The following is a 144,179-nucleotide window of genomic DNA, read 5'->3' as shown; positions in this document are numbered from 1 at the left end:
CTCACTTAAAACTATATTGCTTCACAACATAGATGTTGGGTTCTATTGTGGTCATAGTCAAGGACTTCCTATATAGTACTATAATCTATATAGTATTATGAACACTGCTCAGAATCACTACATGAGGAGGTGTGTTATAAAAATTTGATAAATAAATAAAGGGGACATTACAACCCAAATAGTAATTTACTTTTACAAATAAATTTCTTTTTCTTTTTCTTCCTTTTTCTTTATTTTCTCTCTGGCATTTGTAAACAACAATAAATAAGAATTCAGTGAAGATCTTGGTGTTAAGGATTGAACTTAAGATAAAAAACATTTATTGCATTATAAAATAAGTTCATCCATTTCGCAATTGTCAACCAAGCCACATTTAGCTTTAAATGTACAATTTAAACAACCCTTTATTCATTAGCATTCCAGAAACCACAGTTCATATTGACATTATTTTCCCCTTATCTTTAAAATTTTAAATTATGTAAATAATCCTAGGGTTAACTTTTTATAATTATTACTGGATTGATGGCAATGTGGCTGCTGTAATACATTGAATATTTTCTTTTTATAACAGAATATATTTAAGAAGTAAAAAAAATACCACACTCATCAATATAAAACAATCAGCCTCCCCTACATTTTAGCTTAATTCCAATTATGATTATGATTTTTTATCTATTTTATTTTTTTCCAGATTTGCTTCTTTTTGTTAGATTTTATTATTTTTTATTTTTAGTTTAAATGCGGTTTTACAATGTGTAAGCTGCATCGAGTCACAATGGGCAAATAAACAGAAATATAAATTAAATAAATTAAATAAACAAATAAATATACTTTATTCATTAACCATGAAATTCAGTCAATTAAACATTCAAAAATGCATCACAAATACCATTGACTGGTGCTAATGGTTGATACAGGTTACTGCCAGCATCCCAAGTATCAACTAAGTACCTTTTAAAGATGTATGATGTTCTGAGTAAGAGATTTTTGCAATTCTGCTTGTGATATTGCAGGAAGCTGGAATTTCTTGATGTATTTTGTAAAATTCTTGAACATGGTGCCAAGTGCCCCAATGACAATAGGTATCACTGTTACATGTTTCATTCATAATTGCATAGTTTCAACGGCCAGGTTGTGATATTTCATGGTTTTTTTTTAGTTCTTTTTCTTGGACTTTGGCATCTCCTGGTACTGAAATATCAATAAATAAGAACTTTACTCCCTGGAGACACCAGAAGTCTGATTGAACTGGTAGTCACATGGCCTTTTTTGTTGCCCTGCATGAAGGAGAAGAGTGCTGGAAAGCAAGTTAGGGAGGGATTGGTGTGTGTTCTGGAATGGATTTTGCACTATCACTATTTTGAAATGGGGTAGAAATGAGAATGTGGCATTATCTTTTCTCTTGGATGGGGTAGAAGGGAGGATTTTGCATTATAATCAAAGTCTCATTTCCACCCCATTTCAGAAAATGAAGTTCTTCAAAAAAAGAAGCTCTTCCAAAAAAGAAGCTCCAACTTCTTTTTTGGAAGGTCTGATTGAACCTTTTTTAAACTGATAGTCACATAGTCTTCTTTGGTTGTCCTGCATGGAGGAGAATAGAGCTGGAAATCAGGTTAGTGAGGGCATGGGATGGAAGTGGGGATTTTCAATTATGATTGCTTATAAGTAAGTAAGAACCAGTAAAAGAGGAATTTCTACTATTAGTAAGGAAATGAATTAGAAATCATCATTTTTATAATTATTCCTGAAGTGTGTTTGCATAAATGGCAGCACTGATCACTGATCATAACCATCAAGAACAGGCACTAAGCACCAGATCTATAGTAGCAGGGATTTACCACACTAGATGGAACCCAAGGGCTTGATCAGTGTCGCTCAATTGAAAGATGTATGGATTTTAACTCCCAGAATTCACTAGCCAGTCATCAAGGAGTTTCCACAGAAGATTGTGGAGAATAATAGAGCTAAGAATCTGTGAGAGTTCCAGATTCAGAAGGACAGGCAGGCATTAGATAATCTACCAGACACTGTAGTGGTAGACAGATTAATAGACAAAGACCAGAAGACCTCAGGAGGCCAGGCAAGCAGGGAGAGGAAAAACACCCCTTGACATGAGTGATGTAGAGTTAATCATGACCCACAGTCAAATGACTACCCAGCCGTGCCTACCCAGACACATGACCACAAAGCCATGCCCACAAAACCATGTCCATAGAATTGGCATTTTTGAATCCCACTACTGATTAGTTTGTAGTGCTTGTTCTTGAGCATCAAGTATTAAACCTTCCATTTCTTCCTTGATGGAAGAATAAGCCATGTCCATGTAAAGTTGTCAACACATTTTCCTTCTATGTTTTTCAAGTGCTGTCCATGCAAAGCTTTCATTTTCCATCTATTTAATCTATCTTCCAGCTTTATTTCCTTATATTCTGCCTCTGGTTATGTTGTTTTTATGATGTTCTCTGTTTTCAAAGACAGCAGCAATTTTTCTGTACTTTGGTTCACATAATCATTCTGTTATTGTTATTGTTGTTATTGTTATTATTTTTAAAAAATGAAACTCAGTCAACTAAACATTTAAAAATGTATCACAAATATCACTTTTCAATAGTTGATACAGTGTGACACTCAGTATCAAGAAGAATCTTTTAAAATGTATGTTGTTGAGTAAATCTCAGCATTATAGTGATCACATGTCTGGAATACTCTACCTGACTTGGTTTCTTCCCAATAATTGACCTTACATTTTACTATTGACCCAGCCCTTTCCTAAGGGTATCAAGGCAAGAATCTTCTTGCCACGTGTGTATTGTTTTTTTTCTATAGTACATCAGATTCATACTTTTGCCTACATATTATCTTGCAGGCAATTATAAATAAAATAAATAAATAAAAATAAAGCTGCAAATTCTTGATGTATTTTGCAAAATTCTTGGACATTGTACCAAGTACCCCGATGACAATGGATATCACTGTTACATGTTTCATCCAATAATTGCATAGTTTCAATATCCAGGTCATGATATTTCATAATTTTTTTCAGTTCTTTTTCATTAGAATTATGATTATACATTTTTATCATTCTAATAAATGCAGCCAAATACTTAGGCCTTCTGAAACATTTTGGGATTTGGCTTCTTGAAATTCATTGAAAGCAAGAAAGAAAACACAGATATAAAACCACTATTAGACCAATATCTTTAAGGAAAATTTAAGGCAGTTACATGAGGGAAGCTAAGAAGTAATTCTCTATCACAATCTTCTTCCAAACTCTTTATTCAATTCCCACAACAACATAACTGTGGATGCTATCATGCTTCAAGGGGGACTAGTATTGATTGTTTCCCAATTTCTGGACAACCATCTTATCCATAACACCAACATCTGGGTCTCAACCATCCAGATTTGGAACAGTAGAAATTAGTGGGTATTTTCCTCTATTTTTTTTTTTAAAAAAACATACTTCTGAAGAATATTAGGATGGTTGGCAAGATTTTTTTTTCTCAAATATATTATGAGGCTTATGAGTTCCAGGACACAAATTCAATAAGTATGAGACAACTGAATATTGTAATATTAAAAACCAATTTTTAAACACAATTATCTTCTTGATTAGCTATTCCCATTTATTCTTATTGGAGCTCAGAATAATGATCTAATAGTTCAAAAAGAAAAGATTCATGGAAACTCTCTAGGTCCTAAAGTTAACTTGGAAATATAATCACAGCTAATGCTTTGAAAATCGCCTTCTTGTTTGACTCTACCTATCTACACATCCTGAAAATTATAAAAAAGTTGTTATAGAAGAGAAAAATGTCTGAATGTTAAATAAGAGTTTGCAGTCACACAGGTTCTCTGTATGTTTATTTTTCCAGTACTGTCTAACTTCCTGGTTTGTCTTATTTTCATGGATACTTCATGCAAAGCAAGAGTGACATGCTAAACTATCTGTCATAGTTTCACAGAGTGAGTGTAATAGGGATGTATATTTGCGTCCCTATATATCAAGGTATTGTCTTATATGTCATATTGATATGCTCATATGAGAGAATAATGCAGAATCCCCAAAGCACCCCCCAAAACCCAAACCCATTATATTATATGGAAGATAACCAATTTATCTTCATTCAAGATATAAATATCAGTTTTATTTTTTTATTAATTGCTCCTTCTTATTCAAATCAGGTCTCAGAATAATGATATAGCACTTGGGAGAAAAAATGCAGCCCAGCAATCCAGCTGCTGAAGCCAAAATGGAGAAGATCTCCACAGCAACCACATATTTTCCCTTGGTGCTCAAATAGGTGGGAACAAATGACACCCAGACACTGCAAAAGACCAACATACTGAAGGTGATGAATTTGGCTTCGTTGAAGCTGTCCGGTAAATTCCTAGCCAAGAAGGCCACTGTGAAAGTGACAGCGGTCAAGAGCCCCATAAAGCCAAGGACAGTATAAAACATTGTGGTTGAACCTTCGTTACATTTCAGGACAATTTCTTCAATCATGGAGTGCCTGTCTGAATCTGGAAATGGGGGAGACATTGCCAATCACACCACACAGATGGTGAACTGAACCGTGAAGACAGATAGGACAATAGTGTTGGCCATCCTTCTTCCCACCCACTTCCTCATTTTGGAGCCTGGCTTTGTGGCCATGAAAGCAAGAACTACTATGGTTGTTTTACCCAAAATACAAGAAAGAGCTATAGAGAAAGTGATGCCAAATGTAGTTTGTCGCAAGAGACATTTCACTCGATTAGGTTGCCCAATGAAGAGCAGAGTGCAAAGGAAGGAGAGCAGGAGAGCAATGAGTAGTGTGTAGGTGAGGTTCCTATTGTTGGCTTTGACAATGGGAGTGTCCTGGTGTTTAATGAAGATTCCCAGGACCACAGCTGAGATGACAGAAAAGGAGACTGCAATCATTACCAAAGAAATACCCAACAGCTCTTGGAAAGTTAAATAAGTTACAATTTTTTGAAGGCAATTACCTTGACCCTTATTTGGATATTGATCTTCTGGACATGGGAAACAGTCATCTAAGTCTGGGGAAAAAGAACGAATAACACTGTTTCACAGAACCATGATAGGTTTTAAGCATGAAGAATTGATAGCATACCTTATTTACTAAGATATCATGACTTCATATTATCTTTTTTTTAAATAATATACAAAATGCACTAAAGTATACAACCTATCAGATAAGATTTTCTGACACCATAATACTTATACTTAATAAATTTATATTTATTAAATTATCCATATATTCATCATATTCCTTTGCTTACCCATTTGGTCAGCTATCTTCCCATCTGGACACTGTCTACAGTCATAGCAGCAGGATAATTTCCCTTCAATTTTTACCTTGCTGGAGCCAGAAGGACATTTCTCATTACAGATGGAAAGAGGCATTGTCTGTTATAAATAAAATGAGATTTCTTTCATATGAAGAATGTATGTGTTGGGAGTGTCCATTTCATCCAATATACACACCCAAACTCTTCCCATCCTCATCATTCCTGAGTGTCCAATTTCACTATTTTCTTTTATTTTAAATTCATCAAAATTCAATTCAATTCAATTAATTTGTTCCTCAATGTTCAGCAAGTAGAAGAGGGGTGAATTTCAACTTCCAGTATTTCCCAGCCAGTATGTTGAAGTTTGAAATTGAAGTCCACACCTCATAAATTTGCTGAGTTTGAGTAACAAGCACCTGCGGTTTTTGATCTGAAATATTCATTTTTAATATATATTTGCATTCTATTTTATCATATACCAATTTATCTGATTGCTTTGTCTTAGCTTATCTCAATTTCATTGCATTGAACTCAATGCTCATGCATTGATATGCTCAACTGACTAATCGCAAAATCCAGTACTACAATTACTTAGATGATTTTGGATTGGAAGTAATCAAATGTTATGGACATTTCAATTTTATGTCACCCGTTTATATTTTAGCAGTTTATGTTCCCATCACATATAAAAAATACCGAGGCTGCTAAATCCAAAGGTTGTTGTCGTGATAGTCATTTAATCATTTATTTCTGTGCATGAATGAATACGTGATTTCTTGAAAACTGAAAAACAAGACACACCTGGTTAAATACAAGGGGCCAAACAGCATCCATGGTAGAAATGGTGTGGAACTTGTCTGGGGGAGCCAAGGGATCAATGCTTCCAATTTGGACTCTTAAAAAGGACATGTTTGGAAATGTGACCCAATTGAAAACATCAAACCCAGTTTCAAATTCTCCATTGGGGCCAAAAGAAACCTGTTCTCCAGCACTGTTGTTAAAAGAGACTTGCTGCAAAAAATGGTGGAGCTGAATGAAAAATCAAAGTAATATAAATATTAACTGGATTCCTTGAAATCATATGGAGAAACCTCAGTTCCTTCTGTTTTGCTTACAGTCAATGGAATGCCATTTTTTTCATCAATCTACACTGTTTTTAATTGAAAAACAAATAAAAAATAATTAAAATCCATTTAAATTTGAAATTTTCTTCATGCTATTGATTGACAAAGTTTTTACATTTAAAACTGTTAAATATACAGCTTGTAGATTAAATAAGATCCTTTAAATATTATTACATAAATAAAGTACATATTTAGAGTTTTCCAGCATTAATTCAGCTCCAGAAAAATAAACACAGATGGCTGTGTTTATTTACAGCACTTATAAACTTAATAAAAAGGTTTTATAAACCAGTTATAGATTTTTCCAACATGCAGTAAACTCAGACTGAAATATATTGCAAGTCACTTCAGCCGACAAGCAAATTAATGTGATATATGCAGTACAATGCCATGAAATATGTGGAGATTTCTTCATTGGGAAAACAAAACAACTCCTTCATAAAACATTATAACATATTTTTACTTGAAGTCAAAAGAGTCATCAAACTATATGTACCAATAACAACTCCAAAATCCAGAAAAAGCAGATTACCCATAACAATAAGGAAGCTTCAATCCAAAAATAGATAACTTTGGCAGAAAAACAAATCTTGTCATGTTTCCAACTTCAAAAACCGATACAAAAATTTATGCCATGAGGTAAAGACTGAATGCACCAATTATTACATTGAACAAGAGGAAAACCTTCTATGCACTAATTCCACCAACACTTTCTAAAATTCTGTAAACAACAAACTAAAAGACTCAAGGTCGATTCCATCCCTGAAAGGACCTAATGGTAAAGATTGCAATGAAGACATTATTAAAGACAACCTCTTTAACACATTCTTTGGCTCAGTATTTTTAAACAGCAATAGATCATGCCCAGTATATACCAGTCAAACGACAGATAATAACAAGGATCTAATACATATTGATTTCACAGAAGACAATGTTGAAAAAGGACTGTGCAATCTAAAACCATCCCTATCTATTGGACCGGATGGAATAAGTGCCTACTTCTTAAAAAGTCTATCTACTACCATAGCCGAACCTCTTAGCATAATCTTTTATAAATCTTTAAGGATGAGCTCATTGACAAAACAAGGAAATTACATCAGAAAATATTTGAACTGGATTATGCTAATATCTGTCTGATGGGAGATTTTCATGGAATAATAAATGACAAATGGGACTATAAAACACAAAAAAACAGCAAAGAAAACTAGAAAGACATTGCAAAAATCCTTCTTTCAAATGGTAGATGAGATAAACTTAAAAGATGCATGGAGAGAGAGAAATGTGGAAAAAAACAATATACCTTTTATTCAAATAGACATGCATCATGGTCTAGAATAGATATAATATGGATGTCAACAGAATTTCTTTCTAACACACAAGACATACAAGAAAGTCCCTGGGCAGATCACAATCCAATGACACTTGGAAATTACAAAAAAAGAGATCTAGATGGATTTTAAATAATACGATATTAAAAGAAAAAGACTTTAAACAGAAAATTGAGAGAGAATTGACTTTTTTCTTTGAAGAAAACACAAAAGAGGATACATCATTACAGAACCCCTGGGGCATGATGAAGGCTTATACAAGAGGCTTGATAATGGATGATACAAGGAAAAGAAATATAAAACAGAAAATAAAAGCTTTAAAATATTGGAAGATGACTACAAGAAGTTGGAAAAAGAACTTCAGAAATTTGCACAAAAAAGGACATTAAAATTAAAATGGACATAACTAAACATAAAATGGGTCTAATTGAAAAAGAAGAAATAGCACAAAAAATTAAAAAGGCTAAGCAGAACTATTTTGATGATGCAAACAAACTAGGCAGATGGCTAGCATATTAATTGAGAAAGGAAAGAGACTTGAGAAGAATAAATAAATTGATAAATGAACAAGGACACGTATGCTATGGAAATGCAGAGAAGAAATAATTATTGAAGATTATTATGGAAAACTGTACCATGAAGAGAATGTTCAGGAAGAAAGAATTCAACAATATTTACAGGAAGCAAATTTGCCTCAGATACCTAAAGAAATTGAAATAACGTTAGAAAGTAACATAACAATGATGGAATGAAAAAAACAAACTTAAAAAATTTAAAAAAGCAAAACATTGGGAAAGCACCAGGTCTGGACGATTTGCCAGTGGAATTTTATAAGACATTCCAGGAAACATTGAATCTTCACTTATTAGAAGTTATGAATGAAGTTATGACAAAGAAGAGAATACCCAAAACATGGTCAGATGCATATATCACACTTGCACTGAAAGAGGACACAGACCCGCAGCAAATTCAAAACTACAAACCAATATCACTATTAAATTCAGATTATAAAATTTTTCTTTAATTCTGGCAGAAAGACTGAAAAGATACTTAAACAATTTTATTCACCCTGATCAAAATGGATTTCTGCCAAAGAGACAGATTAAATATAATATGAGAATAATTTTAGATACACTGGAATACTACGAGACACATTCTGAAAAACAAATCGCTCTGATGTTTTTTAGATGCACAAAATTTTTTTGATAATGTGAATTAGTGTTTTATGCTGTTACAATTGGACCAAATGGGCTTTGGTAAAAAATTTACTCAAGCCATAGAAACAATATATCATAAACACACTGCAAAGGTTGTGATAAATGGAGAATTAACAGTCTTTAGATATAAGAAAAGGGACTAGACAAGGCTGTCCACTGTCACCTCCGTTGCTTGTATTAACACTGGAAGTGCTGAATAGGAACATCAGAGAAGAAAAAGAAATAAAAGGAATGAAAATTAAAAAAGAAGAGTATAAATTACAGATGACCTGGTATTTATATTAGAGGATCCATTGGAGTCAGCACCTAAACTGATCGAAAAGATAGAAGAGTATGAGAAAGTATCAGGAAAATAAATAAAGATAAAACAAAGATTTTAGCAAAGAACATGTTAGTAAGACGAAAGAACGAATTGAAGGATGTTTTGGGGATCCAGGTCACAAATAAAGTTAAGTATTTAGGGATACACATAACACCAAGATGTAGCACATGTAAGGAGGATAATTATCTTAAAGTTAAAAGACAGATTGTGACAGACTGGATAAAATGGGAAAATTTACAATTATCACCGATTGGGAGAATATCTACAATTAAGATAAATGTATTGCCTAGAATCTTATATTTATTCCAGACAATTCCAATCAGATTAGGAAAGAATTTTTGGAAGATTTCAACAAAATAGTGCTAAAATACATTTGGCAGGGAAGAAAATGAGAATAAACCTGAAATTGCTACAAGATGCAAGAATCAGAGGAGGATTCGCTTTGCCCAATTAGGAATTATACTACCAAGCAACGAGTTTGATGTGGGTAAAGAAGTGGATAACACTAAAGAATACCAGACTTTTGAATTTAGAAGGACATGACTTGCTGTTATGGGGGCATGCCTTCCTCTGGTATAAAGGAACTAAAACACAGGGGTATTTTAGAACCCATTATATTTGAGAAGCATTGTTTCTAAACTGGGAGAAGATATTAATATTATTATAAAAATATTAGTATTATTTAAAAATTCCACTATGTATATCTACTATTGAAGCTTTTTCCTATCCAATAATATATAAAAAGAAACAAACAGCTAGATACGGTTAGATTTTGAATGAAAAGTGTGAACTTAAATCTATGCAAGCATTGGAAGAACAAGGTGTAAAAATGAATTGGTTTTCATATTTTTAAATACAATCTAGATTTGATAAAGATGTTAAAACTGAAGGTATCGATGATAAGTTGACTGATTTAGACAAAATGTTGACAGGTATCGATGAAAATGTATTCAAAAAACTCTATGGACATTTGCTAGATTTTAAATTAGAGGAAGAACAAGTAAAAGTAACAAGGATTGCATGGGGAAAATTTTTTGGATATGGGATAGACTTAGATAGATGGCAAAAATTGTGGTCTAATGATAATGTCAATTGCATATAATGAAAATTTGTATAAGATGTTTTACAGGTGGCACTTACCCCGACAAGAATTGTGGGGATGTTCAAGAATAAATCGGATAAATGTTGGAAATCTCATCAGATACCTGGTTCATATTACCATATTTGTTAGACATTCAAAAAAATATTGGACTATATCCCCACATGGTTGGAAAAAATAACAAAACAACACATAGACTTTAAACCTAATATATTTTTATTGGAAATTATACTGGAAATATATTGTAAAGAATTGAAATATTTGATTATAAATGTTTTAACAGCAGCTAGAATTGTATTTTCTAAGAATTGGAAAAATGAAAAAATACCTATACAGGAGGAAATTATTAAAGAAATAGATTAATAAGTCTTACAATAAAAGTTAATAGATTGATATAGAATACTATATAAAATATATAACAATTGGATGAATGTATGATTAAATCATAATTAATCATATAAAATGATGGAAAAATAGTTTAGTCAAATGAATGTTTAATAATTGATATTACATAAGCACAAGCTAGATTGATAAGGTGAGAATATGTATAACTTGTGAGTAAGGAAAGGATAGCACAAAAGATTGTAACCAACTGACACACTGTATGTATATAATTGAAAGAGGGTTTTATGTTTTTTTTTTGTATGTTTGTTGTAAAAAATAAAAACTTTTTTTAAAAAAAATGATCTAATACATATTGATTTTACAGTAGACAATTTTGAAAAAGCACTACGCAATCTAAAACCATCTCTATCTATTGGACCGGATGGAATATGTGCCTACTTCATAAAAAAGCTATCCACTGCCATAGCCGAACCTCTAAGCACAATCTTCGACAAATCTTTCAGGACCAGTTCCTTGCCAAATCTATGGTCACAAGCCACAGTCATCCTCATCTTCATAAAGGGAAAGCCCAGCCTCGTTGAAAATTACAGACCAATCTCTTGATGCTGCGTCACCTGTAAAGTCATGGACTTAATTACTAACCAATACATTATCCTCCACTTAGAGACAAACAACCTACTCTCTAATAAACAATTTGGTTTAAATAAAAAACTGTCCTGTAATTTGCAATTCTTACACTGCAAAAACATATGGACTACACAACTCAGATCAAAGCAATAGATGTAATCTACATGGACTTCTGTAAAGCCTCTGATTCAGTAGTACACGACAAACTACTTCTCAAACTAAAATCTTATGGTATCTCTGGACACCTGGATAACTGGATAGAGCATTCCTGTCAAACAGACAACAAATGGTCAAATTTGGAGCGTCCTATCAAATTCTGTATCTGTGAATAGTGGTGTCCCCCAAGGCACTGTTCCAGGACCAACTCTCTTCATACTTTACAGAAATGACCTCTGTAATCATATTAAGAGTAACTGTGCTCTCTTTGCTGATGATGTCAAGCAATTCAGCACCACAGACAATACTGCTACCCTTCAAAAAGATCTTGACTATGTATCAGAATGGTCAAACAAATGGCAACTTCAAATCTCAACAAATAAATGCTCTGTCTTACATATTGGCAAAAAAAATCAGAAAATAAAATACAAGCTGAATAGTCAAGATCTTGTTGATGATCCAAACTCATCTCTATCATCTCTAATGATAGCCAAAATGGCATTAAGAGTTGTTAACCTAATCTTACGTAGCTTTTTCTCTGGTAATATTACACTAATAATTAGAGCATACAAAACATTTGCTAGACCAAAATTCAAAAACAGCTCATCAGTCTGGAACCCACATTACGTATTTGATATTAGCACAGTTGAGAAAGTCCAGAAATATTTCACCAGAAGAGTTCTCCACTCCACTACTCGTTGCAGAATACCTTATGCCACCAGACTTGAAATTCTAGACTTAGTCAACCTAGAACTACGTTGCCTGCATATAATACAATACATAAAATTATATATTGTAATGTCCTACCAGCTTCAACCATAACAATACAAGAGCACACAACAGATACAAACTCAAGATAAAACGCACCAAACTTGATTGCAGGAAATACGACTTCAGCAACAGAGTAGTCAATGTCTGGAATAGTCTACCTGACTCTGTGGTTTCTTCCCCAAAGCCACAAAACTTTAACCTTAGACTTTCTACAATTGACCTCACTCCTTTCTGAAGAGGAGTATAGGAGGCATGCATAAGCGCACCAACATGCCTACCATCCCTGTCCTATGGTTTCTTTTATTTTTTTTATTTTTTTTGAAAACAATTTTATTGGTTTTTTAACAAACAAACAAACAAAAACATAAAAAGATCTGCTCTCTTCGATACTTATATACAAACAGTGTGTCGGTTGGTTCATCAGTTTTGTGCATTCATTTCATAGTCACAATTACAAATACATTACATAATAACTCTTATTATCAATTCAAACTTATATATCCACCTATCGTTATTGGAAAAAAAAAGAAATTGACTATACTATTATTCAATCATGCCTTATGAGATAACTATGATTTAAGTAATTTATTCTATAACAAATCATATAATCATACCTATTCTATCTTTAAAAAAAGAAATTTTTTTTTTATAAATGTAATGTCAAGTAGCAAAAGAAAAGGGAGAAGAAAAATCAATAATATTCCTTATTACCTAACATTCTAAATATTCTATTTTTGTATTTCATCATCCAGCCATTGATAGAAAAGGTCCCAAACTGTATAAAATTGTTTATCTTCTTGCTCTCTAATTTCAAATGTCAATTTACTCATCTCAGCACATTCCAATATTTTCTTAATAACTTCCTCCTGCAATGGAATTTTCTCATTTTTCCAATTTTTTGCAAATACAATCCTAGCTGCAGTTAATACATTTACAATCAAGTATTTCAAATCTTTACTATAAACATCTGGTAAGATTCCCAATAAGAAAAGCTCCGGTTTCAAATCTATATGTCTCTTTGTCATTTTTTCCAACCACATGCGGATTTTAGTCCAGTATTTTCTAGCATCCTCACAAGTCCACCACATATGGTAATATGAACCAGGTATCTGATGAAACTTCCAACATTTTTCTGATTTGTTCTTAAACATTCTTGCTATCCTTGTCGGGGGGAAATGCCACCTGTAAAACATCTTATACAGATTTTCTTTATAAGCTGTAGACATTGTCATTTTATAATTTTGCGACCATAATTTCTGCCATTTCTCTAAATCAATCCCATATCCAAAATTCCTCCCCCAAGCAATCATAGTTTCTTTAACTTGTTCTTCCTCTAGCTTAATTCCCAATAAGTAACCATACAGATTTTTAATCATCTTTTCATCAGTACCTGTCAAAATCTTATCTAAATCAGTCTGTTTATCGTAAAATCCCTCTGTTTTGGAATCTTCATCATACCTTGAGTGTATTTGCGCATATGAAAACCAATTCATTTGTATACCTTGTTCCTCTAATTTTTGTATCGATTTAAGTTCACCCTTTTCATCTAGTAATTCCCCATATCTAACTGTTTGTTCCTTTTTATAGATTATAGGATAAGAGAAAGCTTCTATCGTCGATAACCAAACTGGAATTTTCAAATAACATTGCTTTTTAATCTTCTCCCAGTTTAACCACAAAGACTCCCGTATATAATGTCTTCTAAAATAGCCCTGTGTTTTAGTTCCCTTGTACCATAGAAAAGCATGCCAGCCCAACAGCAAGTCGTGACCTTCTAATGTCAACAATCTAGTCTTCCTTAATGTTATCCATTCTTTAACCCACATCAAATTTGCAGCTTGATAGTACAACTCCCAATTAGGCAGGCCAAACCCTCCTCTAGTTGTAGCATCTTGCAAAAGTTTTAGCTTTATCCTCGCTTTCTTACCTTGCCACATATATTTCAACACAATTTTATTTAAATCCTCAAAATAGTCTTTTCCAAGCCTAATTGGTATTGTTTGAAACAAAAATAAGATTCTGGGTAAAATATTCATCTTGATTGTTGAGATCCTCCCTATTAATGACAATTGTAAGTTTTCCCATTTCTTCAAATCTAGGGCTATCTGTTGTTTAATGTAATTATTCTCTTTTAATGTACTACATCGTGATGTCAAATATATCCCCAAGTACTTAACCTTGTTTGTAACTTGGATTTTCAGCAAATCTGCCAATTCTTCTCTTTGTCTTAGTAACATATTCTTTGACAAAATCTTTGTTTTATCCTTATTTATTTTCAGACCAGTCACCTCGCCATATGTCTCTATCTTTTCCAGCAGCTTCAAGGCTGTTTCTATAGGATCTTCTAAAATAAAGACTAAGTCATCTGCAAAGGCTTGTAATTTAAATTCTTCCTTTTTGATTTTCATTCCTTTTATAATTTTATCTTCTCTGATATTTCTATTCAACACTTCCACAGTCAATACAAATAGCAAGGGAGAAAGGGGACATCCTTGTCTTGTGCCTTTACTTATATTAATAGAATCAGTAAATTCTCCCTCTATCATAACCTTTGCAGTTTGCTCATGATAAATTGCTTCTATTGCTTGAATAAATCTTCTAGCAAAGCCCATCTGTTCCAATAAGAGTAACGTAAATCTCCAATTCACATTGTCAAATGCCTTTTGGGCATCTAAAAATATCAAAGCCAATTGCTTTTCAGGATGTGCCTCATAGTATTCCAAAGTGTCCAGAATTACTCTCATATTATCTTTAATTTGTCTCTTTGGCAGGAATCCATTTTGATCTGGATGAATAAAACTATTCAAATATTTTTTAAGTCTTTCTGCTAATATCGAAGCAAAAATTTTATAGTCTGCATTTAATAAAGAGATCGGTCTATAGTTCTTAATTTGCAGTGGATCAGCCTCATCTTTTGGAATAAGCGTAATATAGGCTTCTGACCATGTTTTAGGTATCATCTTCTTTAACATAGCTTCATTCATAACATCTAAAGGTGGAATGCTCAATGATTCCTGTAACATTCTATAGAATTCTGCAGGCAGCCCATCTGGACCTGGTGCTTTCCCATTATTTTGTTTCTTTAGTGCTTGACTTAATTCCATCATTGTTATATTACTTTCTAACATTTCTTCAATTTCTTTAGATATTTTAGGTAAGTTTGCATTCTGTAAGTAATGTTTAATTTTTCCCTCATCAATATTCTCTTTCTTATAAAGTTGTCCATAAAAGTCTCGAATAATTTCCTTTTTTTCTTTATTACCATAACAGACTTGACCTTGGTCATCTATTAACTGAGATATTTTCCTCGACTCTTTCTCCTTTCTCAGCTTATATGCTAGCCATCTACCTGGCTTATTTGCATCTTCAAAATAGTTCTGTTTAGCATTCCTAATCTTCTGTGCCAGTTCTTCTTTCTCTATTAAGTCCATTTTATGTTTAGTTATATCCAGTTTCAATTTAATGTCTTTTTTCTGTGGCATTTTCTGTAACTCTTTTTCAAGTCTTTTGTGCTCATCTTCCAGGGCTTTAATGGCATGCCTTTTCCTAGCATTCTTTTTCTTGTATAATCTATTATCAAACCTCTCACATATGCCTTCATTGTGTCCCAAACATTCTGCGCTGAAGTATCTTCTTTTCTATTTTCTTTAAAGAAAAAGGCAAACTCTTTCTCAAGCCCTTGTATAAATTCCTTCTCCTTTAGGATAGTATTATTTAACGTCCATCTCGATCTTTTTTTTTGGCCCTTCCATTTGATTATCAATGGGTTATGATCTGCCCAAGTACTTGCTTCAATGTTTATTTCTTGAATACTAGATATTAATTCCGTTGAGATCCAGATCATATCTAATCTGGACCATGATAGGTGTCTATTTGAATAAAAAGTATATTGTTTGGTTTTGGCGTTTCTTTCTCTCCATATATCTTTTAAAATTAATTCATCTGTCATTTTAAAAAAGGATTTAGGAAGTACCTTTCTATTATGTTTTGCTGTTGTTGCTATATAATCTAATTTATTGTCCACAATTCCGTTAAAATCTCCCAACATAATTATACTAGCATAGTCCAATCCAGTTATTTTTATATGTAATTTTTTATAAAATTCTTCTTGTTTATCATTCGGGGCGTAAATTGCAATCAAAAGTGTTTTTATATTGTTATCCATCATTTCCACCATTAATATTCTTCCATCTTCATCAGTGTAGATCAGTTTTGCAGGGATAGCCTCTTTAATATATAAGACCACTCCTCTTTTCTTACATTGAGTCAAAGAAGTAAATAATTTCCTAATTTTGGCTGCACTAACAATTGTTCATGCTGTTTTTTAATGTGTACTTCTTGTAAACAAATTATGTCAAACTTTAATTTCCCTAGTTTATGAAAAGTCTTCCTTCTCTTGGCAGCTGAATTCAGTCCATTTATGTTCATTGTTATCAATTTTTTCTCTTCCATGATGATATTTTATATTTAGACTTGGCGGGTCTCATACATCTTGGTTCACGTTGATCTTTGATATCCACCTGTCCACATACTACACCTTCTTCTTTTTCCATCTCCATTTGTTCCTCTTGGGATTCAGTTAATAAGACCTCTTTTTCTGCATCTTCCTCTCTCCTTCCAAAGAAATCTGCGTAGAAGAGTTCTGCTTTCTCAACTGAATCAATTCTATATCTCTGTTCTTGCCATATGAACGTCAATCCTTCTGGGGTCAGCCATCTGTAATTCAATAACATTTTAGTCAGAAATCGATATTCTCATCTCATCTCTCTCACTCTTCTAGGTATTTGTTTTAAGACCAGGATTTCTTTACTTTTGTATTTCAACATCTTCTCTCTTGCCGCTTGTAAAATCTGTGTCCTAATAGATTTTTTGGTAAATCTAATGTGGACTTCTCTGGGCAGGTTATTTCTCATCGCATATTTTGTGGAGACACAGTATATCTCATCTACTCCATCCATCATCTTTTCCTCTGTTATTTCCAAAGCATCAGCCAAGATTTCTATCATTATCGCAGCCAAATCTTGCCCTTTTTCTTCCTCTATATTTTGGAATCTAAGATAAAATTCGGACCTCTCCAACTCCCACTTCAACATCCCGCTTTTTTCTTGTTCGACCACCATTAATCTAGTATGAATATTTCCAATCTTCTCCTCTCTTCGTTTACCCTCTTCTTCAACTTTTTGAATTCTCACATCATATTTCACCATCATCTGTTGGATATTTTCCACCTTTTCTTCAGTCTTCCCTGTTCTTTGTTCAATGATATCTATTTTTGTCTTAAGGTCTTGAATTCCTTGCATAATCATCAATAAGGTTACTTTTTCTTGTTCTTTATCTTGCTTTGACATTACCTGCGTTGAACGTTGTCCTCCAGATGGTGAAGAAGCAGAAGAAGATACGGGAGCACCCGAGGATATGAGTTTCCTACTCATTTTAGGTGGTTCGAAATCTTCAGACTCTTTCAAGTTTGATCCAATCAAAAACGTAGCCAGTTGTAATCCAAAGTGGAAAAGTCCAGCAGCAAAAAATCCAATAGTGAGGGAGAGAGAAAAAAAAAGAAACGGAAAAGAAAAAAAGAAAAGGAAATTCTTCAGGTTCTCCCTAACCCTAATCCAATTATAGAATAATCCAGGATAAAAAATAAAAATAAAAAAAAAGCAAGCCCAGTAATAGTAATAATAAAAAAAAGAACAAAGCAAGAGAAGAAAAAAAAAAAAATAAGATCTTCAGGTTCTTCAAACCCTAATCCAATTAGAGAGTCTCAGTTTAAAAAGAAAAAACAAGGAGACCAAAATAATCCAGGAGTATAAATAAAAAAACAAAAATCCCAATACAAAAGAAGAAAAAAATAAAAATAAAAATGAATAAATAGATAAAAAAGATATAAAAAATTCTAAGGCTTCCCCTTGAAAATAAAAAGTAAAAATAAAAACATTGCTAAGATAAGAATTTACAATAACGCTAGTGAGGGGGGTAGTGGAATTAAAAAAAGAAATTTAAGAGAGAAAAGCGATACACTGCACTCTGTTTAATTGTCCAAGGCTTTTGTTATGGCTCACTTCCCTTTCCCACAGGCTTCAAAGTCAAGCCATAAATATTTAATTGTTGATAGATATCCAGAAAAGCACCTGTAATACTGCACTTTCCCCTCTATCTTATCACAGAAATGTCCTTGAGAAGGAGCCTTTCATAATTCTCTCCACTTCAAATAACACTTCAAGCCTCTAGTTGGCAGTGTTACAAAGTTTCTTAGTTCTCACTTTCCCCCCTCCTCTCACAAAAAAAAATAGTTAAGAGTTAAAAGAAAAGAACAAGAGATATATACATATATATACAAAAAGAGAAATAACCAAAGGGAGCCTCTAGCCTAGAAAAAAGTTTTAAAAAAAAGAAGATCCAAGGGAGAATGAAATATATGTGGAAGGAAAAAGAAAAGACCAGTCCGGTTATCTATTAAATAGCAATAAAGTCCGGTAGCAAAAAAAAATAAAAAATAAAAGTAAAACCACGTTTTGACGTCTCCCTTAAAAAAAACGCCGCCAATTAAGTTTTGTCAAAAATCATACAGATTTCTTCTAACAGTCAAAGTGTCCTTTCAAACCTCAAAATATTAAAAAAAAATAGTTTCTCACCCAGCCGACACACTTTTCCTTTCAGTCTCTTCCATTCCGGAGCTGCCGCAACTTTAGCAGCATGGGGGCTGCCTCTTCGCCGCCAGCAAAAGGGACTTCTCCTGGGTCATCCAGGGACTTTGCAATGTCCCTGGGATCCACAGGGTATGCCCCTCACAATAACCGTCCCTACGGGATGGTTAAGGTCCGTTTGGACCGGCTAGGGGCGGAGATATCGGCTGCAATCGTGGAACTTGATTGCAGACCGTATTGTCTCGGCACCAGCTCCTCCCATCTCCCTTTTATTTTTCTTATATGTATCCATGTATTCATAACTGTCATGCCCCTGGTGGAGACTGACTCTGAGGAAGAGGAGGAATAGCCAACAGGGAGTGGTAGTGTGGTTCCAGATGTGGTGGAGGAGGTTGGGGAAGGGGAGAGGCTGGCTGAACAGTCAGAGGAGGATCCACGCCCATCCCCTATCCATCCTAGGTCATGCAGGGAGGAGCGGATTACGGAAAAGTGAGGTCTACTCAGGAGGAGATTACCATGATCCTCCTCATCAATGCAGGGGTTTTTGGTTTTCCTTTTGCCTCATTATTTACTTTTGTGACTTTAAACTTTGCCTAATAAAACAGTGAAGTTACGTTGAAGGCATTACCGGACTTTAATGTATGTTTGGAGTTATTTTGAGAGGCTACGGGTCATCACATTTTGATTCCAGCCACCCCTTCAACTTATTTTTGCTTTTTGGGGGGTGACCATGGATCAGCTTATAGCAGAGATTGCCCAGTTAAACCAGCAAGTGGCTCTTTTGACTGCACAGGTGGCACAAATGTAAGGTGCCTGGCCACACCGAAAATTCCCAGTAGCAGTGCCAGATAAATTTGATGGTTCGCTGGCCCAAATTCCAGCATTTTTTGGACAGTGCCAGCTGTACATGAGCCTTCAGCCTGAGGACTTTCCCACTGTCTGGGATAAGGTGGGGTTTTTGATTAGTTTGTTGTCAGGCTCTGCAGTATGTTGAGCGATGCCTCTGCTGACCCAGCCCAACCAGGTGTTGGACAATTACGCTGAGTTTTGCCATCAGTTTCAGGCCATGTTTGAGGACCCTGTTTGAAGACAGATAGCAAACAGACATTTCAGAGAGTTGAAGCAGGGATGTGGCTCACTCATGGATTATATTGCTAATGTTCGGGTGGTTGCTCAGGGTGTACAATGGAATGAGGCAGCACTATTAGACCAGTTCCAAGAGAGTTTGTTGTTGGAGCTCCTAGATGAGTTGGCGTGCACTGAATGCCCTTGCAACCTTCAGGAACTCAGGCATCTGAGTCTTTGTATCAATGCTAGACATCAACAGTGACAGGTGCGATGACGGACAGAGACCGTACCTGCTTCCAGCAAGAGGGCGCCCTTGGTGGAAGTGCCTTTGGAGGAACCCATGCAGTTGTGGGCTGGCTACCCTCACCTGACTCAAATAGAAAGGAGAGGCATTGTCATGATGGTTTATGCCTCTATTGTGGCAATCGAGTGCCATTTTGCGGCCAAGTGTCCTGTTAAGACATCCACAGCAGTGATGCCTGTGGTGGCAGGAAACAAGCATCGTTTGGCCTATGGGGTTCTGTAGATCAGGGTGTAAAGTCCTTAGGCCTGCCATCTTCACCAACCTTGCCACTCTCACCACCTTTGACATCTCCACCACAATTGTTAGTGGTGAAGCATCTTGTGCTGAAAGCAAGTATGCTCGAGCCTGGTGTGTGAGCAGTGGAGATCCAAGCCTTGGTCATGTCAGGGGCCACAGCCAATTTCACGGATGCTCATTTTGTAGAGCAGTGGTTCATTCCTCAGCAACAGGTGTTCCTGCCAGTAATGGTAGAGATGATTGATGGTTGGCCCCTTCGTTTGGGACCTGTGGTTGCTTCAACGAAACCCCTTTGCATGTATATTGGGCAGCATGTGGAGGAAACCATGTTCTACGTTACCGCAGTGCCTCATTTTCCAGTGGTGCTGGGTTTGGAGTGCTTACAGGCCTATTATCCACAGATTGTCGGGTCGTCTGGAGCTGTGGAGTTCTTTGATAGGAAGTGCAACAACTATTGCTTGCACTCCTGTGCCGGGAGTGTGGCTATGCCTGTGGACCTGGATCTACCTGCGAAGTTTTGCTGATATGATTGGAGAGAACGAGGTGGATCAGTTGCCTCTGCATCGGGCATATGACTGTCCAATCGACTTACTGCCTGATTCAAAATTGCCGTTGGGTCAGATATTTTCCCTGTCAGAACCGGAGTTGGCTGCGTTTTGGGATTTTATTGAGAAGAACCTCTGGAAAGGGTTTACCCGGCCTTTTTGTCAAACAGAAATCACGGGAGCTACATTTGTGTTGTGATTACTGCAAGTTGATTGCAATAACAGTGACAAATTGGTACCCGCTTCCCCTCATCCCTGAACTGATTGAGCGGCTTTGTCAAGCTAACATCTTTACGAAGTTGGACCTGCATGAGGCCTTCAATCTGGTTCACATTCATGCAGGGGACAAGTGGAAAATGGTTTTTTACCATGTCTATTCATTGGCTGACCTTGTTACCAAGCTATATCCCAGTTCATGAATATACAACATAAGTTATATATTTAAACTTTTTCAATATCTTCATTTTATTTTCAAACTTCATCCAAATTTTGCATGCAAGATCTTTGTTATTTAGATCATTCAGATCATATTTGAAAAATAATGATAGTTTTTTAAAAAAAGAAATCATTTCTTCATATAACAAAGCCAATAATTATATGTAAAAGGTTGGACCATGAGGTGAGATATTTCATAAAAAATAGGAAATACAAATAAATAAATATTCTTTCATTTTTTAACTGTCCAAACAAGAAGGAAATGAGAAAAAAAATCCAGATTATAAACTAAGCAATGTGGTATATGCAGTAAAATGCCGTGAAATATGTGGAGATTTCTTCATTGGGGAAGCAAAACAACTCCTTCATAAAACATGGCACAACATGAGAAAGTAAATCTATGAGGATATCAACAGTTTGCATTAAAAAGACAAATTTTGAAGACGATGAAGTCCACATTTTGGACAGAGAAGACTGCTGGTTTGAAAGAGGGATCAAAGAGGCCCTATGTCAAAATTGATCAGCTCTGTCTCAACAGAGGGGGAGGGATACCACACCATATATCTCCAGTCTACTACAAAGTCCTTTAAAGCCAGTTCTTTTATACCTGATCATCCTTTATTTTGCATTAGCAAATGTTACCTGCCACGTTGATTGAATGAAATGCTTCTGCCTCCTCTGATCAAATTTTCAACCATCTTTGAGTTGGGAGGCATGCAAGGCCCCCAGAGCATGTGCCACAGCATAGACTGCATTGTAGATGCTGTAACTAAGTCCACCCATGGTGGTCTCAAAGACAGAATTAGGAAGAGTTTCCAGCTTCTCTTCTCCAGTGCAGATCCTTTCAGCATTCTCATCTGGAATATCACTAGAAAATGAGCATTCAAATACATCTTTCCAGAAATCCCTAATAAACCCATTGTCTTTTTCAAAAATTGGGTTTTTCGTCTGAATAAATTGTTGGAATCCTATTAGCTATTTGAAGGAAGTGCAAAGGAAATTGCACCATGGAGAAAATCAATGGGCAATGGTCTTTGCATTAGAATAGAGGTGAATTCCATTTGAGCTGGCATGATCCAAACTTTGGCTTTTCTCTCCTTTGGAATATCATCAGAATCTAAAAGAGAGAGCATAATCCTCAATGGCATTATGCTTTCAGCATTCAAGATCACAGCAATGACTGTACTCCCTATGATTATTCTATATAATTTATCTGCTTCCTCCACCATTTCAGCAGCTTCATTACCATACATCATTTGGGGAAAACATTCTGTAAAGTCAAAGCAGATTCCTCTCTCAGAAAACATGGAAAGACTCTTTTGAATGAACCTTTCCCTATCTTCCTCGAACATAGAAATCATTCCAACCCAGATCCATCCAAAATGCAACAGTAAGTGCAAGATTCCTTTAAATTGGTGGATCTCATCAGGGAACATCCATTTTACAAAAAGTGCTGAATTGTCATTATATGTCAAGGGTGGTGATCCAAATGTGATCTAAGTGGGGAAAAGACAGAAGAACCAGTGTTTTTTTAGAAAAAAAATATAACAGACTAATGCACATATCTTTATCTACTAACTGGGCCTGAGTGGTGTTCCAGGCAGGATCCTAAAAATGAATTTTTTACAAAATAATATCTGCAAATTTAGTACTGCTCATCAAGCAAAAAGTAGAATCCTTTATTCGTAATCTTCATATCTACTAACTTCCTCATCATTAAATAACACATATTTTTTGCTTCCAGAATACTTTTTATAGGAGTGATTATCAGGACTCAACATTTGAAAATAATACACTTGTGGACTTTCCATCTTGCTCCATATTTTACTCACCTGGGGAAATTTATAGTTGCACAGAGTGGTTGCCATATTGAGACAGGTTTTAGTCTGGGGTCCTCCAATGATGGCCACCATATTTGTCTGGTCATTACATTTGTAATTTGGGATAAATTTATCTTTTGTAGATAGAAATTCCATTGCTAAAAGGTAAGTTGTATAATCCTCAAGATAGTTGGTAGCAATGTGGAAACCGAGGCTAACATTGGACAAAATCCCAGAATTTCCATTGATGTCCTTTACAGCAAATGCCAGAGCCAAAGTGTGTTGGTAATTTTGGGTGAGGAACCTTCAGTGAGAATTATAAACTGAATGAATATACTTCTGCTTTAGATTCGGACAGTAAATATTTTAAATATATGTATGTGTATGTATGCATATATACACACACATTAAAAATATCTACTGTCTGAAGATATCTACTGTCTGTCATACAGACACATATACACAATACGTACATAGTTAGTGTGTGCATATGTGTGTGTTTGGACATGCATTCATATATACTTCCACACAAAAACAAATATCTGGAAAACCATAATATGATTATATGATAGGGAATCATAGATAGGGTGGAGCAGTAAGCTAAAATCGAACCAAGAAAGCATTTGTACCTGCTTTCTTCTCTATTTAAGATTCTTCTTCTGTACTTAAGATTTTAAATTCATGATAAAATATCTCTTCCAGAATGAATTTGGATGCTAAAGTAGTATGTGATTTCAGTTTTGTCTATATTTTGCTCAATTTTTTCTACGAGCAGGAAGTCAGTTCCATTTTTCCACCATAGAATTGTAAAAACTAGAAACATTTCTCAAACACATCAGAGGGCTTAGTGTTCTAATTTTTGGTTGAGATGAAATGTGAAGAAGCTTGGGATTATATTGAGGAGATCTTTCAATCTTTTTAGTGTCCTAGAAAGTTGATTTGTCTCAATTTAACCTCCAGTGATTGAATAAGCTGAATTTCTCCCAGTTATGGAATGAAAAATGGCTAACCATGGACACTGGATTAGCATACTGACCACTAGCAACTGAAATATTTCAACAGAAAAATGGAACATAGATAATACAGTATAGGTAGAAATAAGGAAAATAAAAAGAGGAGCTGCAGGAGTACTGGAGGGGTAGCAACAAGGGGATACTTACATGTACTGATCAAGTACTTCACGAGAAGGAAGACTTTGGAAAGTGATCTCATTTGAAAGAAAGAAGACTTGATAAATAATTGCAGCAATGAGTAAGTCTCCAGACTGATAATACTTGTGAATGACTGGAAGAGGACTACTGAGCTTGCAATTGTAAATAGGAGAAATTAACAGGGTAGGAAAAAAAGATAAAACTACGGTCCTGATCATAACCAACTCAGTGTAATATATAGTCATTATAGACATTAAAGAGCAACTGCTATGTTACCATTCAACCAAAGCCATGGGTTGGGCACTCATTTACGTTACAAATGATAATACAATGAAGGTTATCTGGAATTAAGACAAGGATGTATCATAGAACAAACACAAAGCCTTCTTTTTCTCCATGAAGGCAGTTCTTTATATTTCTGAGCAGATGTGAATGCTATGTAATGTCTTAATCTTAGGGTCATAATTTTGTCAGTGTCTACTGAAATTCCCTTGAGAGATAGAGTAGAAGGGACACTGACTATACTTAATTAGTAATCAGTACTATTATTTTGTCCAAAAGTACTGTCTTTGAAGAATATCAGAAGGAAGTATGTTTACCACATCTCAGTACTCACTGCAACACTGCTATGAACCTTTGAAACTAATACACAAAGTATAAAATGGTGCAGTGGGAGGTTATATATACAAAGAAGAAAGCAAACTACAATTAGAAAGAAAAAGAAACATGTCTGTTGAGGTCATAGTGTTTTCTCCTTTGTTAAATACAGATTCTACCTTATAAAGTGGTACGGTAGCAATTACTTAAGCTTTAGAAGGATTTACTGATCCCATATCCCATAAGCCTGTGCATTTTGTTAAGTGGGACCTAGCAGGAAAGCACTTTCTGACCTGGCCTTATCTTGGAGATCTCTCTTGCTCTCAAGATGTGGCTGGCCCCAATCCAGTCATCCTTCTGGAAGGCTAAAAAGACCAGAAAGTCAAATGTCCTGGGGATCATATCTTAGAGGGGATCCTACGACATCATGTTATATGACAGAAAATGGTCTGTCTTGACATGACACAATATGATATTTAATTGAAGTGCACTGTCTGTTATCCTATTTTGCCATTTAGTTTCTATCTTTGTAATTTAGTATGGAATAAATCAAAAAATGGAAGTTAAAATCAAATACTAATCTACTTTTACAAACAACTGCTATTTTTATTTTTTGTTCTTTTTTGTTCTTTTTTCTTTATTTTTCTTCTGTCATTTATAAAAAACAATAAGTAGTAATCTAAGGGTGATTTCACGTTTTAGTATGTAGCTCAAGAAAGAAATATTTATTACATCACAAAACAATTCCATTCATTTTACAGTTATTTATTAAGGATTAGATAGCTCAAGATTTTCAGTCACCATAATACCGATTAAAAATTCAACTCCATTTATATTATTAAATCATCCATATATTCAATATATTCCTTTCCTTACCCATTTGGTAAGTTATCTTCCCTTCTGGACATTGTCTACAGTCATAGCAGCAGGATAATGTCCCTTCTATTTTTACCTTACTGTAGCCAAAAGGACATTTCCCATTACAGATGGAAAGAGTGGAATTCTTTCACATGAAGAGCTTACAGCTTGGAAGTGTTTATTTTATCAAGTATATATACCCTAACTTTTCACATCCTCATCAAAAGTAAGTGTTCCCTTTCCCCATTTTCTTTTGTTTTAAATTTTAAAAAGAGGATACTCGGAATATTGCATCCAATTTTGGTTGCCACAATATAAAAAGATATGGAGAGTATAGAGAGAGTGCAGAGAAGTGCAACCAAGCTGATTAGGGATTGGAGGCTAAAATATATGAAGAACAATTGCAAGCAGTCTTCCAATATCTTAGGGCCTTCTACAAAGAAGTGGCATTCAACCTATTCTCCAAAGCACCTGAAGGCAGGATAAGAAGCAACAAAGATGATTAGGGACCCAAATATATATCTAGTCACTTGAACTGTTAAGTTGATAGGATATCTTATAAACCACAAATTGAGTTTATATTTAAAAGTAATTAATTCACTTAAGTGCCTACTGATTCCTTTCTCTAGGATTCATTTCATTATATATCTTGCATTATTTTTTGCCATATCCCATTTTGTTTTACTGTTTTATCTTCTCTCATTTTATTGTATTTTACTGTGTCTGATCCTCATTTTAATAATATGACCCACTGAGTAATTAGTAGAGATTACTACTATGGTTTGTACTGGGATGATTTTGCACTGGAACTAAATAAATAAATAAATACTATTTCATTACTTCAAAACTTAAACACTGCTTACTTCATTACCTCAAAACATAACTTTTCTACCTCATGACCTATACCAATTGTTCCGGACTAGCAGGCTCGAAAGCCTGCAACTCTGATTGGCCCGCTGATAGCCGATCGTGATTGGTCGCCATAGACTGATGCGATTGGCCAGTAAATGGGCTGCCGCGATTGGCCCTGCCAAGAGCGGCAAACTCAAATCGCCTTCATTGGCTGCCTAGCCGCAGCCAGCCCTATATAAGGGGCTTCTGCGGCGGGATTAGTTGCTCAGATCTGAAGTCACTAATAAAGAGCTGTTGTTGCTATCTGAGACTTGCCTCCGTTCTTGAACCATCCTCCCAGATCTAACACTGGCGACGAGGATGGGATGTGGAGGCAACGAAGTCTATTGATTTGAGCTAGCTAAAGGAGCACGTGGGTGACAGAGCGCAACGACGGCGACATGGCCAGTAGCGCTATACCACCCACCCTATTCGATCCAGCTAGCGAGGACTGGGACTCATATATGGACAGATTTCAAATGTTCCTGGAGTCCAACAACCTCAAAGATGCCACGCCCAGCAAGAAACGAGCCGTTTTTCTAAGCCATTGTGGGCCAGCCATTTTTAAGATGGCTAAAGCCTTAGCGAAGCCAGCTGAGGTTAAAACCATGGATTGGGACACCCTTGCTCCCATCCTGCACAACCATTATGCCCCAGCCGTGCCAACTCTCATTCGCAGACACGAGTTCTACCAGAGGGACCAGCGTGAAGGTGAGAGCGTTGGGGATTTTGTGGCAGACCTGAGGATCCTGGGTGGTTTATGTGGCTTCACCAACCTCGAAGAAGCCATGAGAGACCGCATTGTCCTTGGCCTCAGAGACCCAACCGTCCAGAGCAAGATCATGGCCAAGGGAGATATCTCGCTTGCAGATGCCATAGCAGATGCCACCGCAGCTGAAGTCACTCGTAAATCAGCAGCACGAATGCATCGAACCAGCGGAACCAACCACCAACCCACCAACGATGCTGGGAAACCTCCAGAAAAGTACACATCAACCACACATCATGAAGATGTCGAGTCATCCTCAGACAGCGAGGAGGAAGAAGTCCACAGACTCCAGTCAGAATGTGAGCAACGAGACCAGCGGGGTCATAAATCCAACTACCAATGAGCCAGATGTGGGGGAAACCATCCTCAATCCGAATGCAGATTTTTAGACGCCATGTGTTGTTTTTGCGAGGAACAAGGGCACATAGTGAAGGTATGCAAAAACAAGAGAAATTCCAGCCCTAGATGGAGAGGGAGCAGCCCAAAGAGGAATGATGGCAACTCCACCACACAGAGGGACCACCTTAGCAACCAGTGGAACCAGTACAGCAGACTCTGAAGGTTTAACGGCACACCCAGACGAGAGGAGGCTCATCAAACCATCACCATCAGCCACGCTTCATCACTTGACGCTAAAAAAATCCGAGTAAAGGTCACCATTGAAAACAAACCATGCATCATGGAAGTTGACTCTGGGTCATCACTATCCATGGTATCCTGGAAAACACTCAAGCAGCTGATTCGCAACATCCGACGCCAAGACCTCAGCAGTCAGAGACTCATACTGAAAGACTATCAAGGCAACCGGATCCCAGTCACAGGTACCTGCCATTTCCAGGTCTCTTTCAAGGGACATAATGCAATTCTACAACTCACCATCGTAGACAGAGACCGGCCAAGTCTATTGGGCCTTCAGTGGTTCGTGCCATTAGGAATCGGAATGGCTGGCATCCATCATACAGAAGACGATGACTGGGAGGCGGCCCTCGTCCATGACTTCCGAGAAGTGTTCAACGCAAAGCCTGAGGCAAGTACAAGGGGTCCCCTATTTCATTTAATCTTCGCCCCGACATTGCACCCATTCGCCTAAAGCCACGCCGAGTTCCCTTTGCTCTCAAATCCAAAATTGATGAGCAACTGGACAAATTAATTGCACAAGGCGTGTTAGAACCCATTGACCACGCCCAATGGGAGATACCAATTGTCACCCCATAAAGCCTGATGGGTCCATAAGAATCTGTGGTGACTACAAGGCCACCCTCAATCACGCGCTACAGCAGAGCGCCTACCCAGTACCAGTCATTCAACATCTCCTGCATTTACTTGGGGGTGGCAAAATATTTGCAAAATTAGATCTGGCCCAAGCGTATCAACAGCTGCCAGTTGATCCCAAGATGGCAGAAGCCCAAACTATAGTCACACATCGGGGTGCATTCAAATGCAACAGACTCCAGTTTGGTGTAAGCGTAGCCCCAGGCATCTTTCAAAGCCTGATGGAGAGACAAGGTATAAAAGGGGTCGTGCCCTATTTTGATGACGTATTAATAGCAGCACCCACAAAAAGTCAATTAGAGAAACGCCTCAGAACAGTCCTACAGAGGTTCAAAGATGCTGGCCTCAAGGTTAAGAAGGAAAAGTGCCAGCTTTGCACAGAAAGGATGGAGTTTCTTGGCTACCTCCTTGACAAACAAGGAATCCACCCTACAGAAAAGAAATTGGCAGCTATCAAAAATGCCCCAAGACCCAAAAACAAAACCGACCTCCAAGCCTTCCTGGGACTTATTAACTTTTATAACATCTTCCTACCCCAGAAGGCGACTGTTGCTGAGCCCCTTCATAGACTACTTGATAAAAGGGCATCCTGGATTTGGGGACGTCGGGAGGAACACGCCTTCCAGCAAGTAAAAGACCTCCTTACCTCTAAAGCAGTACTAATTCAATATAATGAGACACTCCCTTTGACTGTTACTTGTGATGCTTCACCATTTGGGGTGGGGGCCATCCTGAGCCACGTCCTACCAAATGGCTCAGAGGCACCAATTGCATTTTTTTCAAGAACTCTATCAAAAACAGAAAGAAACTATAGCCATTTAGATAAGGAAGCCCTTGCTATTGTCTCTGCAATTAAAAGGTTTCATGAATATGTTTACGGGAGACCATATTCTATTATCACGGATCATTTTCTATTATCATGGAATGCCATACTTGGCATTCTGGTGGGTGACAAACCTACTCCACACATTCTCTCCCCCAGAATGACACGATGGTTGGAATTTCTCACTGCCTACGACTATCAATTAAAGTATCGCCCGGGGAAATCTATTCCCCATGCAGATGCCTTGAGCCTCTCACCACTACCCGAGCCACAGGAAGACCCAGCTCCCACGCTCCCAGTACTTCAAATAGAGACAATGCCCTCGCCTCCACTAACGGCCCAAGACATCGCCTTTGAAACCAAAAGAGACTCTTGTTTGGCACGAGTTCTTGGCTGGGTGGAGAGGGGATGGCCAGATTACGACCCAAAGGAAATATTTAAGCCATTTAAAAACAGACAAATGGAACTTTTTTCACAAAGAGGGTGCATTTTGTGGGGAGACCGAGTTGTTGTACCAACTAAGTTACAAAAAAGGGTCCTGCAAATGCTACACGATGGACACCCGGGCATCGTGCATATGAAAGCACTGGCAAGAAGTTACACCTGGTGGCCAAGTATGGACAAACAAATCGAAACCTGGATCGCCTCTTGTAACAGATGCCAGGAAAACCACTCAGCACCACCAAAAGCTCCACCAGCAGAATGGGAAACACCCAGGGGTCCCTGGACTCGCATTCATATTGACTTTGCGGGACCTACGAGAGGCCACACTTTCTTAATAACTTTAGATGCGTATTCTAACTGGCTTGAGGTCAATAAAATGAAAGCAACCACTACTGAGGCAGTCATCAAAAAACTGAACAGACTCTTTGCCACACATGGCCTACCAGATGTCCTGGTCTCTGACAATGGGCCCCAATTTACTGCCTTAGCCTTTGAACAGTATTTAGCAGAATGGGGCATCCGACACGCACTCACATCACCGGCTCATCCTGCGACGAATGGTAGGGCTGAACGAATGGTTCAGTTTACAAAGAAAACCCTGCAGAAAATGGAACAAGGTAACATCCATGACAAAGTCACTAGAATGCTGCTCCTGCAACACATCACACCAAACAGCATGACCAACAAGAGCCCAGCTGAACTCCTGATGGCCAGTAAACTCAGATCGCCTCTAGACCGCTTGCACCCTGCCTACACCCCGGAAAAGCCCCTGGGTTCCAGCAGCAAGCACCGTGCCTTGTATTCGCAAAAAAAATTTCTGGGGATCCCTTCTGGATTCCTGCTCAAGTAACTCAAGTTATGGGTCACCACTCCTACCATCTACTCACCACTGATGGCAGAGCGTGGAAATGCCATATTGATCAGCTACGCTCCAGACTGACCACAACTTCCACCCCGACCCTAACTTTGACATCAGGGGGGAGGGGAAGCCGTGAACTCAGAATTAGAACCAACACCTGTTTATTCTGAACTAACACTGAGAGCACCACACCATAGTTTGCAACACTCACCAGCTGTAGCTGAGCCTGGGCAGATGAACGCTTTGCCAAGAAACAGCAGCCAGGAGGTTCAGAGAGCCCGGGGAGCCATGGCAGTAGCAATGAAGCTGAGGACTCCATCACCCCGGGGGCACCAGAGGAGAGCCCTGACCATGGCACTGGTTCACCGTTCCTGTTTGATCCAGCAAGCAGTCCATCTGAACCCGAATTTGAACATGGACATTTGGAAGTGCGTAAGTCAGGTAGACAGGTGCGAAAACCTGCCTACCTGCGAGACTATATTACTCCACCCCTTAAACGGAACGGAGAGGGAGGGGTGTTCAGGACTAGCAGGCTCAAAAGCCTGCAACTCTGATTGGCCTGCTGATAGCCGATCGTGATTGGTCGCCATAGACTGATGCGATTGGCCAGTAAACGGGCTGCTGCTATTGGCCCTGCCAAGAGTGGCAAACTCAAATCGCCTTCATTGGCTGCCTAGCCACAGCCAGCCCTATATAAGGGGCTGCTGCGGCTGGGATTAGTTGCTCAGATCTGAAGTCAATAATAAAGAGCTGTTGTTGCTATCTGAGTCTTGCCTCCGTTCTTGAACCATCCTCCCAGATCTAACACCAATGATTAGATAATGATGTCTCTAAAACAATTTCTATAAAATAATTAATTTATCAATTGATTAATTGACATTGTTTGATTGATTAGTGTGGTTAGAATGTTTAGTGCAAATAATGTGATTACTGATCAGTGTAAATTTATGTAATTTAATTGATTAGTAAAATTAGTGATTTAATGAATTTGATGAGTGTGATTAATGATTAGTATAACTAATTGATTAGGCTGATTGTTGCTTAGTGAAATTATTTGAAATGGTTGATTATTGTATTTTATTAATTAGTGTGATATTGGCTATATTGGTTACCCAAATATCTTGTTTGACTGAACAATTTTATCAACGTACCATCTCAAGAAACCTTCCATGCCAGGAAAAAAATTCAATGCCAAACAACAACCCAAAGAGAAAGAAATCCCCACCAATGAACCACAAGATTCCGGCACATGCCTTATATGTAAAGAAACTCTAAAGGATAATGAAAGTTCCACCAATTATGACAATTATGCTCACCATGGCTGCTTGGGATTACCCAAGCAAATGACTCAATTCCTAGAATCATCCAACCATGCATTTCCATATTTAGCCCTGTTGGGCTAAATTGTGGTTGTACATTGAGAACTATTTGTGTTGTATATAGCTAATCCTTAGTTAAAATCGTTGGTAACTTTTGAACTGGTAACTATTCAAAGTTACAAAGGCACTGAAGAAAGTAACTGATGGTTGTTTTTCACATTATGACTATTGCAGAATCCCAATGGTCATGCAATTGAAATTTGGATGCTTGGCAGCTGGTTCATATTTATGATGCTGTGTCCTGGGGCCATGTGATCATCTTTGGGACCTTCTGACAAGCAAAGTCAATGGGAAAACCAAATTGACTTAAAAACTGAAGTTCCTTACTTAACAACTGCAGCAATTCATTTAACAGTTGTGGCAAGAAAGGTTGTAAAATTAGGCAAATCTCACTTAAAACTATCTTGCTTCACAACATAGATTTTGGGCTCAATTGTGGTCATAGTCAAGCACTTCCAATATGGTCTCTTGTATTATGAACAGAGCTCAGAATCACTACATGAGGAGGTGTGTTATAAAAATTTGAGAAGTAAATAAAGGGGACATTACCAACCAAATAGTAATTTACTTTTACAAATACATTTATTTTTATTTTTCTTCCTTTTTCTTTATTTTCTCTCTGCCATTTGTAAACAACAATAAATAAAACTTCAGTGAAGATCTTGGTGTTAAGGATTGAACTTAAGATAAAAAACATTTATTGCATTATAAATTAAGATCATCCATTTCGCAATTGTCAACCAAGCCACATTTAGCTTTAAATGTACAAATTATACAACCCTTTATTCGTTAGCATTCCAGAAACCATAGTTCATATTGACATTATTTTCCCCTTATCTTTAAAATTTTAAATTATGTAAATTATCCCAGGGTTAATTTTTTATAATTACTACTGGATTGATGCCAATGTGGCTGCTGTAACATAACTGAATATTTGCTTTTTATAACAAGACAATATATTTAAGAAGTAAAAAAAATACCACACTCATCAATATAAAAAAACCAGCCTCCCCTACATTTTAGCTTAATTCCAATTCCAATTCCAATTATGATTATGATTTTTTATCTATTTTATTTTTTCCAGATTTTGTTCTATTGTACTTTATTAATTTATTTGATTCTTTTTGTTACATTTTATTGTTTTTTATTTTTATTTTAAATATGGTTTTACACTGTGTAAGCTGCTTCGAGTCACCATGGGCGAATAGACAGCAATATAAATTAAATAAATAAATATGCTTTATTCATTAATCATGAAATTCAGTCAATTAAACATTCAAAAATGCATCACAAATAACATTGACTATTGCTAATGGTTGATACGGGTTGCTTCCACCATCCCAGGTATCAACTAAGTACCTTTTAAAGATGATCGATGTTCTGAATAGCAGTTTTTTGCAATTCCGCTGGTGATAGTGCAGGAAGCTGGAATTCCTTGATGCATTTTGTAAAATTCTTGAACATGGTGCCAAGTGCCCCAATGACAATGGGTAGCATTGTTACATGTTTCATTCCTAATTGCATAGTTTCGATGGCCAGGTTGTAATATTTCATGTTTTATTTTAGGTCTTCTTGGATTCTGGCATCTCCTACTACTGAAATATCAATAAATTGTACTTTACAGTTTTCGACAACTGCAATATTTGGCATGTTGTGTTCCAAATAGCGATCTTTCTATATTCCAAAGTCCCACAAGATCTTCACCTTCTCATTTTTAATATCTTTTTTCAGTTTATGTTCCCATGATTTTTCAAATACAGGTAAGTCGTAATTTTTACATAATGAAAAGTTGATTAATTTAGCAACTTAGTCGTGTCTAGCTTTGTAATCAGTTTGTACAATTTTGCTACATTTACATATTAAATGTGAAACGGTTTCAACTTTGTCCTTGCAAATGGACCAGCAGCCCCAGCAGCTGGGAGACTAATCAGTCAGTTCAGTCAGAACTTAGAACTTTATTCCCTGGAGACGTTAGAAGTCTGATTGAACTGGTAGTCACAGGGTCTTTTTTTGTTGCCCTGCATGGAGGAGAAGAGTGCTGGAAAGCGAATTAGTGAGGGATTGATATGTGTTCTGGAATGGATTTTGCATTATCATTATTTTGAAATGGGGTAGAAATGAGGATATGGCATTATCTTTTCTCTTGGATGGAGTAGAAGGGAGGATTTTGCATTATAATGCAAAGTCTCATTTCCACCCCGTTTCAAAAAATGAAATTTTTCAAAAAAAGAAGCTCTTCCAAAAAAGAAGGTCCAACTTCTTTTTGGGAAGGTCTGATTGAACGTTTTTTAAACTGATAGTCACATAGTGTTCTTTGGTTGCCCTGCATGGAGGAGAATGGAGCTGGAAATCAGGTTTGTGAGGGAATGGGTTGGAAGTGAGGATTTTACGTTATGATTTCCTATAAATAAGTAAGAACCAGTAAAAGAGGAATGGAAAAATCCTTCTCTGAAGATCAGCATTTTTCAGTCTTGGCAAGTTCAAGATGGGTGAACTACATGCTACCTTGAGAATTCTGGGAATTGAAGTCCATGCACCTTAAAATTGCCAAAGTTGAGAAGCATGAGTCTACACTATAGCTTAGGATTTTCCATTCCTGATTTATTTAGAGTTTGGTGCAATTAAATAAATCAGTTGTGGTTTCCTTAACAAATACTGATTAAAGCAATATGAACCATAGATTCAGATATTTCATTACCAAACTAGGTAACATCATCAGTACTAGAAGGGAGTAGAGTTTGCTCTTATTTTCATATATTAATAGCTTACCCTCAGTGTTGACCATTTGCTTCACAAACAATATTTTGATTTGTTATGTCCTGAGGACTCAAGGAGTTCTCACTCAGGTCCACTCACTTTGTGTGGGCGATATTCCCCCATTCCCATTGGTTGGTTCTCCCCAGCAGCCAGCTATAAAAGCAGGCTGCGGGGTCCAACTGGTTGCTGATTGCTGCGAGCCAGTTCCAGGCTTGGCAAGCACGGTCAGCCCTTTATTTGTAAAATAAAGTACTGTTGCACTCATGCTCTGGTTCAGCCTCTCATTGCTCAAACTTAACACTGGCGACGAAGGTGGGATGGCTACCAGATGCACCTTGCCACCGCTGAGTCACTAGCCACCGATCCGCAGCCCAGAGAGAGCGATCGGCTGGCGATAAGAGGAACGCTGATCCGCAGCCAGAGAGAGCGGTCAGCTAACTAAACGAGCGATCAAAAGAGCAAACGCAGATCCGCAGCCAGAGAAAGCGGTCTGAGTCAAAAAAGTTAGAAGCGTCTGTAGCCACTTGTTAGCCCCGCTACGGGAAAGTGAAGCGCTGCGAGCCGCAGCCGCTCTGCATTTGGCGCGAAATTCAAACGGGTGTCATTTGAATTTCGAACCAGTAGGAATCACAGCACAGCGCTGTAGAGAGTCACTAACGCCCACTTTTTTTGGCGCGAATCCAGACACCTCCAACGGCTGGCAGCCAACGTGGTAACCCAGAGAGAAAGAGAGGTTAGCAAAACCTCTCCAGAGCTGATATCACTAGTAACTCACGAGCGCTCGTAGTCCCAGAGAGATTTTTCCGCAGGTAGCCCAGCCGTTCCAACACCATGAGTTCCAACCCAGTATTCCCAGCGTTTAAACCAGACGAAGAGAAGTGGGAATCGTATAAGAACCGTTTCAATCATTACATCGATGCGGTCGGCCTGGCGGATGCGGGAGAGCATCGGAAAAATCCTATTTCCTAATCTACTGCGGAGCCACCGCTTTTGATACCGCCGCAGCACTCGTAAGCGCCGAGAGAATTGAAAAACGTTCCGTGGTCCGAGTTGCTTGAGATCCTCACTAACCACTACGCTCCCAGGCCTTCACAAATCGCCAGGAGGTTCACGTTCCGTATGAGGAAGCAATCAAGTAAGGAGACCATCAATCAATATATGGCCGCCCTCAGAACAGCAGCCCTGCACTGCGGGTTTGGAACATACCTGGAGGACATGCTCCTCGATCAATTAGTTTGTGGGGTCAAGGATCTCAACCTACAGAGGCGACTGCTAGCCAAAAAGACCTCAACCTTGTGCAAGCGGTAGAGGAGGCCCTAGCAGCCGAGCTAGCAACGAACTCAGCCACCGAAATTCAGGGCCCAAGTGCCAAGCTAGCATCGTTCCCAGTCCATTCCGAAGAGGTGGAAGCGGAGGAAGCCCACAATGATGAGAACGATGTCCATCGCCTCACCAATGACAGACGGTCGCAGGTAGGGGCCAAACAAGAATACACCGGTCCACCCAAGCACATCACCCTGTGCCTAGCCTGTGGGGATCACATCAAAGGGCCACCTGCAAGTTTAAAGGAGCCGTTTGCAACAACTGCCATAAGAGGGGGCACATTGCGAGAGTCTGCCAAGCCCCCAAAGCGCTGCACACAGACCCCGTCCTCGCACTCGGGACCACAGAGGCAAGTATTAAACTGTCGCACGCACCGCCTTGCCAGGCGTACTTGCCACACTGTTAGTAAAATTTCTCTCTCCATTTCCCTAGAAGGTAAACCGTGCCACATGGAGGTGGACACAGGGTCAGCGCTCTCAATAATCTCGTGGAACACCCTCAAGAGACTCCACCCCAGCCTATCTACTACCCGGCTTCAGAGATGCCAGTTCGGTCTGAAGGACTACCAGGGAAAGGCCATTCCCGTGATCGGCAGAGGCAAGTTCTTTGTCAGTTTTAGAGCTTTTAAAGGCCACCTACCTCTAGTGGTAGTTAACGGCAATCTACCCACCTTATTGGGGCTCGATTGGTTTCCCCACCTCGGCCTAGGGTTAACAGGAGTCCATGCTTTCTCAACCTCAGACACTGACTCCTTATTCGCTGACTACGCAGATGTGTTCAGCGAGGAGCTGGGGTGTTATAATGGAACCCCCATCTCGTTCACCGTTGACCCCAGGCAGTCCCAATCAGATTAAAACCGCGTAGAGTTCCATTTGCTATTCGATCAAAACTAGACGCTGAATTGGATAAACTACTAAAACAAGGGATCATTGAGCCAACAGATTTCGCCAAGTGGGAGACGCCCATTGTCACACCCTCAAAAAGATGGTAGCCTGAGAATTTGCTTGGACTACAAGACAACAATCAATAAATATTTACAAGTTAGCGCCTACCCGTGCCGTCATTCAGCACTTATTGCACACATTCGAACCGGGCAGTATTTTTGCTAAATTGGACATGTCTCAAGCATATCAACAGTTCCCTGTTGATAACCAAACAGCGGAACTTCAGACCATCGTCACTCACAGGGGTGCCTTCCGATGCAAGCGTCTCCAATTTGGCGTAAGTGTTGCCCGGTATTTTTCAATCCCTCATGGAGCGGATTTTACAGGGCCTCCTGGTGTAGTACCCTACTTGACGACATCTTAGTCTCGGCCAGGGACAGACCCCAACTCTTCCAGAGAGTGCGAGCAGTGTTAGAGAGGTTCAGACAGCATGGCCTCAAGTTAAAGAAAGAAAAATGCGCCATTGCCACTAGACAGGTGGACTTTCTGGGTTATAAAATTGACGCCTCTGGCATTCACCCCCTGGAGTCCAAGGTCAGGGCGATCCACGAAGCTCCCACACCGACCTCCAAAACGGAGCTACAAGCTTTCTTGGGGCTCCTAAACTTTTATGCATCCTTTTACCCCATAAAGCCTCAGTAGCCGAACCCCTACACAGATTACTAGACAAAAAGTCACCGTGGCACTGGGGGCACAAAGAAGACCAGGCGTTTAACGCTGTCAAATCACTACTTACGTCAGAGGCAGTGCTCATCCAATTCGACCCCAACCTTCCTTTAGTACTGGCAGCAGACGCATCCCTTTTGGAATTGGGACGGTCCTTAGTCACCGACTCGCCAATGGCGCCGAGGCCCCCATCGCCTTTTTCTCCAGGACGCTCTCGCCACGGAGCGAAATTACAGCCAAATAGACAAGGAAGCCCTAGCAGCTGTTGCAGCCGTGAAAAAGTTTCACGAATTCCTTTTGGCCACTTCTTGAACTGGTCACCGACCATAAACCCCTCCTGGGCCTACTGGCCGGCGACAAGCGGACACCTCAAGTCCTCTCCCCTCGGATGACAAGGTGGACACTTTTCCTAGTGGCCTACTCATACAAACTTATCCACCGCCCGGGCAAAACTCTATCCCACGCTGACGCGCTCAGTCGCTGCCCCTTACCCGCTCCGGCTGAAGACCCAGCTCCTGTCAATGCCATTTTTGAAATCACCCAGTTGGACCTGCCCATCACCGCCCTTGACATCGCCGCCAAAACCAAGGCAGACCAAACGCTCGCCCAGGTGCTCGACTGGGTGAGGAGGGGTGGCCGGGAGGCAATGTTGATAACAAATTCGCACCCTTTAAGACTCGCATGCAGGAGCTGTCCAGTTTGCAGGGTTGTCTACTGTGGGGCACTCGAGTGGTCATTCCGACCTTGCTGCGCACCGAGTCCTGGAGGCGTTGCACGAGGGACACCCGGCATTGTGAGAATGAAGGCGTTGGCACGCAGCTACGTGTGGTGGCCGGGTCTAGATGAGGACATTGTCAATTGGGTAAGTTCCTGCAGCATTTGCCAGGAATCCCGTCCTGCTCCCCCATCGCCACCCCTACCAGATGGGAGAGCGCCAGCGCCCTTGGTCTAGAATCCATATCGATCTGGCCGGCCCCGTGCATGGAAAGATGTTCCTAGTGGTCGTGGGCGCTTATTCCAAATGGATAGACGTGGCACAGCTATCCACGACCACCACACTAGCAATCACCAACGTGTTAACGCGCCTGTTCGTTACACATGGACTACCCGACTCCTTGGTCTCCGATAATGGCCCACAGTTCGCATCAGTAGAATTCAGCCGTTTTGCAGCCAACCTAGGCATTCGCCACATTTTCACAGCCCCATTTCACCCTGCGAGTAATGGGTTGGCTGAAAGGGCCGTCAGGACCACCAAAGAGGCCCTCGCTAGGTTTGGCAGAGATGACTGGCACCACAAACTCTCACGGTTCCTGATGAGCCAGCACTCGACCCCTGTGCAGTCACCAATAAGTCCCCAGCGGAACTTCTGATGGGCCGGCGCCTGAGGACTGTATTAGATAGACTGCACCCACAATACTGCCTGACTCTCCCCTCGCTTCCACTTCGGGGTTAGACATTTTATGTTACAGGAGCCGATATTCGCAAGGAATTTCGCTGGGGACCCACTTTGGATTCCGGGCGAGGTCATCGCCGTCACCGGGCCGAGATCGTATAGAGTCAGGCTGGAGGATGGTCGCGTCTGGAGGAGACACATAGACCAACTCAGAAGGCGCCTCAGCAACCTCGCAAACAAGAATCCAGAGTCTCCAGTCGAAGGGGAACCGCCTCATCCGACACCCAGCCACACCGCACCCAGTGACCAGTCTGCGCCAGCGGTCGTTCCGGTCAGCCCAAACTCGGACAACAGCGCCCAGAGAGTTGACCAACCGGATCCAACCCACGAGAGCTCGACCCCAGAAACCAACCCGGTGGTTTCCGAGGATGCCCAGTCCAGAGAGAGTGTTGGCGACACTATGCCAGCTCAACCGTCACAGACTGATACCGAACAGTCAGACAATGTTCCCGAGTTGCGCCGCTCCGGGCGCCAACACAAACCCCATCTACCTCAAGGACTATGTGTGTTCGCATCTGGGGGAAGGGGTGTTATGTCCTGAGGACTCAAGGAGTTCTCACTCAGGTCCACTCACTTTGTGTGGGCGATATTCCCCCATTCCCATTGGTTGGTTCTCCCCAGCAGCCAGCTATAAAAGCAGGCTGCGGGGTCCAACTGGTTGCTGATTGCTGCGAGCCAGTTCCAGGCTTGGCAAGCACGGTCAGCCCTTTATTTGTAAAATAAAGTACTGTTGCACTCATGCTCTGGTTCAGCCTCTCATTGCTCAAACTTAACATGATTGGTGCCAGATCTCTATAGCCTCAGGCAGAGAAGAACTATTTTGCAAACCTCCTTCAAATGTTCTTAAAATACAGAATTTCCCAACTTTCCTTTTGGAAACTCCAACATGCAAACTGTGATTACTCCTCCTAAAATGAATCTTCTTTACCTGGAGCTTGAAAATTTGCTGTTTGGTGGGAAGATATATAGCTAAAAATCAGTCTACATTTAGTGTACATCTGATTTGGGGTTCCAACTTTAGGTTACATTTTTGGCTGATTATTTTATTTCTTCTATTAGTAAGGAAATGAATGAGAAATCATCATTTTTATAATTATTCCTGAATTTTTATAATTATTCCTTCACTAGATGGAACCCAAGGGCTAGATTAGTGTCAATCAGCTGAAAGATGTATGGATTTTAACTCCCAGAATTCTCTAGCCAGTCATCAAGGAGTTTCCACAGAAGATTGTGGAGAATAATAGAGCTAATAATCTGTGAGAGTTCCAGATTCAGAAGGACAGGCAGGCATAATCTACCAGACACTGTAGCAGTAGACAGATTAATAGACAAAGACCAGAAGAGCTCAGGAGGCCAGGCAAGCCGGGCAAGGCACCCCTTGACATGAGTGATGTGGAGTTAGTCACGCGCCCCCAGTCACATGACTACCCAGTCATGCCGACCCAGTCACATGACCACTAAGCCACACCCACCAAGCCATGCCCACAGAATTGGCAGTAAATTTTTTTGAATCCCACCACTGATTAGTTTGTAGTTCTTGTTCTTGAGCAGCAAGTATTAAACCTTCCATGTCTTCCTTGATGGAAGAATAAGCCATGCCCATGTCAAGCTGTCATCACATTTTCCTTCAATGTTTTTCAAGTGCTGTCCATGCAAAGCTTTGGTTTTCCATCTGTTTAATCTATCTTCCAGCTGTAATTCCTTATATTCTGCCTCTGCTTCTGTTGTTTTTATAATGTTCTCGGTTTTTACAGCCTGCAGCAATTTTTTTGTACTTTGGTTCACATAATCATTCTGTTATTGTTATTGTTGTTGTTGTTGTTGTTGTTGCGGTTGCGGTTGCTGTTGCTGTTACTGTTACTGTTACGATGCTGATGCTGATGATTATTATTATTATTTAAAAATTGAACTTAGTCAACTGAACATTTAAAAATGTATCACAAATATCACTAACTGACTCCAATGGTTGATACAGGTTACTGACAGCATCCTAAGTATCAGGAAGAATCTTCTTAAAATTTATGTTCTTTTGAGTAGCAAAATCTTTTGCAGCTTCCTGGCATTATAGCAGGAAGCTGCAAATTCTTGATGTATTTTGCAAAATTCCTGGACATTGTAACAAGTACCCCGATGACAATGGGTATCACTGTTACATGTTTCATTCAATAATTGCATAGTTTTGATATCCAGGTTGTGATATTTCATAATTTTTTCCAGTACTTTTTCATTAGAATTATGATTATACATTTTTGTCATTCTAATAAATGCAGCAAAATATTTAGGCCCTCTAAAACATTTTGGGATTTGGCTTCTTGAAATTCATTGAAAGCAAGAAAAAACACACAAATATAAAACCACTATACATACCCAAACTCTTCCCATCCTCATCAATCCTTAGTGTCCAATTTCACCATTTTCTTTTGTTTCAAATTCATTAAAATTCAGTTCAGTTCAATTAATTTGTTCCTCAAACTTCAGCAAGTAGAATAGGTGTGAACTTCAACTGCCAGTATGTTGAAGTTTGGAATTGAAGTCCACACCTCATAAATTTGCTGAGTTTGAGAAACAAGAACCTGCTGTTTTTGATTTTATCATATGCCAATTTATCTGATTGCTTTGTCTTAGCTTATCTCAATTTCACTGAATTGAGCTCAATGCTCATGCATTATATGCTCAACTGACTAATCCCAAAATCTAGTACTACAATTAGTGAGATGATTTTGCATTGGAGATAATCAAAGGTTATGGGCATTTCAATTTTAAGTCACCCGTTTATATTTTAGCAGTTTATGTTCACATCACATATAAAAAATATTGAGGCTGCTAAATCCAAAGGTTGTTTTGATAATAGTCATTTAATCATTTATTTCTGTGCATGAATGAATACGCGATTTCTTAAAAACTGAAAAACGAGACAAATCTGGTTAAATACAAGGGGCCAAACAGCATCCATGATAGAAATGGTGTGGAACTTGTCTGGGGGAGCCATGGGATCAATGCTTCCAATTTGGACTCTTAGAAATGACTTGTTTGGAAATGTGACCCAATTGAAGACATCAAATTCTGTTTCAAATTCTCCATTGGGGCCAAAAGAAACCTGTTCTCCAGAACTGTTGTTAAAAGAGACTTGCTGCAAAAAATGGTGGAGCTGAAAGAAAAATCAAAGTAATATAAATATTAACTGGATTCCTTGAAATCATATGGAGAAATCTCAGTTCCTTCTGCTTTGCTTACAGTCAATGGAATGCCATTATTTTTCATTAATCTACACTGTTTTTAATTGAAAAATAAATAAATAAAAAATAATTGAGAACAATTATTAACAAATTTGAAATTTTCTTCATGCTATTGATCGGCAAAGTTTTTACATGTGAAACTGTTAAATATACAGGTTGTAGATTAAATAAGATCCTTTACATATTATTTCATACATAAAGTACATATTCAGAGTTTTGCAGTATTAATTTAGCTCCAGAAAAATAAACACAGATGGCTGTGTTTATTTACAGCACTTATAAATATAATAGGTAGATTTTAGAAACTAGTTGTATATTTTTCCAACATGCAGCAAACTCAGACAGAAACATATTGCAAGTCACTTCAGCAGACAAACAAATTAGTTTCTCTTTTACCTTAGTTCAGCAGGGAAGCAGAAGAGAGAAGCAGTTCATTTCAATAGACAGATTCAAAACTCAATAGCTTCAGAGCTGCACAGCTTAACATAGAGCCATGCATGGGCCACTCCTAGTTTCAATTTCCAAATTGTCCCCATTGGCTGATTTAGTTACCATGCCTATTCCTTGGCTGACCTTGTTACCAAGCTCTATCCCAGTTCATGAATATACAACATAAGTTATATATTTAAACTTTTTCAATATCTTCATTTCATTTTCAAACTTCATCCAATTTTGCATGCAAGATCTTTGTTATTCAGATCATTCAGATCATATTTGAAAAATAATGGTAGTTTTTTTTTTAAAAAAAATCTTTTCTTCATATAACAAAGCCAATAATTATATGTAAAAGGACGGACCATGAGGGGAGGTATATGAAATACAAATAAAATATTCTTTCATTTTTTAACTGTCCAAACAAGAAGGAAATGAGAAAAAAAAATCCAGATTACAAACTAATCAATGTGGTATATGTAGTACAATGCCGTGAAATATGTGGAGATTTCTTCATTGGGGTAACAAAACAACTCCTTCATAAAACATTACAACATATTTTTACTTGAAGTCAAAGTGTCATCAAACTATATGCACCAATAACAACTCCCAAAACCAGAAAAAACAGATTACCCGTAACAATAAGGAAGCTTCAATCCAAAAAGAGATAACTTTGGCGGAAAAAGAAATCTGGTCATGGAAATTGAATATGAAAATATCCAGTTTCTAGGTTACCCCCTAGCATTCATTTACCAAATCCACAAAATGAATTCCTGGGCTTGTGTCTTGTGATGTTGTTAAAGAAGTGGTCCCTAGCAACGTTTCAGCAGAATCTCATCTGCCATCATCAGGCTTCTGTATTCCTGTATTCCTTCTGTATTCCAGATGAGATTCTGCCAAAACGTTGCTACAACTTTAAAAGCACAACTACAATGACCTGGGAAAATACCTGAACAAAGCTGAATGCCATACATGTAAGTACCCACGAAAACTTAAGAATATATATATATATGTGTGGATCTTTGGTTGTTCGGGTTTTCTCCCGCGTAAGATTCGAAGTATCTAGGCAACGTTTCGATGAAGTCTCATTCATCATCTTCAGGCTTCTGTCTCCGGCTCTGTGCTTCTCAGAGTAATGTGAGATTGCAGCTGCTTCCTCCTTTTAACTGTACCTAACATGAAGAAGGACACCAGACCCACACCCATGAGAGCCACACAAGATGCCACCACCACACTTCCATGTAGAAAACAGACTCCCACCCACTCAGAAGATGAGACACGACCATGGACCAGAAGCTGCACGGCAGCTGCATCACTACCCACTTCAAACCCCTCCGAGCCATACATGAAGCAAACCGACACCCACTATGAAGATGCAGAAGGACCACGAACTCGAAGCCAAACAGCAAGATCACAACTCACCAGCTCAAATCCCCCAGCAACTAAGACTAACCTGAGCACAACCAAGCCCCCACCTGAACAGAACATGCCTCCAACCAATCAGAACACGGCTAACCCCCAACCAATCAGAACACAGCCAAACCCCTACCAATGAGAACACACCCCACCCAATCAGAACACAGCCAAGCCCCCACCCAATCAAGTCCCACCCCCACTGGCAGTTAAAGGAGGAAGCAGCTGCAATCTCACATTACTCTGAGAAGCACAGAGCCGGAGACAGAAGCCTGAAGATGATGAATGAGACTTCATCGAAACGTTGCCTAGATACTTGAATCTTACGCTGGAGAAAACCCGGCAACCAAAGATCCATATATATATATATATATGGATCTTTGGTTGTTCGGAGCTTTTCTCCGTAAGATTCAAAGTGTCTAGGCAACGTTCGATGAAGTCTCATTCATCATCATCAGGCCTCTGTCTTTGGCTCTTGCTTTTCAGAGTGATGTGAGGCTTGCAGCTGCTTTTTCTTTCTAACTGTCAGTGGGGGTGGGATTTGAATGGGTGGGGGCTTGGCTGTGTTCTGATTGGGTGGGGGTGTCTTCTCATTGGTGGGGGCCTGGCTGTGTTTTGATTGGTTGGGGGTGGCCGTGTTCTGATTGGCTGATTTCTTGCTGCCCGCTTCGAGTTCGAGAAATCCAGCCAATCAGAACACGGCCAACCCCCAACCAATCAAAACACAGCCAGGCCCCCACCAATGAGAAGACACCCCCACCCAATCAGAACACAGCCAAGCCCCCACCCATTCAAATCCCACCCCACTGACAGTTAAAAAGAAAAAAAGCAGCTGCAACCTCACATCACTCTGAAAAGCAAGAGCCAAAGACAGAGGCCTGATGATGATGAATGAGACTTCATCGAAACGTTGCCTAGACACTTTGAATCTTACGCGGGAGAAAACCCGAACAACCAAAGATCCACATACAAATACCCATGTAGAACCTCAGAAAACATATATATATATATATATATATATATATATATATATATATATATATATATATAATTTCATATATATATATATATATATAATTTCATATATATATATATATATATATAATTTCATATATATTTCAGAGGAGAGATTACATAAAGTCTTAGATATGGCAGACGAATCTTGAAAAACTCAAATCGCTAATGAATACTTTTATTTTTTTATAAGAAGAAACACCTTATCAATTTGACATCATCAAAAAAGTAAGATCAATATTTCATAATTTATCAAGGGTCATGCTTGGTTGTTGGATTTCTGATCTTGTGCATATTGAAGACAGTTAACTTGTATCTGTAATTAAATCTGTAACTTAATATTTAAATGATGTTGCATGGAATGTTATGAGAATTTTATTTTCAACTTATGTTAGCCTTTAATTGTTTTATTATAGGAGAGATGATGTGAAATCTATGAACATTTTGATATCCTCTTTAGAGGAAAAGGGACATTCTTTATTTAACATGAATAGATGATCATTGATGATAAGCAATAGAAACAAATGATATTTAGTGAGAAATAAGATGAACTAATTTCATCTTAAATAATTTTTCTTAGAACTGCAAACTCCCAGTTACCTGGGAGTGGTCAGAATTTCAGGGTAAATTATGAATATTATTGAATTCATTGAATTCTTACAAGGCATAGGCTCCTTGAAATAGTAAACAAACAAATAAGAGGGCCATAAATAGATTCTAAATATTAAAAATATACACAAATCAGTTCTGAGAAATGGTTGACTAACATGATACAAATGCAAAATGCATAGGATACTAAATTAAAATTGAACTCCTGCCCTGTTTCTAAATATTTGATTAAAATTAACTACTTCTGAATAAACGTACAAAATGTATGTCAGTAGTGTGTGAAGCCTATTTGTTAATTGCAAATAATTTTTTAATTCTATATTTAACATTTCTCTTTTGTTGCCAAGTTTCAACATGGATGATACCAAGAAAACAGACAACCACTCATGTCTCACTGAAATTGTCTTGTTGGGCTTTTCAGATTTCAAGACTAGGCAAGAACTGCTGTTTTCCTTCATGCTAATATTTTACCTCATGGCCTTGAAAGGGAACAATCTTGTTTTGATCCTTATCATTGTCGGTCCCACACTTCATACCCCAATGTATTTCTTCTTCTGGAACTTGTCCTTTTTGGAAATTGGCTATATCTCATCATCAGCCCAAAGATGTTACTGAACCTATTATCAGAAAACCAGATTATATTGTTTTGGGGCTGTGGATGTCAGATGTATTTCTTCCTTCTCTTTGGTGTTACTGACTGTTGTCTTCTTTGTGTCATGGCATATGACTGTTATGTTGCCATTTGCAAACCCTTGCAATACCCATATATCATAAACTACAGAGAATGTGCTAAGTTTGCTGCTGCCTCATGGGATTGGGGTGTTTTTGTGGTTTTGTGGCTCTCTGTTTTAATCTTCACCTTTCCCTTCTATGAGTCAGATAGAATCAGCCATTTCTTCTGTGACCTTATTCCTGATCTTTCTATTGGGAATTGTCAGTCTGTGCTCCATTCAAAACCCAGGAAAGAAACACTCAGACTCCAATGGTTAGAGCAAAGTTTTCTCTTTTACTAAATTTCAAAATGGAAGCTACAGGGAAGATTCTGAATCTAAAGAATTTGCCTCACAGATCACATATACAAAGATCACATATACAAAGGGATGGAATTGTTCCCACCCCCCAAAGTCCAGAAGACTCTTCCAATTAAAAGTTCTGAATATGATCATTTGGGCATCTTCAGGTGATGATGAGGCCTCTGTCCGTTTACCTTGACATATTTTGATAAAACTTCACAGCTGTGCAAAAGGAAAGAAAGCTAGGCAAGGAAATAGAAACTTAAAGACAAGAATTAATACTCCCCCTCCTCCTTCTTACCCACAGCACAGGAATGTAATACCTTCAGCTTTCTTCCCCTCCAAGTCCGCCCTCCCCCCATTACTAATGACAGCTGAAAGAAAGAAAGAAAGAAAGAAAGAAAGAAAGAAAGAAAGAAAGAAAGAAAGAAAGAAAGAAAGAAAGAAAGAAAGAAAGAGAGCAGTGAGCATAGCAGCAGAAAAGTTGTGGAAAGGATCTTGAGGCTGACATGAATCTTACCTGATGCATATAATAAAGATTTGAAATACCTGATTGTAAATGTATTAACAGCAGCTAGGATTGTATTTGCTAAAAACTGGAAAAATGAGAAAATACCATTGCAGGAAGAAATTATTAAGAAAATATTGGAATGTGCTGAAATGAATAAATTGACATTTGAAATTAGTGAACAAGAGGATAAACAATTTTATAAAATTTGGGACCTCTTCTATCAATGGTTGGATGATAAAATACAATAATAGAATATTTAGAATTTTAGATAATAATGAATATATAAAGAGATTTTTTTCTTTTTTATTTGATATCACATTTATAAAATGTCTTCAGGATAGATTTGGTATGATTATATGATTTGTTATAAAATAAATTACATAAATTATAGTTATCTCGTAAAGTATGAATGAATAAAATTATAGTCAAATGATTGTTTAATAGTGATACTAGGATATATAATTTTTGATTGATAATATGAGTTATTATGTAATGTAACTGTAATCGAGACTACGAAATGAATGTACAAAAACTGGTAAACCAACCGACACACTGTTTGTATATTTATGAAAGAAAGCTGGATGTTTTTATGTTTTGTTTGTCTTTAAAAACTAATAAAATTGTTTTTTTTTAAAAAAAAACTTTTACAGATTTCTTCTTTTCCATAGGGTGTCCCTTTAAATCTTAAAATAATAATAAAAAAAGTTCTCACCAAACCGACACTATTTCTCTTTCAAGTCTCTTCCGAACGGAGCTGTCCAAACTTCAGCAGCTTTAATGGCTACCTCTCTGCCACCGGCAAGAAGGGCTTCTCCTGGATCAACCAGGGACTTTGAGGTGTCCCTGGGATCGGCAGGATGCACTCTTCACTTTCACTGTCTCTTCGGGATGGTTTAGGTCCATTGGGACTGTCCAGAGGCAAAGATATTGGCTGCAATCTCAGACCTCGAGATTGCATGCCGTATCATCATGACGTCAGCTCTGCCCACCGATTGTAAATGTTTTAACAGCAGATAGAATTGTATTTTCTAAGAATTGGAAAAATGAAAAAAAAACCTATGCAGGAGGAAATTATTAAGAAAATCATGGACTGTGTCAAAATGAGTAAATTGACATTTGAAATTAGAGAACAAGAGGATAAACAGTTTTATATGATATGGGGTTTATTTTATCAATGGTTAGATAAAAAGACATGATAAAGAAATAGATTAGTAAGCCTTACAATAAAAGTTAATAGATTGATATAGAATACAATATACAATATATAACAATTGGATAAATGTATGATTAAATCATAATTAAAATTAGAATATCTCATATAAAATGATGGAAAAATAGTTTAGTCAAATGAATGTTTAATAATTGATATTACATAAGCACAAGCTAGATTGATAAGGTGAGAATTTGTATAACTTGTGAGTAATGGTAAGAAAAGGATAGCACAAGAGATTGTAACCAACTGACACACTGTATGTATATAATTGAAACAGGGTTTTATGTATTTTTTTGTATATTTGTTGTAAAAAATAAAAACTTTTTTTAAAAAATGATCTAATACAGATTGATTTTACAATAGACAATGTTGAAAAAGCACTATGCAATCTAAAACCATCTCTATCTATTGGACCGGATGGAATATGTGCCTACTTCTTAAAAAAGCTATCCACTGCCATAGCCAAAGCTCTAAGCATAATCTTCGACAAATCTTTCAGGACCAGCTCCTTGCCAAATCTATGGTCACAAACCACACTCATCCTCATCTTCAAAAAGGGAGAGCCCAGCCTCATTGAAAATTACAGACCAATCTCTTTATGCTGCGTCACCTGTAAAGTCATGGAATCAATTACTAACCAATACATTATCCTCCACTTAGAGACAAACAACCTAATCTCTAATAAACAATTTGGTTTAAATAAAAAACTATCCTGTAATCTGCAACTCTTACACTGCAAAAACACATGGACTACACAACTCAGATCAAAGCAATAGATTTAATCTACATGGACTTCTGTAAAGCCTTTGATTCAGTGGTACACAACAAACTACTCCTCAACCTAAAATCTTATGGTATCTCTGGACACCTGGATAACTGGATAGAAGCATTCCTGTCAAACAGAGGACAAATGGTCAAAATTGGGAGTATCCTATCAAATTCTGTACCTGTCAACAGTGGTGTCCCCCAAGGCAGCGTTCTAGGAACAACTCTCTCCATACTTTACATAAATGACCTCTGTGATCATATTAAGAGTAACTGTGTTCTCTTTGCTGATGATGTAAAGCAATTCAACACCACAAACAATACTGCTATCCTTCAAAAAGACCTTGACTATGTCAGAATGGTGAATCAAATGGCAACTTCAAATCTCAACAAATAAATGCTCTGTCTTATATATTGGCAAAAAAAAATCAGAAAATAAAATACAGGTTGAATAGTCAAGACCTTGTTGATGATCCAAGCTCTTTCAGGGATTTTGGAGTACTCATCTCCGTCATCTCTAATGATAGATGAAAAGACATTAAGAGTTGTTAACCTAATCTTATGTAGCTTTTACTCTGGTAATATCACACTACTAACTAGAGCATACAAAACATTTGCTAGACCAATACTCGAATACAGCTCATCAGTCCAGAACCTACATTACGTATCTGATATTAGCACAGTTGAGAAAGTCCAGAAATATTTCTTTTTTTTTAAACAAATTTTATTGATTTTACAAACAAAGAAACAAAACAAAACATCATTAAACATTAAAAACATAAAACCTCTTTCCATTATAAATCTTTACAAGGCATGTAACACATTGCTTTATATCACATACTTATAATTTATCCCATTTCCATATAAACACGTAAATTCCCTTTACCAAATTCCGCATTGTTTCTCTTTAATCATTATTCAATCATATTTCCTTTCTAATTTATCTGCTATTCAATCATCACATTTATATTGTCCTCTGGCTTGTTTATAATTATTCTCATCTAGTCTTCCTCCGAGATTTTATTATTTAATTCTTAATTGAACACACACACATAAGACATAAACATAAAAACATAAAACTTTCTTTTAGAAAGGAACTTGGCCCCAGATTACCTCTTTTTGTATGGACTTCAATTGAATTCATGCTCTTCTTATATACCATTACCTATCTTGTTTACCATTCTATATCTGTTATATAACTCCTCTCCACTTTTGCCTTGTCTTAATTCTGTTTTATATATTTAATCTTGCTTTAAAGAAAAATATTTTTATATCTTTTTTCCATTTCTCCATTTACATCTGTCTCATTTCCAATATAAAAAAGAATAGTTTCCCTTGGAATCACTAATCAGAGTATGATGCCTTTCTATCATTCCCCTAAATTAAAATTTAAAATAACACCTAAATCCCAATCAGATTCTGCTTAGTACATTCTACTATTTCAGAAACCAATACTACAATAAGAAATCCATAACAGTCAACACATTAATCCATTAAACTCTATATTTAAACTAATATTTTAAACATTCCTTTAGTATTTTATTAAAACTTAATATCATTCATTATTAAACATTTTAAAGTTATACCTTAATATTTTAGTCTTTTATTAGATCTTAAAAAGTTCTGATTATCTACTTATAATACAAATACCACTATTACAATACTCATGTGTACTTTGTAGAATCCCCTTTTTTTAAAGAAAAAAACCCATACATTACCCATTATCCCTAAAAAAATTTTCTTTTCTCCATCTTGTTTTATACCTTTGTAACTTTTTTCCCCCCTTTTCACTTTCCTTCTTAGCCCACCTAAACTTTTTACTCCCTCCTCTCCAAACCTCTTCTTTCTTGGTTTCCCCTTTCTGTTGCATTCCTCTTTCCTTTTGCTTTCTAGCATTCTGTTGTTTTTGCATCTTCTTTTTCTCTTTCATAAATATTTTTTTATTTAAGTCCTTCCTTTTTGCTCCTTTCTTTCTCCTTTCTTTCTTAATCACACCATTTAGTTCATTAAAAATGGCTTCTTCTTCCTCGGTTTCTTCCAGCTGTTGTTTAATTTGCTGACACATGACAAGCGCCATATCTAGGAAACAAAGGGCTTCTCCCATAATATCTTTGCCTTCTTTCTTTATTTTTAAATATTTTTTTTTTAGTTCATCAAGAGATAGAGCCATTTTGAACTGTTTCTTCTTCTCTTTCTGTATCCTCTTCTTATTATTAAGCCAATCAGTTATTTCCAAACTTAAAACAGTTCCCAAAAATCCCAAAATCCCGCAGTCATCAAACAGTCCAGGCAGAGTACAAACTTCTTCTTTTTACAATTTCTCTTCTAGGGGTGAAGTCAAATTAGGGAAAGAAAAAATGTCCAGTCTGTGCTTTAAATCTTTTTTAGAATTAATTTCTATTCTCTTTATCTTCAAGGCATCTCCTCCAGCAAAGTCTTAGAGTAATTTTTTTTTTCCAAGCCTCTCCCTTCCCACTTATAACAAAGGAGTTTAGGTTTTACCTTCTATTAAAAGGCAGGTTTCCCTTGTACATTTGTTAATTCCATAAGGGAGGGAGAGTAACTTTCCCTTTTCATCACTTTTCCTCGCTGCTGAAAACATCAATCGGGAACATTGTAGCATCCAGAAAAAAGCCAATACTTTCCCAGGTGTTGAATATGTCCTTAAGGTCCCAGTTCGACCAAGAAAAAACTTTCGTTTTAAAACTCCTTCTTCTTCCTCCTGCACATTCTTTATCCAGTTGCCGGCTTCTTTATGGCGGCCATTAAGACCGCCGCTCCACCATCTTGAGAGAAGGGGGTTATTGCGGGCTGGGGAGGCGGTTTGCAATACCCCTCAAGCCCTGTCCGGATCCCCCCTTTCTTCAGCTGTCCCAACAGGGCAGCCTTAGCCTCCAAATCCGTCAGGATCGGAGACACCAAGGAGGCTAGCACAGCAGGGATCACGGAGAAAAGCAAATCCCTGCTGTCACTGAAGCCGATAAACTGCAAGTTCCCTAGAGAGAGTCCAGAAATATTTCACAAGAAGAGTTCTCCACTCCTCTACTTGTTGCAGAATACCTTATGCCACCAGACTTGAAATTCTAGACCTAGTCAACCTAGAACTACGTTGCCTTCAGTCTGATCAAAGTATAGTACATAAAATTATATATTGTAATGTCCTACCAGCTTCAACCATAACAATACAAGAGCACACAACAGATACAAACTCAATGTAAACTACTCCAAACTTGATGGCAGAAAGTATGACTTCAGCAACAGAATGGTCAATGCCTGCAACGCACTACCTGACTCTGTTGTTCCATCCTCTAACCCCCCACCACCAGTCCTTTAACCTCAAACTATCCACTAATGGTCTCACCCCATTCCTAAGAGGTCAGTAAGGGACATGCATAAATGCACAATCATGCCTATCGTCCCTGTCTTACTCTCCCCATTTCCTGTATTCATACTCATGCTTATTCTTATATCTATTACCTTGTAAGTGATTGACAAATAAAATAAATAAAATAAAAAAGGTCCCTCAAGAATCATCCCTCAAGATCCAGCAACAGCCTGAAAGCAATTTTAGAAGCTGAGCTTCGAAGATAACTGGGTGATCTGAAACTGAGAGGCAGGGTTGTTGGATAAAACAGCTGTTTTGGTTTTTATTTTTTAAATGGACAATAAGGTTTGCCCTTCATTCCTTAAACAATTTATGACACCATTATCTATACAAGCTATAGAGGCTGTCTTTAGTTACAGCCTACCACCCCTTTTTGAAATTTTGAACACCATTATTGAGACTGTAAAACAACAGGGAGAGTGGATTGCTAGAGGCAGTCAAAATAAGGAAGCATGGAATATTCTTTTTTTAAAAAAAATTATAAGGATAAAAACTGTGGCTTTAACCTACTACTTTTAAAATAATTAGTTCTGTATTGTTTAGCTGTGGGTGGTTGAAGTCTGTCGATATTTAAGGGTTTGGATTGGCTGAGAAAAGAAAGAAATAATTAAATGAATAAACAAATAACAGTCTCTGACCACTAGAGGGAGCTACGAGGATGCCTAATTCTAAGCTGGTGTCGGGTTTTAAAACAAATTCTTGATCAGTTCTTGGAGAAGATTCATCATTTTGTGAATCAGCTAAAATATATTAACCCTATAGATATTAAAATAGAACATGAAACACAGCTAGGTGTAGAAAATGGAGAATGACTCTCTAAAAGAATTCAAATGACCAGCTGTCTGCAAGGAGTATAAATCTCTCCATTCTGCACCATCCAGTCAGAACTGAAGAAGCCTCTTGAATGAGAAGCGAAATGTCTTCAAAGAAAAAGCGGAAAGTCCAGTCACCTCTTGAAAAAGCACCTTTAGCATCCTAAAAGGTGTCTTTTTCTATAATGCTTTCAGGGAAAAGAATATCAAGGGACTGAAGAGTACTGTCCATTGCTGTCTCATTTTGTACTTATGGGACATTTTTTACGTTTAAGATTTAACTGGTTAACTATGGAGAATGTTCTTATGGATATTATTATTACCCTCGTTTATAATGTAAGTACCTGGAATATTGATTACATGAACAGCCTTTAAATTTTAGATGACTTCATAATATCATCTTTCTATTGGAAACAGGATGGGACATATTAAAAATGATTCTCTGCCCAAAGATTTTCTTTGTGTTTATTGATCCCCATGGCAGAATATTAAAAATTATTTATTTATTTATGTCATTTATTTATTTATTTTGTCAAGCGATTATAAGATAGCAGGTATAAGTATAAACATGGTTATGAATACATGAAATGGATACGAATAAGAAAAAAAGAAACAATAGGACAGGGACGGTAGGCATGTTGGTGCGCTTATGCACGCCCCCTACAGACCTCTTAGGAAAGGGTTGAGGTCAATAGTAGACAGTCTAAGGTTAAAGTTTTTGGGGTTTGGGGAAGAAACCACAGAGTCAGGTTTCGTGCGGTTTACCTTGAGTTTGTATCTATTGTGTGCTCTTGTATTGTTTTGGTTGAAGCTGAAGTACTCATTGACAGGCAGGACATTGCAATTATTAATACATTAAAAATTATGCCACTGGTAGGCTTTATTTTTTGGATTACAATTTCTGTAAGATCAGCCACATGGCAAATGATCAGGTAGAGACAGATGGGCTTAAAAATTTTTAGCAACGGGTTCTCTACCCGGTTGCTGGATGGGTGTGGCCATGGTGGGTGAGGTCTAGATGGCCTCCTCCACCATGTTGTGGGGGGATTTTGCCCTCCCTGGGCTCTGGAGGCTTTCCTTGATCCTCCAAGAGGGTGAAAATGGCCTCCGTGGGCTCTGGAGGCTCCCTGGAAGCCAGAAACGTTCCCTAAGATCCAGGTTGTCCTTTGGTAATTCAATTTACCAAATCCCCAGGAAGACTCCTTGTACGTCTGTCCTGAGACCTTGTTAGATTAAAAAGTCCTCCAATTTTTCTGGGATTTCAGATCTTCTGGAAATCCGCAAAAATATCTATCTTCTGTTCAATTTTGTGTGATTCTTGGAGTCTGCCTGAATAAGTCTGTGCTGTTTTCTTGGCAAGTTTTTTCCATAAGATTAATGCCTCATATTTTATCAGAGATTGTGTTTGGTGGTGTGATTTCTTACATGGGGCATGCTCAAGGCAAGAAATTTTGTTTTTAGAAGAGTGAAATAGTACAAGAGTTTTATTCTCAACAGTTTGTTCATGCATTGTCATGGGAAAGATTCTGACTGCTTATTTCAACACATTTTCATGCTCTGTTTAGATAGAAAAAGCAGCCTTTATCTAACAGGAATGGCTGGTCACTGATGATAAACAATGGGTACAAATTGCATTTAATGGAATATTGAGCTGTTTTTCATCTAAATCATTTTTCTCCAATGCTCATCCACTCCAGGATTCAGCATTTCCAGCCATAATCTCTATAAACAATGTAAAATTTGAACTGAAACAAACCAACAAGCAAAGGAAAATGTAAAAGAGTGGCACCTTCAATTAAACATGCACTATTAACTCAAAGAAGATTGATTTTAAAATCTTAAGATTGACAATTTTGACAAATTACTTCTGAGAAAGCATCCTATAATGATCCAATCTAGGTCGGTCCAGGTCCTAGAATGGTTTACATAATTCATAAGGATGGAATGATGACAGCCAAAATGGACACGATGCTAAATTAAAACTGTAGTTTTCCTTTTATATAGAACATCATCCAAGCTATTAATTCTGAGGAAACTGGCAAAGGAAGGAAAGGAAACTAAAGGAAGCAATATATAGATTTCTAATGTGTGAAGCCCATTACATTGTTAGTAATTGTAAAGAATAATTATTGAATTCATTGTTTAATGTTCCTCTTGTTTTTAGCCTTTGATCTGGATGACACCATGAAAAAAGTCAGCCAGTCCTGTCTCACCAAGATTGTCCTTCTAGGCTTCTCAGATTTCCAGTCTATATGAGAACTTCTCTTCTGCCTGGTCCCCATATTCTATTTCATGGCTTTGGTAGGGAATGTTTTGATCTTGCTCCTCATCTTTCTCAGTCCTACTCTTCACACCCCAATGTACTTCTTCCTCTGGAATTTGTCGTTTTTGGAAATTGGCTACACTTCCTCCATCAGCCCAAAGATGCTAGTGAACTTATTATCACAGAAACAAACTATATCCTTTTGGGGCTGTGGCTGTCAAATGTGTTTTTTCCTACTCTTTGGGATCACTGAGTGTTGTCTTCTTTGTGCTATGGCATACGACCGCTATGTTGCCATTTGCAAACCCTTGCAATACCCTTATATCATGAACTACAGGGAATGTACTATGCTTGCAGTTACCTCATGGGCCATTGGTATCTCTTTGGGTTTGGGGCATTTAATTTCAATCTTTACTCTTCCCTTCTGTTGGTCAAATAGAACCAGCCATTTCTTCTGTGATCTTATGCCTGTTCTGAGACTTGCTTCCACCAGTACCTACAAAAATGAAGTGTCCATTGCTGTTTTAACAGTGGTAGTTGACTTGACACCATTTTTGCTCATCCTTGTATCTTACACCCTCATTATCTCCACTATTCTCAGAATGCCAGTGGCCAAGAACAGGCACAAAGCATTTTCCACTTGTTCTTCACATCTCACTGTTGTCTTCATTTTCTACGGAACTGTCATTTTTACATATATTCATCCAAATTCAGAATATTCTGTGGACACTAATAGATTTCTTGCCCTGCTCTACACAGTAGTGACCCCAAGGTTGAACCCCATCATTTACAGCTTGAGGAACAAAGAGATAAAAGCCACTTTTATGAAATTAGTAACCAAGAAACAGTCTTCCTGAGGTAATAATCAAATTGTATCAGTTGGTTTTGTCATTTCATTAGATTACAATTTTGTCACATGTATGTATAGGCAGAATAAAGCTTAGAAGATGCCAGACCTATGGAATAACTCTGGAATAATCTAGAGGTGGAAACAAATTTATTCAAAACAAGGGGAGAACCCTGACAGGAAATGTAACAATTATTTTGGTGGCGTGTAAGTAAAGGATTCACTGGCAATTTCTTTACAAGGAAGGCTGCTAGATAGCTTGAAAAATGTAGAGGAAAAAAAGGAGGAGAGGAAAGAGGAGGTAGTGTTTAGCTCAGAAGGACTGAGGTAAACGAAAAGAAACTTGAGATCATATAGGCTCAATGCCAGAACAATCCACCGATGACAACATCCTCTCCTACTGAGGAACTGATAACTCTTTGTCCATTGCTAGGGTAAATATTTTTTAAAAAATTATGCTTGGACTAGTTAAAGTCCAGTTTGAGGAGATAAGGTTAATATTAATATAGTGAAAGTATCTATAGATATCAGTCTATTTCCTTCATAAAATAAAAAAAATGAATGGGAATCTAAGAAATTTCAAAATTCAATGTATAAATACAGTTTTATATACATTGGGTAAATCACGAGCACTTTAGCAAATGAGTTTATTTTTGTGATCGCCCCATTGGAGCCTGGCTCTGAGGATGAGGATGAGATGGAGCTAGGGCTGATGGAGGAAGATGGCATAGCTCTCTGGCCCTGGAGGAACAACTGGAGGAACAGTTGGAGGCAGTCCTGGGTCCCTCAGGCCTGGGAAGGGTCAACAGCAAAGGAGAGAGGATGCAGAACAACCAAGAGTGGGGGGAGCAGAGGGAAGGCAGCAGAGCAGAGGAGTGATGGAACTCTGGTGATGAACAAATACCTAAGCCTTGATCCCCAAACATGGAGAATGAAGAAAAGATGGGATGATTGCAGGGTGACTGGATGACTTGGGAGGGGGGCACCCTGCCCCTCTTCACAAGGCCTACCTGGGGAATGAGATTTAAAGAGACGCCATTAGGAGGGGCGCTTGTCAGGAACAAGCATTGTCTTTTCTTAGTATTATGTGCTGTTATTGACATCTGGACACTTTGCTATGTCTTGCCCTGCTTCCTTTGCCCTGCTCTCCTTGCTTGCCTGGCCTGGCTATGTGCAAACTCACAGTGACACAGTTCTGCTCCACATTGTGTTGCAGTCCCAGTGAACTCTTCTTGTGACAAGGACTTCTTTGTGACTTATGATCCATTTTTCACAGTTATAATCTTTGCAGCATCCCCCCCCCATAATCATGACATCAAAATCCAGATTCTTGGCAATTGGTTCATATTTATGACCTTTGCTGTGTCTTTAACTTGTTCTTCTTCTAATTTAATTTCTAATAAATATCCTACAGTTTTTTAATCACCTTTTCATCAGTACCTGTCAAAATCTTATCTAAATCAGTCAATTTATCATAGAAACCTTCCATTTTAGAATCTTTATCATACCTTTAATGTATTTGTGCATATGAAAACCAATTCATCTTTATATCTTATTCCTCTAATTTTTGTATAGATTTGAGTTCACCCTTTTCATTCAATATTTCACCATATCTAACTGTTTCTTCCTTTTTGTATATTGTAGGATAAGAAAATGCTTCAATAGTCGATAACCAGACTGGAATTATCAAATAACACTGTCTTTTAATCTTCCCCCAGTTTAACCACAGAGACTCCCGTATATGATGTCTTCTAAAATACCCCTGTGTTTTAGTTCCTTTATACCATAAAAAAGCATGCCACCCCAACAACAAATCATGTCCTTCTAATGTCAACAATCTAGTATTTCTTAGTGTTATCCATTCCTTAGCCCACATCAGATTTGTAGCTTGATAGTACAACCCCCAATCAGGCAAACCAAATCCTCCTCTAATTCTAGCATCTTGCAAAAGTTTCAACTTTATTCTCGCTTTCTTACCTCGCAATATATATTTCAACACAATTTTATTTAGAACTTCAAAGTAGTCTTTTCCAAGCCTAATTGGAATTGTTTGAAACAAATATAAATTTCTGGGTAATATATTCATCTTGATTGTTGAAATTCTCCCTATTAGTGACAGTTGTAAATTTTCCCATTTTGCCAGATCTAGTGCTATCTGCTGTTTAAGTTTGATATAATTATTCTCTTTTAATGTACTATATCTTCAAATATATCCCCAAATACTTAACCTTGTTCATGACCTGAATTTTCAATAGGTCTGCCAGTTCTTCCTTTTGTCTTAATAGCATATTCTTTGTCAAGATCTTTGTCTTATCTTTATTTATTTTCAAACCAGCCACCTTTCCATATGTCTCTATCTTCTCTATCAATTTTGATGCTGTTTATAAAGGATCTTCTAAGATGAAAACCAGATAATCTGCAAATGCTTGCAGTTTAAATTCTTCCTTTTTGATTTTCATTCCTTTTATATTCTTTTCATCTCTAATATTTCTGTTTAGCACTTCCAAAGTTAACACAAACAACAAAGGTGATAGTGGGCACCCTTGTCTTGTTCCTTTTCTTATATTGATAGAGTCTGTCAGTTCTCCCTCTATCATTACCTTTGCCATTTGCTTATAGTATATAGCTTCTATTGCTTGAATAAATTTTCTAGCAAAACCAATCTATTCCAACAGTAATAACAAGAATCGCCAATTCACATTATCAAATGCCTTCTGTGCATCTAGAAATATCAGAGCCATTTGTTTTTCAGGATGTGCCTCGTAGTATTCCAAGGTGTCCAAGATTACTCTCTTATTGTCTTTAATTTGTCTCTTTGGCAGAAATCCATTTTGATCAGGATGAATAAAATTATTTAAATATTTTTTAAGTCTTTCTGTCAATATTGAAGCAAAAATTTTATAATCAGCATTTAGTAGAGAAATGGGTCTATAGTTCTTAATGGATCGGCCTCCTCTTTTGGAATAAGTGTAATATAGGCTTTTGACCATGATTTAGGTATCTTCTTCTTTAACATAACTTCATTCATAACTTCTAGAAATGGAAGATTCAACGATTCTTGTAATGTTTTGTAAAATTCTGCTGGAAGTCCATCTGGGCCTGGTGCCTTTCCATTATTTTGCTTTTTGAGTGCTTCAGTTAACTCCATCATCGTTATATTGCTTTCTAACATTGTTTCAGTCTCTTTAGGTATCTGAGGTAAATTAGCATTCTGTAAGTATTGTTTAACTCTTTCCTCATCAATATTCTCTTGCATATATAATTTCCCATAGAAGTCTTGAATGATTTCCTTCTTCTCTTTACTACCATAGCAAACTTGGCCTTGGTCATCTATTAATTACAATATTTTCCTTGATTCTTTCTCCTTTCTCAATTTGTATGCTAACCATCTACCTGGTTTGTTTGCGTCTTCAAAGTAGTTCTGTTTAGCACCTCTAATTTTCTGTGCTAATTCTTCTTTTTCTATTTGACCCATTTTATGTTTAATTATATCCATTCTTAGCTTGATGGCCTTTTTCTGTGGCATTTTCTGTAGCTCTTTTTCAAGTCTTTTATGCTCATCCTCTAAGGCCTTAAGAGGCCAGTCTTTTCATAGTATTCCCTTTCCTTGTATAGTCTATTATCAAGCCTCTAACATATGCCTTCATTGTATCCCATACATTCTGAATTGATGTATCTTCTTTTTTGTTTTCTCTAAAGAAAAAAGCCAATTCTTTCTCCATCCACTGTGTGAAGTCTTTCTCCTTTAAAATAGTATTATTTAACGTCCATCTAGATCTTCTTTTTTGTCCTTTCCATTTAATTGTCATTGGATTGTGATCTGTCCAAGTACTTGTTTCAATATTTATTTCTTGAATATTAGTTATGAATTCTGTTGACATCCATATCATATCTATTCTGGACCATGATAAATGTCTATTTGAATAGAAGGTATATTGTTTAGTTTTAGCATTTCTTTCTCTCCATGTATCTTTTAAGTTTATTTCATCTACCATTTAAAAAAAAAGATTTAGGGAGAGTCTTTCTGTTTTGCTTTATTGTTTTCTATGCTGTATAGTCCAATTTATTGTCTACAATTCCATTAAAATCTCCCATCATAACTATATTAGCATAGTCCAGTTCAATTATTTTCATGTGTAATTTTTTGTAGAATTCTTCTTGTTTGTCATTCGGAGCATAGATTGCAATGAGGAGTGTTTTCGTATTATTGTCTATTATTTCCACCATTAGTATTCTTCCATCATCATCGGTATAAATCAATTTTGCTGGGGTGGTCTCTTTAATATATAAAACCACTCCTCTTTTCTTACATTGTGTCAAGGAAGTAAATATTTTTCCCTAATTTTGGCTGTATCAACAATTGTTCATATTGTTTTTTTAATATGTACTTCTTGTAGACAAATTATATCAAATTTTAATTTCTCTAATTTATGAAAGGTTTTCCTTCTTTTAATGGCTGAGTTAAGTCAATTTATATTAATTGTAATCAGTTTTTTTCTCTTCCATGGTTATATTTTGTAGTTAAGTTTAGTAGCTCTCATAGATCTTAGATCACATTGTTCTTTGGATTCCACCTTTCCACCTACTGCACCTTCTTCTTTTTCAGTCGCCATTTGGCAGTCCTCTTGGAATTCAATTAGTTAGATCTCTTTTTCTGCCTCTTTCTCTTTCCCTCCAAAAAATTCTGTATAAAATAATTCCGCTTTCTCAATTGAGTCAATTCTATGTCTCTGTTCTTGCCATGTGTACATTAAACCTTCTGGAATCAGCCATCTATAATTTACCTCTTTTTTAAGTAGTATTTTAGTCAGGAATTGGTATTCTCTTCTCATCTCTCTCACTCTTCTGGGTATTTGTTTCAAGACCACAATCTCCTTGTCTTTAAATTTCAATGTTTTCTCTTTTGCCGCTTGCAATGGTTTTAATGGCTTTCTTTGTAAATCTCATGTGAACTTCTCTTGGTAAACTATATCTCATTGCATATCTTGTGAAAACTCGATAAACCTCATCTATTCCATCCATCATCTTCTCTTGAGTTATTTCCAAAGCTTCAGCCAGTATTTCTATCATTATCTTAGCTAAGATTTATCCTTTTTCTTCCTCTACATTTTGTAATCTAAGATAGAATTCTGATCTATCCATCTCCCATCTCAACATAACACTTTTATCTTGTTCAACCACCATTAATCTGTTATCAATATCTCCAATCTTCTTGTCTCTTTGTTTATCTTCTTCAATTTTGGGGAATCTCTCATCATACTTTAACATCATTTGTTGGATGTTCTCCACTTTTTCATCAGGTTTCCCTGTGTTCAATGTTCTCTGTTCTCTGTTCAACGTTTTCTATTCTCTTTTCATTATTCTCTGATCTTGCTTGAATATTTTGAATTCCTTGCATAATCATCTGCAGAGTTACTTTTTCTTGTTCTTTTTCTTGCTTTAACATTGTCTGTATTGAACGTTGTCCTCCAGATGGTGGAGAGGAAGAAGTAGAAGTTGAAGAACCAGAAGCTGTACATTTCCTACTCATTTTAAGCAATTCAAAATCTTCAGGTTCTTCTAAACCTTAATCCAATTGTGAAGTAACCAATTATAGTTCAAAATAAAAATAGTAGAAAAAAAGAAGCCCAATAATAATGATTAAAAAAAAGAAAAAAAAAGGGAGGACAAAATTTCTTCAGGTTCTTCAACACCTTAATCCAACTGAAAGGTCTCAAATAGAAAAGAGTGCATAAGAATAAACCAGAAAGGTAGATGAAAAAACAAAAATACCGGGAAAGGAAAAATAAAGGCTGTTCCCTTAAAAAAAAAAATTAATACTTAAAGGCTTTCCCTTTAAAATAAAAAGCAAATGTAGAGATTGGACTTCCAAAGAACAAAAGAAAAACAAAGACAAGCTCCAACAAAGCCAAAAACCCAGATAGTTATTACAAGAAAAAAAAAAAAGATAAAATGGAATACAATAAAGCTGGTGAGGAGGGATAGCACAACTTAGAAAAAGTAAAAAGAGCACACTGCACTTTGTTTTATTATCCAAGGCTCTTATTATAGCTCTCTTCTCCAAAAAATTATCACCTTTTTTCCCCTAGGTTTCAACACCGGACTCCAGCTGTTGATAGAAACCCAGAAGAGCACCTGCAATAATACTCTCCCATGCTTTTCCCTCTATTTTATCAAATAGCAATGTCCTTGAAAAAGAGTCTCAGTTCTTTCTTTCTCAGCTTTGTCTGGTCACAGGGAAATAGAATATTTTCAAGCCTCTAGTTGGCAGTGTTACAAAGTTTCTTTGCACTCACTTTCCCCCTCCTTTTCCAAGCAAGATATAATAAGAATTAATAAAAAAAAGAAAAAAAATATTTTAAAAAAGAGATAACTAAAGGAAGCCTCTAGCCTAAAATATTACAAAATCAAAAAGGAGGAAAAAAAAAAGATGTAAGTGAAAAAACCAGTCCAGTTTCAAAATACAAGATTGTGTATAGAAAATCCAGCAATGAAAAAAAAAAAACATTACTTTGACATTCCTGTTTAAAATTGCTGCTTAATCACTTCTATCAAAACTTTTACAGATTCTTTCTTTTCCTTAGGGTGTCCTTTCAGATCTTAGAATAAAGAAAAAGTTCTCACCTAACCGGCACACTCTCTCTTTCTGTTCTCTTCTGTTTCGGAGCTGTCCTAACTTCAACAGCTTTAATGGCTGCCTCTTTGCTGCTGGCAAGAAGAGCTTCTCCTGGATTGACCAGGGACTTTGCGAAATCCCTGGGATGGACAGGATGCACTCTTCACTTTCACCATCTCTTTGGGATGGTTTAGATCCAATAGGACCGTCCAGGAGCAAAGATATCGGCAGCGATCTCAGACCTCCAAGATCGCATGCAGTATCGTAGTGACGCCAGCTCCGCCCTCCTCTGTTTAAGGACTCTGAAAAAGACCGGCTCACTCCACTCTGGTTACCTGGTCTCATCCAGTCAAGAAGGTCCTTGTTAATGTCCAGAAAGGCCATTATAATGCTTCTTTTAACTAATGCTTTCAGGGTAGAAATGTTAGTCTTCTTTATGACATGAGCCATTTGAAATCTTGGCTGGGGTGAGGCCACATTTCAAATGTAGATACCAATGGTGAGATTCAATTTTTTTTACTACTGGTTCTGTGGGTGTGGCTTATTTGGTGGGCATGGCTTGGTGGTCATGTGACTGGGTGGGCATGGCTTGGTGACCATGTGACTGGGTGGCATGCTTGGTGGCCATGTGACTGGATGGGAGTGCTTGGTGGCCATGTGGCCATGTGACTGGGTGGGTGTGCTTGTGGCCATGTGATTGGGTAGGCATGGCCAACTCAATGTCACTCACATCAAGGGGTGCCTCGCCTGGCCCCTCCCCTCCCAGCCATTCCTTGTCACACGAGCCTCAATGTATCTATAGTTCTGTAAAAATTTTGTTCACCTTTTTTGACTTTATTATCTGCATACTATAGATGTACTTTCATGGACCACTGAAAGGAAGAAATGGCTCACATGCTTTGCCCAAGAGTGTCATAGGCAACAGGATTTTAAAGGGCTGCCACAAAGAAAGGGGGACAATGTATTTTCCAAAGAAGCAGAATGCAAGAAGCAATGGATGGAAATTGAACAAAGAGAAGCAACCTAAAAGTAAGGAGAAACTTCCTGACAGTGAGAACAATTAACCAGTGGAACTGCCTGTCTCCAGAAGTTCTGGGTGCTCAATCAATGGAAGTTTTTAAGAAAAGATTGAACAGCCGTTTCCCTGAAATGGAATTGGTCCCTCGAGGTCCCTCTAAGAGTTATTCTGTTATTCTGACACTTTCCAAGGACCTCTACTCAAATTTATTTCATAATTTCACATATAAAATAGCTATTCGTGTAATACAACCTGCATATTGTTCAAAACAGTAATTATTATGGTTGATATTTGACAGCAAACCTAAAGTCAAAGATCACAAGAGTGCTTCTTTCTCTGTATGTATACAAAACATCACATACCAGGAATAGTATATTAAGCTGGACTTATGCAACCTGATGTACACATTCATATTTATGTTCTGGACTAGACACTGAATGAATGTAAATCCCTGAAAAATATGTGATAGCCCTGGGCAAAAGAAAGGCAGAAAAATCACTCTAGGTGTAGGGACAGTATAAAATATTAACATATGATAAATAATGGAACAATTAAAAATAATAGCACAGAGTTTTCTCTCTCTCTCATCTATTTCTTTTTCTTTCTTTTTCTTTCTTTTTTCTTCTTTCTTTCTTTCTTTCTTTCTTTCTTTCTTTCTTTCTTTCTCTCTCTCTCTCTCTCTCTCTCTCTCTCTCTCTCTCTCTCTCACACACACACACACAGAGTCTGGGATGAACTGAATGATCCAGCGAGTTCCAGTCAGCAGCGGGTGGCAGGAAAAGGAAGAAAGTGGGTGGTGCGCCCTCCCAAAGATATTCCCACTCCAGCCCTCCCAAAGCAGCTCTGCGGATGGCGGAAATGGCAGGAGCATTGGCCCATCCTCCAAAAGACCTCCAGCAGCTGCTTGCTTTCTTGTGGGCAGAGTTGGTGGCAGGGCCAAGGAGCACTCCCCCCACTCCAGATCTCCCAAAGCAGCGTGGATGGCAGCAGTGGCAGGAGCATCTGCCCTCCCTCCCAAAGACTTCCAGTGGCTGCTTGCTTTCTTGTGGACAGAGGTGATGGCAGGGCCATGGAGCACTCTCCCCTCACTCCAGCTCTCCCAATGTAATTCTGCGGATGGCGGCAGGGGCAGGAGCATCCAACGACCCTCCCAAAGACCTCTGGAAGCTGCTTGCTTTCTTATGGGCAGAGGTGGTGGCAGGACCATGGAGTGTTCCCCCCAACTCTAGCCATCTCAAAGCAGCTCCACAGATGGCGGCAGCAGCAAGAGCATCCTCCCTCCCTCCTAAAGTCCTCCAGTGGCAGCTTGCTTTCTTGTCAGTGGAGGTGGTGGCAGAGCCATAGAGCACCCCACACTTCAGCCCTCCCAAAGCAGCTCTGCAGAAGACAGCAGCAGCAGGAGCATCTGCCCACCCTCCCAAAGACCTCTGGTGGCCGCTTGCTTTCTTATGTGCAGTGGTGGTGGCAGTGGCAGAAGGTCAAGGCGGATGAATGTCCCTGCTGGGGCTGCACATGTAGTGTGCAATTTTCATCAGCCGCAGCTGGGACATCAACCCATCCTCGTTGCACTATAGCCGCCATGTGGTAGGAAAAACTAGGAACATGCCACATGTTGTGGTTAGCCAGCAGCAGGTGCAGATGGCTGAGGAAAGCAATGACTCTGATCAGGGGCCAAGACCATCAGGGAGTGGACAGAGATTGTGGGGGCTGGCAGCAGTTACGAGGCGGTTCCCGAGGAGCCTGTACAAGTGCACGTGCACTAAGGATTACTTGGAGGAAAGAACAATTACAGCAGCACAGGCGACTCGGGAGTAAGGCTGCAAGGTAATGGCCCCTCCTTCATGAGTTAAAAGCCAGGTTTGAAGAAGCGTTCTTTGCAGAAAGAAAAGAAGCTCTTAAGCTCAACTGGTGGGCATCTTAGTTTGTGAATTAGTTCTTATCTCTGGGTTTCTGGCAGCCTTGACAAACAACTTGGTAAGGCTTTTTCTTGTCAGAGATAATTGTTGGAAAACAGCCTTTTGTCTGTAAAGGAACAGCATTCATGATTTAAACCTTGAAAGGTGGGCGCTGCTGCCTTTGTCTGTGTTGCTCTCTGGGAACCCGGTTGGGACAGAACACCACTGTGGGATGGAGCTGCTCTGGCTTAGACAGCCAGCTGAGCCCAGGGATGGTAGGGAAGGCCTGGAAAAGTTTGGGAATGGTGGGGGAGGTGATAGCATGACTTGTAGGCTTATCTGTGAGCAGGAAGATCAGGGCTGCTCAGTTGCGGGGCAGGCACCATGTGGGAAGGCTAGAATGGCAAGCCACGAGGATGCAGGAGGGGAAGAGTGACTGGGTGGGGTGAGCGAGCATTGGGTGGATGGGTCAATTGAGAGAGTGGAGACCGGGCGACTGGGTCGGGGGCATGGCCATCCAGATGTTGCTACTGGTTCGGTGACCCATGCCAAATTCTTGCTACCGGTTCGCCCAATCCGGTGTGAACCAGCTGAATACCCCTCTGGTAGATACATGTAGATACATTCATAAATGCTTCTTATTCAGAGGTGGTATTCAGCAAGTTCTGACCAGTTCTGGAGAACCCGGAGCAGAAATTTTGAGTAGTTTGGAGAACCAGCAAATACCACCTCTGACTGGCCCTGCCCCCATCTATTCTCTGCCTCCTGAGTTCAGGCTGATTGGCTGGGTCTTCTTTTGTTGCCCTGCACAGGAGAACAGAGCTGGAAAGCAGGTTTGTGGGGTGGGGAAGGAATGGGATTTTGCAGTAACCTTCCCCCAGGAGTGGAGAGGGAATGGGGAGTTTGCAGTATCCTTCCCCTGCCATGCCCACCAAGTCACACTGACCAAGCCATGCCACGCTCACCAAGCCATGCCCACAGAACAGTAGTAAATTTCTTTTGAATCCCACCACTGTTCCTCTGATTCTCTCTGAGACACTTGATATGTATTAACATAGTAAATATGCTATCATGAGAAGACTGGTTCATGCATTCAGAAGATTACAAAAGCCAAGACTGATAGTTGGAAGCTCAGGATCAATGCCTGCTCCTCACTTACACTTTTGGTAACACACTAGTGTTAAAACCAACAATATGAACAGTTGAATTATGAAAGATGAAACACTGCGTTTGTGATTCAAATGGTGTATCAATAAGTACAGGAGAAATATGAATGGAACTAAACTAATAGGCATATATGTAGTTCAGGGAGGAAAAGGCAACATTAAATGTGCTCTGTTCAAATATCTTCTATTCTATTATTTATGCCTATGGCAGGAAATACAGAACATTAACAATATCAATTATGCCACTGAAGGCGTTACCTTTTGGCCTTGTTTTGGGAATGCATTTGAAAAAGTGTTGATTCTTGGTGATTATATGGACAAGTCCCTGCACTTTTTTTTGATAAGTTTACTTCTTACAGCTTGTTTACTTCTTACAGCTAAGAGAGAGCAATTGGTCCAAGGTCACCGAGCTTATGTCATGCCTAAAGTGGGACAAGAAGTCCTAGTCTCTCCATGTCTAGATTGATACCTTAATAACCACACCAAACTGACATTCCAATTCATATAACAAACATGGCAAGCAGAGAACCATTGAAATTGGACATAAAAATACCCAGTGTCTAAGGCCAATAGATTTGTTAACTCTGTTGAAAGGAATGATTTTACCCAGGCCTGGATTGCCTCTGGTATTCATTTACTAAATTCCCAGGATGAATCCTTGGGCTTCTGTCATGAGGCATTGTTAGAGAAAATTCCCTGGAGTTTGGGATCCTCCAGGAATCTAGTGGTTCTTTCGGAGTCACTGATGTCAGTGGATGTAAGTAGACTACAGTATCAAATATTTTTTTCTAAAGGACAAATGGCATAAAGACTTAGGTATGGCAGAAGAATCTTCAAAGCCTCAAATTGCCACAAATAACAACAGCATTTTCAATTCTCTTTAAGAAGAAATATGTCATCTATTTGAAATAACCAGAAAACCATTCACCAAGTAATATCAATATCTCATAATTTACCAAACGTCAGGTTTGGTGGTTTGATTCCTGATATTATGCATATTGAAGACAGAGAATTTAATTTTTAAATGATGCCAAGTAGGATGCTATGAGAGTTTTATTTTAAATTTTTATGCAAAAATGCATTAGCGTTTAATTCTTTTGAACCAGAGAGACATGATGAGTGAAATTTCTGCACATTTTTATGTTCCTGTCTAGATGGAAAAAGACATTTTTACATAACTAGAATGGATTACTATTGATGATAAACAATGAAAAGAAATAGTGTTTAATGGGAAACTGAACTGGCTTTATCCTAAATTGGTTTTCTTGGAATTATAATCTTCCATGTACCTGAGGATTTTACAGTTGCCAGTCATAATCTCAGGTAGATTCAATTCTGAAAATATCCATAAATCAGTTGTCGGAAAGGTTCCTTGAATAGTTGACTACCACGATACAATTAAAAGCATAAGAAATAAATTAAAAAATAAAATTTAACTGCAATCTTCCATATTTCTAAAGATTTGATCCAATTTACTACTTCTGAGTAAACATGAAGGAAGTGAGATACAGGTCTTTAGGGTTAGAAGCCTATTGAATTGTTAAGAGTAATTCTTTAATTCTTTATTTAACAGTCCTCTTTTGTTCCCAGGTTTTAACATGAACGATACCATGAAAAAAGATAATCATTCCTGTCTCAATGAAATTGTCCTCTTGGGATTTTCAGATATCCAGACAATACAAGAACTTCTGTTTTCCCTCATTCTAATATTTTACCTCATAGCCTTGATGGGCAGCAGCCTGGTTTTACTCCTCGCCATTTCCAGTCCCACACTTCACACCCCAATGTACTTTTTCCTCTGGAACTTGTCCTTTTTGGAAATTGGCTATACCTCGTCTATCAGCCCAAAGATGCTAGTGAATTTATTATCAGACAACCAGAACATGAACATATACTTTTGGGGCTGTGGGTGTCAAATGTGTTTCTTCATTCTCTTTGGTATTACCGAGTGTTGTCTTCTTTGTGCTATGGCATATGATCGCTATGTTGCCATTTGCAAGCCCTTGCAATACCCTTATATCATGAACTTCAGGGAATGTGTTATACTTGCTGCTGTGTCATGGGCCACTGGTGTTTTTGTAGGTTTGGGGTACTCAGTTTTAATCTTCACTTTTCCCTACTGTGGTTCAAATCAAATTAGCCATTTCTTCTGTGATCTTATGCCTGTTCTGAGGCTGGCATCTTCCTATACCTACAGAAATGAAATGGCCATTTCTACATTAACCGCACTGAGTAACCTGATACTCCTTTTGCTCATCCTCTATACCTACATCCTCATCATCTCCAATATTCTCTTGATGCCAGTGGCTAAGAACAGACACAAAGCATTCTCCACTTGTTCCTCACATCTCACAGTTGTCTGCATTTTCTATGGAACTATCATTTTTACTTACCTTCCTCCCAACTCAGCAGATTCTGTGGACAGCAACAGGATTTTTGCCCTGCTTTACACAGTAGTGACCCCAAGTTTGAACCCCATCATTTACAGCTTGAGGAACAAAGAGATAAAAGATGCTTTCATGAAATCAATAAGAAAGAATCAGTCTTCCTAAGGTAATAATTGAATTGCATCAATTGGTTTTATCAGCTTACAATCGTCCAACAGATATTTGTATAAAAAACTTTAGAAGCTATCAGAGCAAGTGTGCCTCTCAGCTCTGGAATAACAGAACTGGGAATTGATTTGCTTAAAACAAGGAGAACTAAAGTTGATTATTCTGGTGGTATTTAATTAGAGGATTCACAAGCAATTTTAAAAGCTGCCAGACAGAGAAATGCAGAGAGGGGGAGAAGAAGGAGGTGATATGAAGAGCAGAAGGAACAAAGTGAGATGCAAGAGACCATACATGTTCTCTGGTTAAGCCAGTTAGAATCCACAAAAGTAGTCCAATTGAAAAGTCCCACCCAAACTAGCAATGACTATAAATTGTGTACAAGATGTATCTATGCAAATAGACTCTTGGCCCTGGATTTTAAAAGCAAACAGCTCAGACAGCAAAGGATCTCAATCAATAAAAATCTGGCGATAAAAATGAATTTAACATCTTCTAGGGTATAAGAATCTTCACCCATTGATTTTTCAGGAATAATACAAGATTTCCATTGTTTGTAACTCAGTCAATGTTTATAATTTATTTCAACATTGTGTGAAACCTTATTCAAAAAGTAGCTTCTGCATGCCATATATTATGCAAGTTGACCTTTAATTATATTTTCTCCTCATAAATGCATGTCTAAAAACTTATTGTGAAATTCAACTTTCTCCAGGAAGATTTTTCAGATAGTGTTAGAAGCTACTGGAGCCCCAGGTTCTCAGGAGGATGGATCATATAATTTTTGAAATTCAACTGTTATGCATAGATGGGTAAAAATATTTATTCCCTGATTTTTAAAAATAAACAATGGAGCTCAATTTTGGTGAATTAGATGTTTCCCTGGATGAACTTCTTGGAAGATGTTGTCCTAACGATGTGTTAGAAGAAATTCTCTTTAAGAGAATTCAGCTTCCAGATTCCATCTGAAAGACTTTGTCCCATGAAGTCAGGATGGTCCTCCTTCTCAGTGTTCAAGATCATTAAATGTTTCTTTTCTATAATGCTTTCAGGGTAGAGGATACCAGGTACCTGAAGACTACTATCCATTGGTGTCTCATTTTCATGTGAAGGGAAGTTTTTGGTGTTTGTGAATGGGATTTGTAAATGATGGAGAAATATTGTATGTTCATGGATATTTTTGATAATCTTGTTTTTTGATGTGGACCACCTGGAATCTTAGCTAGTGGAAACTGCTTGACAAATGAGTGTGTAATATCAATTAGTGTTCCTTTTCTGTTATGTCCCCGGGACTGACACAAGTTCCCCATCAGGTCCGTTACTTCCGCGGGGGCGTTAGCAGCCCCCATTGGCTGGCTCCCTTCGACAGCCGGTTATAAAAGCCGGCTGCGAGGTCGAGCCAGCCGCTGTTTGCTGGTAGTCTGCCTGGTTAGAAGCAGACGCGACAGCCCCCTTTATTCCCCTGAATAAAGTGTGTTATTGGAATGCTCTGGTGTGGCCTCCCCTTTTTCCGATCTATAACATTGGCAACGAGGATGGGATCTGGCCAACCAGCAGCAAGAGCAAAGAGCTGAAAATCACACCCCAAACGCTGAACCGTAGCCGCACCGTGAGAGCTCGATCAGTTGTGGATTGTAGAAGTGAAAGCGGAGCGTGTAGCCACTCCGTGTAAAAAAAAAAGCTACGTGAGAAGCAGGGCGCTGAGAGCCTCAGCCGCCGATACTGAAACGCAGAATTCAACCGCTGTGTTCGAATTCTGCTGTTAGCAAGCTTGGCGCTGTACTCGCAGCGCCGGAACGCATTGGGCGCGCATTTTGAATAGCTGTCAGCACGACGCTACAGCTATAGCCGCCTACGCCTTTGGGAAGGCGCGAAATTCAAACGGAAGTCAGTTATGGGCTACAGCCATAGCCGACAGAGTCACATAGAGTGTGAAGCACAGAGAGAACCTCTAAGAGCTGAAACACTAAGCTGGGCCAGAGCTGCTGCCACACTTATCAGGGCCATTGTATTCCCAGTGAGATTGGCCAGTCTACTAACAGACTGAAAGCCACACTTATCAGGGCCATTGTATTCCCAGTGAGATTGGTCAGTCTACCCACAGACTGAAAACCCAATATGAATTCAAATGTTGGGTATATGGATACACCAACCAGGTTTGGGTTGAATAAATATGTAAACCTAGGATTAAGTGTCTTGTAGCTTTAAGCACAAGAAACTGCAATGTCATTGTGGGTGCGGTTGCAGGCAGTAATAAAGGTAGGAAGGGAAACGTAATAGACCCAGCTTCTGGATGCAACTGTCTGAGTCCCGGCTTCTGGATGCACCTGGTTCTGTTCCTGGTCTGCTGCCTGCTGGAACGTCTGTCTGCTTGCTTTTGGAGGCTACTGTGCCAGATACCATTTCAACTGAACACAAGGACTGTTTGCCTGGTGAGCTGAGGATTCAGCGTTGTCTTTGAGAGAAAGGTATCGGGAGGAGAAGATTTACAAGCAGATAAGGACATTGTATTTACTGTTAATGGACTTGATAACTGGATGGATATACTGGATAATGATATATGGACTGAATGACACTTCTTAATCTCTGTGTGTATTAAATAACTATTTTAAAACCACAAACAGTGTTTTTGTCTCCAGTGTGTGTATACTCTTGGGCCCACTCTCTCTCTCATTTGCCTGCCTGGCTTGACTGCTGCTGCATACTCTGCTTGGGGGTTTATCCCCAAACACTAACATTGGTTATGGGCCCAGCAGAGTGCACAGTCTAACTAACCAGGATATAGCAGTGAGAGCTGGTGGGAGTTGCACATTACTGTAAATACAAACTGTTTGTTAAATAGTTATTTTTCACAAGAGCAATGGCACAAGTAAATTTGCCACATCTGTCCATGATATCCAGACTAGATGGAACAAACTATGTTTCATGGTCAATGAAATGTAGTTTACTTCTACGAAGAGAAGGTTTGTGGGACATAATAACAAACCCACCAGATGTATCCAACTTAAATCCTAACGATGAAGAGGATTATAAACTGATACAGGACTATGAACGAAAGAATGAACAGGCTTTGTGCATCATAGGTCTCACCCTGTCTGACCAGCAACTCATTCATATCCGTGGAGTGGAAAATGCTGCAGACTGCTGGGATAATCTCAAGAAGATTTATGTTCGAGACAGTGTAGGAGCTCATATCAATCTTACACGGAAGCTGTTTAGAACACATCTTGAGATAAATGGAGACATGTTAACTCATTTAAACTGTATGAAAAGCATTTTTCAAGAATTGCAAGAAAAAGAGCTTATTTTTAATGAGTTGCAACAAGTATACATCATACTGTCTTCTTTGGATCGAAGCTATGATGATTTTGTGACTGCATTAGAGGTGTTACCAAAAGACAGTTTATCAGTAACTGAGATTACCGGCAGGCTATTAGAAGAAGCCAGAAGAAGGTTTGAACGTGACCAGCTGAGAGAAGATAAGCCTAATAAAGAAGAGAAATTATCTTCAAGGCTGGAAAGAAACCAGCTGTGTAAAGTAAAGCACCGGGAAGAAGAGAAGTTATCTTCGACGGCATACACAATTAAAAAGTGTTTTAATTGTGGAGGCAGAGGACATTTGGCAAGATTCTGCAGAAAAGTAAAAAGCCAGAATGTAAAGAAGCCAAAGAAATCCTTTGAACTGGCCATGTTTGGCAATTGTGATATGAAGAATAATAAGTGCATACTGGAGAGAGATAACAAAAAGGTAACTGCAGCTTTAAATGGAACATTATATGTCTTACATGACAGTAAGAAAGGGGAGGCACAGACTGTATTTAATAATATCAAGCCTCATGATGAATGTATCCATTTATTGCATAGGCGTTTGGGGCATGTGAATTTTAAAATGCTAAAACGTACAGTAGAGTTATCTGAAGGAATAAGGTTAAAACCCTGTGATAAGTATTTGCATTGTAATGTCTGTTGTGAAGATAAGAGTAAAATAATGCCTGCAAATAGGCTAAATGGTTTCAAAACTAAAGAACCTTTAGAAGTAGTATTTGCAGACATTATAGGTCCAAAGAAACCCAGTATGGGGGGTGCTCGATATATACTGAGCATTATGGACCATTACTCTAGATATGGGTTTTGCTACCTAATGAAAAGCAAAACTGAAACATATCAACATTTCTTCAACTGGTTAAAGTTTGCTGAAAGAAAAACCAAACGGCAAATGATAACCTTGGTGACAGATAATGGCACGGAATTTGTTAATAGCAAATTCCAGAATAGATTAAAGGCAGCTGGAATAGCTCATAAGACATCTGCACCATACAGACCACAGCACAATGCATATGTTGAAAGGCGAGGCCAAACTCTGCAGGCAATGACTCGTACTATGTTAACTGATTCTGGGTTACCTGATTCTTTGTGGGGGGAGGCCACAATGTGTGCTAATCATTTATTAAATAATGTTGTTAACTCAACCACTGGTGAAATACCATTCACCATGTGGCATGGCAGGAAGCCTGATTTGAGTTACCTGCACACATTTGGTGCACCAGCATGGGTGCATATCCCTACACAACTCAGGCGTAAAGGGCAACATAGAGCTAAACAATTATTCTTCGTTGGTTATCAAGCTAACCATAGGGCATATAGATTTTGGGAGAAAGGCACATCTAAGGTGTTATGTAGTGCTAATGCCCAATTTCTAGAGCACGTAGGATGGGATAAGTTAGAGCAGGATAGCAATAACGAGGTGATTATTGAATCATACAGAAATCCCATTAAGTATCCCTGTAACTTTAAAAATAATGTAAAGGAAGAAGTACAGGAAGAAGTACAGCCCCTAGAGGAAGTAATAGCTGAAGATGAGGAACAGGTAGTAACTCAACCAAGCCCAGTAATACCCAGAAGGACTACACGTATTTCTAGACCGCCTGATAGATACCAGGCTAATACAGTGTGCCAGGAAAATAGAATCCCAAATACTGTGGATGAGATTAAAAGATATCCTTCTAAAGAGAAAGAAAATTGGTATGCAGCAATTAATAAAGAATTGAAGTCTTTGAAGGATATGAAGGTGTATGAAAACGTGAGATTACCTAGTAATGAAAAACCCATTGGCTGCAAGTGGATTTTTAAAATAAAAACAGATAAAGAGATATCTAGGATTGAATATATTGAGAACACAGAAAGGTTTTAAGATATCTCAGGAAGATAAGATATCTAAATTGCTAATAGATTATAAGATGGAACTTTGTAAACCTGCAAAGACTCCAATGAGTCAGGATATTTGCAAAATGGATACACAAAGTCCCAAATGTGATAAGGAACTGTATCAATCTTTGATTGGTAGCTTATCATATATTAGCAATTGGTCAAGGCCAGATATTGCTTTTAGTATTAATCAGCTGGCACGACACAATAATGATCTGCTTCAATGTCACTGGATAGCATTGAAAAGAATCTTAAGATATCTTAAAGGAACATTACACCATGCACTGTATTTAGAACCAAAAGGTGATCTCATATTGAGTGCTTATGCAGATGCTAGTTTTGCAGCAGAAAAAGATACTAGAAAGTCGACTTCAGGAACAGCCATAATGCTGGGTAAGATGTTAATAGGCTGGAAGTCAATAAGGCAACAGCATATAAGTTTGTCTACTATGGAGGCAGAATTCTCCTGTTTATCTTTATTGTGTACTAATTATGTACAAACAAATGTTGAAGGATATGGGTATAACTGTAAATTACCCTGTAGTTGTACATGAAGATAATCAGGCAGCAATTCAAATGGCCACTAATATTGCAGTTAAAACGAGAAGTAAACATACAGATTTGAGGTATCTTAATGTAAGACAATCTGTACAGAGTAAATTGATACAGCTGGAGTACTGCATGTCGGAGGACAATGTAGCTGATCATTTTACTAAAGCCCAAGGTGCTATTAAGCATCTAGAGAGTTGCGAAAAATATGGGTTTAGAATGTAAAGGCATTACATATTTATGTCACCCAAAAGGGGAGAATGTTGGGTATATGGATACACCAACCAGGTTTGGGTTGAATAAATATGTAAACCTAGGATTAAGTGTCTTGTAGCTTTAAGCACAAGAAACTGCAATGTCATTGTGGGTGCGGTTGCAGGCAGTAATAAAGGTAGGAAGGGAAACGTAATAGACCCGGCTTCTGGATGCAACTGTCTGAGTCCCCGGCTTCTGGATGCACCTGGTTCTGTTCCTGGTCTGCTGCCTGCTGGAACGTCTGTCTGCTTGCTTTTGGAGGCTACTGTGCCAGATACCATTTCAACTGAACACAAGGACTGTTTGCCTGGTGAGCTGAGGATTCAGCGTTGTCTTTGAGAGAAAGGTATCGGGAGGAGAAGATTTACAAGCAGATAAGGACATTGTATTTACTGTTAATGGACTTGATAACTGGATGGATATACTGGATAATGATATATGGACTGAATGACACTTCTTAATCTCTGTGTGTATTAAATAACTATTTTAAAACCACAAACAGTGTTTTTGTCTCCAGTGTGTGTATACTCTTGGGCCCACTCTCTCTCTCATTTGCCTGCCTGGCTTGACTGCTGCTGCATACTCTGCTTGGGGGTTTATCCCCAAACACTAACACCGGCGTTCCCGCCATTTAAGCCAGATGAAGACAAGTGGGACTCTTACAGAAACCGCTTCAATCACTACATTGATGCCATTGGTCTGGCCGATGCTACAGAGAACAGGAAGAAATCGTACTTCCTGAATTACTGCGGGGCCGCAGTGTTCGATACCGCCACAGAGCTATTTGCACCCAGAGAGTTAAAGAGCGTCCCCTGGTCCGAGCTGTTAGAGACACTCTCTAACCACTATTCCCCAAAACCATCGCAGATCGTGAGACGTTTCGCCTTTCACATGCGGAAGCAAGCAGATGGGGAATCTATCAATCAGTATTTGGCCGCCCTGAGAACCGCAGCTCTCCACTGCGAATTCAAAAATTACCTAGACGACATGCTCCTTGACCAACTCGTCTGTGGAGTCAAAGACTTAAGATTGCAGAGGCGTTTGCTGGCTAGAAAAGACCTCAACCTCACTCAAGCGATCGAGGAAGCCTTGGCAGCAGAGCTAGTGACCCAATCAGCCACCGAAATACAAGGGAGCACGGCCAAATCCAGTCCAGTCACCATCCACTCAGAGGAGGTGGTGAGTGAAGAGGACCCCATCGAGCACTTAAAAGTTCATCGACTCAAGCCATCCAAGCAGCCACAGGTAGGAACTAGGCCTGGGAACAGCAACACGTCCAAACACATCCTGTTGTGCCTCGCCTGCGGGGGTTCCCATGCCAGAACGACTTGCAGGTTTAGAAACGCCACCTGCAACAATTGCGGCAAGAAAGGCCACATCGCCAGGGCCTGCCAGGCAACACACGTGGCTCCACAAAAGGCAGCATCTTTTTACTCCCCTCCAGGGCCACCCAGGCAAGTAGAAAATTGTTACACGTGCTACCAAGCTAACCACACTTTTCTGACACCTAACAAAATCACGCTTTCTATCCATTTAGAAGGTAAACCCTGTCTTATGGAAGTCGATACCGGGTCAGCACTCTCGATCATCTCTTGGAGCACGCTCAAGAAACTACAACCCAACCTGTCCAGAAACCAACTCCAGAAGAGTCATCTCACCTTGAGGGACTACCAGGGGAAGAACATCCCAGTACTCGGAACAGGCAAGTTCCTCGTTAAATTCAAATCCTTTAAAGGCCATCTGCCTTTAGTGGTGGTAGATGGTGCCCTCCCTAGCCTTTTGGGGTTGGATTGGTTCCCCTATCTCGGCCTTAGCTTAACGGGGGTTCATGCTGTCTCACCTTCCGATATCGACTCGCTCTTTTCAGACTATGCTGATGTGTTCAGCGATGAATTGGGTTGTTATAAGGGCACGCCCATCTCCTTTTCAGTGGACCCCCAAGCAGTTCCCGTCCGTTTAAAGCCACGCAGAGTACCATTTGCTCTGCGCTCTAAACTGGACGGAACTGGACAAATTGCTCAAACAAGGGGTGATCGAGCCCACGGATTTTGCTAAGTGGGAGACCCCAATTGTCACACCCCTAAAAAAAGATGGCAGTATAAGAATGTGTTCTGACTACAAGACCACAATTAACCGCTATCTGCAGACTAGCGCATATCCAGTTCCGGTAATCCAACACTTACTACACACATTTGAACCAGGAACCATATTCGCCAAATTGGATATGTCACAGGCTTATCAACAGTTTCCTGTAGACAACCAAACGGCCGAATTACAAACAATTGTCACCCACAGAGGGGCATTCCGATGCAAACGTCTCCAATTTGGCGTTAGCGTCGCCCCAGGGATATTTCAGTCATTAATGGAACGGATACTGCAAGGCCTCCCTGGCGTGGTTCCGTATTTTGATGACATATTGGTGTCAGCCAGGGACAGACCTCAACTTCTCCTCAGAGTCAGAGTGGTGTTGGATAGGTTCAGGCAGCATGGCCTCAAACTAAAAAGGGAGAAGTGTGCCATCGCCACTAAGCAGGTGGACTTTCTTGGGTATAAAATAGACGCCTCAGGCATCCACCCGGTGGAATCTAAAGTCAAAGCCATTCACGAGGCACCCACTCCTTCTTCCAAGTCAGAGTTACAGGCTTTCCTGGGTTTGCTAAATTTCTATGCATCGTTCTTACCCCACAAAGCGTCAGTAGCAGAACCACTGCATAGACTTCTAGACAAAAACACTCCATGGTATTGGGGACCCAAAGAGGATTACGCCTTTAAGGCAGTTAAATCGCTGCTCACCTCGGATGCTGTCCTAATATAATTTGACCAACACCTTCCTCTAGTCTTAGCAGCAGACGCCTCACCTTTCGGGATTGGGGCTGTTTTGAGTCACAGACTGCCCAACGGCTCTGAAGCTCCAATCGCATTCTTTTTGAGAACATTTTCACCAACTGAGCGTAACTACAGCCAAATTGACAAAGAGGCCCTAGCCGCCGTAGCTGCGGTCAAAAAATTCCATGAATTCCTTTTTGGTCACAATTTCGAACTTGTCACGACCACAAACCACTGTTGGGGCTTCTCTCAGGTGAAAAGCAGACACCGCAAGTCTTGTCACCTAGGATAACTAGGTGGACCTTATTCCTGGCAGCTTATTCATACAAACTAGTTCATCATCCAGGAAAACACCTTAGCCACGCCGACGCTCTCAGCCGCTGCCCGTTGCCAGCACCTGTGGAGGACCCGGCCCCGGTACATGCCATTTTCGATGCCAGTGAGTTCAACATTCCAGTCACTGCTGGCGACATCGCCCTCCACACCAAAAAAGACAAACTCATCGCCCAGGTTCTGGACTGGGTACGGAGGGGGTGGCCGGGCAACGATTTCTCAACTGAATTCTCACCATTTAAAACCCGCCAGCAAGAACTTTCTAGTTTACAGGGCTGCCTATTATGGGGGATCAGAGTTGTCATTCCAGAACCACTGCGCACACCCGTCCTGAAGGCGTTGCACGAGGGACATCCCGGCATCATCCGGATGAAAGCGTTGGCTCGGAGTTACGTCTGGTGGCTGGGCATGGACGACGAAATAGCAAAATGGGTAAGCTCCTGCCGTCCCTGTCAGGAATCCAGGCCAGCACCGCCAATCACCACCCCAACCAAATGGGAAAGTGCCAACGCACCGTGGTCACGTTTGCACATTGACTTGGCCGGGCCATTTCACGGCAAGACTTTCCTGGTGGTCGTTGATTCATTCTCAAAATGGATCGATGTGGCCCTCCTGCTAGCAACCACCACCTGAGCAATTGCCCAGGCTCTGACCCGCCTATTTGTTACACACGGTCTGCCTGACACCATAGTCTCAGACAATGGGCCCCAATTTACGTCCACAGAATTCAGTCGGTATGTCACCAACCTGGGCATCCGACATATCCTGACGGCTCCCTTTCACCCCGCTAGCAATGGGTTGGTGGAGAGAGCCGTTAGGACAGCAAAAGAGGCGTTGGCAAGATTCACTCAAGACGACTGGCACTCCAGACTCTCTCGTTTTCTTTTAAGCCAACACTCGACCCCATGCACTGTCACAAATAAGTCTCCAGCCGAACTACTGATGGGCAGACGTCTAAGGACTGTGTTAGATAGACTGCATCCCCACTATTGCCCTGACACACCAATTGGGTCTAACAGTAGGATCAGGAGTTTTGTATTACAGGACCGAGTGTTTGTCCAGAACTACGCGGGCGATCCATTGTGGGTACCCGGAAGGATCGTGGCCATCACCGGTCCGAGGTCATACCGCATCCAGCTGGAGGACGGGTGCGTCTGGCGGAGACATCTGGACCAGATAAGAAGTCGCCAGAGCGAATTTGCCAACTCCGACCCAGGGACTCCAGGGACACTCCAGTCGCCCCTCCCGAATCCGAGTTGGGACCACCAGAGTGACCAGCCCTCACCGGCCGAACCGAGGGAACGGACGGTAGACCGGGACCGTCTGCCAGAGTCGCCAGCCTTACCGTCCAATGACACTACTGGGTTGCGTGACAATGACAGTTCAACAATCCAACCCGAAGACTGTGGTCATTCCCAGACTCCAGACCGAGTTCCGGATCGATCCTGTGCTCCAGCAAGCCCTGTTCCTGGCTCACCGAACTCTGTGCCAGTTTGTGGCTCACCAGAATTGCGCCGGTCAGGGCGCTCACACAGGCCACCCGTTTACTTAAAGACTATTCGTGTTCATATCTGGGGGAAGGGTGTTATGTCCCGGGACTGACACAAGTTCCCCATCAGGTCTGTTACTTCAGCGGGCGTTAGCAGCCCCCATTGGCTGGCTCCCTTCGACAGCCGGCTATAAAAGCCGGCTGCTAGGTCGAGCCAGTCGCTGTTCGCTGGAAGGTCCGCTTGTTAGCATGCAGATGCGACAGCCCCCTTTATTCCCTGAATAAAGCGTGTTATTGAGATGCTCTGGTGTGGCCTCCCCTTTTTCCGAGTTATAACAGGAAAGATCTGACTAACCAAACATATCTAAATAATGTGTGCCACACAAATTACTTATTTTTATTGTTTTTAATAATATTCAAATAAATGATAATTACTGACCAAATTTAAAAACAATGGGGATTTTTCAGTATTCTTTGGATGTAGAATGCAGCAGAATTTTTCTACTGTAGAAGAGACTTAATCTTATCTCCAAGAAAGTTATTGATCAAGATTCTCTGCTGTATGTTGATATCCTGCAGTTTGCTTTTAAAATCAGTTAGTTCTAGAGGATAAGAATTTTCAGAGAGGAGACATGATTGTGATCTATAGGAATGTTGCTCATTTGGAAGGGCAAAGTTCTTTTCTTGCATGGAGAATGCTTTTGCTCTGCTCTGCTCTCTGCACAGTGAGTTCTTGCACTTGGAAGTGATAAATTCTCATTTTCAGAGACTGGCAGCAGCTTTGCCTACTGGTCACTGGATGCCCCCATCTCCTTTGTTTGGAGCTACTCAGCCACACTGGAACTGGATGCTAATTGTCACTCTTCTCATCTGAGCTTGAGCTTGCTATGACAGTGGCAGTGACAGTTCCTTGTAAGGAACTTTGCGTCCAATCCTTTCTTTGTACTCTATCAAAATAATAAACTTAGGTATCCTGGCATGGTTCTCCCCCTTTTTAAAATAAATCTAGCTTCATCTCTGTGTTCTTCTAAAGATAACATTGACTACTGTTATTTTCTAGAATTATTTCTACCCATAAATATGTGCACAAGAACAGTCACCATATGAAGAGATGAAACCAACAGATGTAACTGGATTTTTACCCAAGGAAGATGCATAGCTTTGCTACTGTTTTCGTGAAAGCAGATTTTATCTCTTTGTTCCTCAAGCTGTAAATGATAGGGTTCAAGCTTGGGGTCACTACTGTGTAGAGGAGGGCAAGAAACCTGTTATTGTCCTGAGAATTTGCTGAATTGGGATGAATGTAGGCAGCAGTGATTGCTCCATAGTACAGGAGAACAACAGTGAGATTTGAGGAACAAGTTGAAAAGGCTTTCTGCCTGTTCTTGGCCACTGGCATCCTGAGAATAGTAGAGATGATGAGGAAAAAAGGACGAGCAAAAGGGATATTAGGGCAAACACCATGGTTAGTATGGCATTGGCCACTTCATTTTTGTAAGTATCAGTGGAAGTCAGTCTTAAAACAGGCATAATATCACAGAAGAAATGGCTGATTCTATCCAACCCACAGAAATGAAGGGTGAAGATTGAAACAGATTGTCCCAAACTCACAAAAACACCAACGGCCCATGATACAGCAGCAAACATAGCACATTTCCTGTATTTCATAATATATGGGTATTGCAAAGGTTTGCAAATGGCAACATAGCGGTCATATGCCATGACACAAAGAAGACAACATTCAGTGACACTAAAAAGAATGAAGAAACACATTTGACATCCACAGCCCCAAAAGGATATAGTCTGATTCTCTGATAACAAATTGACTAGCATCTTTGGACTGATGGAGGAAGTGTAGCCAATTTCCAAAAAGGACAAGTTCCAGAGGTAAAAGTACATTGGGGTGTGAAGTGTAGGACTAAAAATGGTGAGGATCAAAACAAAGCTATTGCCCATCAAAGCTATGAAGTAGAATATTAGAACCAGGCAAAATAAAAGCTCTTGTACTGTCTTGAAATCTGAGAAACGTATTAAGATCATCTCACTCAAACAGGACTGGTTGTCTTTCTTCATAGTATTATCCAGGTTGAAGCCTAAGAAAACAAGAAGAATATGACATAAACATTATATTCCTCTCTTAACAATTTCAGCTTTGAAAAACAAGAATAGGAAATTTATTAAAGTCTCTGAACATTAGTTGTTTTTTTTTTTGAAAACAGTTTTATTGGTTTTTTTTAACAAACGAACAAAAACAGACAAAACATAAAAGCATCAGCTCTCTTCCATACTTGTATACAAACAGTGTGTCGGTTGGTTCATCAGTTTTGTGCATCCATTTCGTAGTCTCAATTACAATTATGTTACATAATAGCTCTTATTTTCATTCCTAACTTATATATCTTCATATAATTGTTAAGAAAAATCATTTAACTATACTTTTATTCATTCATACTTTATGAGATAACTATAATTTAAGTAATTTATTCTATAACCAATCATATAATCATGCCAATTCTATCCTAAAAAAAAAACACTTTATAAATATAGTATCTAATAACAAAAGAAAGAGAAAAAACAAAAATATTCCTTATTATCTAAAATTCTAAGTATTCTATTGTCATATTTCATCATCTAATCATTGATAGAAAAGGTCCCAAATTTTATAAAATTGTTTATCTTCTTGTTCTCTGATTTCAAATGTCAATTTACTCATCTCAGCACATTCCAATATTTTCTTAATAATTTCTTCCTGCGATGGAATTTTCTCATTTTTCCAATTTTTAGAAAATACAATTCTAGCCACTGTTAATACATTTACAATCAAATATTTCAAATCTTTACTGTATACATCTGGTAGAATTCCCAATAAAAAAAACTCCAGTTTCAAATCTATATGTTTCTTTGTCATTTTTTCCAACCACGTGCGGATTTTAGTCCAGTATTTTCTAGCGTCCTCACAAGTCCACCACATATGGTAATATGAGCCAGGTATCTAATGACATTTCCAACATTTTTCAGATTTATTCTTAAACATTCTTGCTATCCTTGTCGGGGGAAAATGCCACCTGTGAAACATCTTATACAAGTTTTCTTTATAAGCTGTAGACATTGTCATTTTATAATTTGGAACCATAGTTTCTGCCATTTCTCTAAATCAATCCCATATCCAAAATTCCACCCCCAAGCAATCATGGTTTCTTTAACTTGTTCTTCCTCAAGCTTAATTTCCAATAAATAACCATATAGTTTTTTAATCACCTTTTCATCAGTACCCATCAAGATCTTATCTAAATCAGTCTGTTTATCATAAAATCCCTCTGTTTTGGAATCCTCATCATACCTTGAGTGTATTTGCACATATGAAAACCAATTCATCTTTATACCTTGTTCCTCTAGATTTTGTAGCGATTTAAGTTCACCCTTTTCATCTAATTATTCCCCATATCTAACTGTTTGTTCCTTCTTATAGATTATAGGATAAGAAAATGCTTCTATCGTCGATAACCAAACTGGAATTTTCAAATAACATTGTTTTTTTATCTTCTCCCAATTTAACCACAAACACTCCCGTATATAATGTCTTCGAAAATAGCCCTGTGTCTCAGTTCCCTTGTACCATAGTAAAGCATGCCAACCCAACAACAGATCATGACCTTCTAATGTCAACAATCTAGTCTTCCTTAATGTTATCCATTCCTTGACCCACATCAAATTTGCAGCTTAGTAGTACAGCTCCCAATTAGGCAGGCCAAAACCTCCTCTAATTCTAGCATCTTGCAGGAGTTTTAACTTTATCCTCGCTTTCTTGCCTTGCCATATATACTTCAACACAATTTTATTTAAATCCTCAAAATAGTCTTTCCCGCGCCTAATTGGTATTGTTTGAAACAAAAATAAGATTCTGGGTAAAATATTCATCTTAATTGTTGAAATCCTCCCTATTAATGACAGTTGTAGATTTTCCCATTTCTTCAAGTCTAAGGCTATCTGTTGTTTAAGTTTAGTATAATGGTTCTCTTTTAATGTACTACATCTTGATGTCAAATATATCCCCAAATACTTAACCTTATTCGTAACTTGAATTTTCAACAAATCTGCCAATTCTTCTCTTTGTCTTAATAGCATATTCTTTAACAAAATCTTTGTTTTATCTTTATTTATTTTCAAACTGGCCACTTCACCATATGTCTCTATCTTTTCCAATAGCTTTGAAGCCGTTTCTACAGGGTCTTCCAAAATAAAGACTAAGTCATCCGTGAAGGCTTGTAATTTAAATTCTTCCTTTTAAATTTTCATTCCTTTTATAGTTTTGTCTTCTCTGATGTTTCTGTTCAACACTTCCAGAGTCAATACAAATAGCAAAGGAGAAAGGGGACATCCTTGTCTTGTGACTTTTCTTATATTAATAGAGTCTGTAAATTCTCCCTCCATCATTACCTTAGCTGTTTGTTCATGGTAAATTGCTTCTATTGCTTGAATAAATCTTCTAGCAAAACCCATCTGTTCCAATAAGAGTAACATAAATCTCCAATTCACATTATCAAATGCCTTTTGGGCATCTAAGAATATCAGAGCCATTTGCTTTTCAGGATGCGCCTCATAATATTCCAAAGTGTCCAGAATTACTCTCATATTGTCTCTAATTTGCCTCTTTGGCAAAAATCCATTTTGGTCTGGATGAATAAAATTATTCAAATATTTTTTAAGCCTTTCTGCTAATATTGAGGCAAAGATTTTATAGTCTGCATTTAATAGAGAAATCGGTCTATAATTCTTAATTTGCAGTGGATCATTCTCTTTTGGAATAAGTGTAATATAGGCCTCTAACCAAGTTTTAGGTATCATCTTCTTTGACATAGCTTCATTCATAACTTCTAACAGTGGAATACTCAGTGACTCTTGTAATGTTTTATAAAATTCTGCAGGGGACCCATCTGGACCTGGTGCTTTCCCATTATTTTGTTTCTTAAGTGCTTGATTTAATTCCATCATTGTTATATTACTTTCTAACATTTCTTCAGTCTCTTTGGATATCTTAGGTAAGTTTGCATTCTGCAAGTACTGTTTAACTTTCTCCTCGTCAATATTCTCTTTCTTATATAGTTGTCCATAAAAATCTCGAATAATTTCTTTTTTCTCTTTGCTGCCATGACAAACTTGACCTTGGTCATCTATTAGCTGCGATATTTTCCTCGACTCTTTCTCCTTTCTCAGCTTATATGCTAGCCATCTACCTGGCTTATTTGCATCTTCAAAATAATTCTGTTTAGCATTCCTGATTTTCAGTGCCAGTTCTTCTTTCTCTATTAAGTCCATTTTATGTTTAGTTATGTCCAGTTTCAGTTTGATATCTTTTTTCTGTGGCATTTTCTGTAGTTCTTTTTCAAGTCTTTTATACTTATCCTCCAAGGCTTTAATGGCTTGCCTTTTCCTAATATTCTTTTTTCTTGTGTAGTCTATTATCAAACCTCTAGCATATGCCTTCATTGTATCCCAAACATTCTGTATTGAAGTATCTTCTTTTCTATTTTCTTTATAAAAAAAAAGGCCAATTCTTTCTCCATCCATTGTATAAAATCTTTCTCCTTTAGAATAGTATTATTTAACATCCATCTCGATCTTTTTTTTTGTCCCTTCCATTTAATTGTCAATGGATTATGGTCAGCCCAAGTACTTGTTTCAATGTTTACTTCTTGAACGCTAGATATTAATTCTGTTGAAATCCAAATCATATCTAATCTGGACCATGATAAATGTCTATTTGAATAGAAAGTATATCGCTTAAGTTTAGCATTTCTTTCTCTCCATATATCTTTTAAAATTAGTTCATCTCTCATTTTAAAAAAAGATTTAGGAAGAATCTTTCTATTGTGCTTTGCTGTTGTTGCTATATAGTCCAGTTTATTGTCCACAATTCCATTAAAATCTCCCATCATAATTATATTAGCGTAGTCCAGTCCGGCCATTTTCATAAGTAATTTTTTGTAGAATTCTTCCTGTTTATCATTTGGAACATAAATTGCAGTCAAAGTATCTTTATATTATTGTCTGTTATTTCCACCATTAATATTCTCCCATTTTCATCAGCGTAAATCAATTTTGCTGGCGTGGCCTCTTTGATATATAAAACCACTCCAAAGAGTGGTTGGGTCAAAGAAGTAAACAATTTCCCTAGTTTTGGTTGTACTAACAATTGTTCATGTTGCTTTTTAATGTGTACTTCTTGTAAACAAATTATATCAAATTTTAATTTCCCTAATTTATGAAAGGTCTTCCTTCTCTTAGCAGCTGAATTCAGTCCATTTATATTCATTGTAATCAGTTTTTTCTCTTCCATGGTTATATTTTATATTTAGGTTTAGCCGCTCTTGTAGATCTTGGTTCACATTGATCTTTAATATCCACCTGTCCACCTACTGCGCCTTCTTCTTTTTCAGTCTCCATTTGTTCCTCTTGGAATTCAATTAATGAAATCTCTTTTTCTGCCTCTTCTTCTCTCCTTCCAAAAAATTCTGCATAAAAAAGTTCTGCTTTCTCAATTGAATCAATTCTGTGTCTCTGTTCCTGCCATGTAAACATCAATCCTTCTGGGATCAGCCATCTGTAATTCACCTCTTTTTTCAATAACATTTTGGTCAGAAATCGATATTCTCTTCTCATCTCTCTCTTTGTTTTAAGACCAAGATTTCTTTGCCTTTATATTTCAACGTCTTCTCTCTTGCCGCTTGTAAAATTTGTGTCTTGATAGATTTTTTAGTAAATCTAATATGGACTTCTCTGGGTAAATTATTTCTCATCGCATATCTTGTAAAGACTCGGTATATCTCATCTACTCCATCCATTATCTTTTCCTCTGTTATTTCCAAAGCATCCGCCAAGATTTCTATCATTACTGCAGCCAAATCTTGCCCTTTTTCTTCCTCTATATTTTGGAATCTAAGATAAAGTTCTGACCTCTCCGTCTTCCACCTCAGCATCCCACTTTTTTCTTGTTCAACCACTGTAAGTCTGATATCAATATTTCCGATCTTCTCCTCTCTTCGTTTACCCTCTTCTTCAACTTTTTGGAGTCTCTCATCATACTTCACCATCATCTGTTGGATATTTTCCACTTTTTCCTCAGTCCTCCCTGTTCTTTGTTCAATGGTGTCTGTTTTTATCTTAAGGTCTTGGATTCCTTGCATAATCATCTGTAAGGTTACTTTTTCTTGTTCTTTGTCTTGCTTTAACATTACCTGAATTGAACGTTGTCCTGATGGTGGGGAGGCAGAAGTAGACACAGAGGCACCCGAAGGTATAAGTTTCCTACTCATTTTAGATGGTTCAAAATCTTCAGGTTCTTTCAAATTTTAATCCAATTAGGAAAGTAGCCAATTATAATCCAAAATGGAAAAGTCCGATAATAAAAAGCCCAATAATAAAGGAGAAAGAAGAGAAAAGAAAAGAGAAAAAAAATTCTTCAGATTCTTCCTGACCCTAGTCCAATTATAGAATAGTCCACAATAAAAAATAAAAATAAAAAAAGAAGACTCAATAATAATAATAATAAACAAGACCAAAGCAAAATAGAAAAAAAAAGATTTCTTCAGGTTCTTCACACCTTAATCCAGCCAAAAACTCTCAACTGGAAAGAGAAAAAAAGGAGACCAAAATAATCCAAGAACATAAATAAAAAAAAAGCAAAAATCCCAATGGAGAAAGAAAATAAATAAATAAAATAAAAATGAAAAATTCTAAGGCTTCCCCTTGAAAATAAAAAGTAAGAATAAAGACCTTACTAGAATAAAAATATACAATAATGCTGGTGGGGGGAAATGCGAAACTAAAAAAGATTAGAAAGAGAAAAGAAAAACAACACACTGCACTCTGCTTAGTTTTCCAAGGCTCTTATTATGACTCTCTTCCCTTTCCCACAAGCTTCAAAGCCAAGCCATAAATATTTAATTGTTGATAGAAATCCAGAAGAGCACCTGTAATAATATTCTACTGCGCTCTTCCCTCTATCTTATCAAGGAATGTCCTTGAGAAGGAGTCTTTCACATCTCTCTCCATTTTGCGGTGTCCCTGGGGTCCACAGGGTATACCCTTCACAATAGCCATCCCTACGGGATGGTTTAGGTCCGTTTGGACCGGCCAGGAGTGAAGATATCGGCTGCAATCGTAGAGCTCGATTGCAAGCCGTATCGTCACGGTGCCAGCTCCTCCCCTCTCTCAAAGTCTCTGAACATTAGTTTTATGCCTGAGAATATCATGTATAGCCAAGAAAATAAATAAAGTAGACCTAACAAACAAGTCAAGCCAGAGTTCTCAACATACAAATCATCAGATTTAAATTATTTTACTTTGGACATATTATGAAGAGCTAGATTTCTGGAAAAGCTTTGTTGCTGTGAAAGGTAGAAAGAAAGAGAAGAGGAAAGAGAACAATCAGTAAGTTATACAGACTAAGTTGCATTGGCAATAGATGCATCCTTGGAAAACCTGAAGAACCAGAAGGATCATCATGCAGACAATTTAGAGACAACATTGACTTGATACCACCTAATTGATTGATCCATTTTAGCAGCTATTAACAATTAATATCCTTTTCATAATAGATACTTATATCCTGCATCCTTCACATTTACTCAAAAGCAGTCAATTGGATCAAGTTATTGAAAATTGGAGATTGCTTATTTAAATTTAGTGTCCTCTACATTTTTTGCAATTATATCATTTTAATGAATCATACAGTTTGTTAGGAATAACATAGGTTACCTAAAGTAGTTTGGGTAAAATAATATAAATAGACTATGATAGTAAGTGTAAGTGTGTGTCACTTTAAACTGCAAAGCATGTAATTTTGGGTGCAGTGTTGAACCGCCATAAGAGGGAGCAAGGGAACCTGCTCATTTGCTGACGATTCCTGATGATTCCTGACGATTGACTGGTTTGATTGATTGATGGTTTGTTAACTCCGTGTTTCCCCTACTGCTGAGTTGCTGAAGGAAGAAAGGAATTTTGACTTCTTCATATCTCTACTGCGAGAAGATATATTACTGGACTGATATTTGTAAGTTTACTGACCTCTCTTTTTCAACACTGGAATTTGCAACTTAATAATCCCCGGACGGACTGAATTAGTGAATGATATATGGACTGTTTGACTATGCTAAAACTCTTACTGAAATAAACTATTTAACTAGCACTGTGTATCTGTTTTACTGAGTGTAAGCTACAAAAACGTTTATCTCACATATTTTGCCTGCCTGCCTGCCTGCCGTGCAGATTCTGCTAGGGTGTATCCCTAACACTGGTTATGGGCCCAGCTGCACAGTCAGACCAACCAGGATATAACAGGCTTATATAAAGTGAGAGTTAGTGTAGTTACACAATACTGTAAACAGACAGCTGTGTTTTATTAATTATAGTTTAATATCCAGAGAAAGATGGCAGAAGTCAATTTACCAAGTTTGTCTCTAATATCCAAACTGGATGGAACAAACTATGTTTCATGGTCTATGAAATGCAGCCTACTTCTACACAGAGAAGGTTTGTGGAGTATAATTCAAAACCCACCAGAGGTAGATGCTTGGGATCTGGAGAATGAAGATGATGCCCAGAAAATACAAGAATATAAATTGAAGAATGAGCAAGCTCTCTGTATAATAGGACTGAAACTCTGTGACCAGCAGCTTGTCCAAATTCATGGAGAAGAAACAGCTGCTAAGTGTTGGGAGAATTTAAAGAAGATTTATATTCGAGACAGTGTAGGAGCACATATAAATCTTACACGGAAGCTTTTCAGAACACATCTTCAAAAGAATGGAGACATGTTGACTCATATAAACACTATGAAGAGGATTTTTCAGGAGCTGCATGAAAAAGAGCTTATCTTCACTGAACTGCATCAGGTTTATATAATTTTGTCTTCATTGGATCAGAGCTATGACGATTACGTAACTTCATTGGAAGTGCTGCCAAAGGATAACCTCACATTAACTGACATTACTGGCAGATTAATTGAAGAAGCCAGGAGAAGGCTTGAAAGGGATCAACTCAGAAGGGAACAACCATAAGAAGAGGAATTATCTTCGTCAGCCTACACAATTAGAAAATGTTTTAATTGTGGAAGAAAAGGACATTTGGCCAGATTCTGCAAGAAAGCAAAACGCCACAATGCCAGCCAGAATGCAAAAAGGCATCAAAAGGATAAAAAATGCTTAGAATTAGCCATGTATAGCAACAAAACTGTGAACAATAATAATTTTTGGGTTGTAGATAGTGGAGCATCGCACTGCATAACAAAAGATAAGAAAAGATTTATTAAGATGTCCACGAGTTCACAGCAGATAGCGTTAGCTAATGGCTGGAAAATTAAAGCAAAAGGTGAAGGTACAGCATATTGTTCTTGCATACAAGAAAATGTAAAAATGTTATATGTACCACAACTTAAGTTTAATTTGCTTTCGGTTAGAGTTTTGATTAAACTAGGTTATGTAGTTACCTTTAGGGGAGAAAACTGCATAATAGAAAAGGCAGGTAAAAAAGTGACTGCAACTTTAAAAGGTGAATTGTATGTGTTACATGATAATCAATCAGAGGTGGCTAACACAGTGTATAATAACGTTAAACCTCATGATGAATGCATACATTTGTTACACAGACGTTTAGGGCATATAAATTTTAAAATGCTTAAGCAAACGGTTGAACTATCTAAAGGTATAAAACTGAAGCCTTGCAGTAAGTATTTGCACTGCAATGCTTGCAGTCAAGAAAAAAGCAAGGTAATACCAGCAAATAGAATTAATGGATTTAAAACTAAAGAGCCTCTAGAGGTCTATTTGCTGATATTATAGGTCCTAAAAAACCAAGTGTGGGAGGTGCTCGTTATATATTAAGTATAATGGATTATTGTTCTAGATATGGTTTCTGTTATTTAATGAAGAGTAAAACGGAAACACATCAGAATTTCTTTAATTGGTTGAAGTTTGCAGAAAGAAAAACTAAAAGGAAACTAGTAAATCTTGTAACTGATAATGGTATGGAATTTATAAGTGATAAATTCCAAAATAGACTGAAGATGGCAGGTGTAGAACATAAAAAGTCTGCACCATATAGGCCACAACATAATTTTTTATAGAAAGACGAGTCCAAACAATACAGGCAATGGCTCGTACTATGTTGTCGGATTCAGGATTACCTGAAAATTTGTGGGGAGAAGCAATAATGTGTGGTAATCATATATTGAATAATGTTGTTAACTCAACAACAGGTGAATTACCATTCACACAGTGGCATGGTAGAAAACCTGATCTAAGCTATATGCACACATTTGGAGCACCACCATGGGTGCATATTCCTACATAACTGAGACATAAGGGGCAGCATTGGGCTAAAAGATTATTTTTTGTAGGTTACGAATCTAACCATAAATCTTACAGGTTCTGTACAGGTTACAGGTTCTTACAGGCTCTTTACTGTAGTGCTAGTGCACAATTCCTTGAACATGTAGGATGGGAAAAACTGGAGCAAAATTCGAATGAAGATGTAATCATAGAAACCTACAAAAGACTAAACCACCATATCAGTAGTAAGAAAAATCCAATTAAAGAGGAAGTAAAGGAAGAGCAAATAGGACCAAAACAGGAAGAAATAGATGAACAGGAAGAAATAGATAACCAGGAACAGGTAGTAGATGAAAGTCCACCTGAAAGCTCTGTAATACCTAGACGTTCAACACGTGAAACCAGACCACCTGACAGGTTCCAAGCAAGTGTAGTTTGCCAAGTTAGTAAAGTTCCAACTACTGTGGAAGAACTTAAGGATCAAGAGAATTGGCATAGAGCAATGGAAAAGGAACTGAATTCATTAAAACAGATAAAAGTCTATGAGAATGTTAAATTACCTCCAGGTGAAAAGTCCATTGGCTTCAAATGGATATTTAAATTAAAAACAGGTAAAAATGGGACTGTTACCCATAAGGCTAGGTTGGTAGCTCAAGGATTTAATCAAACTGCATGTGATTATGATGAGGTATTTGCACCAAGTCTAAAAGCAGCAACCTTGAGAGCAGCTTTAGTGTGAGCAGCTAAGAAAAACTATATCATAAATCATTTAGATGTAGAAACTGCTTATCTGCATGCACCATTGCAGCACACTAAATACCTAAAGAAACCTGTAGGGATTAAGGATGATAAAACAAATAATGACTGCTGGAAACTGAAAAAGAGTCTCTATGGATTAAAACAATCTGGTTACAAATGGAACCAATATATTGTTAAGGAGTTAAACAATATAGGATTTAAAGCAGGTTTAGCTGATCCATGTTTATTTAAAAAAGAGACAAATGGAATAGTGTCATTATTATTGTTGTTTACAGATGATATTGCTTTAATTACAAAAACTAATAATGAAGCTACTGAAATAATATCATTATTAGGAAAGAGGATAAAATTAAAGCAATTAGGAGAGATAAAACAGTATCTAGGATTGACAATAAATAAAAGCAACGGTGGCTATAAGATATCTCAAGAGGATAAGATTTATCAATTACTAAAAGCATATAAGATGGAACTTTGTAAACCGGCAAAAACTCCGATGAGTCAAGAATTTTGCCGCACTGATGCTCGAAGTTCAAAATTTGATAAGACTATTTATCAACCACTAATTGGTAGTTTATCATATATTAGTAATTGGTCAAGGGCTGATATTGCCTATAGCGTTAATCAATTGGCTCGATTCAACGCTGAACCACTGAACGACACTGGCAAGCAGCAGAACGTATCTTAAGATATCTTAAAAGGACAATGCACTATGCATTGTATTTGGAGCCAAAAGATGATTTGATTTTAAGTGCATATGCTGATGCAAGTTTTGCAACAGATATAAACACTAGGAAATCAACTTCAGGAATGGCTATACTATTAGGAAAAGCATTGATTGGTTGGAGGTCAATTAGACAGCAACACATAAGTATGTCCACAATGGAAGCAGAATTTTCATGTCTATCTTTATTATGTACCGCTGTTCGCTGGTAGTCTGCCTGGTTAGAAGCAGACGCGACAGCCCCCTTTATTCCCCTGAATAAAGTGTGTTATTGGAATGCTCTGGTGTGGCCTCCCCTTTTTCCGATCTATAAAATTTTCCTAGGATCCTTTCTGAACAGGTAATAACATGATAGCTTGGTGAATGAATACAAAAGGACAGTCTAGACCTTGGGAAAAATGGGGAGCTAATTTGGTGTAATTAAGGCACAAGGCTAAAAGAGGCTGCCCCAGTCAAAAAGTGGGCTATGAAAATATCTATCGACCCCTCACATCCTGGACATCAATTGTTTTAACCTCTACCCTCAAAAAAACACTGTAAACCAGAACAACTAGACACTAGGACAGTTTTTTCCTGACTGCCATCACTCTGCTAAACAACTAATTCCCACAACACTGTCAAACTGTTTACTGTATTACTATTATTCTTCTCATCCTTCCTTTTACCTATCTCCTCTCACTTATGACTATAACCTTGTTGCTTGTCTCTTTATGATTTATATTGTTTTATTTAGTTTCCTGGTATGATTTGATTGCTTATTTAGTATCCTATGACTTATTTAGTATCCTGTGACTTAATCCTATGGTTTAATAGCTCCCACACTAGCAAGATCAATGCTAGACTAAATGATACAATGAGGATCATAAGTGGTTGCATAAAAACTACTCCTACTTGCTGGCTCCCTGCCTTGAGCCACATTGCACCACTAGCTCTATGAAGGTAGGAAGCCTTAGTGAAGGAATACAACAAAATTATAAGAAACCCACTTCTTTCTGTGCTTGCTGATCTTCCTCACCTATCAATTGGCAGGCTTAAATTCAGGAAGCCCTCTCTTGCTCAACAGATGTCTAACTTGCTCAACAGATGTCTAACAACTTGGACACCAACACACAGTGGGAAGCCAAATGGACTGCTGAATACCCAGATACAGTTAACTCTCCACAAAAGGTGCAAGGTTTTGACCTTCCTTGTCAACATTGGTCAACTCTGAACAGGATCCATACCCAACGTAGTGTCTGCCAGGACTCATTGTTTAAGTGAGGTCTTGTCTCCACCCCTCAGTGTGACTATGGTGCTCCTTGACAAAATATCCATCACATTGTGTCTGAATAATGTTTGTCAACAAACACTGAATAATTCAACATTATTATGTGAATGTGAGAATAAGTTGACCCCCCTTTTCTTTGTGGCAGTTCCTTAGATGTTGGAAAACTGTTATCCTTGTCCCTCTTTTCATTAAACTAGACATATCTAATTCCAGCAGCTATAAAAAGCCAATAATAATAGATTTGATCAGCAATGGAGCTACCTCAAGATATCACAGGTTCCCAAGATCTGCAAGCCCAATGACAAAGCCAAATCTTTAGGGATTTTTAAAAAAGGAGTGTTGGGGATTTCAGAGGAAGGAAATTCTTTTTTGCTTGAGGCCCATCCTATAAAAAATGTTTCACCAGAAATAAAGTTTTTTTCTAATCCAGTTGGTGTTCTGGAAGGCCATGAAAAAGTGATTTTGATAACTGGCCTGGGGATCTCTTGTTAGAATGGAGCCTACTACTTGGTTATATCATAATTAATTAGATTGTAATCTCTTGCACCTTTTTATTCCACTTTAATTTTTTATTCTATATGGATTATATTATAAAAGGAGAATATTTGTAGTTCAAGGTTGAAACAAGGGGTCCTTGGTGCTCTCTGAACTTGCTTGTTTTCATGCAAATATTTTATTACCCTAACTAGGTAATATAATCAGGACTAGTAAGGAGTGTTGTTTGTGGGGCAGTCTTTGGTGAGCTGTTTAATGGTGGCTCTTTGGCAATTTCTTGATTGGGGTATTGCTTACTTCATTTTTGGTCTGAAGTTGAGCTTGAAGTTAATCTATGCTGATCTGAGTGCTGATTACTAGTGGAGAAGTGCTGGGGTTTATCTTTGGGTTGGTTGATTATCTTTTTTTGCATAGTCTATAGATGTTGTTAATGTCTATGAGCCTATGGATGGGGCACTTGTCATCATGAATAAGATGAATTACATCAGGGATGGTGAGAAGCAATTCTCCAACACCATCTTATTCAAACATATCTCAATTCCTACAACAACATACTAGATGAGGTCTAAAGCTTACTGGAGGATTAGAGCTCATATTTCCCAATTCTAGTCAAGGCCTTGATTCACATTGCTAGTTGTTCTTTTGTATTCAAAGCAGGCCTCGGTATAATAATATAGCATTTGGGGGGAAAGATGCAAACCAGTAATCCAGCTGCTGAAGCAAAAATTGAGAAGATCTCCATAGCCACTATGTATTTTCCTTTGATGCTCAGATAGGTAGGAGCAAATGACACCCAAACACTGCAAAAGACCAACATGCTGAAGGTGATAAATTTGGCTTCATTGAGGCTGTCAGGTAAATTCCTAGCTAGGAAGGCCACTGTGAAGCTGACAGCAGTCAGCAATGCCATAAAACCAAGGACGGTATAAAACATAATAGTTGAACCTTCATTAGATTGCAGAAGAATTTCTTTAGCCATGGAATGCATGTCAGAATCAGAGAAAGGGGGAAATTTGCTAACTACACTACACAAATAGTGAATTGTATCAAGGAGTAAGGTAGGACAATATAAAGAGCCATTCTTTCCCCCACCCAGGGGTGGGATTCTACTAGTTCGCACCTATTCGCTAGAACTGTTTGTTAACATTCTAAGCAGTTCAGAGAACTGGTTGTTAGAAGAAATTACTGGCCTAATCCCATAAGGAAGGCAGGAAGAAAACATTCTGGTGTTGCTTACAGAAACTGCCTTTCCGTTAACCCTTATTACTTTCTTGGCAGGACTACACTTCCTGTCTCAGGTACGTCTCTATATTTTTTTCCCCTTATTTGCTGGTACTTTGCTTATGTAGAGTGACCATTCAAAGTAATAATGGTACTGAAAAAAGTGACTTCTGACCATTTTTCACACTTACGACTGTTGCAACATCCCCACAGTCATGAGAGGCCAGATGGGGAGATGCGTGTCTCAATGTGAGTGATATTGAGTTGGCCACACCCATCCAATAACATGACCACTGAGCCATGTCCACCCAGTCAGGTGACCACCAAGCCACACCCACCACCGAAGCCACGGCCAAAGAACCAGTTGTTAAAAAATTTGAATCCCACCCCTGCCCCCACCCATTTCCTCATTATTGAGCCTGGCTTAGTGGCCATTAAAGCAGAAAAACAATTGCTGTTTTTCCCAATATACAAGAAAGAGCTTCAGAGAAGATAATGCCAAAAGCAGTTTGTCGCGTGAGACATTTTATTTGACCAGGTTGCCCAATAAAGAGAAAAGTGCAAAGGAAGGAGAGGAGGAGAGTGATGAGAAGGCTATAAGTGAGGTTCCCGTTATTGGCTTTAACAATTGGAGTGTCTTGGTGTGTAATGAAGATGCCCAGTACTAAAACTGATGAGAAGATGATAAGTGAGGTTACGGTTGTTGGCTTTGATGATGGGACTGTCCAGTGCTTAATGAAAATTCCTAATATTAAAGCTGAGATAAAAGATAAAGAGATAGCTATGACTTTCAAAGAAATCCCCAAAGGCTTTTGATAAGTCAAGTAAGTTATTGTTTTTTGAAGGCAATTTTCCAGATCTTTGGATAATGAACTTGTGAGCATGGAGAACAGACATCTACGTGTGTGGAAAAACATTATATTTTTCTTCTCTGAGTACATGAAAAGACTCTTTTGAATGAAGCACTTTCTATCTTCCTCATACAGAGAAATCAACCCAATCCAGATCCATCCGAAATGTAACAGTAAATGTAGTATTCCTTTAAGCTGATGGATCTCATCTAGAAACATCCATTTGACAAAATGTGCTGCTGTTTCCTTATTCATCAGTGGAGCTGATCCATATGTTATCTAAATGAGGAAAAAAGAATACAGTCAAAAAAGAAATGTTCCAAAGAGAAGTCTATGATGTGTATGTTTCTTAATTGTCACTCTTGCTGTCTTTTTTTGGAGACAGTCTCCAAGTCTTGGCACAAACCAACCTTTTCCTTTTGTAGAAAGGGCATAAAAAGCCTTTCTTATCAGTTTAACACATTGTCACCAGGAAGTTTCACAGCGTGTTTACGAACAGCTGTGGCAATTTCCATTGCAGATCATGAACTGACTGGTTGTCTTAAGGTTTTAGGAGACCTATCATGAGGACTCAACATTTGAGAGTAATAAAGAACTGTTGAATTTCCCTTCCTGTTCCAGTTTTGATCTCACCTGAGGAAACTTGTAGTTACACAGAGCGGTTGCCATGTTGACACAGGTCTTAGTACGGGGTCTTCCAATGACAGCTACTGTATTGGTCTCATCATTACATTTGTAGTTGGGGATAAATTTATCTTTTGCAGACAGAAATTCCATTGCTAAATGATAAGATGTAATGTCATCAAAATAGTCGGTAGTGATGTGGAAACCCAGGGTAACATTGGGTAAAATCCCAGAATTTTCATTGATCTCTTGTATAGCAAATGCCAGAGCCAAATTGTGTTGGTAATTATGAGTGAGGAACCTTAAGTGAGAGTTATAAACTATGTGAATATGATGTTTGCTTCAGAATTATACAGTTGGTATTTTTAATTTTTACATATATGTATAAATACAGAAAATGTGGATCTTATTTTTTACTCTGGGATCTGGCATATGATCTCTAGAAACTATAGCCCTAGGTTGTATGGATTTGGCAGCACTGATATGAGAAAGGAATAGGCTAATATTGAAGGGAGAAAGAGTTTTTCTCTCTTTTTAAGACTCTTCATCTGCAAAACTGTCAAATTCATTGTGAGATATATATTCCAATATTAACTAGAATACAATAATGTTCCTATTTAAAATGAATGGAGGGAGGGATATACATAGTTCTACTCTTATGACATTCTTACAAGTAATTTGTCATTTGGGCTTTGTTTTCTGTAAAATATAATAATCCAGTTCCATTGCTCACCACAATCTTCTTCATTCCATAGTGACATGCAAGGGAAGAAAATTTAGAGAGCATTTGTCCATGTAGACTATTTTTAGAACAGTGTTACAGCTTTGATTAGTCATACTTTTCTGCTAATGAAACAAAGGACTGTGGATTTTTTTAATGGGAAATAACCCTTGTAATATTAAAAACAACAATGCTTCTCTCTTTTGAGGCTTTATGTTGAGTCTTCAGCTCAAGATAGATACATTTATTATGTTTCAAAATACTTCCATTCATTTTGCCATGGTCTATCAATTTTATTTTATTTATTTATTTTGATTTGTCAATTGCTTACAAGATAATAGGTATAAGTATATACATAGTTATGAATACATGAAATGGGTACATATAAGAAAAATAAAAGAAACAATAGGACAGGGACGGTAGGCACAAGTACATACGCTTATGTACACCCCCTACAGACCTCTTAGGAAAGGGGTGAGATCAATAGTAGACAGTCTAAGGTTAAAGTTTTTGGGGTTTGGGGAAGAAACCACAGAGTTAGGTAGAGCATTCCAGACATTGACCACTCTGTTGCTGAAGTCGTATTTCTTGCAATCAAGTTTGGTGCGATTTACCTTGAGTTTGTATCTATTGTGTGCTCTTGTATTGTTATGGTTGAAGCTGAAGTATTCATTGACAGGTAAGACATTGCAATATATAATTTTATATACTATACTTAGATCGGACCAAAGGTGGCATAGTTCTAGATTTTCTAGGTCTAGAATTTCAAGTCCGATGGCATAAGGTATTCTGCAACGAGTAGAGGAGTGGAGAACTCTTCTTGTGAAATATTTCTGGACTTTCTCATCTGTGCTAATATCAGATACGTAATGTGGGTTCCAGACTGATGAGCTGTATTCAAGTATTGGTCTAGCAAATGTTTTGTATGCTCTCGTTAGTAGTGTGATATTTCCAGAGAAAAAGCTATGTAGGATTAGGTTAACAACTCTTAATGCCTTTTTGGCTATGTAGTTACAGTGGGCTCTAGCACTTAGAACATTAGAGATGAGAACTCCAAGGTCCTTGACAGAGCTTGGATCATCAACAAGGTCTTGACTATTCAGCTTGTATTTTATTTTCTATTTTTTTTGCCAGTATGTAAGACAGAGCATTTATTTGTTGAGATTTGAAGTTGCCATTTGATTGACCATTCTGATACATAGTCGAAGTCTTTTTGAAGGGTAGCAGTATTGTCTGTGGTGTTGAATAGCTTTACATGGTCAGTGAAGAGAAAGCAGTTGCTCTTATATAATCACAGAGGTCATTTTATGTAAAGTATGAAGAGAGTTGGTCCTAGAACACTGCCTTGGGGGACTCCACTGTTGAGAGGTACAGAATTTGATAGGATGCTCCCAATTTTGACCATTTGTTGTCTGTTTGACAGGAATGCTTCTATCCAGTTATGCAGGTGTCCAGACAATACATTCCACAAGATTTTATTTTTAGGAGTAGTTTGTCGTGTACCACTGAATCAAAGGCTTTACAGAAGTCTATGCAAATTGCATCTATTGCTTTGACCTGATCAAGTTGTGTAGTCCATATGTTTTTGCAGTGTAAGAGTTGCAGATTACAGGATAATAATCCATTACCTGATCTTTATTTCCTGCTTTTTCAATTCAGCTGCTTTGCACGACAGAGCTGTAGTTGAAAAAGAAAGAAAAAAGGGCTTTTCCAACTGCAGCGCATTTGCATGCAGCACTGCTCAACTGTCCAGGCAGCTCAGCAGGTTGTAAATTGCACTTCTGCAACTCGGCATGACACTAATAGACAGAACCGGTAGTTATACCAGTCAGATCCCATCCCATGCAAAGTCTCATTTCCTACCCCATTTCAAAATAATGAAATTTTTCCAAAAAAGAAGTTCTTCCAAAAAATAAATTCCAACTTCTTTTTTTTTAAAGTTTTTATTTTTTTAAGACAAACATATACAAACAAAACATAAAAACATAAAACCATCTTCCATTTTATATACATTCAGTGTGTCAGTTGGTTACAAATCTTTTGTATTATCCTTTTGTAGTCATTACTCCCAGTTTATATCAATTTTCACAAACTAACCTGTGCTTATATATTTATCAGTTATCAATCATCCATGACTAAACTATTTATTCCATCATTTTATATGAGATATTTCAAATTTTGTTTTAAAATTTATATTATACTTTCATCCAATGATTATATATGTCTATATCATATTTTATATCAATCTATTCAACTTCTATTACAAAGTTATCTAGTCTATTACATTAACCTGTCTTTTTGTCCAACCATTGATAAAACAAATCCCATATCATATAAAATTGTTTATCTTCTCATTCTCTAATTTCAAATGTCAATTTACTCATTTCAGCACAGACCATAATTTTCTTAATAACTTCCTCCTGCATAGGTATTTTATCATTTTTCCAACCATAGCAAATACAATTCTAGCCTCTGTTAAAACATTTACAATCAAAAGTTTCAGCTCTTTATTGTATATTTCCAGCATAATCCCCAATAAAAAGATCTCTGGTTTAAATTCTGTATGTTTTTTTATCATTTTTTCTAATCGTGTGGACTTTAGTCCAATATTTTTTTATGTCTGAGCATCTCCACCATATATGGTAATATGAACCAGGCATCTGATGACATTTCCAATATTTATCCAATTTATTCTTAAACATTCTCACAAGTCTCGTCGGGGGTAGATGCCACCTGTAAAACATCTTATACAAATTTTCTTTATATACAGTTGATATTGTCATTTTAAAATTTTGAGACCACAATTTTTGCCATTTTTCTAAATCAATCCCGTATCCAAAATTTTTCCCCCAAGCAATCATCATTACCTTGTTCCTCCTCCAATTTAAATTCTAGTAAATGTCCATAAAATTTTTCAATTAATTTTTCATCAGTACCCATCAAAATTTTATCTAAATCAGTCAACTTATCATAAATACCTTCTGTTTTAACATCTTTGTCAAATCTAGATTGTATTTGCAAATATGAAAACCAATTCATTTTTACACCTTGTTCTTCCAACACTTGCATAGATTTAAGTTCACCCTTTTCATTCAATATCTTACCATATCTAACTGTTCGTTCCTTTTTATATATTATTGGATAAGAAAAAGCTTCAATAGTAGACATCCATAATGGAATTTTAGTATAGTATTGTCTTTTTACCTTCTCCCAATTAAAAAACAATGCCTCTTGAATGTAATGTCTTCTAAAATACCCCTGTGTTTTAGTTCCCTTGTACCAAAGGAAAGCATGCCATCCCAACAGAAAGTCATGCCCTTCTAAAGTCAATAGTCTACTGTTTCTCAATTCTATGTCTTTGTTCTTGCCAGTTGAACAAGAGTCCTTCTGGCATCAACCATCTGTAGTTTACTCCTCTTTTAAGTAACTCTTTGGTCAAAAATAAGTATTTTCTTCTCATCTCTCTTATTCTTCTTGGTACCTGTTTCAGCACCACAATTTCTTTGTCTTTATACTTTAATGTTTTCTCTCTTGCCACTTGCAGTATCTGTGTCTCGATGATCTTTTTAGTAAATCTGATGTGGACTTCTCTTGGTAGTCTGTTTCTCATTGCATATCTTGTATAGACCCAGAATACTTCATCCATCCCATCCATTATTTTCTCTTTGGTTATCTCTAACACTTCTGCCAGTATTTCTGTCATTATTTCAGCAAGATTTTCACCTTTTCCTTCTTCTACATTTTTAAATCTTAGGTAGAATTCTGATCTATCAATTTCCCATCCTAATCATTCACACCTGCCCTTCTTGACATTGCTCAATCGCGTATCAATATCTCCAATTTTCTTGTCCCTTTGTATATCTTCTTCAATATTTTTGAATCTGTCTTCATATTTCATTATCATCTGTTGAATATTTTCTACTTTCTCATCTGTCTTTTCAGTTCTTTGCTCAATATTCTTCATTCTCTTTTCAAACTTCTGAATTCCTTGCATAATCATCTGTAATGTCACCTCCTTCTCTTTCTCCTGTTGTAAGATTGTCTGTATTGACTGTTGTCCTCCAGATGGTGAAGTGGTTATTGGTATTGAGAAAGCTGGGGCTGTTGTCATTCTGCTCATCTTGTAGTACTTATCCATGAAGAAAGAAAGAGAAAAAAGAGAAAACAAAAGAGGAAAAGGAAAAACAAAGAGCACAATTGCCATTCCAAAAAATAAAAAGGGAAGAAAGTAAAATCTTCAGGCATTTGTATACCTTAATCCAATTATTTCTCTCAGTAGGAAGGAGAAAATGAAGAGAGCAAAAAAGAATAAAAAAATTACATTCTAGTTCCTGGAATAAAAGGTTGAAATCCACATATAAAAATCCAACTGGAGGGGGAAGAAAAAAGGAAGTGAAAAATAACAAACAGTTCTAATGAAAAGTCAGCTACTGCCACTAAGTACCCAAGGCCCTTTCATAAAAGTTTTTCATTCCAGTATTTTCAAGATCACTTCAGTCTTCTTTCTTTCAACTTCAACTCCAGAGTCTAGTTATCTATAGTTTCACAGATGGGCACCTGCATAAAAAATCTGCCATGCTCATCCCACTATCTTTTCCAGTACAAGGCTCAGAGTCCTTGAGTATAGCACAAATACATAAACAAATAGAAGAAAAAAGATACAATAAATCCAAGCCTCTAGATGATAGTGCTACTTTTTTTCCTTCATTTTCACTCCCCCTTCATGTATCCAGTCCCAGGAACATAAAGAGAAAATGAAATCCTTCCTTTTAAAAAAGAGTAAATCTCAAATCAAAAAGAAGAGTCTTAATCAAAACAGACTTTCAAAAAAATTGTTAAGAAGATAAAAACAAAAACAAAAAATTTAAAGACCAGTCCAGTTTAAAATTAAGAAGCTTTGTCAAATTCAAAGTTCCAATAAAAAGGGGAAAAAAACCCTTTCACTTTAACTAGCTTAATTTTGCCGCTTAAACTCTTTTCACTTTTAATTTCACTTTAAAACTTTCAGGGTATTCTCTTCAAAAAATAATGAGTAAAAGTTCATCTCACCAAACTGACACACTTTCTTTCAATCTCTTCCATTCCAGAATTGCCCCAGCTTCAGCAGCTAAAATGGCTACCTCTCCGCCGCCAGCAAAAGGGCATTTCCTGGATCAACCAGGGAGTTTGCAATATCCCCGGGATCGACAGGACATGCCCTTATCGATCACTGTCTCTATGGGACAGTTTAGGTCCGTTGGGATCATCCAACAGTGGCAATCTTGACGGTGATCTTGGAGGATCAAGATTGCGCGTTGTATTGCTGCGATGCCAGCTCCGCCCTCCTCAACTTCTTTTTTGGAAGGTCTGATTGAACCTGTTTTAAAGTGATAGTCATGTAGTCTTCTTTGGTTGCCCTGCATGGAGGAGAACGGAGCTGGAAATCAGGTTAGTGAGGGCATGGGATGAAAGTGAGGATTTTGCATTATGATTGCTTATATGTAAGTAAGAACCAGTAAAAGAGGAATGGAAAAATCCTTCTCTGAAGATCAGCATTTTTCACTCTTGGCAAGTTTAAGATGGGTGAACTACATGCTACCTTGAGAATTCTGGGAATTGAAGTCCATGCACCTTAAAATTGCCAAAGTTGAGAGGCATGAGTCTCCACTATTGCTTAGGATTTTCCATTCCTGATTTATTTAGAGTTTGGTGCAATTAAATAAATCAGTTGCGGTTTCTTAACAAATAGTGATTAAAGCAATATAAACCATAGATGTAGATGTTTCATTACCAAACTAGGTAACATCAACACAAGGGCTAGATCAGTGCTCTCAGCTGAAAGATGCATGGACTTTAACTCCCAGAATTCTCTAACCAGTCATCAAGGATTTCCACAAAAGATTGTGGAGAATAATAGAGCTAATAATCTGTGAGAGTTCCAGATTCAGAAGGACAGGCAGGTATTAGATAATCTACCAGACACTGTAGTAGTAGACAGATTAATAGACCAAGACCAGAAGAGCTCAGGAGGCCAGGCAAGCCAGGCGAGGTAAGGCGCCCCTTGACATGACTGATGTGGAGTTAGTCACCCCCCGTCACATGACTTCCCAGCTATGCCCATCCAGTCACATGACCACTAAGCCACACCCACCAAGCCATGCCCAGACAATTAGCAGTAAAATTTTTTGAATCCCACCACTGATTAGTTTGTAGTGCTTGTTCTTGAGCAGCAAGTATTAAACCTTCCATGTCTTCTTCCTTGATGGAAGAATAAGCCATGCCCATGTGAAGCTGTCATCACATTTTTCTGCAATGTTTTTCAAGTGCTGTCCATGCAAAGTTTTGGTTTTCCATCTATTTAATCTATCATCCAGCTGTATTTCCTTATATTCTGCCTCTGTTTCTGTTGTATTTATAATGTTCTCTGTTTTCACAGCCTGCAGCAATTTTTCTGTACTTTGGTTCAAATCTTCTTCTTCTTCTTCTTCTTCTTCTTCTTCTTCTTCTTCTTCTTCTTCTTCTTCTTCTTCTTCTTCTTCTTCTTCTTCTTCTTCTTCTTCTTCTTCTTCCTCCTCCTCCTCCTCCTCCTCCTCCTCCTCCTCCTCATTATTATTATTATTATTATTATTATTATTATTATTATTATTATTATTATTATTATTATTATTCACAAAAATGACAGTATACACAAGATAACCATGCTGGATTTCATATCGCAAATCACTAGTCGAACAGTTCTCAAGTGTTGAGTACTGCGTGATGTATCGGTGGATTATGCGAGCAGGTCCCAGTAAGGTGGCCTTCTGCAGCTGACCAATGGTGATCTTGTCAGCACCAATTGTTTTTAAGTGCTTGCCTAGGTCCTTAGGCACAGCACCCAGTGTGCCGATTATGGTTTATGCCAGAGTCTCTGCAGTTCGATTCTCAAGTCCTGATATCTGGTGACTTTTTCAAATTGTTCCTCATCGATTCTGCTGTCACCAGGTATGACAATGTCAACGATCCACACTTTTTTCTTCTCCACAGTTGTGATATCTGGGTATTGTGTTCCAAAACTTTGTCAGTCTGTATTCAGAAGTCCCACAGTAGTTTTGCATGCTCATTTTCAACCACTTTTTCAGACTTATGATCCCACCAGTTCATTGCTACAGGCAGATGGTAGTTGTGACACAAGTTCCAGTGGACCATATGAGCAACTGTGTTGTGACTTTGTTTGTAGTCAGTCTGAGCTATTGTCTTGCAGCAACTCAGTATAGGATCAATGGTTTCATCCGCTTCTTTGCAGAATCTGCATTTGGGGTCATCAGCAGATTTTTCTATTCTGGCTTTGATTACATTCATTCTGATGGATTGTTTTTGGGCCGCAAGAATCAGGCCTTCTGTTTCTTTCTTCAGTGTTTCTGTTGGTCAGCCATAACCAGGTCTTTTCCTTATCTACTTTTCCTTGGATCTTTTCAAAGAACTGTCCATGCAGAGCTTGGTTACACCAGCTGTCAGCCTGAGTTTGCATCGCTGTTTTTCTATATTGATTCTTGGTTTGCTGCACTTTGAGCAGCTTCCTCTTGTTGACCTCCATCAAAGCTGGTTCAACATTGTCTTTCACATAATCTGCCAGAGCATGCTTCTCTTCTTTGACTGTCTGTATCACTTGCACAAGTCTTCTGCCGCCAGCTTTTATGGGCAAATATAGCCTGTTGATGTCATTATGCAGATACAGCGCATAGTGTATGGACATCAGTTTTCTTGCTTTCCTATCCAACCTATCCAGCTCTGCCTGTGTCCAGTTTACAATTCCAGCAGTATATCTGATGAGGGGTATGGCCTAAGTATTAATAGGCTTAATGGTGTTACCGCCATTCACTTTGCTTTTTAGAAGTTTTCTGACCCTTTCTGTGTATTCTTTGCTGACCACATTTTTCACTTGCCCATGCTTGATATTATCCAGCTGCAGTATGCCCAGGTATTTGCAGGCTTCAGGTTGGTGGCACTTGATGGTTTCCCCACAGGCATTTCAATTCCATCACTTTCTATGATCTTCCCTTTCTTCAGTGCCATTGTGGCACAATTGTCCAGACCAAACTCCATGCTGATGTCAGTGCTGAAAATTCGAACTGTATTGGTCGGTGACTGGATTTCAATTTCTGATTTTCCATATAACTTCAGATCATCCATATACAGCAGGTGAGACATTTTCTGTGAATGTTTAGCAGTTTGATAACCCAGGTTAGTTTTCTGTAAAATTGTTGACAGGGGGATCATGGCGATGATGAACAGCAGAGGTGACAAAAAATCACCCTGGAAAATCCCTCTTTTGATATTGACCAGTCCGTAGCTTTCACTTCCAATAAACAGTTCTGTTTTCCAGTGCTTCATTTCATTTGCAGTGGAAATACCAATGCACTTACATATTCCAATAACATCCAAGCACTTGATGATCCAGCTGTGCGGTAGTGAATCAAATGCTTTCTTGTAGTAAATCCAAGTTGTATGCAGATTTATTTTTCAGCATTTGCAGTTCTCTAAAATCATTTTGTCAATTAGGAGCTGATCTTATGTGCCTCTGCTTCCTCGTGTATTTCCTTTCTGCTCTACTGGCAAAATGTTATTTGCTTCTAGGTAGTCCTGGATCCTGTCAGCTATGATGCTGGTCAGCAGCTTGAACATGGTTGGCAGACATGTTATTGGCCTGTAATGTGCAGGTGTTGCCCATTTTACTGGATCCTTCTGTATCAAGTAGGTTTTCCCAGCTGTTAACCATTCACTGATGTTTCCTGTCTGCAGCATCTCATTGAATTGTTCTGCCATTTTTCTGTGCAGGCTGGTTGGGTATTTGAGCCAAAAGCCATGCAGTTGATTATTGCCAGGTGATGTCCAGTTCCTGACTTTTTTCCACCCTGTTGCTCATCATTTCAATAGTTATTTCCAGTTGGTCCATTTTGTTCTTGGAGAATTTCATCTCAAAGTCTCTGATCCACCCAGCATTTTTGTTGTAACATTTCTCAGTCTCCCATAGGTCTTTCCAAAACTGAGTAGTTGCCATTTTGTTCAGGTTTTTCATTTTTTGTAACCCCCGTCTGATTCAGACTCTGATGAAACCATCTTTGGTCTGATTTGAACTAATGATTTTGTTTCTACTGGACGACTCTGGCTTCGTTTCTTTCAATTTTTCTTGCTGTTGCTGTTATCTGCTGCTTCACAATTTCCAATGCTTCGTCATTTTTTCTTGTCTTGACCCTGTATTTTTTTTATCAGATGTTTTTGATCTTGCTATTCTTCAGCTTTTTCTCTACTCACAGGCTCTTGATTTTCAACTCCAACCTGATTTTCTATTGCAGTTTTCCAGTTGATTTTCTAGGGGGCTGCGACTGTTGAATCCCCAGTTTTTCTGTTACTATGACTTCTGTACTGTAGGCAAGCTGATTTGTTTGTTCAGTTGATGTTATTTGGACAGCTGCAAGTGCATAGTTCGCATCTATCATCAAGGGTGCCAAATAACTTCTAGGCACAGTCTTCAATATCGGAAGACTTCTTTTTCTGCATCTTCTTCCTTCTGCATGTGCCAAGATTTTAGCTTTCAGTTCTTGCTGCATGGCATTGAGTATTCCTGGTGTTTCAATGATGACTTCAGGCCCTTGCTGATTCTGTTTTTGCAAAATATCTACATTTTCTTCGAATTCAGGCTGTTCAGTTGCTCCCGATGTTATTGGGGTATTTTCTGCTGCCACTTCAGGAGTCTGCTGTTCAGCAGTCTGTGTTCCCATTTCACAATTTTTCAGTATTTCTTCAAGTTCGATTTCACTGAGCACTTTGTTCCGAGTGATGAATTGTCATTGATTGGCTAATCATAATTCAGTTATCCTTGAATCAGGATATAATTGTTTTCATAATTTGTTCATCCTTTTTTAGTAGCCTCATTTTTCCGGTTCTGCTTTGTAGTAGCATTTCATTACAGTGAGGTTCTCTGATATGGTGTATTTCTGCCACTTCTGAGGTTATTCAGCTCCCAGTAGACATGCAGGCCTATGCCCTGGTTGCTCAGCTATGGGACCCAGGGCCTATAGCCCACTAGTCAATGGATGCCCAGGTTCCCCAACACCCGATGCGGTCTTTGTTAACCCGGGGAATGACTGAAATGGTATAAACTTTGTTTGGTTGTGTTTCATCATGATTCATTCGATGGGTTGTGGGGTGAACTCAGTTCTGCTCCTCAACCTAGACCGCTCTGACATGGTTGAATCTGCTAATAGTTTGCACCACCACCAGCAGAGCTGGAACAGCTTCATTGGAACAGTTAAGCCCCCTGCCATGGTGGCACCCCTGTGGGGGGATTGTTATTGTTGTTGCTGCTATTATTATTATTATTATTATTATTATTATTATTATTATTATTATTATTAGAAATTCAGTCAAATGAACATTTAAAAATGTATCACAAATATCACTGACTGGCTCCAATGGTTGATTCAGATTGCTGCCAGCATCCTAGGTATCAACAAGAATCTTCTTAAAATGTATGTTGTTTTGAGTAGCACATTTTTGTCATTCTAATAAATACAGCAAAATACTTAGGCCTTCTGAAACATTTTGGGATTTGGCTTCTTGAAATTCATTGAAAGCAAGAAACAAAACAGATATAAAACCACTGTTAGACCAATATCTTTAAGGAAAATTTGTAACTGCAGATTTCTCTCTTTCTCCTCTCTCTTATACACATACACATAAATAAACAAACAACAGGTGAAAGCAACAGTGAATTTATTTCTAATATTATTGCTTTTACCACATTAGAAAAATCCACATTAATCAAAATGAAAAACCATAGAGGGGAAAAAAACTAACTTTATGCAACAATCTCAGATAGCAGAATGATATGTGACCGAAGGATTCTGTATGAGAGTGATATCACAATTGATATAAGATGGTAAAGATAGGGCATTAATCCTAAATAAGGGCAGTTACATGAGGGAATCTAAGAAGTAATTCTCCATCACAATCTTCTTCCAAACTCTTTATTCAATTCCCACAACAACATAACTATGCTTCAAGGGGGACTAGTATTGATTGGTTCCTAATTTCTGGACAAACATCTTATCCATAACACCAACATCTGGGCCTTAACCATTCAGATTTGGAACAGTAGTAATTAGTGGGTATTTTCCTCCTTTTTTTTTTTTTTAAAAAAAAACATACTTCTGAAGAATATTAGGGTGGTTGGCAAGATAATTTTTAATCAAATATATTATGAGGCTTATGGGTTCCAGGAGACAAATTCCATAAGTAGGAGACAACTGAACAATGTAATATTAAAAACCAATTTTTAAACACAATTATCTTCTTGATTAGCTATTCCCATTTATTCTTATTGGAGCTCAGAATAATGATCTAATAGTTCAAAAAGAAAAAATTCATGGAAACTCTCTAAGTCCTAAAGTTAACTTGGAAATATAACCACAGCTAATGCTTTGAAAGTAGCCTTCTTGTGTGGCTCTACCTCAATATCTATCTACACATCCTGAAAATTATGAAAAAGTTGTTATAGAAGAGAAAAATGTCTGAATGTTAAATGAGAGTTTGCAGTCACACAGGTTCTCTGTATGTTTATTTTTCCAGTAGTGTTTAATTTCCTGGTTTGTCTTAATTTCATGGGAATCTTGATGCAAAGCAAGAGTGACATGCTAAATTATATGTCATAGTTTCACAGACTGAGTGTAATAGGGACATATATCTGTGTCCCTATATATCAAGGTATTCTCTTATAAGTCACATTGATATGCTGATATGAGGAAATAACGCAGAATCCCCAAAGCACCCCCCAAAACCAAAACCCTTTATATTATATGGGAAATAACCAATTTATCTTCATTCAAGATATAACTATCAGTTTTATTTTTTTATTAATTGCTCCTTCTTATTCAAATCAGATCTCAGAATAATAATATAGCACTTGGGAGAAAAAATGCAGCCCAGCAATCCAGTGGCTGAAGCCAAAATGGAGAAGATCTCCACAGCAACCACATATTTTCCCTTGGTGCTCAAATAGGTGGGAACAAATGACACCCAGACACTGCAAAAGACCAACATGCTGAAGGTGATGAATTTGGCTTCGTTGAAGCTGTCAGGTAAATTCCTAGCCAAGAAGGCCACTGTGAAAGTGACAGCGGTCAAGAGCCCCATAAAGCCAAGGACAGTATAAAACATTGTGGTTGAACCTTCATTACATTCCAGGACAATTTCTTCAACCATGGAGTGCATGTCTGAATCTGGAAATGGGGGAGACATTGCCAACCACAATACACATATGGTGAACTGAACCATGAAGACAGATAGGACAATAGTGTGGGCCATCCTTCTCCCCACCCACTTCCTCATTTTGGAGCCTGGCTTTGTGGCCATGAAAGCAAGAACTACTATGGTTGTTTTACCCAAAATACAAGAAAGAGCTATAGAGAAAGTGATGCCAAACGTAGTTTGTCTCAAGAGACATTTTACTCGATCAGGTTTCCCAATGAAGAGCATAGTGCAAAGGAAGGAGAGCAGGAGAGCAATAAGAAGTGTATAGGTGAGGTTCCTGTTATTGGCTTTGACAATGGGAGTGTCCTGGTGTTTAATGAAGATTCCCAGGACCGCAGCTGAGATGACAGAAAAGGAGACTGCAATCATTACCAAAGAAATACCCAAAAGCTCTTGGAAAGTTAAATAAGTTACAGTTTTTTGAAGGCAATTATCTTGACCCTTGTTTGGATATTGATCCTCTGGACATGGGAAACAGTCATCTAAGTCTGAGGAAAAAGAACAAATAAAACTGTTTCACAGAACCATGATAGGTTTAAGCATGAAGAATTAATAGCATACTTTATTTACTAAGATATCATGACTTCATATTATTTTTTGAAAATAATATACAAAATACACTAAAGAATGCAATCTATCAGATAAGATTTTCAGACACCATAATACTTATACTTAATAAATTTATATTTATTAAATTATCCATATATTCAACATATTCCTTTGCTTACCCATTTGGTCAGCTACCTTCCCATTTGGACACTGTCTACAGTCATAACAGCAGGATAATCTCCCTTCAATTTTTACCTTGCTGGAGCCAGAAGGACATTTCTCATTACAGATAGAAAGAGGCATTGTCTGTTATAAATAAAATGAGATTTCTTTCATAAGAAGAATGTATGTGTTGGGAGTGTCCATTTCATCAATTATACATACTCAAACTCTTCCCATCCTCATCAATCCTTACTGTCCAATTTCACCTTTTCCTTTTGTTTAAAATTCATTAAAATTCAGTTCAGTTCAATTAATTTGTTCCTCAATCTTCAGCAAGTAGAAGAGGTGTGAACTTCAACTGCCAGAATTCCCCAGCCAGGATGTTGAAGTTTGGAATTGAAGTCCACACCTCATAAATTTGCTGAGTTTGAGAAACAAGAACCTGCTGTTTTTGATCTGAAATATTCATTTTTAATATATATTTGCATTCTATTTTATCATATACCAATTTATCTGATTGCTTTGTCTTAGCTTATCTCAATTTCATTGCATTGAACTCAATGCTCATGCACTGATATGCTCAATTGACTAATTGCAAAATCCAGTACTACAATTACTGAGATGATTTTGCATTGGAGATAATCAAAGGTTATGGGCATTTCAATTTTAAGTCACTCATTTATATTTTACCAGTTTATGTTCACATCACATATAAAAAATATTGAGACTGCTAAATCCAAAGGTTGTTGTCGTGATAGTCATTTAATCATTTACTTCTGTGGATGAATGAATATGCGAGTTCTTAAAAACTGAAAAACAAGACACACCTGGTTAAATACAAGGGGCCAAACAGCATCGACGGTAGAAATGGTGTGGAACTTGTCTGGGGGAGCCATGGGATCAATGCTTCCAATTTGGACTCTAAGAAAGGACTTGTTTGGAAATGTGACCCAATTGAAAACATCAAACCCAGTTTCAAATTCTCCATTGGGGCCAAAAGAAACCTGTTCTCCAGCACTGTTGTTAAAAGAGACTTGCTGCAAAAAATGGTGGAGCTGAATGAAAAATCAAAGTAATATAAACATTGACTGGATTCCTTGAAATCATATGGAGAAATCTCAGTTCCTTCTGTTTTGCTTACAGTCAATGGAATTCCACTTTTTCATCAATATACACTGTTTTTAATTGAAAACAAAATAAATAAAAAATAATTGAGAACGATTTAAATTTGAAATTTTCTTCATGCTATTGATTGACAAAGTTTTTACATTTGAAACTGTTAAATATACAGGTTGTAGATTAATTAAGATCCTTTACATATTATTTCATACATAAAGTACATACTCCGAGTTTTGCAGCATTAATTCAGCTCCAGAAAAATAAACACAGATGGCTTTGTTTATTTACAGCCCTTATAAATATAATAAGTAGGTTTTTTAAACCAGTTGTAAATTTTTCCAACATACAGCAAACTCAAACAGAAACATATTGCAAGTCACTTCAGCAGACAAGCAAATTAGTATCTCATTTACTTCAGTTCAGCAGGCAAGCAGAAGAAAGAAGCAGTTCATTCCAATAGACAGATTCAGAAGTCAATGGCTGCAGAGCGGCACAGCTTAACATAGAGCCATGTCTAGGCTACTTCTAGTTTCCATTTCCATCCTAGGCTATTTCTAGTTTCAGTTTCCAAATTGTCCCCATTGGCTGATTTAGTTACCATGCCTATTCATTGGCTGACCTTGTAACCAAGCTCTATCCCAGTTCATGAATATACAACATAAGTTATATATTTAAACTTTTTCAATATCTTCATTTCATTTTCAAACTTCATCCAGTTTTGTATGCAAGATCTTTGTTATTCAGATCATTCAGATCATATTTGAAAAATAATGATAGTTTTTTTTAAAAAAATCTTTTCTTCATATAACAAAGCCAATTATTTGTAAAAGGATGGACCATGAGGGGAGGTATTTCATAAAAAATATGAAATACAAATAAATAAATATTCTTTCATTTTTTAACTGTCCAAACAAGAAGGAAATGAGAAAAAAAAATCCAGATTACAAATTAAGCAATATGGTATACGCAGTAGAATGCTTTGAAATATGTGGAGATTTCTTCATTGGGGAAACAAAACAACTCCTTCATAAAACATGGCACAACATGAGAAAGTAAACCCTATGTCAAAATTGATCAGCTCTCTCTAAACAGAGGGGGAGGGATACCACATCATCTATCTCCAGTCTACTACATGGTCCTTTAAAGACAGTACTTTTATACCTGATCATCCTTTATTTTGCATTAGCAAATCTTACCTGCCACGTTGATTGAATGAAATGCTTCTTCCTACTCGGATCAAATTTTTGACCATCTTTGAGTTGGAAGGCATGCAAGGCCCTCAGAGCATGTGCCACAGCATAGACTGCATTATAGATGCTGTAACTAAGTCCACCCATGGTGGTCTCAAAGATAGAATTAGGAAGAGTGTCCAGCTTCTCTTCTCCAGTGCAGATCCTTTCAGCATTCTCATCTGAAATATCACTAGAAAATGAGCATTCAAATACATCTTTCCAGAAATCCCTAATAAACCCATTGTCTTTTTCAAAAATTGGGTTTTTCATCTGAATAAATTGGTGGAATCCTATTAGCTCTTTTGAATGAAGTGCAAAGGAAATTGCACCATGGAGAAAATCAATGGGCAATGGTCTTTGCATTAGAACAGAGGTGAATTCCATTTGAGCTGGCATGATCCAAACTTTGGCTTTTCTCTCCTTTGGAATATCATCAGAATCTAAACCAGCGAGCATCATCCTCAATGTCCCTATGTTTGCACTTTCACCATTCAAGATCACCGCAATGACTGTACTCCCCATGATTATTCTATATAATTTATCTGCTTCCTCCACCATTTCAGCAGTTTCATTACCATACATCACTTGGGGAATACATTCTGTAAAGTCAAAGCAGATTCCTCTCTCTAAAAACATGGAAAGACTCTTTTGAATGAACCTCTCTCTATCTTCCTCAAACTGAAAAATCATTCCAACCCAGATCCATCCAAAATGCAACAGTAAGGACAGGATTCCTTTATGTTGGTGGATCTCGTCAGGGAACATCCATTTTACAAAAAGTGCTGAATTGTCATTATATGTCAGGGGTGGTGATCCAAATGTGATCTAAGTGGGGAAAAGACACAAGAACCAGAGTTTTTTACAAAAAAATAAAAATAAAGGACGAATGCATATATTTTTATGTACTAACTGGGCCTGAATGGGTGTTCCAGGCAAGTTCCTAAAAATGTAATTTTTACCAAATAATGTCTGCAAATTTAGTACTGCTCATTAAGCAAAAAGTAGAATCCTTTCTTTGTAATCTTCATATCTACTAACTTCCTCATCATTAAATAATGCATATTTTTTGCTTCCAGAATCCTTTTCATAAGAGTGATTATCAGGACTCAACATTTGAAAATAATATACTTGTGGACTTTCCATCTTGCTCCATATTTTACTCACCTGGGGAAATTTATAGTTGCACAGAGTGGTTGCCATATTGAGACAGGTTTTTGTCTGGGGTCCTCCAATGATGGCCACCACATTTGTCTGGTCATCACATTTGTAATTTGGGATAAATTTATCTTTTGTAGATAGAAATTCCATTGTTAAAAGGTAAGTTGTATAATGCTCAGGATAGTTGGTAGCGATGTGGAAACCGAGGCTAACATTGTTCAAAATCCCAGAATTTCCATTAATGTCCTTTACAGCAAATGCCAGAGCCAAAGTGTGTTGGTAATTTTGGGTGAGGAACCTTCAGTGAGAATTATAAACTGAATGAATATACTTCTGCTTTAGATTCGGACAGTAAATATTTTAAATATATGTGTGTGTGTGTATGCATAAACACACACACACATTAAAAATATCTATTGTCTGAAGATATCTACTGTCTGTCATACAGAAACATATACACAACACACACATACTTAGTATGTGCATATATGTTTGTTTGAACATGCATACATATATACTTACATACAAAAACAAATATCTGGAAAACCATAATTTGATTACATGATAGGGAATCATAGATAGGGTGGAGCAGTAAGCTAAAATTGAACTGAGAAAGCATTTGTACCCTGCTTTCTTCTGTATTTAAGGTTCTTCTTCTGTACTTAAGATTTTAAATTCATGATAAAATATCTCTTCCAGAATGAATTTGGATGCTAAAATAGTATTTGATTTCAGTTTTGTCTATATTTTGCCCACTTTTTTCTAAGAGCAGGAAGTCAGTTCCATTTTTCCACCATAAAATTGTAAGAACTAGAAACATTTCTCAAACACATCAGAGGACTTAGTGTTTTAATTTTTGGTTGAGATGAAATGTGAAGAAGCTTGGGATTATACTGAGGAGATTTCCAAGTTTTGAATTTTTCAACCTTTTTAGTGTCCTAGAAAGTTGATTTGTCTCAATTTAACCTCCAGTGATTGAACAAGCTGATTTTCTCCCAGTTATGGGATTAAAAATGGCTAACCATGGACACTGGATTAGCAACTGAAATATTTCAACAGAAAAATGGAACATTGATAATACAATATAGGTAGAAATAAGGAAAATAAGAAGAGGAGCTGGAGGAGTAGTAACAGGGGGATACTTACATGTACCGATCAAGTACTTCATGAGAAGGAAGGCTTTGGAAAGTGATCTCATTTGAAAGAAAGAAGACTTGATAAATAATTGAAGCAATGATTAAGTCTCCAGACTGATAATACTTGTGAATGACTGGAAGAGGACTACTGAGCTTGCAATTGTAAATAGGAGAAATTAACAGGGTGGGAAAAAAAGATAAAACTACGGTCCTGATCATAACCAACTCAGTGTAATACATAGTCATTATAGACATTAAAGAGCAACTGCTATGTTACCATTCAACCAAAGTCATGGGTTGGGCACTCATTTACGTTACTAACGATAATACAATGACGGTTATCTGGAATTAAGACAAGGATGTATCACAGATCAAACACAATTCCTTCTGTTTCTCCATGCAGGCAGCTCTTTATATTTCTGAGCAGATGTGAATGCTATGTAATGTCTTAATCTTAGGGTCATAATTTTGTCACTGTCTACTGAAATTCCCTTGAGAGATAGAGTAGAAGGAACACTGATTATACTTAATTAGTAATCAGTGCTATTATGTTTTCCCAAAGTACTGTCTTTGAAGAATATCAGAAGGAAACATGTTTACCACATCTCAGTACTCACTGAAACACTGCTATGAACCTTTGAAACTAATACACAAAGTAGAAAATGGTGCAGTGGGAGGTTATATCCACAAAGAAGAAAGCAAAATACAATTAGAAAGAAAAATAAACATGTCTGTTGAGGTCATAGTGTTCTCTCCTTTGTTAAATACAGGATCTACCTTATAAAGTGGTACGGTAAAAATTACTTAAGCTTTAGAAGGATTTACTGATCCCATATCGCATAAGCCTGTGCATTTTGTTAAGTGGGACCTAGCAGAAAAGCACTTTCTGCCCTGGCCTTATCTTGGAGATCTTTCTTGCTCTCAAGATGTGGCTGGCCCCAATCCAGTAATCCTTCTGGGAGGCCCTTAAAAGACCAACCAGAAAGTCAAATGTCCTGGGGATCATATCTTAGAGGGGATCCTACTACATCACGTTATATGACAGAAAATGATCTGTCTTGACATGACACAATATGATATTTAATTGAAATGCACTGTGTGTTATCCTATTTTGCCATTTAGTTTCTATCTTTGTAATTTAGTATGGAATAAATCAATAAATGGAAGTTAAAATCAAATACGAATCTACTTTTACAAACAACTGCTATTTTTTTTTGATCTTTTTTGTTCTTTTTTCTTTATTTTTCTTCTGCCATTTATAAAAAACAATAAGTAGCAATCTAATGGAGATTTCACTTTATAGTATGAAACAAGAAAGAAACATTTATCACACCACAAAACAATTCCATCCATTTTACAGTTATTTATTAAGGATTAGATAGCTCAAGATTTTCAGTCACCATAATACCGATTAAAAATTCAACCCCATTTATATTATTAAGTCATCCATATATTCAATATATTCCTTTCCTTACCCATTTGGTAAGTTATCTTCCCTTCTGCACACTGTCTACAGTCATAGCAGCAGGATAATGTCCCTTCTATTTTTACCTTACTGTAGCCAAAAGGACACTTCCCATTACAGATGGAAAGAGTGGAATTCTTTCACATGAAGAGCTTACAGGTTGGAAGTGTTTATTTTATCAGGTATATATACCCTAACTTTTCACATCCTCATCAAAACTAAGTGTCCCATTTCCCTATTTTCTTTTGTTTTAAATTTTAAAAAGAGTATATTTGGAATATTGCATCCAATTCTGGTTGCCACAATATAAAAAGATGTGGAGAGTATAGAATGCAGAGAAGGGCAACCAAGATGATTAGGGAGCAGAGGCTAAAATATATGAAGAACAGTTGCAAGCAGTCTTCCAATATCTTAGGGCCTTCTACAAAAAAGAGGCATTCAACCTATTCTCCAAAGCACCTGAAGGCAGGATAAGAAGCAATGGATGGAAACTAATTAAGGAGAGAACCAATTTAGAATTAAGGAGAAATTTCCTGACAGTTAGAAAAATTAATGGGTGGAATGGCTTGCTCAAGAAATTCTGCATCCTCCAACACGAGACATTTTAAAGGAGCAATTGGACAACTATTTGTCTGAACTGGTGTAGGGTTTCCCGAGTAAAGGGGGTTGGACTAGAATACCTCCCAAGTTATTCTGTTATTTCCCCAACCAGCATGCCCAAAATTAAACAGCTGTGGTGGTGGAAGGACTAAAACCACACCTTCTCCTTAATGATTTGCATTAAAGATTTGCTGATAATTCCCTCAGTCAACCCTTGCCACAAAAATGCCTATTAACTTAATGTTAGCCCCAACACTTTTTTTGTCCATAAGTCAACAATTTGGGGAAAACGCTTCTATGCAATTATTAAGTTGAACTGTGCATGATGCCTCTTATAAATAAATTCCTACTTAGAAACCTGCAATCTAATTACAAAGCAGTTTTCTGCATCATATTATTTTCCTCTTTTATTCATATAGGTTATATAATTTTTATAAAAATAATATCTCCTTCCCCCTTTTAATTATTTTTATTTATTTTGTTTGTTAAATTTACACACTGCCCTACAGCACATGAATGCTATCAACAGTGAAAGGGTGGTTTTTCTGCTTAATGTGAAATCATATTCCTTTACTTGGATTACCATAACTAGTTAGCTGGTTAGGCAGAAAGTCTATGCTAAAAGAATGACTTTCTGCTGCCTGTTTAATTTCTTTCAGGGAGGCAAATATAAATTTAAGTTTAAGGAGATTTCACCAAAAACCACGTTCAAGCCAATTTAAAAATAGTTTCACTCTGTTGCAACAAACGGATTCTTTCTATTAAGCTATGAGCATTTCTAGAGTGTCATTATGTGTGGTTAAAGATACCTGACTACTTCAGATGTCCTAATCACTTGTCCATTATAATGCAGCTCATCAAGGGCTCAATCCATAGAGATATTGCTTTACAAAAAGGACATACTAGTTTTCAAAGGAACAAACAAAAAATAATTCTATTTTGTTCAGGACCCAAATATATATCTAGTCACTTGAACTGTTAAGTTGATAGGATATCTTATACACCACAAATTGAGTTTATATTTAAAAGTAATTAATTCAGTTAAGTGCCTACTGTTTCCTATCTCTAGGATTCATTTCATTATATATCTTGCATTATTTTTTACCATATCCCATTTTATTTTACTGTTTTATCTTCTCTCATTTTATTGTATTTTACTGTGTCTGATCCTTATATTAATAATATGACCCACTGAGTAATTAGTAGAGATTACTACTATGGTTTGTACTGGGATGATGTTGCACTGAACTAAATAAATAAATAAATACTATTTCATTATTTCAATACTTAAACACTGATTATTTCATTACTTCAAAACATAACTTTTCTACCTCATCACCTATACCAATGATTAGATAATGATGTCTCTAAAACAATTTGTATAAAATAATTAATTTATCAATTGATTAATTGACTTAGATTTAGTTAATTTAATTGACCAGTATGATTAGGGATTAGTATAATTAATTGATTAGGCTGATTGTTACTTAGTGAAATTATTTGACTAGTGTGATTATTGTATTTTATTAATTAGTGTGATATTGGCTTTATTGATTATCCAAATATCTTGTTTCATTGAACAATTTTATCAACGTACCATCTCAACAAACCTTCCATGCCAGGAAAAAAATCCATTGCCAAACAACAACCCAAAGAGAAAAAAATCCCCACCAATGAACCACAAGACTCTGGCACATGCCTTATATGTAAAGAAACTCTAAAGCAGGGGTGTCCAACCTTTCACCTTCCCTGGGCCACATTAGAAGATGAAAATTTGATTTGGGCCGCACATAAAATAAAATAACAGTAACGATACCCGATCATCCCAAAAAACCATAGAAAACATAGTTAACATATTAAATTTATTTGGAAATAAAGTTAGTGAGATGTTTTTATTATTTATTAAAAATTATTTATTTTTTATCACGGTTTTTTTATCACAGTTTTTTTATCACAGTTTATTTTCCGGCCAAATTTTTTTTGGGGGGGACAAAGCTCGCCTGCCTCACGCCTACCTCCTCCTGCAAATAGCCCGGCTGGATGAGGCAGGACTGGAAGGCAGAAGCAGCAGCAGCAGCGGCGGGGGCAGAAGCAGCGGCGGGGGAAGGCTTCTTCCCCTGCCACCGCTGCTGCTTCTGCCGCCACCGTTTCTGCCCCGGCCACCACCCCCGCTGCCGCCGCTTCTTCCCCCGCTGCGGGGACAGTGGCGGCAGGGGCAGAAGCAGCAGCGGTGGTGGGAGAAGAAGCGGTGGCGGTGGGAGAAGAAGCGGCGGGGGCAGCAGCAGCGGTGGGGGCAGAAGCAGCAGGGGTGGCGGCGGGGCAGAAGCGGCAGGGGCAGAAGCGGCGGGGGTGATGGCGGGAGAAGAAGCGGCGGCGGCGGGGGCAGCAGCAGCGGCGGGGGCAGAAGCAACAGTGGTGGCAGGGGCAGAAGCGGCAGCGGTTACAGCAGGAGGTGGTGCTCTGACGCCGCCCGCCTTTTCTCTTGCTGCTTGGCCTGGCGCTTGCCTCGCCCTGTCTCGCGCCTGCCTCTCCTCCTCCTTCTCGCTGGCTGTGGCACGATGGTTTGGGTGGGCATTGGGCCGCATTACGAGGCGACCTGGGCCGCATGCGGCCTGTGGGCCACGGGTTGGACAAGCCTGCTCTAAAGGATAATGAAAATTCCACCAAATGTTCCCTAGGTGACAATTATGCTCACCATGGCTGCTTGGGATTACCCAAGCAAATGATTCAATTCCTAGAATCATCCAACCATGCATTTCTATATTTAGCCCTGTTGGGCTAAATTGTGGTTGTACATTGAAAATTTGTACTGTATATAGCTAGTCCTTACTTACAGTCTTTGGTAACTTTTGAACTGGTAACTATTCAAAGTTACAAAGGCACTGAAGAAAGTAACTGATGGCTGTTTTTCACATTATGACTATTACAGAATCCCAATGGTCATGCAATTGAAATTTGGATGCTTGGCAGCTGGTTCATATTTATGATGCTTTGTCCTGGAGCCATGTGATCTTCTTTGGGACCTTCTGTCAAGCAAAGGGAAAACCAAAACCTTCTGTCAATGGGAAAACCAAATTTACTTAAAAGCTGAAGTTCCTTACTTAACAACTGCAGCAATTCATTTAATAGTTGTGGCAAGAAAGGCTGTAAAATTAGGCAAATCTCACTTAAAACTATCTTGCTTCACAACATAGATTTTGGGCTCAATTGTGGTCATAGTCAAAGACTTCCTATATGGTCTCTTGTATTATGAACACTGCTCAGAATCACTACATGAGGAGGTGTGTTATAAGAATTTGATAAATAAATAAAGGGGACATTACAAACCAAATAGTAATTTACTTTTACAAATAAATTTCCTTTTCTTTTTCTTTATTTTCTCTCTGCCGTTTGTAAACAACAATAAATAAGAATTCAGTGAAGATCTCAGTGTAAAGGATTGAACTTAAGAAAAAAAAATTTATTGCCTTATAAAATAAGTTCATCTATTTCACAATTGTCAACCAAGCCACATTTAGCTTTAAATGTACAATTTAAACAACCCTTTATTCGTTAGCATTCCAGAAACCATAGTTCATATTGACATTATTTCCCCCTTATCTTTAAAATTTTAAATTATGTAGGTCATCCTAGGGTTAACTTTTTATAATTACTACTGGATTGATGCCAATGTGGCTGCTGTAATACAACTGAATATTTGCTTTTTATAACAAGACAATATATTTAAGAAGTAAAAAAAAAATGCAACACTCATCAATATAAAAAAAACAGCCTCCCCTACCTTTTAGCTTAATTCCAATTATGATTATGATATTTTATCTATTTTATTTTTTTCCAGATTTTGTTCTATTGTACTTTATTAATTTATTTGATTCTTTTTGTTAGATTTTATTGTTTTTTTATTTTTAATTTAAATATGGTTTTACAGTATGGAAGCTGCTTTGAGTAACCATGGGCGAACAGACAGCAATATAAATTAAATAAATAAATATACTTTATCCATTATCCATGAAATTCAGTCAATTAAATAGTCAAAAATGCATCACAAATACCATTGACTGGTGCTAATGGTTGATACGGGTTACTTCCAGCATCCCAGGTATAAACTAACTACCTTGTAAAGATGTACAATGTTCTGAGTAGCAGTTTTTTGCAATTCCGCTGGTGATAGTGCAGGAAGCTGGAATTTCTTGATGTATTTTGTAAATTTTTGAAAACGTGCCAAGTGCCCCAATGACAATAGGTATCATTGTTACATGTTTCATTCATAATTGCATAGTTTCAGTGGCCAGGTTGTGATATTTCATGGGGTTTTTTTGTTCTTTTTCTTGGACTCTGGCATCTCCCAGTACTGAAATATCAATAAATTGTACTTTTTCCACAACTGTAATATCTGGCATGTTGTGTTCCAAATGGCGATCTGTCTATATTCGAAAGTCCCACAAGATCTTCACCTTCTCATTTTTAATAACTTTTTTCACTTTATGTTCCCATGATTTTTCAAATACAGGTAAGTCCTATTTTTTACTGTTGAAAGGCTGGAAAATGCCTTTCTTCTGAGAGCTCGATTTTCCTGCTGGGAGAAGTCTGGTTTAAAGACAGAGACAACTGCTTGGAAGCGGGTTCCTTTTATTTTTCAGGAAGGCAAGAGATAGCAAGAAGTCTGCGTTCCTGGGGCTAGCCAACTTTGTATAATAAACCCCTGATTTTTATACCTTTTCTCCTTGTGTGTGTGTGTGCTTGTGTTTGTATTTCTTAAAGTTTTAAATCCTGTCAGGGGGTTGTCTTCATTTCCACCAAGAGGGTAAACTCTACGGGGTGGTTTGATTGGATTATCAGTTTCATCCTAATGTTTTCTTATATTTGTTTGGTGGCAATCTCCTGTCTGCTATGGAATTTATTTCGTGTCTTTTGTCTATTTGTTTTGCTGATTTGGCATGACCTGTTGTTTGTAAGGGATTCCTTTTTCTTGTTTTCCTAGCTTTCTTAATTACTTGACGTTTGTCTAGGGGCCTTCTTTCAATACCTTTTATTAAATCTCTTTTCCTATGCAAGTTTGTTTTATGGCTGGCCTGATGTTCCCTTTGGGCTTTTCCTGCTTGGGTGTCACCACTGTCCTCATGAAGTTCCCTTTCCACATTACAGAACAAAAAGTTGATTAATTTAGAAACTTAGTCGTGTCTAGCTTTGTATTCAGTTTGTGCAATTTTGCTGCATTTACATATTAAATGTGAAATGGTTTCAACTTTGTCCTTGCAAATGGACCAGCAGCCCCAGCAGCTGGGAGACTAATCATTCAGTTCAGTTCAGTCAGAACTTAGAACTTTATTCCCTGGAGACGTTAGAAGTCTGATTGAACTGGTAGTCACATGGTCTTTTTTTGTTACCCTGCATGGAGGAGAGGAGTGCTGGAAAGCAAGTTAGTGAGGGATTAGTCTGTGCTCTGGAATGGATTTTGCATTATCATTATTTTGAAATGGGGTAGAAATGAGGATATGGCATTATCTTTTCTCTTGGATGGGGTAGAAGTGAGGATTTTGCATTATAATGCAAAGTCTCATTTTCACCCCACTTCAAAAAATGAAATTCTTCAAAAAAAGAAGCTCCAACTTCTTTTTTTGGAAGGTCTGATTGAACCTTTTTTAAACTGATAGTCACGTAGTCTTCTTTGGTTGCCCTGCATGGAGGAGAATGGAGCTGGAAATCAGGTTAGTGAGGGAATGGGATGGAAGTGAGGATTTTGCATTATGATTGCTTATAAATAAGTAAGAACCAGTAAAAGAGGAATGGAAAAATCCTTCTGTGAAGATCAGCATTTTTCAGTCTTGGCAAGATTAAGATGGGTGAACTACGTGCTACCTTGAGAATTTTGGGAATTGAAGTCCATGCACCTTAAAATTGCCAAAGTTGAGAAGCATGAGTTTACACTATAGCATAGGATTTTCCATTCCTGATTTATTTAGAGTCTGGTGCAATTAAATAAATCAGTTTTGATTTCCTTAACAAATCGTGATTAAAGCAATATGAACCATAGATGCAGATGTTTCATTACCAAACTAGGTAACATCATCAGTATTAGAAGGGAGTGGAGTTTGCTCTTATTTTCATATATTAGTAGCTTACCCTCAGTGTTGATCAGTTGCTTCACAAACAATATTTTGATTGGTGCCAGATCTCTATAGCCCAGGGGTGGGCAAACTTTTTGGCTCGGGGGCCTCATTGACTTTTAAAATTTGACAGACGGGCCGCCACCTGGTGTCAAAATGCCTGTCATTACAAGTAAAAATCAAATGAATGCAATCATTCAATCATTCACATCAAACCTTAATTCTGTACCAATCTTCGGTGGGCCGGATTAAAAAGACCAACGGGCCAAATGTGGCCCGTAGTTTGCCCACCCCTGCTATAGCCTCAGGCAAAGAAAAACTATTTTGCATACCTCCTTCAAATGTTCTTTAAAATACAGAATTCCCCAACATTCCTTTTGGAAACTCCAACATGCAAACTGTGATTACTCCTCCTAAAATGAATCTTCTTTACCTGGAGCTTCAAAATTTGCTGTTTGGTGGGAAGATATGTAGCTAAAAATCAGTCTACATTTAGTGTACATCTGATTTTGGGTTCCAACGTTAGGTTACATTTTTGGCTGATTATTTTATTTCTACTATTAGTAAGGAAATGAATGAGAAATCATCATTTTTATAATTATTCCTGAAGTGTGTGTGCATAAAAGGCAGCACTGATCACTGATCATAACAGGACAAGAACAGGGACTAGGCACCAGATCTACAGTAGCAGGGATTTACCACACTAGATGGAACCCAAGGGCTAGATCAGTGTCGCTCAGCTGAAAGATGTATGGATTTTAACTCCCAGAATTCTCTAGCAAGTCATCAAGGAGATTCCACAGAAGATTGTGGAGAAGAATAGAGCTAAGAATCTGTGAGAGTTCCAGATTCAGAAGGACAGGCAGGCATTAGATAATCTACCAGACACTAGTAGTAGACAGATTAATAGACAAAGACGAGAAGAGTTCAGGAGGTCAGGCAAGCTGGGCAAGGCAAAGCACCTCTTGACATGAGTGATGTGGAGTTAGTCATGCCCGCCTCAGTCACATGACTACCCAACAATGCCCACCCAGTCACTAAGCCATGCCCATCAAGCCATGTCCACAGAATTGGCAGTAAAATTTTTGGAATCACACCACTTATTAGTTTGTATGCTTGTTCTTGAGCAGCAAGTATTAAACCTTCCATTTCTTCCTTGATGGAAGAATAAGCCATGCCCATTTTGAGCTGTCATCACATTTTCCTTCAATGTTTTTCAAGTGCTGTCCATGCAAAGCTTTGGTTTTCTATTTATTTAATCTATCTTCCAGCTGTATTTCCTTATATTCTGCGGCTTTGCTCCGCATTAGGAGGGCTTCTCATTGAGTCCAATGCATCAAGAAAGAGACCAAGCCAGTTCAGTCTTGGATGAGCAGCCCCGAACACGTGCTCAGGGAAGCTCTTTTATTCAACACACATTGTTAAACGTCACAAAAGAGAAAGTTCAGTCTACTTTACATGTTAAAAGAGTGGGGGGTCTCAGTGGATACATTGTAGCACCCAATCACAGTGCTTAAGGGATACAAAGTAACCAATCCACACCTGCAGTCCAGCCAGTAGCCCAAGATGGGCAGCATCCTTTTTTTCCTGATAACCTGCTTTCAGCCTACGTGAGGTCTTGCAGGTATCGAAACTCCTTTGCCTACGTGAGGCTTTGGCATATGCCCAGGCTTTTAGATGTGGATTCGCTGCTGCATCTCCTCTGTTTTAGTTTTATGCAGAGGAATTTCTTCTGGTTCTTCGCTATAGCCCATACAGAAGCCCGTGCGCATGTTCTCATCGGGGTCCTCTGAGGGTATAGCTTTGAACAGAGATTCTTTTTCCCAGAGGGCATTGACCTGTGCAATGGCACGTTTTTCTGCTAGCAGTAACAGACTATTGGAGATGGTGCAAACAAAGATTGGTAATATACATGGAAGAATGACACACCCAGCAGCAATAATACCTATGAGCGCTACTATAGCTTGTAATCCTGGCAGGTTTTGGGAGCCAGGAGCCAAAGATATTTTTGAGGTCCATACCTCGCCATACTTGATCCAGATTGTAGGTTAATTGTCGCATCTCAGTAGTTAACTGCGCTACGACTTTGCCAACCTTGTCAATTTGAAGACAGCAATTTGTGAGATTAAACCTTCCACATACTGTTATGTTTCCTATAGAAGACATGTTGTTGAACAGTGATGGTGAGGCTTCTAAGGCTTGCCATGGCCACTGTTCTCCTGTGGTGGTTCCCCCAGACAAAGCAATTGGTTATTGCAAGTTGTTTTGCAATTTTTCTGCCATGTCCATGAATAGGTTTTTGCTATTATGCTGGTATCAGGGGCTTTATCTAACTTTCTTAAATTATTATACACCGACCAGCCTAATGATGTTTCCTTACCCTCATATATCACTTCTGTTTTTATAGTAATGTAGGTGTTTGGGTCTGCTCCTATGCCATCGATCCCTATACCATAGGTATCCATGGTGGGGTGTTGTCTGGAGATAGTGATCTCTACCTTGTTGTCCTTGGTAGATCCTGATACTTGTTTAAAATGTGACAGATGATTGCAGCCTGAGTACCCTCCCCCAGTGTAATCACAGACACAAGACCAACCTGAGCATTCAATGGAGCCCCCGCAAGGGATCCAATGATTAGGGTTTCCTATGGCCCAATTGATGGGCGTGGGACACAAATACTTATGATCATGAGCATATTTGGTTTTCCAATCATCTGACCCACAAGGATATCCCCCTGGTTTGGAACAAGCAATGCAAACATCAAAAGTTAAGACAATGGGGTCAGTACCATGCTTAAGCACAGTGGTGTGATTTAGGTAGTAAAGTTTTCCCTCCCCTTCAGGATCGGCTCTGCCAGAGGCTTTTGGAAGTCCGGCCCACAAAGTAACATTGAGGCGAACAGCTGTCTTGGGGTCATAGAAAATAGTTTTTGAGTTCATTTTGCATAACTGATACATAGTCCCATTATTCTGGCAAGTTTTCCCAGTAGAAAAGCATCTCTGTGGTTGCTGGGTATGGTAAATGAGAGTCAGTCGAGTGAAGCCTGCTTGTGTGGTTTTGGTCAAGCAGGGGGTGCAGTCATCTGGTTTGGTGGGTTTTTGTGATTTTTTAATCCTATGCAGCAAAGGGGGGTTCTGAATACGAGTGTCAGGCTGATTCACAAATTGTCTGTGATAATGATGAGGTGAGCGAGGTCTGAGGATTGTCCAGGAGCTGTAGGTGTTGCACGTAGAATCATGGAGGCATCGACCTGAACAATAGTAGGTGGTTGCAGTAGGATGGGATATGAGGAGTGTAGCTCGAGGGGGTTGTTCAAAGGTGTTGACCCGGAAAGAGGCATTGCTGGAGATGTAGGACCATGGCTGAGGAAGCGTTGACCATATGAGATAAGGGGGAAAAATGTCCCAGGATGCAGTGCAGGTCAGCAGGAGGGGGGTGTCTGGTGTGAAGTATGTTACTCTGGATGGAATGGAAACTTTGGAGGCGTGTGCAGCAAGGAGGAAGAGTAGGAGGATGAGGGTCAGCGAAGCAGCAGAGCAGATCATGTTGATATGTCTGCAGCTGGTGGTTTTGCTACCTTGGGGTGGTATGGTCTGACGTGCCATCCAGTAAACCACAGGACATGTACTGGGTCTGGCAGTTGGCGGTAGTATACCTGTGGTTTGGGAGAATCAGGAGGGGGGGGAAGGAAAAGTGTCGCTCCGCTGCTGTCGTAGCAGGGGTGCCAGAGAGATTGAGGAAATAAAGCGTATAAAGGCAAAGATTAAGGGTGTTTTGCATCGCCGGGAGGCCAAGGGTTTTTTTCCCTTTGGTCAGATGTCGTTCTAGTGCTGTCTTTAAAGTTAAATTGGCTCTCTCTGCCAGGGCTTGTCCCTGGCTGTTGTAAGGGATCCCAAATTTGTGGGTGACCTGCCACTTAGAGCAAAATTCTGACATAGCCACACTAGTGTATGCAGGACCATTGTCTGTTTTTATTTCGTTTGGGCGTCCCAACGATGCAAAGGTGCGAATGCAGTGGTTAATGACATGTTTAGAGGCTCCTCTCTGCAGGGTTGCCATTATGAACCCTGAATAAGTATCAATTGTGACATTCAGGTACTTCCAGGGGCAAATGGAGGAAACTGAGTAACGTCCATTTGCCATATTTCACAGGCTTTCAACCCGCGGGGATTTACTCCTAAGGGGATGGAATTGGCTTGCTGACTGCAGGTGGGGCATTGCTGTCTGATGGCTGAGGCTTCTGCCATGGTAAGGTTAAAATGTTTCATGAGGGCTTTGGCATTTTGATGAAAGTAAGAATGGCTTTCCCAGGGAGTTAGGGTGTGCGTGGTCATAATACCTGCAGCCGTTTGATCAGCCACGTCATTGCCTTCCTGGAGAATTCCTGGGAAAGGCTGGTGGCTGCGAATGTGGGCTAGAAAGAGAGGGTGTTGTCATTGCGCAACAAGCTGTTGCAGTGTAACAAAAAGAGAGAGAAGGTTCTTGTCAATAGCGGGAGAGAGGTAAGAGTCGTGGATGGTAGAGACTATTTGGGTAACATACAGGCTGTCCAAGATCAAGTTGAGGGGTTCGCTGAAATTTTGGAGGACTAGTATGGTTGCAGCAAGCTCAGCCCTTTGTGGTGAAGTCTGCACAGGGTGGTTTTGGTGTGCCATGCTCCATTCTTTGCAAGCGCATGCCCCTCGTTCCCTGCTGCCATCAGCAAATATAGTCAGGGCACTGACCAAAGGTTGTTTGCTGATGGGAGAGGAGAAGGAGATGGGTATGGTTCGAATGATCTGAAAACGTGGGTCAGCGGGTGGGTGGCAGGAGACTAGCCCAGGCCAGTCGGATAAGGCCAACTGAAGCTCCTGGGACTTTTGGAATAGAGGTTCCCAAATTTGCAGCGAGAAGGGGATAAAAAGTGTGGAGACATCTATCCCCATGAGTGCTTTTGTGCGGCTCCTACCCTTTACGATTAATTGAGCCAATTGAGCTGGTTTGGAAGTGATGGAGCATCGGGGCATGTGGGAGAGATGGATCCACTCTAAGATGTGGAGCTTTTGGTCCTTTTGGGTCACTGCCACAGTTATGAGCCTTGGGGTGGCTAGAATGACCATATCAAGAGGAGTATTGGCAGCGGCCCTATCCACCCATATTCTACGTATGTTCTCTTCTATATGGGTCAGCGCTTGAAGCTGAGGTTGCTGCAAGGATATTTTGTCAGCTGGCCCTTTTCCCCAAGTAAGGGCTTCGAACAGCGGAGAAAGAGTGTCAGTGGTTAGTGACAGGAAAGGTCTGGCCCAATTAATGGTGCCCAGATATTGTTGAAGCTGAACCAGGGTAGGTTGAGGAGGCAGAGAGAGTGAGGGGAGTGAAGGATAGGCAGTAGTTGAGAGCAGCGCCTAGATATGCATAGGGAGTCAGCACTTGTACCTTTTCAGGCGCTATGTGCAGGCCTCCCCTTGCGAGGATGGCTTTCAGGAAAGAGAACGAAGCAAACACTGTACCTGGGGGTCCAGGAGCAGCAACAAGGATGTCATCCATGTAATGATACACCAGAAATTGTGGATAGGCAGAACGATAGGGTAACAGGACCTTATTTACATAGTGCTGACACATGGTGGGGCTGTTGAGCATGCCCTGAGGTAGGACTTTCCATTGAAAGTGAGAGGAGGGAGAGGAGTTATTCAAGCGAGGCAGAGTAAAGGCGAACAAGGCGCAGTCAAGTTCATGCAGTGGGATAGAAAAAAAACAATCCTTTAGGTCAACAACCATGAGATCAAATTTTTCAGGGATGATATTGGGATTTGGCAGACCACATTGTAATGCCCCCATTGGTTTTATAATCATGTTCAAGGCACTCAAATCCTGTAAGAGCCACCATTTCTCTGATTTTTTTCTTTACAACAAAAATGGGGGTGTTGTATGGGCTGACAGATGGTTCAACGTGCCCTTTGACAATTTGGTCTTGGACAAGTGATTGCAAGGCTTCTAATTTGTCTATAGTGAGGGGCCACTGATCCACCCAAACAGGCTCTGTGGTTTTTAGTTGCAGCAGTGGGGTTTCAGTGGAGGATGCCATTAGTCTATGATGAGTTTTGCATTAAGTTGAGACATGAGATCACGGCCCCACAGGTTAGTGTGTAGTGGAAGCACCAAGGGTTGGAGGTAGGCAGTGCGAGAGATGTCTGATGAACTCACCGGTAGCCAGTGTTTGCTACGGTGGGCGTGCTGAACTCCTCCCACTCCCCAAACGGCTGGGGTAGTTTCCGGGGGCCAATCGTCCGGCCACTCAGCCGTTCGGATGACACTAACATCAGCTCCAGTATCTAAGAGACCCGAAAAGACCTTATCATTGATTGTGAATTGTAATACAGGCCTGGCTCGTTCCATAGATTGATGGACAGTGAATGCCCAGGAATCTTCAGTTTTAACAGGTACTGGAACAGCAGTTGCCACTAGTTCTCCCTTGCTAAATTTTGTGGGAGTATTTCCAATTACCGCTATGGCAACTGAGGAAAAGTCATCGGAATCTCTCAGAAATGGAGATGCAATAATTCCTTTTGCCATGAGGTCCCAGATGGGATAAATTATGAGGGGCGTCATGGCAGGAGGGATGGTTTTCAGACATGTGGGGAGAAAGTACACAGTGCCTGGGATGTCAATTTCCATATCTTCAGAAGCAACTAATTGGAAAGATATGGTGTCAGCCTTTGGAGTGGGGCTGGTTGACTGCCCCCCCTCTAGTTTCCCTGTGGTTGTGGGGTGCTGCTGCGACACTGGTTTGCCCAGTGGTACCCTTTTTTGCACCTTGGGCAAATTGTTTTTGGCTTGTTGTTGTTTTGTGGATTGTCCCTAGCCCTACATTGTGCTTTGAGGTGGCCTGGTTTCCCACAATTGAAGCAATTCCCAGCCGGCCTGTTTTGAGAATTTGCTTGCTGCAGGGCCATTGCCAGGTGTTCCATATTGTAGGAAACAGTCCTCACGATTCTGCAAGCCTTTAGATAGTCCGAGAGGGAAGCCCCCTCGGGCAGCCAGAGGCTGCAGAATCCTTTTGCAATCCTCATTTGCATTCTCAAAGGCTAATTTCAACAGAAGCTCTCTGCGGGCCTCTCCATTTGAAATTTGCCTCTGGACAGCCTTTTGGAGCTCCTCTGATGAATTCGGCATAAGGCTGATGTGATCCCTGGGTAATTTTGGAAAAGGAGCCTATGGCCCCAGAGGCAGGATCATCGACCTTATCAAGGGCTTTGATAGCAATGATACTGACAGGCGAGAACTCACTGTGGGATCGTTGTCTGGGATGTTAAGTCAGCAAATCGGCCCATGCCAAAAATTTGATCTGCTTTTGAGCCACGATCGTGAGCAACATTCTCAGCTTCGGCACGAAAGTCTGATTCCCACACAATGTACTGCGGTCCTGTCAGTATCATTCGGAAGAGGTTTTTCCAATCTTGGGGTAGCATAAAAAAGGAGGTGCTGATGGTGTTAATGAGACCTCTGACATACGGTGCCTGAATGCCATACATGGCCACAGCTTGTTTTAAATCTCTAATTAATTTCATGGATAAGGGTTCAAGCCTAGGTACCATATTCCCAGCTCCATCCCCCACATATTCTATGGGGCAGAGGGAGAGCTCCTTTAGGGTAAGAGAGCCCTCCTTGCGCCCCTGTGCCATGGCTTGTGCAACTGCTCCCATGGGTGTCTGATCCCCCGCAGGATTTAATTTAGGAGGAACCGAGGGTTCAGGAGCTGTGGGGGAAGAGGCTTCCAGTGGGAGAGCGTCTTTGGTTTTGGTCTCAGCAGCATAGGGAGGGGGACCTCCCGCAGGGGTGTGTGTGCCAGCATTAGTCAGCGCTGAGCTGTGAACTTTTAAACATTCCATAATTATCCACCAGCTGGTTAAAATCTTTGGCGGAGCCCTGGGAGTATCATGAAAAAAGTCACCCAAACGTTGCCATGTGGAGACTTTTAAGGACCCCTTTTCTGGATAAGCCGGACACTGCGTGTGGATGTACTTTAAAAGGGCTATGAGGTCCTTTTTAGTTGGAGCCGGGAGCGTTTTGCCCTGACTCCTAAGAATCAAAATTGAGCTCTTCGTTAATTCCCTTAATTCTTGCAGATGCACCATCTGCGCTTTAGAGAATTTCCCGCCCATACTCACCTGAAGGGAGGATTTTCTCCTGGGGAGGGATCCGTGACACTAGACGGCGTCCCTGGGTTGCAACTGGCTCGTCCAGCCAGGTGAGATGGGAGGTCGAAGGCGGGTGGGTCTGCTTCTTTTCAGCAGATCACGTCGGGGTCACCAGATGCGGCTTTGCTCCGCATTAGGAGGGCTTCTCATTGAGTCCAATGCATCAAGAAAGAGACCAAGCCGGTTCAGTCTTGGATGAGCAGCCCCGAACACGCGCTCAGGGAAGCTCTTTTATTCAACACACATTGTTAAATGTCACAAAAGAGAAAGTTCAGTCTACTTTACATGTTAAAAGAGTGGGGGGTCTCAGTGGATACATTGTAGCACCCAATCACAGTGCTTAAGGGATACAAAGTAACCAATCCGCGCCTGCAGTCCAGCCAGTAGCCCAAGGTTGGCAGCATCCTTTTGTTCCTGATACCTGCTTTCAGCCTACGTGAGGTCTTGCAGGTATCAAAACTCCTTTGCCTACGTGAGGCTTGGCATATATCAAAACTCCTTTGCCTACGTGAGGCTTTGGCATATGCCCAGGCTGTTAGATGTGGATTCACTGCTGCATATTCTGCCTCTGCTTCTGTTTTTTTTACAATGTTCTTTGTTTTTAAAGCCTGCAGCAATTTTTCTGTACTTTGGTTCAGATAATCATTCTGTTTTTGTTATTGCTATTGTTATTTGTATTATTATTATTATTTAAAAATGAAACTCAGTCAACTGAACATTTAAAAACGTATCACAAATATCACTGACTGGCTCCAATGGTTGATACAGGTTGCTGACAGCATCCTAGGTATCAACAAGGATCTTCTTAAAATGTATGTTGTTTTGAGTAGCAAAATCTTTGCAACTTCCTGGCATTATAGCAGGAAGCTGCAAATTCTTGAGGTATTTTGCAAAAATCTTGGACATTGTACCAAGTACCCCAATGACAATGGGTATCACTGTTACATGTTTCATCCAATAATTGTGTAGTTTCGATATCCAGGTCGTGATATTTCATAATTTTTTCCAGTTCTTTTTATTTGAATTATGATTATACATTTTTGTCATTCTTACAATGGTCAGAATCTCAGAAATAGTAAAGAATTAAACAAACAAAGGTGGGTCACCTTGAAAGCAAATCTTTGCCCTAAACTCAAGAGGGCTATATTGACATTCTGAACCTTGAAAATTCTGACAAATGAATTCTGAACAAAAGAGAATAACTGTATGATTCATTAAAATGATATAATTGCAAAAAATGTAGAGGACACTAAATTTAAATAAGCAATCTCCAATTTTCAATAACTTGATCCAATTGACTGCTTTTGAGTAAATGTGAAGGATGCAGGATATAAGTATCTATTATGAAAAGGATATTAATTGTTAATAGCTGCTAAAATGGATCAATCAATTAGATGGTATCAAGTCAATGTTGTCTCTAAATTGCCTACATGATGATCCTTCTGGTTCTTCAGGTTTTCCAAGGATGCATCTATTGCTGATGCAACTTAGTCTGTATAACTTGCTGATTGTTCTCTTTCCTCTTCTCTTTCCTTCTACCTTTCACAGCAACAAAGCTTTTTCCAGAAATCTAGCTCTTTGCATAATATGTCCAAAGTAAAATAATTTAAATCTGATGATTTGTATCTTGAGAACTCTGGCTTGACTTGTTTGTTAGGTCTACTTTATTTTCTTGGCTATACATGATATTCTCAGGCATAAAACTAATGTTCAGAGACTTTAATAAACTTCCCATTCTTGTTTTTCAAAGCTGAAATTGCTAAGAGAAGGATGTAATGTTTATGTCATATTCTTGTTTTCTTAGGCTTCAACCTGGATAATACTATGAAGAAAGACAACCAGTCCTGTTTGAGTGAGATGATCTTAATAGGTTTCTCAGATTTCAAGACAGTACAAGAGCTTTTATTTTGCCTGGTTCTAATATTCTACTTCATAGCTTTGATGGGCAATAGCTTTGTTTTGATCCTCACCATTTTTAGTCCTACGCTTCACACCCCAATGTACTTTTTCCTCTGGAACTTGTCCTTTTTGGAAATTGGCTACACTTCCTCCATCAGTCCAAAGATGCTAGTCAATTTGTTATCAGAGAATCAGACTATATCCTTTTGCGGCTGTGGATGTCAAATGTGTTTCTTCATTCTTTTTAGTGTCACTGAACGTTGTCTTCTTTGTGTCATGGCATATGACCGCTATGTTGTCATTTGCAAACCTTTGCAATACCCATATATCATGAACTGCAGAGAATGTGTTCATTTTGTTGCTGCAACATTGACTTTTGGGATTTTGGTGGGTTTGGGGCAATCTGTTTCAATCTTCACCCTTCATTTCTGTGGGTTGGATAGAATCAGCCATTTCTTTTGTGATATTATGCCTGTTTTAAGACTGACTTCCACTGATACTTACAAAAATGAAGTGGCCAATGCCATACTAACCATGGTGTTTTCCCTAATACTCCTTTTGCTCATCCTTTTTTCCTACATCCTCATCATCTCTACTATTCTCAGGATGCCAGTGGCCAAGAACAGGCAGAAAGCCTTTTCAACTTGTTCCTCACATCTCACTGTTGTTCTCCTGTACTATGGAACAATCACTGCTGCCTACATTCATCCCAATTCAGCAAATTCTCAGGACAATAACAGGTTTCTTGCCCTCCTCTACACAGTAGTGACCCCAAGCTTGAACCCTATCATTTACAGCTTGAGGAACAAAGAGATAAAATCTGCTTCCACAAAAACAGTAGCAAAGCTATGCGTCTTCCTTGGGTAAAAATCCAGTTACATCTGTTGGTTTCATCTCTTCATATGGTGACTGTTCTTGTGCACATATTTATGGGTAGAAGTAATTCTAGAAAATAACAGTAGTCAATGTTATCTTAAGAAGAACACAGATATGACGCTAGATTTATTTTAAAAAGGGGAAGGGCCATGCCAGGATACCTAAGTTTATTATTTTGATAGAGTACAAAGAAAGGATTGGACGCAAAGTTCCTTACAAGGAATTGTCACTGCCATTGTCATAGCAAGCTCAAGCTCAGATGAGAAGAGTGATAATTAGCATCCAGTTCCAGTGTGGCTGCCTGAGTAGCTCCAAACAAAGGAGATGGGGGCATCCAGTGACCAGTAGGCAAAGCTGCTGCCAGTCTCTGAAAATGAGAATTTATCACTTCCAAGTGCAAGAACTCACTGTGCAGAGAGCAGAGCAGAGCAAAAGCATTCTCCATGCAAGAAAAGAACTTTGCCCTTCCAAATGAGCAACATTGGAATTGCTTGACCTGGATGACTGAGAATATGCATAGACTTTGGGGTTGTGTCCATTTAAGAACAGCAAGCTCCAGTTTCTCTGTTGCAACAACTATTGGTTTATTTAGACTTTGTGTGTTTTGTCTCCCAACATGGAGCCTAAGAACTTTGATTCTAGATCTGGTCTACCCAATGAACCTTCTTCATTTGGACCTTTGGACTTTGTTTGACCAGTCTTGTGGCTCCTGTTTTGGATTAGAACTCTCCTAAGACAAACTTACTGGACTTTTGGGGACTTGTCTCTCTGCTGTGAGCACGCATGCATATTGAACTCTTGTTTCCTTTGCCACTTGTTTATTTACTTCACAAAGTTAACAGCCCTGATGTTAAAACTAGAGCATGTCCACTCCAACATCCAGATAAACAGGAATTAACACCAGACAAACAGCTAGAAAACAATTCCTGATCAAGGAATTATCATGGAGAAAACCACACGTCCACCAACAATGGCAGGGGAAGTTAATTTGTAAAAATAGGGAATAAACTCCACATTCACTAGTTTTTATGATGTTATCTAGTTGGCTAATAAAACATCTGCAGGCAACACTCTTTTCACTTTCTGCTTCTGGAAGGATACAGATCAAAGCAGAAGTGGTATTCAGCAGGTTCTCCGCTCCTGAGTCCCAGATGATTAGCTGGGTCTTCTTTTGTTGCCCTGCACAGGAGAAAGGAGCTGGAAAGCAGGTTAGTGGGTGGGAGGGAATGGGATTTTGCAATAACCTTCTCCCTGGAGTGGGGTGGGAATGGAGATTTTGCAGTAACCTTCCCCTGCCATGCCTACCAAGTCATGCCATGCCCACCAAGTTATGCCCACAGAACCAGCAGTAAAAATTTTTGAATCCCACCACTGGATCAAAGGGTTAAATATGGGAATAATAATTCCATACAACATACTCATCTGCTTGTTTATGTACTGAATGGTACCTGGGTATAGCTAGGTGTACTTGGCATCATGTATTCCTAGATGATGTGAATCTAGGAAATCAAGGTAATTAGAAAAAACTGCCACACTAAGTACACCTATTCTTACAAGATAGAATACCCCCCTCCCATGGGGTTCTACCATTATATTATACTTTTCCAAGATATTAGGGGAAAACCAGAATTTCAGAAAGGCTAATGGGGTCATTGACTATCAAAGTGAGGCTGTTCCATAGGACACACTCATTGCATAGAAGATATGCCTCCTGGATTCCACAAAATACCATTTTTACACAGAAGGGACTCAGAGTATAACTATCCTGCTGGATCTAGTAGTATCAACACAAGCTCCTGCAATCGGTTGGTCTCGTAAATAATTTAACTCTATGCCATGCAGGGATTCAAAGGAGACAACCAGAATTTGAACTGCATCTGAAACCTACTGAGAACCAGGCCAACTCACATAGTAACGGGGTTTTTTTTATTTGAAAACAAACTTTATTGAATACAAAAAATTAAAATATACAAATATACAACTCAAAAGACAAAGATCCATACAGATAAACGTCACAATAATCTCTGTGCTAAAACTAATTCAACTTTCCTTTAATACCTTTGACAGTGAGTTAAACATTTCCTAAATTATATTATGTGGCAGTTATTTCTTGCTATAGGTTCTCTGTTATTTATGTTCTATCAAACATAATATTCTGTTATTAATGTTTGTTGTTGGATTATACTTATTTATTTTTACCGATAAATTCCTTCTATTGATTGTTTAAAGAATGAGGGAGTCTAAGACTAACATTAACAATTCCTGTTTGTTATTGTATGTATCATAATCTCAATCTGGAATAAGTGGTACGATTGACTAGCACGTAAAAACACGAAAAGGGGAATCAAGGGGGAGAAAACAAATTTATGAAACAGATTATGATACCATAGTAATGGTTTTATCTGGATGTCCCTTGATATACCAGAAAACTGCCATATTCTGAATTGGTTGCAGTTTCTAAAAGTATTCTGAAACGCAGTTTCACCTAGATGAATAGAATAGAATAAAATTCTTTATAGGCCAAGTGTGATTGGACACACAAGGAATTTGTCTTGGATCCCATTGAGTAGGCTGTTCGAGATGAGACCAAGGCATGAACAATGATATTTTGTAATGAACAATGCTTCCTAATTCAGCAATGGCCAGAAGTAGTATCCAAGATGGTTTTATGTACAAATTGTCTTGGTCTTGGCTGCCACTTGTCATCTTCTCTTCATGCAGAGTCCCTCAATCCTATAGATCACAATCATATCTCCTGTCTGAAAATTCTTATCCTCTAGAACTAACTGATTTTAAAAGCAAACTGCAGGTTGTCAACATACAGCAGAGAATCTTGATCAATAACTTTCTTGGAGATAAGATTAAGTCTCTTCTACAGTAGAAAAATTCTGCTGCATTCTACATCCAAAGAATACTGAAAAATCTCCATTGTTTTTAAATTTGGTCAGTAATTATCATTTATTTGAATATTATTAAAAACAATAAAAATAAGTAATTTGTGTAGCACACATTATTTAGATATGTTTGGTTAGTCAGATCTTTCCCCTGTAGTTTTTTTTTTTATCTAAAGGTAATTTTTAAAATGATTTCTTTGGTTAGGATATGGGAGTTTTATTTGTAGTGCTTTATTATTGTTTACTTCTATGTTGTTCTGTGAAGAAAGAGTACAATGGTTAATCTCTGAAATTCTGCTTTGGTGAAGAATATTCATCCCTTGATTATTGAAAAAAAAGCAGTGGGCCCCGCTTGCAATGAATGGGATCCCAGAAGACATTTTCCTAAATCAGCTTTCCTGAGTATATCCTCCTCCTGCTGTGTTAAAAAAAAATACAGTCTTCAAGTGAATTAGGGCCTACAAGCCAAGAAACTATGCCAGAGATCTTTTTCATCACAATGGCATAGGAGTACAAACACAGTCCAGTTCATTAGCATCCCTACCACTCCAGAAGACTTTGTGTCACCCAATCAGGGTGGCTATCTCCTTGTTAGCATCCAGAAAATTCCTAAAATTCCTATCCATCAGGATTAGATTCAGCAGTCCATCTGCATTTACAAGACAAAGGCCACTCTTTTGAAGACAGCGAAGTCCACATTTTGGACAGAAAGGACTGTTTGAAAGAAGGGTCAAGGAGGCCATCTAGGTCAAAATTGAACAGTCCTCTTTCAACACAGAGGGAGGGATACAATCCTCCGGGGACATGGCCAACAGCCAACATGCCCAGAGAATCTCCCCTCTCTAGACCAGTGATGGCTAACCTTTTCAGCTTGGTGTGTCAAAAATCGGGAAAAAGTGTAGCCTTCCTTGGGTCATGTGTCACTTCAAGAAATATCAATAATTTGGTAATATTTGCAGTCCTAATAAAGAAAGAGTTATATTTTTAATATATTTATTATATTTATTAGTTTAAAAAGCAAAAAACAAATAATGATTTACCTTAGTGACATTTCTGTTGCTGAATTGCATTTGCTAAATCTTCAATTGCAGGGTTGTATTTGGTGCACTTCAGGGCCAAGCAAGCACTGCTAACTTCATCTGTCCATCTGTTTCTTTTATTTGTTTTAATATTATTTAATGCTGAGAATAAGGTCTCACAAAAGTACGTTGAAGGAAAAATTGTGAGTAAAGCCATTCCTAGATTTTTCAAGGCACTAAAAGTGTCTGGTAATCTGTTCCAAGCACTCAAAATTTCCTGTTCGTAGTGGCAGTCTTCTTCATTCTCCAAACGATTTCTTTCCAGATTCTCAAGCTTGGACCTCAAATCGACAAACACTTGAATCCAGATGCTGTCTTGAAATTCAGCAAGTTGCATCTCCAAATCATCAATTTTCATCCATTTGAAACTATTTAATTCTAAAGTACTGTAGACTACTACATCTGGATACTTAATTATTTTAATGGTCTGTTCAAGGCTTCTAAATTGATTAAATCTTTCACTGAACTAGTCAAATAATGAGTTCACAATATCATGGTACTTCATGTGCATGGGCTCTATTTCATTTTGTACAGTTGTGCTGGCATTTTTTACTTGTGGAAAATACTTATACATTTTACTTTCTATATCTCGCTTAAAGATTTTAAGTTTACTTTGAAAGGCTTTTATGTATCCAAACATAACATCAATACTTTTGCCAAAACCTTGTAATTTTAAGTTGAGCTCATTCATATGAACAGAGATATCTGTGAAAAACATCAAAAAGTAAACCCACTTATGATCATTGAGCTGAGGAAAGTTTGCAAGATCCTTATTCTCAAGAAAAAGCTTAATTTCATAAAAGCACTTCACAAATCGCTCAAGTACTGTTCCTCGGCTTAGCCACCTCACATTATTGAACATCAGCAGTCCACTGTAGGTTGAATCAACTTCCTGTAACAGTGCTTGTGAAGAGGTCGAGCAGCTATGAAATTCACTATTTTTGTTACAACTGATATTAAAGCATTTAATTCTGTGAATCCTGCTTTGGCACACAAAAACTCCTGATGGATAATACAATGAAAAGGAACAAGTGGATGTCCAATAGCTTCCATAAACAACTTCACAAATCCTACACTTTTTCCCACCATATTGGGTGCCCCATCTGTTGTCACTGACACAACTTTACACACATCAATGCTTAGGTCACGGAATGTTTTACATATTTCCTTCCCTGATTTACTTGTTGGCACTGATTCTAACTTAATCAACTATTCCCTCATTGTGAGGCAGCGGTGACACCATGCCTCCACGCAACAAGCAGGGAGCAGTGATTGGAGCAGAGCACAGGCAGCCTCTAAATGTGCAGGTTTTCCTCACACCAACAGGCGTGTCAGTCAAAGTGCCTTGGCGTGTCATAAGTGACACGTGTGTCATAGGTTAGCCATCACTGCTCTAGACTGTTGTTTGTTTTAACAACAAAAGGAGCAGGCTTCCTTTTGTCTGCTTGACTTTCTAAGGTTAAGGAAAGTGAGTCCAGAAGTATTTCATGAGAAGAGCATTATTATTATACACCTCCGCTTGCAACAGAATATCCTACACCACCCGGCTTGAGATTTTGGGCTTGGACAACCTAGAACTACACCGCCTATGGTTGGACTTAAGCGTAGTACACAAAATTATCTGCTACAATGTCCTGCCAGTCAGTGACTACTTCAGCTTCAACTGCAACAATACAAGAGCATACAACAGATACAAACTCAATGTAAACTACTCCAAACTTGATGGCAGAAAGTATGACTTCAGCAACAGAATGGTCAATGCCTGCAATGCACTACCTGACTCTGTTGTTACATCCTCTGACCCCCCCCCCACTCCTTCAACCTCAAACTATCCACTATTGGTCTCACCCCATTCCTAAGAGGTCAGTAAGGGGCATGCATAAATGCACAATCATGCCTATCGTCCCTGTCTTACTGTCCCCATTTCCTGTATTCATACTCATGCTTATTCTTATATCTATTACCTTGTAAGTGATTGACAAATAAAATAAATAAAATAAAAAAGGTCCCAGAATCATCCCTCAAGATCCAGCAACAGCCTGAAAGCAGTTTTAGAAGCTGAGCTTCGAAGATAACTGGGTGATCTGAAACTGAGAGGCAAGGTTGTTGGATAAAACAGCTCTTTTGGTTTTTATTTTTCATTTCTTAAACAATTTATGACACTATTATCTATACAAGCTATAGAGGCTGTCTTTAGTTACAGCCTACCCCCACTTTTTGAAATTTTGAACACTATTATTGAGACTGTAAAACAACAGGGAGAGTGGATTGCTAGAGGCAGTCAAAATAAGGAAGCATGGAATATTCTTTTTCTAAAAAAAATATAAGGATAAAAAATGTGGCTTTAACTTACTACTTTTAAAATAATTAGTTCTGTATTGTTTAGTTGTGGGTGGTTGAAGTCTGTCGATATTTAAGGGTTTGGATTGGCTGAGAAAAGAAAAAAATAATTAAATGAATAAACAAATAACAGTCTCTGACCACTAGAGGGAGCTACGAGGATGCCTAATCCTAAACTGGTGTCGGTTATAAAACAAATTCTTGATCAGTTCTTGGAGAAGATTTGTCATTTTGTGAATCAGCTAAAATATATTAACCCTATAGATATTAAAATAGAACATGAAACACAGCTAGGTGTAGAAAATGGAGAACGACTCTCTAAAAGAATGCAAATGACCAGCTGTCTGCAAGGAGTATAAATACCTCTGCACCATCCAGTCAGAACTGAAGAAGCCTCTTGAATGAGAAGCGAAATGTCTTCAAAGAAAAAGCGGAAAGTCCAGTCACCTCTTGAAAAGCACCTTTAGCATTCTAAAATGGGTCTTTTTCCATAATGCTTTCAGGGAAAAGAACATCAAGGGACTGAAGACTACTGTCCATTGGTATCTTAATTTGTACTTATGGGACATTTTTTACGTTTAAGATTTAACTGGTTAACTATGGAGAATGTTCTTATGGATATTATTATTACCTTGGTTTATAATGTAAGTACCTGGAATATTGATTACATGAACAGCCTTTAAAATTTAGATGACTTCATAATATCATATTTCTGTTGGAAACAGGATGGGACATATTAAAAATGATTCTCTGCCCAAAGATTTTCTTTATGTTTATTGATCCCCATGGCAGAATATTAAAAATTATTTATTTATTTATGTCATTTATTTATTTATTTTGTCAAGCGATTATAACAGGTATAAGTATAAACATGGTTATGAATACATGAAATGGATACGAATAAGAAAAAAAGAAACAATAGGACAGGGACGGTAGGCACATAGGTGCTCTTATGCACGCCCCCCTACAGACCTCTTAGGAAAGGGTTGAGGTCAATAGTAGACAGTCTAAGGTTAAAGTTTTTGGGGTTTGAGGAAGAAACCACAGAGTCAGGTTTCGTGCGGTTTACCTTGAGTTTGTATCTATTGTGTGTTCTTGTATTGTTTTGGTTGACGCTGAAGTATTCATTGACAGGCAGGACATTGCAATTATTAATACATTAAAAATTATGCCACTGGTAGGCTTTATTTTTTGGATTACAATTTCTGTAAGACCAGCCACATGGCAAATGATCAGGTAGAGACAGTTGGGCTTTAAAATTTTTAGCAACGGGTTCTCTACCCGGCTGCTGGATGGGTGTGGCCATGGTGGGTGAGGCCTAGATGGCCTCCTGCACCATGTTGGGGGGGGGATTTTACCCTCCCTGGGCTTCGGAGGCTTTCCTTGATCCTCCAAGAGAGTGAAAATGGCCTCCGTGGGCTCTGGAGGCTCCCTGGAAGCCAGAAACGTTCCCTAAGATCCAGGTTGTCCTTTGGTAATTCAATTTACCAAATCCCCAGGAAGACTCCTTGTACGTCTGTTCTGAGACCTTGTTAGATTAAAAAGTCCTCCAATTTTTCTGGGATTTCAGATCTTCTGGAAATCAACAAAAATATCTATCTTCTGTTCAATTCTGTGTGATTCTTGGAGTCGGCCTGGATAAGTTTGTGCTGTTTTCTTGGCAAGGTTTTGCCATAAGATTAATGCCTCATATTTTATCAGAGATTGTGTTTGGTGGTGTGATTTCTTACATGGGGCATGCTCAAGGCAAGAAATTTTGTTTTTAGAAGAGTGAAATAGTACAAGAGTTTTATTCTCAACAGTTTGTTCATGCATTGTCATGGGAAAGATTCTAACTGCTTATTTCAACACATTTTCATGCTCTATTTAGCTAGAAAAAGCAGCCTTTATCTAACAGGAATGGCTGGTCACTGATGATAAACAATGGGTACAAATTGCATTTAATGGAATATTGAGCTGTTTTTCATCTAAATCATTTTTCTCCAATGCTCATCCACTCCAGGACTCAGCATTTCCAGCCATAATCTCTATAAACAATGTAAAATTTGAACTGAAACAAACCAAAGGAAAATGTAAAAGAGTGGCACCTTCAATTAAACATGCACTATTAACTCAAAGAAGATTGATTTTAAAATCTTAAGATTGACAATTTTGACAAATTACTTCTGAGAAAGGATCCTATAATAATCC

The 144,179-nt window shown here is 38.4% G+C and overlaps 5 protein-coding genes and 2 pseudogenes across 5 annotated transcripts; 4 read left to right on the top strand and 3 right to left on the bottom strand.

Moving 5' to 3' along the window:
* Window positions 1-4,147: 4,147 nt before the first annotated feature.
* Window positions 4,148-6,204, bottom strand: LOC113452547 (vomeronasal type-2 receptor 26-like; annotated as a pseudogene).
* A 40,377-nt stretch (window positions 6,205-46,581) lies between these two features.
* Window positions 46,582-56,182, top strand: LOC113453590 (olfactory receptor 10A5-like; annotated as a pseudogene).
* LOC148124266 (olfactory receptor 10A4-like) lies at window positions 56,111-57,046 on the top strand. Its single transcript, XM_087916136.1, has one exon. The coding sequence runs from the start codon at window positions 56,219-56,221 to the stop codon at window positions 57,044-57,046; it is 828 nt and encodes a 275-aa protein (XP_087772262.1). The 5' UTR covers window positions 56,111-56,218.
* A 12,295-nt stretch (window positions 57,047-69,341) lies between these two features.
* Window positions 69,342-70,283, top strand: LOC113452193 (olfactory receptor 10P1-like). The gene has a single exon (XM_087916135.1). The coding sequence runs from the start codon at window positions 69,342-69,344 to the stop codon at window positions 70,281-70,283; it is 942 nt and encodes a 313-aa protein (XP_087772261.1).
* An 11,795-nt stretch (window positions 70,284-82,078) lies between these two features.
* LOC113451868 (olfactory receptor 10A2-like) lies at window positions 82,079-83,013 on the bottom strand. Its single transcript, XM_087916134.1, is given in 2 exon segments — window positions 82,079-82,365; window positions 82,368-83,013. Coding segments are annotated over 2 exon segments (933 nt in total).
* Window positions 83,014-110,788: 27,775 nt separating this feature from the next.
* On the bottom strand, window positions 110,789-111,944 carry LOC113451867 (vomeronasal type-2 receptor 26-like). Its single transcript, XM_026723262.2, has 2 exons — window positions 111,925-111,944; window positions 110,789-111,684 (listed from the first exon to the last, which is right to left on the bottom strand). The coding sequence occupies exons 1-2, from the start codon at window positions 111,926-111,928 to the stop codon at window positions 110,789-110,791; spliced, it is 900 nt and encodes a 299-aa protein (XP_026579047.2). The 5' UTR covers window positions 111,929-111,944.
* Window positions 111,945-134,709: 22,765 nt separating this feature from the next.
* On the top strand, window positions 134,710-135,667 carry LOC113454460 (olfactory receptor 10A2-like). Its single transcript, XM_026725831.2, has one exon. The coding sequence runs from the start codon at window positions 134,726-134,728 to the stop codon at window positions 135,665-135,667; it is 942 nt and encodes a 313-aa protein (XP_026581616.2). The 5' UTR covers window positions 134,710-134,725.
* The last annotated feature ends 8,512 nt before the right edge of the window (window positions 135,668-144,179 follow it).

The sequence above is a fragment of the Pseudonaja textilis genome, chromosome Z, assembly GCF_049901715.1.
Source record: "Pseudonaja textilis isolate UNSWEBS1 chromosome Z, rPseTex1.2, whole genome shotgun sequence".
NCBI classification, from domain to species: Eukaryota; Metazoa; Chordata; class Lepidosauria; order Squamata; family Elapidae; genus Pseudonaja; species Pseudonaja textilis.
The sequence above is the reverse complement of the archived record's forward strand: the minus strand, read 5'-3'. Positions and strand labels throughout refer to the sequence as shown.

What these genes read in the sequence shown, in the direction of transcription:
- LOC148124266 (XM_087916136.1), top strand. Translation starts at nt 56,219, where the DNA reads ATGGCTTTGGTAGGGAATGTTTTGATCTTGCTCCTCATCTTTCTCAGT.
- LOC113452193 (XM_087916135.1), top strand. Translation starts at nt 69,342, where the DNA reads ATGAAAAAAGATAATCATTCCTGTCTCAATGAAATTGTCCTCTTGGGA.
- LOC113454460 (XM_026725831.2), top strand. Translation starts at nt 134,726, where the DNA reads ATGAAGAAAGACAACCAGTCCTGTTTGAGTGAGATGATCTTAATAGGT.